The sequence below is a fragment of the Aulostomus chinensis genome, chromosome 19 (genome assembly GCF_037954235.1).
Source record: "Aulostomus chinensis isolate RoL2024-O1b breed Wild chromosome 19, RoL_Achi_v1.0, whole genome shotgun sequence".
Lineage (NCBI taxonomy): Eukaryota > Metazoa > Chordata > Actinopteri > Syngnathiformes > Aulostomidae > Aulostomus > Aulostomus chinensis.
The window spans coordinates 22,151,797-22,278,304 of NC_141338.1; the positions used below are offsets into that span (position 1 = coordinate 22,151,797).

A 126,508-nucleotide genomic window follows, 5' to 3' on the forward strand; every position below is an offset into this window, starting at 1 on the left:
GATTACTGCAATTCCCTCCTATCAGGCTGCACCAGTAGGTCCCTAAAGACTCTCCAGCTGGTCCAGAACGCTGCTGCGTGTTGACTAGAACTGGTAGCAGAGACCAGGTCTCTCCTGGACTGCTTCTCTGCATGGCTCCCTGTCAAATTCAGAACAGAATTCAAAATTCTCCTATTACCATCAAAGTCCTCAACAGTCAGGCTCCTTCATCCCTGACAGAGCTCCTAGTTCCCTATGATCCAGCTGGAACCCTTCACTCCCAGGATGCAGGGTTCCTGGTGGTTCCTAGAGTTTCTAAAAGTAGACTGGGAGCCAGAGCCTTCAGCTATCAGGCTCCCCTCCTGTGGAACCGTCTCCCAGTTTTGGTCCGGGATGCAGACACCCTCTCAACCTTTAAGAGCAGACTAAAGACCTTCCTTGTTGATCAGGCTTATAGTCAGGACTGCTTAGGCTGGCCCTTAGATCTGCTGTTATAGGCTTAGACTGCTGGGGGATCTCCCATGGTGCACTGGGCTTCTCTCTACTCCTCTCTGTCCTCCTATATGTGTCATACATAAATCATACTCATACGTATTACTAACTCATCTTCTTCTCTGGAGCCTTCGGGCTCCCCTCATCCCAGATCCCGGGTGCAGCTGGAGGAGGCTGCAGACCTGAAGAGGCTCCAGCTGCCACCTGTAGCTCCACCTGCTCACGTCCCTGTCTGTCCATCAGTCTCTTCCCTTCTCCCTCTCGCTTTATCTCTGTCCCTCTCTTTCCTTCTGTATATCTGTCTTCCTCCATTATCTGTCTTTGTCTCTGTCCGTCAGTCTCTCCTCCTTTCTCTCTCTCTTTATCTCTGTCCCACTCTTTCCTTCTGTATATCTGTCTTCCTCCATTATCTGTCTTTGTCTCTGCCCCGCTCTCCTGCTCTCTTTCCCCCCAACCGGTCAAAGCAGAAGGCCGTCCCCACTGATCCTGGGTCTGCTCGATGATCCTGCCTGTTAAAAGGAAGGTTTTCGTCGCCGCTGTTGCAGGATGTGCTGCTGATGGAGAATTGTTGGGTGGAGGTTCATTGAAGGAGTTTGGTACTGGACCTGCTCTACTTGGAAAGAGTCATGAGAGAACTTTGTTGTGATTTGGCGCTATAGAAATAAAATTGACTTGTATTGACAAAGAGGATGAGGATGTTATTAACAGTACTACAGGTAAGATAAAAGGTGTTTTGAACTTTAAAGGGAGTTTCTTCTCACCACCATCACTGAGTGCTTGCTATTGTGGGAATGTTGGATCTCCATCCACTTCATCCATTATCCTGTTAAGGGTTGCAGTGGGGGGGGGGGGGGGGGCTGGAGCCAGTTCATCGCAGGGCCAACACATAGAGACAACCATTCACACTCACAGTCATAGTTACAGTCAATTTAGAGAATTCAATCAGCTGAGTCCACATTTGCATGTCTTTGGACTGTGGGATGAAGCCGGAGTACCAGAGAGAACCGACACAGGAACAGGGAGAAGGATGAAGTAAACATTAACATTGCAGTCAGCTCAAACTCTCATGGGTCTGTTGCTCCTGGATTCCACATGGGTCCAGCTATCAAATAGCATCATGGACCCTATTCAGCTCCTGCCATTGACCCACAGGAGCTGCATGGGGCCGCCACAGAAGACGATGCTGGTCACTGATGGTGGGCGGAGTCACAAGGCTTTATACGGTGCTCATGGTTACACTGCAACTCCACATATGTATATTTATTCATTTAGAATATTAATGATATTGAGTTAAAGCAGATATCGTGAAACTGAACAAGACAGACTGATGTCATGGTGGAACTTTAATGGTAAAGTAGGCAGCAGCAGTCAGAGTTCCCACTCCATTTATTAGATATGGTTTATAAATAGACACACCCAGACACATGTTGAAAGTATAAAAAATACAAGAGTACTGGATCTTCTAGACATTTTAGTGAGGTCTCTTCTTCATCACTTTTGACAAGTTATTTCAACTCGAATTGCTGACAAAAACTTTTTTCTTACATAGAGTCATAGTCTTCACTTGCACAAGTTCATTCATCAAGCAAGTCACTAACTTCAATTTCATGTTAAATGAGATCAGAGGATAGAAAACAGAATCACATGCAGCTGGCAAAGTTTCACTGACTCTTTACAGTACATAATGTCAGCCACACAGGAGGAACTCAGTGAAACAGATCTATTAATACACATGTGCTTCAAGTTTCATTGCACTTCGTCTTAAAAACTCTTATAATTTCATGGGGGTGGGGGTGGAAGAAAGGAGTAATGTTTCGGGAGGAAACAGCTTATTCAACCTTTGACTCTGAGCTGCTCTGTCATACCTTCCAGACCAGAGACCCTTTTTAATTTGTTTGGATGTTAGCATTTCAAACACACAATAAATTCTTTAATTGTTTTTAACTCAACTGTGGGTTTAAAGTCATCATCAGTGCACTGTCAGGAAACGTGGGATTGAGGGAGCTATGACAAAATCAAAACCAAGCATGTTGATGCACTGTATCTTAAAAAAGAAGGAGGCAACATGGCTAAGAACATCGATCAATGTTTCATGTTGTGTTCAGACCAAATGTGAAGCAAATTTTTCCCGTGAACTGACCTGAACTTGTGTGACTGACTGATCAGTGTTGAGATTCTTCACTGAATCAGGACTTAAAGACAAATTTACCAACGCCAGTCTGATCCTATCGTCACATCTCAGTTCAAGCTTGCTGTTTCTGGAGAATGACGGAGAGTGAGTGAGGTGTGTGTGCCTCTAGGTGATGTTACGGAACCACATACGAGTCTATTTGGTTTCCCAACTTTTTTTGTTCGGCAGTAATGTGGTTGATGACTGAAAGACAGAAACATGGAGGCTTCATAGCAGTAAGGCCCTGTTCCTCTTTTTTTCTGAATGGTAAAGGCGAATATTCATTTGGATGTCAAAACATGTTTGTAAGGCAAAAATTCACTTTGCGTGTGGTGTGAGCACAACATAAAGGTTTAATTATCTAAAGTAAAAAAAGTAGAATATAAATCACACATGTAGTAAACCTAGTGCAGCACAAATACACAACTAATGTCTTCTTCAAGCATTAATGGACCGTACATCTACTGTGCCACATCTGGCACACCTTGTTCTAAGAACTCCTGCTGCTATTTCATATATTTTCATTTGTAAATATATCTAAAAAATACAACTTATCAACTTTAGCATTATAGGAAATTGCATGACGTCTTGGTCTTATGCCAAGTTTTATTTTTATCGTTGATAACTCACTATTCACAGTGTTTCAAACTGAACAGTACAGACCCACACCTACTGTGTAGTTGGTAACTGGTATATTTGAATATTCATAGTGGAGGAAGCTTTCAAATCCAGTATCACTCCCGTAATTCTGTAGAGCAGAATTATCTGTCTTCAAAGTACACCTTCAGATTCAGTTAAAAGGAAAACATTAACTTTCTGTATATTACTCCTACCCTAAGCCACAATAAGACTTTGTGCCTCTATTTTTTTGTATTTTTTGTCACACATATATCAGCACAAATTTGTCACATTTCACTGTTTCCTTCTGATGAAGATCTACGTTGCCATCAACAATTGTTTCATATTTCTCAATTTTGACAAAATCTGTGTATATAATATAATATAATATAATATAATATAATATAATATAATATAATATAATATAATATAGTGAAAGAACTCCCTACAGAAATGTGATATTCATGAAGCAACTTTGCATAGGAAGTATATTTGTAGCTAAGAAAATAATGTATAATATTTTCTGCATGATATACCATTAAAAGTCACGTATGAAAAATAGTCATGTACTAACTGAAACTGAACTTCATTTAAACAAGTTTCATAGTACATACAGTAGTATTTAAAATTTGGAAAAAACTCTAAATACCAGAATCTGAGGTTAGCCCTACTACAGAGATTCTGTTATAACAGTAAATGGCCAAGATAGAGATAAATTACTTGTGGTGGATAAAAATTATATCCTTGTTACAAAGAATAAAATAAATAATGTACTTGTACTTGTTCTGCACCTGACAGGAAATATTCTGATAAAGAATAATACTGACCAAGCCGACATGAATATATATCATTTTGATAACAAAATACGTATCTACAAATGTTTGTAATTGGATTAATATATAAATATGTGTAACAATATATATGTATTTCTATACATATATATTTACAGCAAGAGGTGCATTTAAATAATGTCATCAAGGAGATGTGGAGTCCCGACCCAGTCCAAAGTCCTGGGCTCGGACGCAGCCATAATCATGCACATGAACTGTTTACCGGTCCTCTTGTCAATAGGATAAATAGTTGTTGGTGTGAACCTTCTGTTACTCTCTACAAATTCACACAGCTGCTGATACACCTGGGGATACTCGTGGCGTAAGAAAACTCCTCGAATCCTTAACTCCCGTTGTATATTGATGAAACAGATTTCCCTGGCCTTCCTGCCCTCCTCGCCCTCTTTGTCGATGTCTGCTGTTCCTGGCGGTGGGGTGAGGATCAGTGTTTCCATGTCACCCTCTTTCTTGTGGACCTTTCTCTCAGGGCTGAAGGAAGCCAGTGCCACCTTTGCATATTTTCTGACAGTTGGTGCCTGGTTCCTTGGTGATGGCCCTTCTGGCAGTTGCTCACCAACAGCAATGGATACATTCAAGATGAAACATTCATTTGGATCATACTCTTTCCCAGCTTCCTGCAGCTCCTTACAGTACTCCCCTAAGTTGTCCCTAAAGCTCTCCAGCTCTCTGAGGGACAGGTATGTTGGTGACATGGGTAAACTATTCAGGCCATACTGCAGAAAGTTACTGGACGACGCTGGATTTGGAAAACCAAGGAAGAGAACTCCTCTGCCTCGAGACAGGTAGCCAACTTTGGCAATACGGGAGAAGGCTTTGTGGACTTCAACAGTCTCCCGGCAGTGTTTGATGATATGACGACATGAGCTGCCAATTCTTCCGTACACACAGCTTTCTTTATGAATGTCCCAGTCCTCCCTGCGACAGTTGCGAGAGCAGTAGTACGTGTAGCAGCTGTGGCAGGATTTAAAATACAGGCAAGCATTGAACAGAGTCTCTGTCCTACGGCATTTGTTGTTAGAACACATCATTGTATCATCCTCATCTGGGCTCTGATCTGGCGAGCACTCATCTGCGCTCTTCATTGCGTCACTGGTAACATCCATATCTTGAAAAGCATCAGGATTCATTCTTATTGAGGTTGGCTGCTTGTCAAGAGGAGCTGGTTCTTCTGTACCGGCCATGGAGCTCTTCCTGGACAGAGATACTGCTTCTTCCTCATCAATCAGCTTCTTCAGCTGATCCAGGATGTCTTCACTTGCCCTCCTACTGGGAGGCTTGTAGTCCGTCACAAGATCTGCCAACAGCTCATCAAGTTGTTCAAGGCTTTGTTGTAGTGACGCATTATCGTGTGTCTTCTCTTTGGTTGATCTTTCAAAGTCATGTTGACACAATTCTGGACCTTCAGTGCTTCTGGAATCAAGAATGTCCCAACTGGCAGACCGTCCTTCAGCCTTACTAAGGTTCCCAGTTCGAATGTCATTATCAGTGATTGTAATCTCGGGGGTGACGAACCAGAGTTTACTGGTAGTGCTCTTTGATGTCTCTGTTGGGCTTTTGTCAATCAGAGAGTTATCAGACATTGATAAGGCTGCATAACGCCTGGGTGAAGTGGAGAGATTGACTACCACTGGTTGCGGTTTCTCACCTGTGACCCCAGCAGCCTTCCTGGATTCAAGAAGGTCATCATAGCTCTGACCACGCTGAACAGGAAGAGGTTGTTCCCTCTCTACGCGAGAGTTGAGAATGTTGTCCCAGGACCTTGAGTAAGATTTAGAATCTGTGCCGATTCTTTGTGGTTCTACACATGGGTTGGCATACCAGGATGTTAACACAGGCTCTTGTCGACCTCTGGTTGGAGTAACTTGGGATACGTAAGAAACAGGATTGGTGGAGTAGCCTGAAGCATCTGAACCATACCAGTCATCTGATTGTGCCTGAATGACTCTAGCATGCTTTCGTCCCTCTGTGTAATATGCCCTTGATGGAATATGGTGCTCTGGTGGCATGGCATACATGTCACTGGAGTAATAAAACCTTGGTGGAGCGGTCTGGATTTGATAAGTCCTGGGATCATCCCCATAGAATATCCTTGTTGGAGGTGTCTGTATGATGTATGGCCCTGGCTCACTTGCTGTGTATGGTTTTGGATAGCCGGGCTGAACCGAGTATGGATAGGGCTCCATCTCAGGATAATAAGCTCTTGTAGCAACAGCATGCACCATTCGAGTCCTTGGATCTTGCACATATTGCACTTTGGGAGTATATGCCTGCCCTGGTGTGTAACGTTGATCGGGAAAGTAAGAACTTGGTTGAGGAGGAGCTGTGGTGACATATCTCCCTGGGTCATCTGCATAAAAGAACTTGGTTGGCACATTAGGACTGGAATGAGCTCTGCGTTCCCTTCCGTAGTAATCACCTGATGAAGGCATTCTTTGCAAAGGAATCTCCATGGGTTGTATGTAGGTATTTGGCATGCTGCGGGAGTACTGATAAGCTTGTCTACTCTCTGTACCTAATGAATCAGTTGGAGTTGGTGTCCTAGAGTAGGAGAAATGGCGCGGCACAGTCAGGCTCCTACTCCCCCCACTGTGGTGCCTCTGCCAGGGTATGTCCATGTGAGGAGTAGGCTGACTGTGCCCAGAGTCATGTAATGCTGCATCATCAGGTTTGATGTCCACCCGACATCTGACATGAGGGCTGGTTGCAGGTTTATCCAGCCCTACATCCTCAGAATTATCACCAACATAGTGAGTAGGATATCTACTGCTGTCTGTCATTTGAGGCTGCAACTTAATGGGATGTACTTCATGCATGTGAGCCCTAGTTGCTGCATAGGAGGACTCCCTACGTGGTGATATTTCAGGTCTCCAGCGAGAGTCTCTTGGAGCCCTTTGGGACTCCCTGCCCTTCCTTCCTGAAGAAGAGGAACCTTCAATGGACACCGGGGTGAGACTGGTCTGTACCCGAGGGGCACTTTTTGACCTGGTCCGTCGTTTTTGTTCAGGGACAACTACCTCACTGCCCATTTCGGCAGCCATTGGCTGAGGAGTTAGCCTATGGCTGAAAATGTCTGGAGCAGAGAAGCGATACCTCTGCTGGCGGCCAAGGGCATTCCAGGCAGCGTCTGGGTGGTTTGCATGCCTATCAGCCTTCCTGTATGGGGACTCCATTGAATATTTGTGAGATTTTGGGTACTCTAATGACTTATAGTCAAAGGTACGACAGTGCCTCTTATTGACTTTGCTTTTACTGTCCTCCAGTTTGCTGCAATTTAAAGAATTACATTGTTTGGAGAGTTGCAAGGACTTGTGGTGTGAAGAAATGGGAATGACTTTTATATCTCGATGCACAGTTGATACCAGTATGTCAGGTGGGCCTGTGCGTGTCATCTTAGAAGGATTCCTCTAGTTTCCCCCATTAAGTTGCTTGAATGTTGATGTTGTCTGGGGAAGGAAATAAAGAATTTCAGTTAGTGACGAGCTCAAACGACTGTGCGTGGAGTTACTTACTACAAGAGTAGCCTGAGACTTAACACTGGCAGAAGCAATAAAACATCAAGTTGATCCAACCTTGCAGAGCTGCAGACGGGGGAATACTAATGCTTGTATGTTGAGTTGCGTTGATCTCTGGTTTCACCCATTTAAGAGCTTAAAGCATTACTTTATGAAAAAAAGTTTAATTTGCCTTTCAGCTCAGTTAGGTGAGTTGAAATAACATTTAAGCTGCTTAATTTTCCAGTAGGTCTGTTAGCTTCAAGCTAATATTTTGTGGCTGCCATTTTCTGATTTCTCACCATGAGTTCATGTGAGAGGGGCTTATTTTCAAGATGCTTAACTGTAAGTAATTAAAAGTCAATTCCCATTTTTTGGGGTGACACTTTAAACTGGTTAGATTACATGGCAAATGGCTGAACAAGCACCTGTCTGACCCAGTTTTGCAAATCAAAAGGTGGCCTCCATCAGCAAACTCTGCTGACGCACAGCACTAAATCCAAATTGTAGCATTAGTAATATGCTATATGACAACGTGATTAATGATAAAAACATCAAATCAGTGATTTTGGCTGTATTTACACGGAAAATTATCACTCAGGGAAGTTCTGAGCAACAGAGTTAGTTTTTTTTCCTGTCAGCAACCATTTGGATGGTCCTGCTGCATCTCACAGTGACTCAGCAAATGCTCACTGGCTGACTGAATGACCATGTTGTTATCTGATTGAAACACAACATGCAGACTAGCTGTTATTTAGGCTGTATATACAGTATATGTGAACTGATCACACAGAGGGAATCTTTCAAAGGCGTAGCTCATTCACATCTGTGTCGGCTGCTGTGTAGACTGAGAATGTTGCTCTGCCTTGCTACCATAAATCAGCTGAACAGAATGGGAAGCTCCAAGATGGTTCTAGAGACTCTTCAGTGGAGCGTCCCAACAGTGACAAGTTGTCACCAATGTTGAATCCGTTTACAACAGCTGAGGCCAGGCTGAAAAACCTCTTTCTATGGTGGATTCGTCTCTTTCATTTTAGGCCCAGATGCTCTGTAGCTTTTATACCTAAGGTCAGAGGTCAAACTGCTCTTTGGAGAGTTTACTGAGTGTGCAGTTGGAAGAGGACAGATTCAAGTTAGGGATCTTTCACAGCAAAATGTCACCTTTTTGTTCAACTCAAAACTCCCCCACTACCTCACATTTTAATATCATCATGCATTCCAGTGCACCCTTCTTGTCAGTCTGCAACAATCTGAAGCTTCTTTCCCACTGGACACAGGACCTGCTAATACCCGCTGACATCTGGCTTCTGTCTGCAGTGGGACCAAGTTTAAATGTCAGTCACTTCCGGTTGGTAGACACCAGTATTTATCGGCTGTGATCGGCATTGATGATAACCACAAACATGGAGGACTGAAACTTCGTCACCTCCACCTAACGTCTGTGACACTATGCCGTCTCATTTTTAAGATCTTTTAAGAAGATTCTCTTTTAAAATCAATCATAAACTCAAACCCAAATGTTTCTATGCGCAGTTAAAAGTGTTCGGTGGCTGTAAACAACTTGTTTTTGCACTCTGGCTGTGTTGTGTTTCTGACATACCTTCATAATAAATGTGAGAGTTTCAGGATTTAGCCTTGCCCAGTGAGCAGGCACACAGCTTGGCTTCGCCAACATTTACAGTGGCGTTATTTCACACTTCCAGTTGCTTCTCATTATAAACCACAGCTTGTCATAGTGATAAGGTCAGCCTCAAGCAGCAATTGATTATTGATTATTTAAGAGAGCTGCTGCCATTACTGTGTGAAATGTCTGACCTTTGTGGTAGCATCACACTCTTGTTAGAGAGGTGCATGACTCTTACGTACCTTGACCCCTTCTAGTGTGGACGTGCTAATGTGAAGCAGTCAGGGAGAAACTGACTGGAAGAGCTGAGAAACCTGAAGTTGTTACGTTTGAGTGACTGTAGGTCTTTCTCTGACTAAGATCGAACTGTGCATGCCTCAGCTTCAGCCCACAGCTCCCAGCCTACAAGCATCCTCCAGGACAGCGGACTGACCCTAGAAGGCAGTGTTGCACAGTCTGCTGGAAACTGGCAGATGTTTTGCGTTGGTGCTAATAGATTAGATCAGTTCAGAAAGCTGAGACAATCTCCGTTATTGTTGTACTACCCCTGAGAACAGAGGTAGATGGCTGAGTGCAGTGAAACTCTTCAGGGTAGCAGGCATGCATGACAATAGCTTGGTGAGAATATCCAACATCTGGTCAGTTACACAGGAAGCTCGTCACTATTGCTACACCTCTGTTCAGTCCCAGTTTATCCAAGTACATTTTAAAACTGTCCGACAAAGAAACAATCACTCAGCATGGCTGCAGCCAGACACAAAACCAATGCACTAATCTAACAAACAGAAATAACAGTTTTAAGACAACCCGATGTCACTAAATTTAAAGTTATTTGCTGTCTGTTACTTAAAACAGACAGTTGTTAATGAACACACATGTTCTTAATAGAAATAAAAGAGCAGTATTGCAAAGATCTTGCGGAACAATTAAAGCACGAAGAGTGCAGCCTGCGTGCCCAGCGAAGAGAAGAAGCTGACCCAGATCGAGCAACTGGTCTAGCAAATGCTTTGACTTGAGCAGACGGAGGATGATGATGGTGTTGACATGGCTGATGTCTTCTCAATTCCTGCGGCAACTGCAGCCATGTGGACATTCACGGCGAGCTGTCTCAGTGACTTGTAAATGCAAGTTTGGATATCCGCATTTACATAAGAGATTGTATCATCAAGATGTGTGCACCCTCTGGCGACTTCATTAGTTTCATTGTGCTCCTCTGTACATAAGTGGCAAAAATATTAGAAACACAGCAGATGTTTAAATCATACGTGCTAAAATGTATTTAACTAAAAAAAAAAACGACTGAATATATTTTGAGTCAGAGTTTTGAAGGGTCAAACTGAAGTGACCAGTTATGAACAGCAGTGTAGATAATAAAAGTTCAAGCCAAATGTCCAGCACAGCTGTCAGAGAGCAGCAGAGAGAAGCTCGTACTCATATTTAATGACCTCCACCACACACGTTATCGGTGCATCACAGTTAAGCTGGTGGACGTTTCCCAACGATCCTTGTTCCTCCTGTGTAACCTCAACCTTACACGTCTTCCTCATATATGTCTTAGAGACAGAGACACACAGACTAGAGACAAACTGCCTCCAGACAGGTTCAATTCTGCATCAACCTCATTGACACGTTTAAGGTTAGAATTTAAAAACAGAAAGAAATAACAAAAGTATGAACATTCCAAAGCATATGGAGTTAGATTATGAAATCATTTTGCACCATCCATCCATCCATCGTCATCTTCCGCTTATTCCTTACTAGTAAGGGTCACATGGGGGTGGAGCCTATCCCAGCATCTACAGGTGAGAGGCAGGGTTCACCCTGGACAGGTCACCAGTCCATCACAGGGCCAACATACAGAGACGAACAACCATTCACACTCACATTCATACCTACGGTCAATTTAGAGTCTGGATTAACCTGGTCCCCTCTTGATGTCTTTGGACTGTGGAGGAAGCTGGAGTACCAGAGAGAACCCAGCAGGAACAGGGAGAACATGGAGACTCACACAGAAAGATCCTGTGCCAGAGCCAGGACTGGAACCCGGAACCTTCTTACAGTGAGGCGACAGTGCTGACCACTGCACCACCATGCAGCCCATCATTTTACACATTTTCAATAATTATTGGTTTAATTTCAGAGCATCAGTCAATGTATTTTCTATGTAACCCATCTAAGATAGAGCACACCATGAAGGATCACAGATACTTGTAATACTAGATATTCCCAGTTAAGAACTACTATTACTACTACTACTACTACTACTGCACTTCACCTTCCCTGATTCTTTAATAATGGCCCCAAAGCCCAACAACAAGACTACTTTCACTGTTCTGCTGTCTGTGTTCTGAAGGCCAATATGTAAAAAGGAACCAAAAGAAAGAAAAGAAAAGAAAAGAAAAGAAAAGCATTGGGATGACAGGGTTGAAAATAGTGTGTCTGTTTTTAGGCTGGGCCTTGATTGGCTGGAGCCATTCAGCTTCTGATCTCTGAGAGTTACTCTGCTTCCACAGCAGCTTGCAGACATTTCCGCGGCTGTACATGACACCGGTGACAGCTGGATGCCACAGCAACTCCCGCTGCTTCTTCCATCCTGAGTCAGGCGTGTTACAAGATGCAGCGTCGCAGACTCCATTTTAATTGGCCGCTCTGATGAACAGTCACAGATCACTGAGTGTCTGTTGTGTTGTTCAGTTGTTTAACAGTAGCTACTTTCCAGAGGGAGGTTGAAGGTCACGCGACTAAAACAGCTGATGTAGGTCAATACGAAGGCATGAGGAAGGACTTCCTACTAACTGTAGTTATTGCCTCAGTGCACATCCTGCTTTGGCTTTTATTGCACTTGAAGGTGGAGTCAGTGATTGTAATCCAATACACTTTTTCTCTGAACGTCTCCCTGGGGTGCGCTAGCTGTCTCCTCTGTGTGTGCTGCCTCATACACACCCACAGCTCAGTAAATGAAAGCAAACCAAGAGGCTCGCAGCTACAGGGGCGATCAGGCGCTAAGCTTCAGAGCTGCAGGGTGACACCAGATAACTACCACGGTTACAACATTTCACAAGCTGACTTCACATTCTATGCTGGAACATCCTCCAGCACAGTGTGTGGCACACACAAGTGCTGTGACAGTGTGATTCTATTGTAAAAACTGGAGCTGCTACTATAACGACAGCCGCCATCATGTGAATCAACAACAACAACAAACTAAAACAGAACTGTACAAAACCATCACAATAGAATCTCTGTGCTTCCATGATCCTGAAGATAGAACCATCAGTCTGGTAGAGTCAGAGGAGCTGATCATGGCTGCCATGAACACTGTACTGAACACAGAGTACCACGCTGAGTATCACACTGAGTACCATGCTGAGTACCACACTGAGTACCATGCTGAGTATCACACTGTGTATCACACTGAGTACCATGCTGAGTACCACGCTGAGTACCATGCTGAGTACCATACTGAGTACCATGCTGAGTACCATACTGAGTACCATGCTGAGTATCACACTGAGTACCATGCTGAGTACCACGCTGAGTACCATGCTGAGTACCACGCTGAGTACCATGCTGAGTATCACACAGAGTACCATGCTGAGTACCACGCTGAGTACCATGCTGAGTATCACACTGAGTACCATGCTGAGTACCACACTGAGTACCATGCTGAGTACCACACTGAGTACCATGCTGAGTATCACACTGTGTATCACACTGAGTACCATGCTGAGTACCACGCTGAGTACCATGCTGAGTATCACACTGTGTATCACACTGAGTACCATGCTGAGTATCACACTGAGTACCATGCTGAGTACCATACTGAGTACCATGCTGAGTACCACACTGTGTCAATTGCACGCTGAGTAACCTGCTTGACTTCTGCTCTGAACCATTGCTTATTGTATAGCAGTTAACACACTTGCTCTACTCGTGTTTGGCATGTTTCACCCTTGTTCACCTGTGTGATGTCATTCCTTGTGATCATGTTGGCTCCGCCCACAAATAACAATGAAACTGTGACCCTTAACTATCCACCTTCATAAAATCACCTTGTGTTTGAATGTAAGCAGAAACATAAACCAGCCGGGTGATTGGGATCACTCACACTCACACAGAGCACACGGCAGTCACTCGGTACTACTGGTACTATCCTTCTTTACACTCTCTTGTATTGCTGATATTTATTATTTGCACACTGAGTATTACACCAAAGTACTATCTCAGACTACTGCCCTTGTATACTGAACCTGAGTACTGCTCCACTGTATCACACCTCAGAATTAAACCTGAGTACTAACCTTCAGTGCACGTGAGCATTACACTTGAATATCACACTAAAGAATTACGCCTAAATATTACACCTGAGTATTATATCTGAATACGTCATCTGAGTATTACACCTGAGTATTATATCTGAATACGTCATCTGAGTATTACACCTGAGTATTATATCTGAATACGTCATCTGAGTATTACACCTGAGTATTATATCTGAATACGTCATCTGAGTATTACACCTGAGTAGTTAGCTGAGTACTTCATCTGAGAAGTACACCTGAGTACTTAAGTATTACACGAGTACTTCACCTGAGTAATACACCGGGGTACTACACCTTATTATTACAACTGAGTACTTCACCTGAGTATTACACCTGAGTAATACACCTTAGTACTTAACCTGAGTATTACACCTGAGTAATACACCTTAGTACTTAACCTGAGTATTACACCTGAGTAATACACCTTAGTACTTAACCTGAGTATTACACCTGAGCACTTCAGCTGAGTACTCGAGGCTTTCTGAACTCATCATGCAGTTGTAGTGGTGGTGTTGTCTCTCTGTCTCATCTCTCATCAGATGTGTCCCTGGTCTTTTCTCTTCGGTTCTTATAAAAGTGCCATGATCAGTCCCAGCTGACGAACGTGGACACTCAGAGTTGCTGTGCAGGTCAGCGAACCCGATTGTTATTGTTGCTGTCATGATGGTGCCTGTCTGTGCCTTTGGGGGGTGGGGCTCCTGAAGGGAAGCATGAGTATTTGTCTCTCCTTCAGTCCAACTTCTAAATATACTAGTCAGCTGGGGACTGGAGGGGACCTGCTACTCATGTCCATCCTCTAGTCAGTCACACCCCAGTACGCCCAGTAAGACCTGGGGTGTGAGGATATCTCTTCTCCAGAGGAAATGAAGCGGTTTTACTTCTGGTCAGTGAGCATAGTGAGCAGTGTTTGATGATGCATTGTGGGTATTTTCGATGGGGCTTCACTGCACTAGAGGCATTTAATAGCTCCCAGAGCAGAACTAATCCCCCCCATCAACCTTCACTCACCCCTCCCAATGACAACAAAAGAAAACGAGTTATTACTCTACAGCAGCTGAAAATATAAAAATCTCTTCATGTGACAACTGAAATCAAGACAGTTACACAGCAACAACTGCTGCTTTCACACAGTAGCGACGCAGGATGATGGACATTTGCCGATGTTTTACAACTGATTGGCCAATAACTTTAGTGTTGATATAAAAACAATAAAATATCCATATTTTGTTTATACTGTTAAGAACTAGAATTGAATTTGAAAGAGTGGGGTTTTATTTATCAACAAAATATTTGGAAAAGCCCATAAATGTAGTTGCAGTTTGTGATGAGGCAACAATGAAGACACCAATGGGGTTTTGCTGGGTTGATGTTAATACCAGCCACTGCTCTGACGCACATACAGGTGATGTCTGCCGATGGCGTGCTGACAGTCATCACAGCTGGTTCTGGATCAACTCCAAAATTTAACTGATTGTTCCTACCACCTAAGCTCTGTTGTTCTATGCTCCAAATCCGTCCTCAACCTCTTCTGTTCTTCAGTTGTGATCACATGACCTCCTTATGGAAGGTAACACACCTGAAAGCCTGCTGGCGCCGTCATCCCCAGCAGGACCAGAGGATCTCCACTGCCTCAAGATTGATTCCCGGATGAAACATATCTGGTACTGCGAACAACACACCAAGTACCGGAACCAGTAGATCCATAGATGTGCCGGTCGTGATCCAAGCTGGTGCACAGGAGCAGGCGGAGCTGCAACCCTCTCAGATGACCAGGTGACTGACAAAAAAAAATTGTCAGTCTCCGTGTCCAGATGATAAGATATTTAAAGACCTTCTAAGAAATTATAGCCAGAATTTTTCACTATTCAATCAATGATTAAATAAATTGGAGCCATGTTCTTAAGCCAGGGAATAAAAGGGTATAATAGATGGTGCATCCATCATCACTCTGAACGACTCATCGCCTCACCACCACCCCCACCCCCTGACCTCAGGGCCATTTTGCCTCTTAGCTCATCTTCTTAATTCTATCTCAGTACATTCACTGTCGCTCACGAGAGAGAGCTGTCTTGTCTCAGGCTGTTTCTCTGGTGAGCTATGGAAACTCATTTCAGTGTCCTTGCCGTCTACGTCAACCCTAAACACAAATGTTGTCATGCTCCTGAGGGAGATCCACTACGACCTGACCTCTAGCCTAAGACAACCCAACCTCTCTAACCTGCTACCAACACAACTTCCAGTTACTCTCAAAATTGCTACCAAGTGTTTTGTCCCAGCCTCACTCCAGCCATCATCAGACAGTAATCTCCCAGGCTCGGTCGGACAGGTCAGTGTGCCAGCGTGGTGCTGAGGCACTGGAGGAGCGTCTGCTCACTGTGGATTTAGATTTTGTAGATCCTGTTTTATTTTGAAAATCTTATCTCCTGTGTTTTTAAGCACTTGACACTTCCTGTCTGTCATTTTCCTGCCTTTTTTGAGTCACCTGTGTGTTGTCAGTGTTTCGGTCTCCGTCTGCCTCAGTTCTGCTCCTGTCAGCTCCTTCCCTGCTCTCGTGACCTCTAACCTGTTTCTCATTGTGGAATTTGTCGAATTCGTGTTTAAGTTCAATGTCTTGTGTCAGTCTTTTTTTGGCGTGTATTGTTTCCTGCCGCAAAAAGACTTGGCGCCGATGACCAACAAAAACAGGTACTCAGGTCAGTGGTGCGGTATTATTCCTGCTATTTAAGTGTTCAGACAGAAAGCGCCACCTATAGGTAGCACGAATATTAAAAAAAAAAAATCCATAATGTTCCCATGTAAAAGATATTTATGGTGTCCTTCGCCTAAGGGGGCGTCGTGGATTCCTGCTGATGGTTTGTGTCGAGAGCTGAGCTCAGATATTCTGATAACAGGGTAAACCAATATACATGACACATTTATTGAATAACTAAAGCGAACCCTCCCAGCAGAGATTAGAAGAGTATTGTGTCTCCTCCAGCGTTGTAAAGTCATTGAGGATTTAAATCTCTGGCAGATGATTCCCTTTTTATGTGATATATTGAAGTATTACAGTTCTTAAACTATTTCCTTTAGAGCTTACAGAGGCTCCTTTTAGTCTTCATGAATATTCCTGTGTGTAGTAACGCTACACAGCTGTTACAAACCAAGCAGGACCCAAGCAGCACTCCAGGAGAAATATAATTAAGTAAGCTTTATTTTCATCTACTCCTTTAAACAGACTCAGCAGAAAACTCTTCACTTCACCAACTTACTAAATGTTATTGTAATATTCATTAGCTGCACCTGAAAACGATACTTTGGTTGAATTCATGTTTTCCCCGAAACCCACCTGTGATTAATTGAGAGGTAAATGACAGCTTACTGCACCAAGCGCCTGACTTAGACTCTGATTATGCATCCGTCTGGATCATGTGACTGGCTGGGACACCCCCCAGGCACTGGCATTTCACAGGGACTCAACAGGGCCAGTGTGTCTCCCAGAGTGATACTGCATGACAATGTTCTGATTGAAGTTATTGAAGTGCTATAAGCAGTTTTATCTTTTTACAAACATGTCCCTCATTCATTCACTCAGATTATAACCTCAGTGACATTAACTGTAGTCCACAATCTACAACACATCTGCCAAAGATGAGAGCGCCGAAGTACAACACAGATTAATAAGCACACACAGAGTCCCCCTCGATTTACGATGATGAGATTTGAAAGCATGCGTGACCTCAGCATCACCTCTGCTTGTACAATCGTCTCTCTGCTGTTGCTCATCTGCTTCGTCCTCACAGTAGTTTTACAAGACGATGGAGCTCAAAGTTTAGGTGAAATTAGGTGAAATGTCCTGAACAGGTTCAGGTAGACTGTACTGGAGGTTGGTATGATGGAGCAACTTGACACACCAGCAGGTATCAACTGCATGGAGTGATCAGAGTTCATGGCAGAAGCTGAGCTAAGAAACTCCCATGACTTCAGTACTATCACCAGATTAACGCCAGTGAAAACCACACGTATGGTGCTAAACACAAATGTGCATCAAGAAAATGTACTGCTTGCAATCAAGCAGGGTCAAGATGATGTCATAGAAAAAAGGACCTGTGAGTCAGTGAGCATTGTTGAACGTCTGCTCCTTTGTCTCTACAGCAGTGGAGTTTTGGCTCACTGGTCCTGAATGTCTGTGGTCTACTCAGTGTATTTTACTGCTTTATTCTACAGAATAAAACACCTCATCAGTTACTGCACTGGTAACTTAGCACCGCTAATAATTGCATTCAGGCTCCCAGCATCATCAGAGTGGTTCATTAGTGAAGATGATCTTGATGAACAGAGCTGACTTTCTGATTCAATCACCCACAATCACGTGGAACAATCCCATTGGCTGCTGGTGGAGGAACCAGGAGATGACCACTTCCTGTTAGATAGATAGATAGGACTTTATTGATCCCACAATGGGGAAATGTGTTGGACTATAAACACAGTTCAACCCTGACATGATCACTTCCTGTTGGACTATAAAACATCTCTCCCTGCAGTTCTCTGTTAAGGTGACACAGCTTGCAAAAGGTGACTCAAGATGGATGCAAGGATGAGAAAACTCGTCTCCCAAGTCACACCAGCACATGTGATCAGGGCTGGGTCTAAAAAAAATCGATTTCTCAGGTAATATCCATCTTCAACGGAAATTGGAATATGTGCTAATTCCTGTCTCTTCTGTGACACTAGAACCAAAACATGGCTGACACCGCCAACATCTGGCAAGATTCTGATTTTAAAAAATGACGACAGAGACAAGCATGACAAAAGCGTAGCAATGTGAAAGATCTTCAAACGAGAGGTCAGATATTGTGGAAATACAAAAACTCTATCTGTTAGCAGAGACGTCCAAGCTAAACCAAATCGTACTGGAGAACGTGGCAAACGCCCCACGAGTCTGTCTTGATGTTCCTATGTGAGGATTTACATACGCGTTGCTTAAAATGATGCCTTTCCACAACCTGTTAAGACACTCCAACCAGACTATGTGCTGACTTATCACAATCAAACAAGTGAAGTAGTTATCGGTGACACGCATGCACAAGTGTATGTGAACTGGCAGAGAGAGTCACCTTCACGGCTGGACATCAGCAGCAACTGATCCATACCTGACCATCACTTTGGGACACAAGTACAAAAAAAATCTCTTGTACAACCAAACCAAATTGAAACTGAAATATCTCTGAGTGAATCGATATTAAATCAGATCAGGAGATCAGTGGTGATACCAGCCCCAGTGCCCCGGGAGTCTGATGGGCTCGGATGTAGTAAAAGAGCACTGACACATTATTCTGAAGTACTTCTGCTTTGTTAGACACTGCAGTCTAATCAGGGCTGTAGCTTGAATTGGATCATCATGGGGGGGGGGGGGGGGGGGGGCCACAGTGCTTGACAGGACATAGTGTGGATGGCAACTACGCTGGTCCTGGTCGTGACAGTTGTGTGTAAAGAAAGGCCCGTATGGTCCAGCACTGAGGCTGGAGGGTCTGCATGTTCATCACCTCATCTATACCACCACATTCACCCATGGTTTGACCTGCTGCTCTTGCTGATGTGCCTCAAGATTCAGCTCCTCAGAGGGAGCGATGCTTCCTCACTGGTGGTAGGTTCCTCCTTGAAAATATCATTATCAATAAGTAGTTTATCTGTAAAACAGGAAACTTCTCCACCTTCCTAGCAAGTGTTTGCTGTTCCGTCTAAGTGGAGCAGCACTGCTCATCGATGAGGATACAGGGTTTTGTTTGCCCCTGAATCTGTAGGACCAGCCTCCTTCACTGAAGGATTCCATTACACTTGATGCCGGCTGGGGAGTCGTCTCTTCAATTCCATAAACGCTCTTCGGTTTCCTGTCTCCATTTGCAGGATTGCTTGATGACTTGTGAGGATATCGTGTCTTCTCTGCTACTGTACATAGGTCTTTGATTTTGTTGCTTCAGTGATAATGTTGGACCGAAAGCAGCAGCAGCCGCTGCCTCCATCTCATATGGACTTCTTAGTGTCATTACCAAGGACTGATGAGCTCAGAGCTGCTGAATCCACCTTTGCTGCAGAGAAAATCCCACACATCAGTCACATACAGCGTGACCTGCAGATTACACCTGTCTGCACATTGTATACACCAAAAATATACATAGACAAATATAAAACATTTGGTGTCATCACCACTTCTGCATGATGACATTATTCAGTCTGAATATGGAGACACTGGCACCTGCAGTGTGTCATGTGTGAGGGTGTGATATGGTGATATCCCTCGTTGCTCTCCACACCAACATTTTAAATAATCTATGTTCAGTGGTAGAGTGTGAGTAGCTTTCGGTAGGATAAATATCACATTAATGTACTCTAATGGAATTAGGACAATAATAACAGTGCGACTATTAATTAAGTACTTGATTGAAAGTAGACTAATCACCTATTTTTTCATAATCGATATATATATATATATGTATATATGTATATATATACATACATACATATACATATATGTATATATACATACATACATATATATACACATATACATATATGTATATATATACATATATATACATACATATATATATATATATATATATATATATATATATATATATATATATATATATATATATATATATATATATCTTTAAAAAAACAACTCCTCCATTAGTTTGGGTTTAACAGGTTAGAGGGCCGAAACCTTAAAGCCAAGTGCAGTTATGAGCAAGACCACCAGAAGGTGTGGGACCGAGATAATGTTGCCATGGAGACCAGGTTATGTGATAGTTATTTTGATTCATTTACGATGGAGGTTTCTACATGACAACTGTAATTTTAGTTGCCATAGAACGACAGACAGATTCAACAACAGCAGTACTTCAGGGCTGTTTGTAGTCCAACAGGAAGTGATCATGTCAGAGAAGAGCTGTGTTTGTAGTCAAAGAGGAACATCTCCTGGTTCCTCCACCAACAGGAAGTGGTCATCTCCTGGCTCCTCTACCAACAGGAAGTGGTCATCTCCTGGTTCCTCTACCAACAGGAAGTGGTCATCTCCTGGCTCCTCCACCAACAGGAAGTGGTCATCTCCTGGCTCCTCTACCAACAGGAAGTGGTCATCTCCTGGCTCCTCTACCAACAGGAAGTGGTCATCTCCTGGCTCCTCTACCAACAGGAAGTGGTCATCTCCATGGTTCCTCCACCAACAGGAAGTGGTCATCTCCTGGCTCCTCTACCAACAGGAAGTGGTCATCTCCTGGCTCCTCCACCAGCACCCAATGGGATTGTTCCATGTGATTGTGGGCGATTGAATCAGTAAATCAGCCCTTTCATCAAGATTGCCTTCACTAATGAACCACTCTGATGATGCTGGAAGCCTGAACGCAATCGTCAGCAGTGCTAAGATAATGTTAGCCTATGGAGGAACAACATGAGGTCACATGACTTCAAAGTCATCACAGCTAAACTTCAGCCTTCTTATTTCCCCCGATGACCTTTAATGACCTTGTTCAGCCACTTGTTAACAACTGCCATCCTGAAAACACAGAAACGCTTCAATATTCACGAGTGTGGCAATTACTGACGTTTTGTACCCCCTAGAACATCATGTTCAGGCTTACCACAGATCTGACTTCAGGCATTTAACTTAAACCCTGCCGACGTGGAGGAGAGGGACCTGGACTCCCTCCTTCCAGGTTTTACGGTTCTTTACCACAGAAACTGGACTAGCTGCTGTTCCTGGTGAAAGATTTGCATATTTGTGTTGAATTATGTGGAAACAGTCCATGATAAAGAAACACTCTCCAACACTGAAGTGACGCGTTGGTGATGTGCTCGGAGGAAACACACGCTGGTGATCTGCCGCTACTCAGGGGTGTCTTAGCAGTTAGCACGACGGTCCTTTCTACTAAAACATACGTGAGTGCAAATGTTAAAATGCAAGTTTATGCTGATAGTAATTGGATTAAAACCCACAGTTGTAGCTCACTAGTTGATATGTTTGGCGGTGTCTTTGGGGTGGGGGTGGGGTGTGTGGCGGGGGCTATGGGGGGGGTAGGACTGCAGTTGCAGTCTTCATCAGCTGCTCCTCATTCTCACCTCACATCCATCTGAACCAACCAGCAGAGGCTGTGTTGCTTACAGTCATTTGTCCTGTCAAATAGGCAATATATGATTGATAGTTCAGCAAGAGACAATCGGGGGTCGAAGTGGATGAAGATGAAGTTATAAGTATTTTACCAGTCAGAGTTAACTGTTGCACATCTATCTATCTATCCATCTATCCATCTATCTATCTGTCTATCTATCTATCTATCTATCTATCTATCATCTATCTATCTGTCTATCTATCTATCTATCATCTATCCATCTATCTATCTATCATCTATCTATCTATCTATCATCTATCATCCATCTATCTATCTATCTATCTATCTATCTATCATCTATCTATCCATCCATCCATCCATCTATCTGAGAGCCCAGTAGCTCCTGCACAACTCTGCCGCACCTGGCTAAGCTACTCAGCCGGTTTCCTCCTTACAGAACCACAACCAACCATGCAATCTGTGTAACGCTGCAACAGTGCAGTGCCGAGGTTCGGTCTTACTTGGTCGGAATTGAACTGAGGTCGCGGAGCCTCGGTTAGTCCAAGTGACCGTCGCAAAGATGCGCTGAGCTAGCGAACGCTGCGTCGTTTAACCTGCCTGCCGCCGCTGCTCCAGTCCGTCCTGCTGAGGATGATGTCAGTGCTTGAGGACAGGAACACGCTGGTCCAGACCCAGCCGGGCAGCGAACCACTGCACCGGACAGTAACGAGCAGAGTGAAATAAGCGTCCGCATCCTCCACACACACACGCTGAGCGAGCTGAGGACAGCGAATCTGATTTTGCAGCATGCGCGCGCGAAACACACACACACGCACGCACGCACGCACGCACGCACACACACTCCTAAAATCAGGACGCTTCCATCTGTGACCGTCGCAGCGGTGTCAGATGGAGCAAAAGTGGATCTGGGCGGTATCAGTGATCGATGTGAGCGGTGCGGGGCGCAGCTCGATCGGTATCTTACCGCATCAGTCCGGAGTCCCAATCTGAGCTCGTCCATGTTCGTCGGGGATGTGAGACTACGAGGCAGTGCTATAGTGGTTCCCAATGACGACATCGGACATGTACAAAAAGGTGCAGACCACCGTGCTTCCCCTCCTCCTCCTCGCGAGCTGTGGGCCTACATCGTTGGTGGATTGCTGCGCAACCTCGCTGCACCATCCGCATCTCTGTAGCTGCAAGCACAACCCTCCTCCCCCTCGCCCCCCCACCCCTCCCTTTCCACTGATCCTGCAGCAGCGGCAGCATCAGGCTTTCTACCTCCCTCAAGAATGACTGGATCGTCTCCATCTGTTTGTAACATATTCCCATCGAGGACAGTTGCTGCTACATGCGAGCTCGCAGCTGTTCCGCTCACTGACCGACTGACTGTCCGCGACCTTTAGCTCCGGGCCCTCAGCAACCTGCTGTTGGCATCCGACAGCAGTCTATAGCTCACTAGATATGAATGCCTCTTGGATAACTATAAGAAGCTTTACGTCTACAAATTACAATCAGCTGTACATGCCATGCCTTTACTCAGGGCTGCCCCTGACAAAATTGGGGCCCTAAGTAAAATTTTAGTCGGAGCCCCCCCCCCCCCCCCCCCACACACACACATTTCTCCCCATCCCAAATATATCATAGCTACAAAATGACCATACAACATGCCATTTATTTTGACCTTTTATTAGTAATACCCAAAGCAGGCCTACTGTACATACAGTATTAGATACAGGATTTGGGCTTTTGTCAAATAAAATAATAAATTCAACTTGAAATATATAAATGAATATTGTAACATTAAACACTTCTACTATTGCTATCTAATCTTATTATTATTCATTATTATCATTGTTGTTGCGTGCTCTGTGGTCCATATATATATATATATACATATATATATGTATGTATGTGTGTGTGTATATGTATATACAGTATGTATGTATGTATGTATACACTCACACATATGCACACACACACTCACACAATAAACTCCATTTACCGTAACTTGTTCCCTCAATTTAGTTGGAACTTGCAGCCTCAGAAAGAAATGTCAAAAAAATTCTGTATGCCCTCTTAAAATACTTTCTCTCTGTTACTTCTTAAAAGAAATTAAATGAATTTGTAGATTGTCTTATTAATCAAAAGATAAAGTATTAAAAATGTTTGTTTTTCTTCCTTGGAGTGAGCGACAACTTCCGGATTGTCTCACAGAGAAACGGGGGCCGACTTCCACGGAAGCGGATATATGGAATTATTTTTATTGAACAGCTGTAGTCAACAATCACACAAACAACAACAAACAAGCGTAGCTATTTCATATTTTGATGGTAATTCCTGGGCCAATATGTTTTATATTATTTTTATTAGTCAACAATCCCACAAATATATTATCAACTCAGATAACGACGCAATGGAACGACAAAATACAACATGAACGCCATTTAGGTTTCCGTGTTTGAACCATAACTTCAGAAAACGTGACACTGTAACGACTCTCTTCCGAGAGGTGAAAGATTCATCGTAATAACGAACAAACCAAAGATTAAACACAAGAACTGAGCGAAGATTATGAAAACAAAATGCATATTTCTCGCTAGAAATGTCCTTAAAATGCTTTTCTTTTTAAATCAAACTTATCTTGGAATGACGCTCGTCCGTGATGGCGTCCTTAGCAACCACCATAGCAACAGCAGAGAGGCGAAAGATTCATCGTAATAACGAACAAACCAAAGATTATACACAAGAACTGAGCGAATATTATGAGAAAAAATGTATATTTCTCGCTAGAAATGTCATCAGAATGCTTTACTAAATCAAAACTATCTTGGAATAAGGCACTTTCCTCCGACAATGACAGGAGCGGCCGCCATGTTTTTGTTTGGAGAGGCCCGCATGAAAGAGTCACATGACCTACCAGCGATCCAATAGAAAAGAACAGGGGGGAAAAAAACATACACATTTCACAATTTTTAGGCCTTTATCATAGAACTGATAGGTTTGGACCTGTGGACAAACGGAGCCTTTTCACGTTTTGACATGAGACTGGGTTGAACTGGAGCGTAGAGGTGCAGCTGCAGGTATTCACTGTAGAGAACAAAGAAATGTCACCAGACCAGACAGGCTGACGCTGCCTTCATCAGGTTAACAGTGTCTTCTTACAAATCATCCCTTCAAATGTGTTTTTCTTCAGCTGAACACAGATCAGATGTGTTGAAAAACTTCAAAGTATTTCTAAATGTGTGTATAAAGGAGAGTAAGGCTCAATTCCAGTGTCCTCATTTATCCTGATGGGATGAGTTGTAAAGGTTGATGAGTGTCTCTGGCCTGATTTGTTGGCAGAATCCACAGTAAATCAACACACATCCACTTTCTAACATGTTGATCAGCTGTCAAAGAGTGACCTGATAACAGATAAAAGGTCAGAGGTCATCAGCATGTACCCTTCATGTCAGAACACAAAAAGCTTCTCTGGCAGCACAGCAGAAAGGACATTAAAGATCAAGATTCATAGGTTGTCATGTTTCCACCTCCCTCCATGGTGGACGCCGACGGCGCCCAGCAACAACCTCTTAATGCTCAAATTACACAGACTAGCAAGTAATACGGCCTCATAAATATCTTCATCAATTATTACACAGCCTGCATGTTGTAGTGAGAATGGTCCCTCAGTGTGGATGGAGCCACGGAGGCAGGATGGACATCTCTGCTCTCCCAAACAACAACCACCCCCAGAAGTTCCTCCAGCTGGAGGTGGGGATGCTGCCGGCCACCCACGGAATGTTCCAGGTCGAGGCAGCCATGTCCAGCCACAGACACTGGCAGAACAGGGTCTACTCACAGGTAAGGAGTTTGTGTGTGTGTGTGTGTGTGTGTGTGTGTGTGTGTGTGTGTGTGTGTGTGTGTGTGTGTGTGTGTGTGTGTGTGTGTGTGTGTGTGTGTTATGCAAATATTCTTGGAGGGTGATGCAAGGAATTAAACAGGATATCCAAACATCATCAGCTGGTCCCCTAAATGTTCTGGTACTGTCTCTATAGGTTCTGTAAACATTCTAGGAACATAGTGTGGAGACCTATTAGGAACATGGACTGTAAGTTGTTCTAAACTCTCCACTAATGGTCCTGAATGTTACACATGGGAATTGAACACACTACTACACACTACTCACACTGACTGCTGTTCTCAATGTGAGGCCCAGAAACTTCAGGAAAAGGGTCAAAAGTAGCTGGAGCACATGAGTATGCATTGTTACCACTTCAAATGATGTTAGCGTCAGACTTATGGATGTTGATGCTGAGGTATATTTATCTATTTTGTCTATATATATATATGTGTGTGTGTGTGTTTTGTTTTTCACTCGCCTAACTTTTTACTGCTGCTGGTGCCAGCTGCTAGCCCCTCCCTTTGTCCTAGCCCTGGATCAGCTCCTCAGTGAGAGGAGTTTTCTAAGCAAGTGTAAACCTTAATAAACTGAATTGGCATGAGTCCTTAATAAAGTCTCTTCCAGAACATCCACATGCTACAGCTACTTATGTTGCTATTATGTTCTCTGATCATCTGGCAAAGAGCTCAACCTCTTGGCTATCCAGGAACCTTCTCAGAACCTCATGTTGAACATCCTATTGTAATATACTCCTCAACAGTCTCTTAACTTATTGAATGTGGGGTTGTCTTCCAATCAGAGGGTTTCTGGTTCAATGACCGGTCCCAGAGATTGCATCGGAGTGTCCTTGACCAAGATACTGAACCTCTGATAGCCCCTATCACAGCTGCCATTTCAAAACATCATTGCAGATGTAATCAATAACAGTAATTATGGCCCTGTTACATTTAGCAGGTCAGGCACTGGCATGGATAATGGGCTACACTGAACAGAACCAGACCATAATTAATCAGGATCGGTCAGACCTGTGTTCAGCCCTGCAATGACGTGTCAAAATGGCTGCGGTGTGTTGAGGGATTTGTGCTTTGCCATGATTGTGCTCCACTTCTTTGCTCTTCGTGGGTGGAGACACATTTTAATGCAGGTTTGGATGGATCCAGCTTTGGTCACATGACACATCTAGACAGACCCACTGAGAGATCAGATGATTGTGTCTTTCATGGTGTGAAAACAGTTTAAATGATTTGTAGACACATGCTGTGTTGTGAACGTTCATACTCCCCTAAGAAGGAAGTGAGTTGATTGGCCTCACCATCCCCCAGCCAGATTATGGTATTATGATTATGATAACCTTCTACCAACATTCAGGCCTGGATGTGTGTGTGTGTCTCTCTTCTGCCTGTAGAAAGTGTTGGAGCAGAAGGTAAAGACTGGCGGTGAGTCACCTTCCTCAGCAGAGGGCGCTGTCGTGTTTGTTGCCCGATATCTAGAGAAGCACATCACTCCAGTCACTCTGAAGTCCAACATCAAGAGGAACCCTCTGTACGCTGGCCTCGGTGTGACGGACGCAGGGGACACTGAGAAGTCCAAGCCTTCCTGGACCGTCAGGGAGTACGACAAGCAAACTCTCCACGGCAACCTCACAGACCATCTGAAGGTGGTAAAGGGAGGGGCAGTGGATGATTGACAGGATGAATGGGTGACACACGTGGTCCTCTACATCACATCTTCTTCCATAAATACTGACCAAGACAAATATTGCAGTCATACACTGGACCTTCCCTGGCTGAAGACCTGTTTGTTTTCTCTCCCTTGACTCAGATTGGTGCACTCAGTGTCATCTTTGTGACATCACGGATGGACGAGTGCTTGAGGGTTGATGGATCACTAAAGCAAAGGGTCCCAAAGGTTTTATTGGCAGAATATATCAGGCACAACTAGGGGAACTAAATGTAATTGTAAGTGAGAGCAGACAGGAGAGAAGAGAGCAGGCGAGGGAAAGAGATTAACTCTCACAGGCATTTAAGTTCCTTTATCAGAAATTAATCAGCATTGAAAAAATATGCAGCTCCACTAACACAAATAAAAAGACAACATTCTGCACTTCCTCTGATTTCATGATGATCTGAAGATTCACATCCATCAATCAACCAAAAAGAAATAGAAAATGAAGAAGTGATATTCTCCTGTTTATGTCTTGCTGGCTCATATTTAGGAGTTCTAATATTGAATCTATATCTAGGGTAGTGATGCACTACTGCCACCTGCTGTTTAGTGTTTGTGGACAGTAGATAAGCTGTTGGAGGTGGACTGGCCCCTGGCTCCACCACCTCTGCTCATGAAGGCCTCAGAGAAAGACCTTCATCCTGTGGTAGACTGGTGCCATACCAGACCTGATCCAGTCCTGTGACTTGACACACAACCACCATACAGATGTTGTGGATGAGTGTAAAAAACACATGGAGGCCAAGACAGATGCTAAGCTGACAATATGACCTCCAGAATCCACATCTTCATCTCTTTGTTGTTTGCTGTGGTTACAACATAAGGCTTGATCTATATGCAACCATAGCTCTGCACATTAAAAGCCAAAAAACAATTAATTTGATTTAAGATTAGTGCATGGATCAGCACCATCGTTCCAATATCTGATCTGTGTAATACGCCAGTATTGTAATATTCCTGATCCAATATTCCACTTCCACTACAGACCTTCTCCAGGTATAATTCAGTTTGTCCTTCACTCACTGTTCAAAGCTCTAACCAGAATTGTGGAACCCTGATCCAGACTGACTGGAGTGGCCCTCCAAAGCCTGAACTCCTGCTATGAACAGGAAGTTGGGTACAAAGCCTATGACATCATGGAGACATTGCCACTTTCCTATCAATGTATTATTTAGTTAGTGCCCCAGACTAGTGACCTGTCAAGGGTGACCCTGCCTCTCCCCCGATGACACCTGGGATAGACTCCACCCCCCTGGGACCCAGAGACAGGATCAGGGGTGACGAAAGATGGATGGATGGATACCAGCTTATGACGTTTTATACTAACTTGACTTGAAATATAAACTGCCTGGTACCAACATACTGACATTCATAGTAACTATTAACTTCTTTGTTGACTTTTTAACCTACCTTTTTTAGTACCTTATTTGTTGTATTCTGTTGTTTTTGTTAATTATTTATTCATCCTTGCAGATAAATAAGTTGCACTGAACTGAGTTCTCATCTCTGACACATGAGGATTTCCTGATGTGACATCTAAAGGCTCTTTTAGCCAGCCTTTAGGCCTTCTCACATGCCTCCCCAGCTGGCTGATGATAACCAGGTCGGTTACTGGGGACCAGTGCAGTTTGATGCCGGATGACTGTACTCTCACTGTCTCCACAGGAGGAGGAGAAGACCCCCAAAGATCTGGACTTCTGGTTGGAGAACCTCTACACTCCGGGATTTGACTCATTACTGAAGAAGAAAGAAGCTGAGCAGCGACAGAAAAGACTTTGTAAACTGTTTTCTTTGATCAGTTTGTCAGTTTGTGCTGTTCTGATAGTCATCATTGTGCCAGTTGTGGTTCTAGACAGGAAAGACTGAGGGATGTCAAGTCTAGTTCAGGACCCTACACTGAGGAAGTAGGTCAACCTCTGAGGAAATCTGAATTTCCATCCTGATCTGAGGTGTATTTGCTAAGGACCATGAGTACAACTACTTCATAGCAATTCCAGCAGTGATATACTACACCGTGATATACTACACCTCAGCTCTGAATGGTGAAAAATAAGAACACAAATGTGAAAAAGTTCAGTATTTAACACTTAGGATGGACTATTGTCAGAGATGCAATGTAATATGTTTCATTAGTGATTCATCACCTGATGGGTTTGGTAATTAAGAGCAATGTGATGACAAAAAGGCAGCACAGTGATGCAGTGGTCAGCACTGTCGCTTCACAGCAAGAAGGTGCCGGGCTGGGGCACGGGATCTTTCTGGGTGAGTCTCCATGTTCTCCCTGTTCCTGCGTGGGTTCTCTCTGGTACTCCAGCTTCCTCCACAGTCCAAAGACATCAAGAGGGGACCAGGTTAATCCAGACTCTAAATTGACCGTAGGTGTGACTGGGAGAGCCAATGGTTGTCTGTCTCTATGTGTTGGCCCTGAGATGGACTGGTGACCTGTCCAGGGGGAAGGCTGCCTCTCGCCCAATAGGCTCCAGCCCCCCCGCAACCCTTAACAGAAAAAGCGGAAGAAAATGATGAAACCTCAGACGAGAAAAACACTTGTGATGCAGATCTGACAAAACCATTGCTTCCAAAATTGTTCGCCTTTCATCCTGGCAGACCTGACGAAGCAATCGGCATCATGTTGTGGGTTCAGCATCCTTTTGATGAGATTATCATCACGTCTCCCCTCATTACCTCCAGGTCAGTGTCACACAGGTGGAGCCACAGCCATCCAGAGACTCTGTGGTCATGTCAGGTAATAGAAGTGGTAGGAGCTCACAATACCACCTGCTGAGGCGATCAACTCACAGGAAAGTACTTATATGTGTAAAAGGTTAATTATGTGTAAGAATACCACATTAGACCAATATTGTGGTGCTGACACCCTGCTGACACTTCATCTTCTTCAGACCACAGAAAATAAAAACCTTACACCAGAAACACTTGAAATGAGAACTGGGGCGACGTGACTCAGCGGTGGCCTTCTAGCAACCGAAGGGTCGACTCCAGTGATCATGCTACCCCCCCCCCCCCCCCCAACCCTGAATGGATAAGTAGTAGAGAAAATGGAAGGATGGATAAAATAAGGACCCCTCTAAAAATCGGTCGGAATAACAGCAATTTGGTATTTGTTTCTAAACTGCACATTTGCTCTTCATCTAGTCGCCAGCTGTGTTACAGCACCCCACCACCACCACACACACACCCACACACACATCATTTGAGGTCTGTTGTAGTGTACATTAGTAGTATCTTGGTGTACCTAATAAATACAAGGTAAATTCCTGTAGATTGCATTTAAAATTCATTGACTGTGACAGCATCAAATGGGTAAGCATAGCATGAAAGGAGACGGGTGTCGCTGATTTCATTTGATTTATTTCAATAAAGATGTACAAAGTATTGGTAATCATAAATGTTAAAATGTTAGAAAAAGCATATCTGTGACTGTTAACAGTACAGTGTATCAAAACATTACTGCTTTAACTGGCTGGGTCGATTCCCTCCACGCGTGAGTGTGAAAGCAGGAGAACAGCTGCTGCTTCTGTCCTTGTGTCTTCAAAGGCATCAAAAAAGATAGAAATATACAGACTCCAAAAGAGAAAAAGACCATTTCTAAAATCAAAAAGCAATGAAAAAAAACAAAACATGCAAATTAACTTACATCCAAAACCAGAAAAGTATTAAAGAAAAAAAAAATACAGTGGAGAACATTCAGAACTAAAATAAATATATTTCTCCATGTTGAATTTTGACAATATTCCACTCCCTTAATTTAGATCAGAATAATAATGAGATTAGAGGAAGAGTAGGATGTTTAGTTACAGGTTAGTTCATGTTTGCAGTGTGGACAAAGGTCGACCATCATGAGAACACCATGGGCTGCACAGTGGGGCCTGGAGGAGCTTTGGGACAAACCAGACTACAAACAAAGGCGTCAGGATGTTGGGAACGACATGGCGGCGTGTGTGCAGGTGGCGTTTGGCTTCTTCAGCAGTCAGTCAGGAAAATAATGAAGAGAAACACACTAACACTATTTATTATTTGGCTGTAAAATATTGACCAGTCTTTTTTTCTTTGATTTAATGTGAAATATCAAAGGTCATCTCCACGTCTGATACATTGATGAGTATATATTTATTTATACATATATATGTATAGGCTTATATATCTTGTATTGAATATACAAATATAGAGAAGTCCGTGTTCTTTTTTGTGATGCTGATGCTCTAGAACCGTTAGAGAACGTGTGCTTCAAGGCAGACAGATGAACAGACCGTTACTGTACAGTAGCGCCACCTAGTGTTAGAATCTCCTTCCAGCACACTGAGGTGCATCAAATGTAGTCTCCAATCAATTCAAACTGGATGTGGTATATACAGGAGTGTGTCTGCAGCTAAAATACATATTAGTACTTTATATTTGTCCAGGAGGATCCAGGTTCTGCTCTGATGACTCAACTTCTCATCAGTGCTACACCGCTCACATCTGACCTCTACTGGTTTGACTGGGCCTTCACAGTTTACTGGTACATGCTTTTCACACACTTGGGAATTACTCAGTATTAAAACAAAATTGGTCCTGGTCACTAGTCCAGGACCACCATCTCACTGTGGCCCAGTACAGCTCAACAACCCAAAAACCACCATGAAAACAAGCCAACAGCTTCACTATGAAATCAGAAGCTTGCAGTGGTGAAGGGAAGCTGGAGGACTCTACTGCTGTTGTTGTATCTGGCTGCAGCCGATTCGTTGCACAGGTGTACATCGGAACACAACCAAAGTGAGAGTATCTGTGAGTGTCTTATTGTACAGTACATTCAACTAACCCGAGCATCACATTCCTCTCTTTGAATTTGCATACAGGAAATGTCCAAAAACAACCAAAGCAACAAACTAAAGGTTAAAACTTTCTGGGGAAAGCAGAGAAAAAGCAGCACGTTACAGATACAGAGACCCTGTTTCATTCCATTCGTATTGTGGCAGTTTTAAAACTAGAACCCTCATTACCAGTAGCGCCAGCTAGCTGCTCCATCGGAACGCTCTCGCTAGTTTAGTTTTCTGATCCACTGTACAGGTAGCAGGGTGGCCTCCGAATCACAGTGTAGGTGAACTTGCATCATTCTGGGCGATTTAGTCTGTTCAGACTGAACACAGCCAACTTACTGAAGCCACACGACAGAAACGCTCCGCTGACCCAACTCTCCTACTGTCCCTCAACACATTAACTAACATTCATATTTTTACATTGATTTCACTGGAACATGGCTGTGCTCAGCCTGAACACACTATAGAATAGACTAATAAATAGCCTGCTTCCATGTGTGGTTTGTGTGAACTCCTCCACGCCCTCAGGCCAATAATAAGGGACAGGTTCTCCACAGATAACAGGGGAACACACCAGTCTCTACAGATCTTTGCTCTGGTTTAAGCTCCACATTCTTGGGTGAAGCCAGTGCACTGAGGGAAACGATTACAGGCTAGAGCAGAGTCTACAGTGTTGCTGACACCAACTGGAGCAAGGAGGTCCTTTCAAATGAGGGAGCAATGGACATGGACACATCTGTACAGAGGGAAATCTTGACTGAGCCTTCACACATTCTACTGTCACATTCTTACGGCCTGCAAGTCCTCCAGCGGGACACTTGCACTGCGGTCACTCTCGGTGCCCTACTAGGCTTTGTGGGAATGGGACACTGGTGGTCCATCATACATCCAGACAGCAAACAAGCAGCCAGCCGGGTGAGTGAGCAAGTGAGCCAGCAGGAGTGCAAACCTGGAGTATACCGAGGTGCTACGTTGCTGGCAGAGTAGAACGTGTTCTCATCCTTTGATTTACTGCAGACCTACAGTAAGCAATGGAAAAGACTAACAGGTGGACGGGGACGAGGAAACGAAGATGCATTTACTGTACAGAAGACAATTGTTACCAGTGGAGTGCTATCTGCATTTACACACAAACCATCCAGCCAGTATGGCTTACAAGAGAAGAATAACTCAGGACAATCGTTAGTTCTAGCATTAAGGCAAGGTTTACTAGCTTCTTGGAGAGTTTCTTTTTAGGGGAAGAACCATTAGTGAGGACACAAACATAAAGTCATTGAAAGAAACACTTAATTTTGTCTAACAGCAGCGAGATGGGAGAGCTTCCACCTGATGCAGCGACGGAGCTAGGTTCACATCGTGTCTGAAAAACAGCCAGAACTTAAACTTAAGACCCACATACACATTTTCTAGGCACTTTGCCTAAAAGCTAAATTGTGTCTTGTGTTGAGTAGTTGAGGCATTGTAAATATTCAACAGCTTTAAAAAGGAAGACTCAAAAGTGAATAAAATAAAAACACTATGGTCCTAAACACAGGTTGATGAGGGAGAAGGAGGGAAAGAAAACAGAGTGAGAAAGTCTTCATGCCACCAAGGGGACACCCTTCATTCAATTCATGCAATTCACTCGCATTAATACAATGCTCCAACTAAGAAGGAATCAAATTTAAAACTCAATAAAACTAACTATTATCTGCCAATATAATAGGTCACATTATCCATCTAGATAGAGATTAATTATGTCATCTGATTCAACTGGAAGGCACATCCATAAGGCTTGAAAAGGTGTTACAAAGCATTCCGCATGGTTCTCTCCCAATATTCCAGGAAAACAACAGGTTGATTATTGCTGCATCACAAACACGATGACTGATCCAATTCATGAACATGTATGACATCCAGGTATTCATGTCATGAGAGAAACGTGGACATTGTGCACTTTTGAAGCCTGAGAGAAATCATTTTTGACAAAATTGAAGTTTTGATGAGGAAATATGAAGAAACTAGAGCTACAAGAGAGAAAAGCTATGTTTAGAAATAAACAAAGAAAGGAGCAGAGTGGGCAACGTTACAACCACCCCGAGCCTGACATTCCTCCATCATTTGTAGGGCTTCTTCAAATATCACTTCCTTCAGCTTTATTCAGGTTACCAGCTTTGTTTTCACCAATGGCTGTGTTTTCTAGCGTCTCTGGAGTGTATGTGGTGCACCTTGAGGACTGGTGGACTGGAACTGGGATGTATATATAAGTGGCTCTGCTCCCAGAGGCAGACAGTGGATGTGAGACTTGGATGTCCTCCTCGGCTGTGTCTAAGAGTAGAAAGTCAGGACGCTCTGGTGGTTGCCACGCACCAGGAGGATGGGCGGCAGGTCCTTAGACAACACCTCCAGCCAGGCCATGTAAAGAGCGCTGGACACCGCACCCTTCCTGGCCAACGGCAAGCTCCTGCAAGAGGGCGGACAGAGAGCGCAGGTGTGAGTGGAGGGGTGGGGGGGTCTCAGAGACTCCTGTCATGAACCTCAACACTGATCTGGTGGCTTCAGAATGCTTTATAGTCTGACATGGCTACTTTTGAAGTACCAGTGGATTACTGACCACTGAAGCTGCACTACTTGATATTGGTGTAGCTGTAAAGACCCCACCCTCAGGTGTAGACCCCATCCTCTGATGTAAAGACCCCACCCTCAGCCATAAGGGCCCTGCCCTCACCTGAGAGAACCCGAGCCTCTGTTGGAGGACAGTCTGCTCAGACTGAACACAGCCAGACTAATAGTTCTTTTGCATCCCTTGTGTTCTCTCCAGGTGCTACACACAACATTAGCAGAGCACAGATACTGCAACTTTAACCATGAATCATTAGAAAATTGTTTGAGAACACACACACTCTATTTGTGAGGACCTCCACTGTGCTAACCCACCCCTCACGGAACATAGAGGATAAAGCACGTCTAGACATTATAGACATTAGACACCAGATGGCGCCAAAGGATGACTAATATCATCATGGCTGTTATCATTTTTACCTCCATTAAGTCAAGTCAATTTCATTTCTATAGCGCCAAATCACAACAAAAGTTATCTCATGATACTTAACAAGAAGAGCAGGTCCAGTACCTCACTCCATCAATGAAGTTACCCCAAACAATTCTGCATGAGCAAGCACATCCTGCAACAGCAGCGATCTGGAAGTCATGCGATCACGAGCAGGTTTGAGTGTTCTCAGGATACTCTCAAATATTAATGAGAGCTGAGGGACATTGTTGGGAAGATGGATCATATTTCAAGTGATTCTCTACTGGAGGTAGACACTGCATCCTGAGGACTGATCAGCCCACGTATCCTTGGCAGAGATAAACATGCCCACCAGGTTAATTTCTTTGACTACTGATTCTCTGAACAAATTTTTCTTCAACTTATTCAGCTTTAATTGTTTACTTGTTCCCCTCTTAGATTTTACCTGAGTCACAGCTTTCCTGAGGCCTTTTGGGATCTGTAGTCCCCCAACTGAAACTAAACCTAAGACTAGTTCCAACCTGAACCTCAAAGCCAAGTCTAAACCCTGAAGGGTTCCAGAAAGGGAGCTTTGACAACAAGTCAAAATCACACACTCACTCACAAACACACACACACACACACACACACACACACACACACACACACACACACACACACACAGCAGCTTACATGACGATGAGGTTGGCTGTGTTTGAGTGCTCCTGCAGCAGCTCGTTGAGTCTGATCTGACGATTCGTCTGGAGAACAAACATACATAATGAGTTCATCATCCCCGTCAAGTCTAGGAGTCACTGTCTTACAGGAAACAGTCATTTTACATCATTATTCTCAAATTCATTGAAAAATCCATTCAAATGATGGTGTGATATTCGTAAAAGACGGGGGCAGGATGTCTCTGGAGCACCACAATTTTTAATTGAAAATGGTATTTTGAATAGGCGGCACGATGGAGCAGTGGTCAGCACTGTGGCCTCACAGCAAGAGGGTTCTGGGTTCGAGTCCCGGCTCGGGCGTGGGGTCTTTCTGTGTGAGTCTCCATGTTCTCCCTGTGCCTGCTGGGTTCTCTCTGGTACTCCAGCTTCCTCCCACAGTCCAAAGACATCAATTTGGGGACGAGGCTGATTGATACTCTAAATTGCCTGTGAGTGTGAATGTTTGTTCGTCTCTATGTGTCGGTCCTGTGATGGACTGGCGACCTGTCCAGGGTGAACCCCACCTCTCACCCGAAAGCTGCTGGGATAGGCTCCAGCCCCCGTGACCCTTAACAGGATAAGAAAATGGATGGATAGATGGATGGCATTTTGAATATCTTAACAACTACTGATCTATCCAGTGATTTGAAAGCTCCATTGCGCCATATTGGGATTTTGATGAACATGTGTCCACTTGATTGTTTCCACTCAGGTGTCAATTTAGTGAAGAGGGGTGAGGAGACCTTGGCACGGTAGAGCTCCAGCTCGTTGTCAGTGATCCTCCAGGGTTCGCTGTTCTTCAGCCTCTCGGCCGCCTCCTGCTCCATGTCATCCTCCTTCAGCCGATACGGCTCGATCATCTCCTCAAAGGCCAACACGCTGCACAACAACAACAACAAGATGCTTTATCTTCTCATAAGAGGAGAACTGTAAGTCACCTTTGATGCTAAAATCATCAAGGATTTGATCAACAGTGCATTAACGCTTCACTGTGGAGGAAGATAAGAGTGTTTTTCTCCTGTAGGAGGCGTGATTCTCTCTCTTCATACATACACACTCACTCCTGGATCAGTAATGTGAGGTGAATACCACAGATGGACTGTATAGGATCAGCTGTCTCACGTTAATGTTACTATGGCAACAGCTCTAAAGTCACTATCAGCCTGTCTCTTGAGACAACACAAATGCATCTGAACAAGTTCCACGTTTGTTTGAACGTCAAATGAGGATTCGAGTGTTTTTGAACCTTCCATCTGTTTGGGTTCAATGATTCAAAAGAGACAGAAACAACAGGACTCAGTCAATACTGACAAAGAAGCTTTTGGGCAGCACCCAAAGTGACAGACCATGCTGACACGGAGCACTGTCCCACAGTCTACACAGTATCCTGCTGCAGAGTTGATGTTACACCTACATCAGCGTCTTCACACGCACCACCTGGTAGTAGTAGTGGTAGCGTTCTGATGCTCAGAGCCCATCAGACCTGGTTTTGCTTGTTTTCGTCACAAGTTGACTTGGTAAGCATTTTTAAAATGCTTGTTTTCTGAACATTGTATGGATCCCACCAGACTGCCATGAGAGCATGAAATTTGTGTTGGCATGCAACAATGTGTGTATGTTTGCATCTTTATGTGTGTGTGCATGTGTGTAATGGCTCTGTGTCAAAACTATGCTTTATACTGGACCTCGGTACAGCTAAAATATTAAAATTGTATGGATGTATTACAGTATTCAGAGCAGTGCAATGTTGCATTTGGGGAATTTTTTATTTTTACTTTTAATCATTCATGCATGCAAATGTCTTCCTAATTCCTACTAGAGCAAAACGCTGTCAGCAGTGGCGTTGCTGGAGCAGACGGTTTGAAACACACATAGGGCACACAGGAGTCAAAATAACAAAGGAGAGACAGAGCAGATCTCCATTTTGGTTTGAAGAGAAGGGAAGGCAGCAGGAGCATGATCGGGAAAACCTCAACTAGCTAATGGAGAGGGAGCCCGAAGCCCTATAAGGGGACTTTAGTTGACTAGTTCACTCCCCGTATGTCCATGAGAGCCTTGAGTGAATGAAAAGCCCAAGAATACACATAGCCAGCAGCACTGGGCTGGAAACTAGTCGACAGCCTCCGGGGTGAACTGATGCACACCTGCATCTCTACAGCAAAGCCACAAACATGATTTTATACTGAGACATGAAAAATGCTCATTTATCAATAATAATAACTGAAGGAAATCTGTCTGGTTGTCTGAGTATCGTCATGCCTCTGCCTCCGTGTTCAGGCTTCTAATACACACAAGCCTTCACGTCTGTTGCCTCTGTCCTGCCATCAGTCCAAACAGTCTTGGTTTACTGTTTCTCCAGGTGAGTTCTATACAAGCGTCACAGAAACAATGCCTTCGTATGTTCCCTTGAGGTTTGTCTGATTTAAAACTTCCTGCACATTTACATCATGTGCATGTTGCAGCAACACAAACTGAGGAGCCAAGTAGAAGCAAGCAAACACGTTAGCTGTCTGTGTTACTGACTAGCGGCCTTTAAGTGATCAGCTTTGAATGAGGAGGGTTTCCTGGTCCAGAGGAGCAGAAAACATCTGATGAGGGGAACTTATTATAGACAGGAGAGGAAACATGACGAGACCCTTCACCTCACAAGATATCTATTGAGGAAGACTTACTGCTCCTTCTTGGGCTTGGTGTTGACATCTCCCAGCACCGTGATGTCCGAGAAGTCTATCCTGAACTTGCTCAGCAGAGTGGCCATTCTGTACAGGAAATGACAAAAACTAGAGGTCAATATTGGATACCAGCTGCAGGTATCTGAACTTCTGGGAGCTGTGGAGGAGATGAGGTCCCAGAGCCATCCTGAAGGCCAGCCAGCCTGCTGGACATCACCTGGAGGCTGGGCAGATATTGCTGACAGGGCAGTGCAGCATACCGGGAGTCACAGTAATTTCCTTTAGCTTCAACTTCAAAGACACAGAGTTATGAGCAGAATCTCTCATCCACGTTCTGCAGCAACAGGATCACTCACATTCCCCTGTAAAGTACTGTGGCACTAACAGACGCCTCAACAGATAAAACCTAGACTATCTGCTAGCAGAACAACAGCTTAGGAAGTGAACAGTTATGTTTTACTGTTGGAAGAAAAATCTTTCCATCTCCACAAGGTGAATTTAGTTTGAATGTTGCTGAGAGGGAAGCACTGACATGTGTTGAAATGGCCAGTTGGTGCTAATGCAAGTAAACATACACAAAGGGAATAAAGCGCAGAGCTACACACACACACACACACACACACACACACACACACACACACACACACACACACACACACACACACTTTCCTGTCGTCTGCCTCTCTCTCATTGTCTCAACCAGCTGCCTCCCACCTTTTGTTGGATAAAATTAGCCTGTTACTAGCATCCGAGCCTTTTATCTGTGTGCTTTTGTGTGTGTGTGTGTAGGAGGGTGTAGGATCATGCAGACACAGATAAGCCTGTGAATGTCACAGTTTGGTGAAAAAGGTGTCCGTTCCTTCTTATTTTGGGGTGTGAGGTCATCACTCTCATGCTCGTCAAGAGCAGCAAGGACCAGCTAGCTTGGCGCTAATTAGATAACGCGTTAGCCCCATACTTAGTGTCTTTGACTGATTTCTTTTAACAATGCTGAAAAAAATCTGTCAGTCATGAAAAGGGACAACAGCATCGTGAAGGAGGTCTGGTTCACAGCAGCCCCCTGGAGCACAGATTTCTTCCAACTCTTGTGGGGTCTGGATACCCTGCTGGCAGGTGTTTGTCCAATCTAAGTTTTTTTATATCTACAAAGACATCAGTTAAGGGAGAGTGATGAGGAAAGTTTCTCCAGACAACAACAACACCATGATTGTTGCTGGTCAACCACTAACGGCGCTGATCCAGGCTGGATCCAGGGAGCAGGAACCCCTGGCAGGATCAATTCTGAGATTCCTTGACTCCTCGACTACATCACCTTATCAGTCAAAGTGTTCATGAATACACCACGAGTCACATGACAGTGACATCATTTGTCTGGAGTTCTTTATTCTTCAGTTGTCATCAGGAAAACATGTGTTTTCCTGTTTTCTTTTGGAGTAAATAAGAGAACAACGTGGTATTTGGGGTTTTTAGCTTCAAAAGACAAAACTAAACAAACAAGAACTGGCTGCGTGTGGAGCTGCCCCTCATCACCTGTGAAATTGCCATCATCTTGTCCAAACATCATATAGAGACATTTTGTTCATCCATGTTTGATCCTGCATGGCTGCTGTGTTTGGCTCTGACAATCATCCATGTTTCTGAGGACACTGACATGAACTGCAACCACGCAGGCCAGTATTGCCCTGACAGACCTGTGAGCACTGTGTCAATAATGTGTGTGCTGGTGATGCTAAGTATGTTGTCTTTTAAGACCTGCACTGAGAGCCAATCTGCCCCCATATCACCAGGTGCACCAATGAGAACTGAAATGCCTTTGCTACATCATCCTCAAAATGCCTGCAGCAACTTCTGTTATTGGAGCTTCATGTGATTGATGATGTGTATTTATTGTCAGTAGCAGCTGAAACAAAGCAGAGTGGAGTCAAAGGATAGCAGATGGATGTACCCTTCACAGGACAATGCTTTATTGGCTCCTTCTACATTTGAGGGGGGGAGCAGCAGTGACCTGTCAACATCATGGTAAAGGCCTGATGGAGCTTCACCCTGGTCTCATCCAGGGGGTTCTGAGAACCCCCTCCATCATGGTGAAACACTCACTAACGTTACTCCATTAGTCGTAACCTCTTCTTCTAATTCATCCACTGCGTTGTGTATTTCGATCCAAGGTGTTGGTGGGTTCAGTGTGCAGTACTCACGCTCGACGGTCATGGTCAATCCTGTTGATCTTGCCTCCAATGAAGACACGGATCTTGCAGTCCTTCCATCTCTTCTTGTTGGTCAGCAGGTAAGGGATCAGCAGGGTCAAACCTGGCTCACGCGCGCGCGCGCGCACACACGCACACACACACACACACACACACACACACACACACACACACACACACACACACACACACACACACACACACACACACACACACACACACACACACACACACACACACACACACACACACACACACACACCACACACACATGCACACCAGCTGGACTTAGTGCTTTTGGGTATGAAAAGAGCAATACAAATAAAGTCCTTGTCCTGATACACTTCCAAATTCCAAGCTTTGTGACTTGCTCTTCAACCTAAATTCCATCATCCCAAAAGATTCCATAACTTTTTGTGTTTTCCTGCAAATATTCAAAGTAACACAGAATTCATGTTGATTCTGTCCAGTGTTGCTGAGATCGTCAAATAATTTATCAGCAGCAGCAGCAGGATGATGCATGTACAGGATACCTGGGTTTGAGGAAGCAGCAGCGTCTGAGATAACATCAGTTCGGGCTGAGCATCGGCAAGGACCTCACAATACCATAGATGGTATTTTTAAACTGTTTTCCCATTTGTAAACCAGATTATTACAATAAAAACACACTCAGCCTGATGAATATGTGACAAAAAAGTATTTTGATTGCATGAGGACATGAAACACTTGAGGACATTAGTGGCCCCCATAAATCGGTTTCATCTGCTCTTTAGCAGCAGTTAAATTCCCTCCAAGCCAGGGTCTGTCTGCACCGCAGCATGTCGGTGTCTCAGCTGTCCAAAATGCAGCAGCTGATGAGATGTGAAGTGTCACATGTCAGTGTCTTTAGCGCATGTCATTTCCTTACAGGCTGCTGGCTGATGGAGACATCGAATCATTTAGTCTGATAAAGAGTGTCAACACACCACGGACAGACCTGAGCTTCCTCCCCTGACTGAGCTGCAAATTCACGTGTAATATTACATCATCACCAAATTTAATTTCTTAAGTGCTACTAAAATTGTACTGCCCTACAACTAAGATGTTATAAGGACCCACAAAAACATTGTATTGGGACTATTCACAAGTAAAAGGGGACACTTCCTGTCCTCCTCCCAGCCTCACCTCCATCGTCAAACAGCCACCAAACATCCACTGTGCCCTTCCCCTGCTTCTGCTGGAACTGCTGGCTGGCCTCCAGTAGCCTCTGGTCGGACACATTCAGCGGTACCGTCGGGCTCTTCTTGTCTGCACATACAGAAGAGAAGCTCATTGAGATGGAACTGATCCAGTCAGTGTCTGACCTGTCACAGAAGTCAGTGCGTGACTGGGGACAGAAGTCATAGCTTTACTGTGTGTCTGCATGCTGATGTGAAGGCATCAGGAGTCGGAAACCAACAAGACCAGTTAGCAACATCAGTGCCACAGTTGTGATCAGTGTTTCCTCTGCTGCCAACAGTTTTAGGACTTTGAGAACCCTGTTTTATGCAAATCTTACTTAAATGAGTTAGATTGATTTCCAAAGCATGACATTAGTTTGTGGGCCAGAATGAGCTGATGGCCTCAACACCAGCCTCAATGATCCCTCACAGCCTGCAAGCCAAGGTGATGGTGGTGACCTCTCTGAAGCACGGCACACTCCCCTCAGTCGGTCCCTGTCACTGATCACTAACTCGCCCATCCTGTTTAAGATGATGTGTCCAGTTTATTTGTTGAAGCAGATAGAAAATGCAGCTGCTGGGCGAGCTACAGTGACAACAAGAGCGAGAGACAGCTCATACTTTCCCAGCTTCTCCAAGTTAGAGATTTAAAGTCGGATATCCCAATGAACTTCCTGACAAACCATCAGTCCAGCCGAGTTGTTAGACACACTCGTGATACTTTGGGCTTTTCCGAAAAGGCTGAATAATTATAATAATAACAATAACATGCTACTGTTTGTGCATGGATCAGTGTGTATTTATGTTTACACAGAGGTCATCAGCTGATGAGGCGATCCTCCAATTCCAATGTGGCCCAGACCACCTTGGAATGTGTGTCTGGAGTTTGATCGGCTAGGCCTTCGTAATTGTGTCTCCATTTAGCTATTTAAATTTGACAGCAAAAGCACATGAGCAGTGTTTCCAATGAATGACAGATGACGGGATTAGAGCATGCTTTGGAAAATCAAATTTAGTTTAAAGGCCACTCATTTCTTCTAAATTTCAACTTGTATTTTGTGTATTTTTCATCTCAAGTTTTGATAAAGGTGCAATTTTCCAAAAGTCTAGATGATAATTTAAGCTTCACGAACACAGAGGAGCCACCGTCACCATTAAACAGCAAACAAGCGAGGAGAGAAGCTGTGAGAGGCTCAGGAGTTAGCTGGAAACATGGAAACAGGAGAGAAAGACGTTTTCATCCTGGAGAGGAGCTACAGACCTACAGAGAGAAGAGGAGAGGAGAAGTAGAAGCAGGTAAGAGACTGAAGACAGTTTGGATGAAGTCAAAATGTTGGCACACAATGACAATAACAAATACTCCAGAATGGGATCAAGTTGAAGGTGCACATGATCACACACATTTAACATCAGAGAAGAGGCTTGAGCTACAAGCTGAAGACAAGTTAGCCGAAGAGAGAGAAAGATAAGTTGCTCCCCAAATCCAAGTAGCTAAATTGCAGAAATGCAAGACAAACAGTGAGAGACAGAAGACAGAGAGACAGCAGGCTGCAGGACAGCAGGTTAAGTCAAGAAGAACTCTAAACAGGAGGCAAAGAATGACAGGAGGAGCACACGAAAGAATGGAAAGATGAGAGAGACAAGTAAGACAAGAAAGCATGAGGCATAGAAGGAAAGAGCGAAAGTTTAAGGCAACCCATGAAAGCTGATATCCTGCCTTTTTTCAACAGGGGCTGAGTTGTAGCTTTGCCATCATCGTCCTCATCTGGGAAATGTGAGACAAAAGGAGAGAAACAATAATGACTGAAGTGAAATGCTGAGAGTTCTCGGTCATGAATTCAGGCAAACAGATGTTATGCAAGTGTTTTAAAACATTCAAACACAGAGAAAATTAACAACAGAATGTTAAGAAATAACAGTGACATCATCGGGTTAGGATGCTGGCTCCCCTCATCTTGAAATACCACTTTGTACCTCTGGAGGAGCTAGTGCGTGACTGTAGTGAGCAGGTCTGCCCACACAGCTGACAACACAACACTGGATCAAAACCTTCCCCAAAGGTGTCAGCAGGCTAACAAAACTACAGTTGAGGCCCCACCTGAACATCATCAAGTATGTCATCAGCTCCAGCTTTGTTTGAAACGACTCTTTAGCTTTGAATATCAATAATCCCTGTGCATTAAAGCCCTTGTTTAAAAATGTTCTTATTTGAGCTCAAATAGTTTGTTAGAAGAAGGCTTTTATTTAACTACTGCTTGGATTGACTGCTGCTGCTACTGCTGTCTGGAGCATGATGTCTGGATCCATTTGTCAGTCGGCTCATTCTTACTGAACCAGCAGCGATCATACATGATGGACTGTTTTTTTGAGCTTCATGCTAACAACACACGCAGCATCATGGAACGTTCACCCCACTTGTTTGCAGAGAAAGCTCAACTTTTCCTCCCTGAGTTCTGGAAATGTTTCAGACTGGACTTTAAGATGTCACACAGCAGCAGCAGCAGCAGCAGCAGCAGCAGCAGCAGCTTCAAGCCAAACCTGTTCAGTTAAATCTCACTGGTTTCAACGGGACGTTTGGTGAGCAACATTCATGGACATGTGAGAGTCTTAAAAGACACAAATCCGTTCCAGTTCCCATTGAGAGCATGCTCAGTTTCAAACAAAAACCTCACATGATAATGAGGCTGATTCTGAATGGAAATTTCCTCCACAGGTCCGGGAGGGGTAGGCTTTAGTGGAGGTAAGAGGATTACCAAATCATTATCATCAATTATCAAAGGGCCAATCTGTTCCCAAGGTGTTGGGTTGCCTCAACTTAGGTCATTACTGAGAATCACTTCCAACATGGAATGAATTATATAAAGACACGCCCACATATATACATTCCTGTCAGCTGCACTGGAATGACTCACATGGTAAATTCACCATTATAGTGAGCTCCAGAGCAGTGACCTCATCAAAACCATTCTGACTTGTATTTAAGCGAGCCACATTCTAACGAGAGCCTATGCTTGTATGGTTTATGCTTGATTATATGCTTTTTGGCTGGGACATGAGAACATCTGAACATTTAGAAGTGGTTTGACAGGAACTTGAATCTTGTGGGAAGAACAATAATAAATGAAAATTGCATTAATGTGAAAAAGAGAAACATATGTAGTCGTGATTCAGAGAAAAAACAGTCTTTGATCGTCCACAGAGGAAGTGTTGATGGGGAGGTTTACAGCAGGAGGTCCTGAGAGGACGAGGGCACCTGGCTGGACAACATTCTGTTCCTAACAACATGTAACAATACATCCTTTTCTACTTATAACTTTAGTGCTGTTACGAAAATAATAAATAACAACAAGTGAGAAGTCCTTCCGGACTACTGAGTCCTAGCCTTCCTTCCAACTGCGTCTCTTGCACTACTGGAGCTCTGCTGACGTGCGATAGAGGACGTGGACCCGTGGTTTATCAGAGACTCAGTCCAGTCCTGTCAGAATCAGACTGGATCGGACTTGAAATAAAGATCTGCTTCACACTCCAGTAAAAAAAAGGCAGTTTCGACTAACTAATGATTAATATTATCCATGTTTTTTTCCAGCAGTGGAGCAGAGTGAACTGTGAACGACAGTTACCATTGACTCTTTCCCATCATCATTTGCGTTCCTTTGCTCTCAGTAGTGAAGCAAAAATGTTGTAATCTACCAGTGCTGAAGGAGAAAAAATGTGACAAAGTTTCTGAAGTTGAAGTTGCAAATGCTTTGGCGAGTTTTAAATCTGACATGTGGAAGTATTTTGGTTGTCCGGGTCATGAGAAAGGAGAAAAGGTGACAGACAGGCAAAAAACTACATGCAGACACTGGCAGACACTGATGACACATAACGAGGAATACAAGTTAATACGGAGGAGGAGCCACTCAGCAAATCATCACCCTGAAAGGACTGGTGAAGGTGTGAGGATAAAACTCCAGCCAGGATGGAAGTCAATGAAGGGAGCGCTTACTCCCCCTCAACAGTGCGAGAACTCACCAGATCTCCAGACGGATCGGTGAAAATCCAGACCTGCAGCCACGTTCAGTGGTGGGCAATGAGTGTTTGAGACAGTGAGTGAACACATTGGAGCCAAAATGTCAAATCCTTGGTGATCCTGTGACTATGTTTCCAGCTGGTGCAATGATTTTATTTAATGAGTGGTCTTTCATATCTCCTCTTTCTTCCCTCATCTTCTAATTGTGATTAAAACATTTGTAACTTCTCAAGAATGATCAATTTAAGCAACTGGACTCATCTCTCTTGAAGACGTTTCGCCTCTCATCCAAGAAGCTTCTTCAGCTCTAATTTTCTGGTGGGAAGTATCAGGTATACAGTATATCCAGCCAGGTGGGTGGTGGCAAAAAAATCAAGTGGTTGTAAGGCCAGAACATTAGGTTTTTTTGGTGGTCATGTGAGTCGTTGGCCTCACTTCCGGGTTGTTACCCGTCCCAGCCCTCTTTGGGGGTCGTTCGGATCACCTGAGTGAGGGCATGAATGCTGGCTGTACCTCCTGGCCCCCTGGTCCTCTAAGGACGGCATTGTAGGTGGGTGATAGGCGGAGTCTGAGGACCCAAAACTGAGGCCAACAACTGACATGACAACCTAACGAGCTTATCGTTCTGTTTCTGTTTTGTTTTTTGCCACCACCCACCTGGGTGGTTCTATACCTGATGCTTCCCACCAGAAAACTAGAGCTGAAGAAGCTTCTTGGATGACAAGCGAAATGTCCTCACTTACAAGAGACGAGTCCAGGTGCCTAAATTGTTTATTCTTGAGAATTACAATGATCTGGATGACTGAGAATATACACAAATACAACAGTTATAAAGTTAAGTGCTAAATTCTTGTTTAACCTTAAACACATATTGTAATGTTCAATGTCATATTGTTGTTTAGTAAATGCCGACAGCACACATTTGGCTTTTCTTTTGTAATATCACATTAAATATTGTTTTGGGAACTTGTTTCCATGGTACCATACTGTGAGGTTTTGATATTGTCATGTTACACTATTATCCGATACACACAGTTTGGTCACAGGACACATTTTGGAATCAGCCGTCATGAATTCAAACTAAAGGATAATACAGTTCCCACAATGCAACTGGTGGCCCCTCTTACATGCACAAACACACACTTCACACTGTTGTGTTTCCAGTCTTCACACTAAAATATCATTGTCTACGTGATTGGGGGGGCTTCTTTTTTCACCCAAAAGGGAGGTGAAATGGCTGAACACATCTGTGGACTAACAAACTGGGCCCAGTGGGACGACTGGGGTCATGGGTCTTTGAGGCCACTTCCTGTCAGAGCAGCGTGTGTGTGTGTGTGTGTGTGTGTGCGTTGATATGTTAATGCATGATGCATACTGGAGGATTTTCAAACTGATTTTGAACATGTGGACGACCACAGACTTCCTAAGAACGCAAACAACTGAAGACTCAGACCAAAACCAGCCAGATGATCCTAGAGTGTGTGGCCAACATCAGAGGATCTCTGAAATGGAGTTTAATTTCCTGGATGAAAAGCCTGCAGTATCTCTGTCATGAGCTGGAAGGGTGTTTGAGCAGGAAAAGCACACACATAACCACAGGACTCTTGAGAATCACACACTCATAGCATGTACAGAATTTACAACCTCACAGCTTTAAAGAAACAAGCCTCGGACCGGCAGACTGAAAGCAGAGAAGGATCTCTCTATCTTTTGTTTGGCTCTAAAATTCTGTATAATAGTTGTATTTCCCAGAAAAGTTGGCATGCTATTTTGAAGCTGTAACATATCTACGAACAGATGCAGAACTTTCTAATGCTCTATACAAAGACGTCACACCTTCTCTTCAGCTCAACTTGGTAGGTAGGATGGGGAGACCTCATCAACCTTCACATGGGGGTGTGGCTTACCTTTCTGCAGGGCTGGACTGTTCTGGAGGCTGGTGGCCTTGGACGAGGGCTTGGATGAATCACCATCTGAGTCTTTGCTGGTGTCGATGGACACGATCACATCTTTCATCCCTGACGACTTCTCCTGGGATGACAGCAAATCATCTGGGAGAAAATGGAATGAGAGGGAGGGGAGTGACAAAAAGTAAAAAAACATAATAGGGTCTTGGCCTGATGATGTGCCCTAACAACTCCAAACACAAGATTGAGAATGAAGGAGATTGCAACTTTTCATTTACATGTATCAAGTATGTCTGATTTGATGAAGAGTGGTGAGTGACAGTGTGTGAAGGGCCTGAGCCTGAAGGTCCTTCAGGCGAAGACCCTATTATGTTTGCTTGGCAGAGCAACACATTAGCAGCACTAAAAACACTAATAACACACACTAAACAGTGTCCCAGCCCCCCCCAACACCCATGAGGCAGCTGGGCCAGACGGCCTGGAGCCAGTTTTCACATCCACACCATTCAAAACCTGGTCCTGGACTGTTCTTGCTGTCAATGAGCGCTCAATATGAGCATAATCTAATTTCACCCCCTGCACATGAAATAAGCTGAATTTTGGCACACTTGTCCGGTGTGCCTAAACATTCACTAATAAAAAAAACCCAAAACAAAACAAACAACACAAAAGTCAATAGCGCCACCTAGGGAGCCACACAACTAAAAGATAATTCGGGATAATTTGAAGCGCTATAACTCCTCCCACGAATGTCCCACAAACATGGGACCAACACCGTTGGACTCGTCTCATCAAGACCAACAATTCTTACACTCTGACCCCTCACCTATCTACAACAGAATGTCCACAAATTGGACAAAACTGTCAAAATGAGGACTTTTTTTACTCCCCTAACAAAATCTATCTCCTCCTAGGGCATTAATGCTATCGCTTCCAAACTTTCACACATTACTCTCCCAACTGTGCTGATTAAAAGTTATTAATAGTTTTTACATTAATTACTCGGTTTGGATTTTATAAGCCCTCAAAGTGGGGGAGACACATTTCACGCTTACAATGGAAGTCTATGGGGACACGGCGTCCTCTCAGGGTACATACTGTCAAACAAATGCTTCTCACGTCTACACCATACATCCCACAGCTTTACAAACACACCACTGCATTCCTGACAAAAATCACTACAAAAACATGGCATTCTGTGTCCCTCTTGACCAACGTATGCCGACTTCTTCCTCTTGTCCCCACTCCAATTCTGGTGCTCCTCCTCTCTCTCAACTCTAGCACAGATCAGAGACAGAGCAGTGGGGGAGGGGTTCTTAAAGGGCCAGCTCTCAGCTCTGCTCTCACTCTAGCACAGATCAGAGACAGAGCAGTGGGGGAGGGGTTCTTAAAGGGCCAGCTCTCAGCTCTGCTCTCACTCTAGCACAGATCAGAGACAGAGCAGTGGGGGAGGGGTTCTTAAAGGGCCAGCTCTCAGCTCTGCTCTCACTCTAGCACAGATCAGAGACAGAGCAGTGGGGGAGGGGTTCTTAAAGGGCCAGCTCTCAGCTCTGCTCTCCACTCTAGCACAGATCAGAGACAGAGCAGTGGGGAGGGGTTCTTAAAGGGCCAGCTCTCAGCTCTGCTCTCCACTCTAGCACATATCAGAGACAGAGCAGTGGGGGAGGGGTTCTTAAAGGGCCAGCTCTCAGCTCTGCTCTCCACTCTAGCACAGATCAAAGACAGAGCAGTGGGGGAGGGGCTCTTAAAGGGCCAGCTCTCAGCTCTGCTCTCACTCTAGCACAGATCAAAGACAGAGCAGTGGGGGAGGGGTTCTTAAAGGGCCAGCTCTCAGCTCTGCTCTCACTCTAGCACAGATCAAAGACAGAGCAGTGGGGGAGGGGTTCTTAAACGGCCAGCTCTCAGCTCTGCTCTCACTCTAGCACAGATCAAAGACAGAGCAGTGGGGAGGGGTTCTTAAAGGGCCAGCTCTCAGCTCTGCTCTCACTCTAGCACAGATCAGAGACAGAGCAGTGGGGGAGGGGTTCTTAAAGGGCCAGCTCTCAGCTCTGCTCTCACTCTAGCACAGATCAAAGACAGAGCAGTGGAGGAGGGGTTCTTAAAGGGCCAGCTCTCAGCTCTGCTCTCACTCTAGCACAGATCAAAGACAGAGCAGTGGAGGAGGGGTTCTTAAAGGGCCAGCTCTCAGCTCTGCTCTCACTCTAGCACAGATCAAAGACAGAGCAGTGGAGGAGGGGTTCTTAAAGGGCCAGCTCTCAGCTCTGCTCTCCACTCTAGCACAGATCAAAGACAGAGCAGTGGAGGAGGGGTTCTTAAAGGGCCAGCTCTCAGCTCTGCTCTCCACTCTAGCACAGATCAGAGACAGAGCAGTGGGGGAGGGGTTCTTAAAGGGCCAGCTCTCAGCTCTGCTCTCCACTCTAGCACAGATCAAAGACAGAGCAGTGGGGGAGGGGTTCTTAAAGGGCCAGCTCTCAGCTCTGCTCTCACTCTCTGATCAGACTCAGGCTTCTAACTCCTAGGCCTACAAATTTGACCAAGACACCCTTGGATTTGGGCCGCGGCCACAGGCCGCGTGGGGGCTCAGGCCCTAACAACGCTGCTTGCAGCTTTAATTGTCTTCATTTTTGCAGCACTAAGACTTTAAACATGATTACATCTACATCTTGCCCCCAAAATAAGTTTGTTTACAAAAAAAATGAATCAGTTATTCATTATGAAAACTGATCTAATCTCAGAAAAGTGTGAGGGAATACAATTATGATGTCAATTCAAAGAGAAATAGATTTTGGGGTGGAATGACTCTTTGCTGAGAGTCTGGGAGGCTCAGCCTTATTAAAGAGGACAATTCTGGGAAATCTGGTACGGCTCTGAGGCAGTCTGGGCTTTATCCCCTAAAGAAATACCCCAAGTACAAAGGCTGGAAGGACAAGAGGAACACCAGAAGTCCAACTGAGGGTGGAGACGCTTGTGATTTCTCTGCAGAGATAAAGGAGGTTCACTACTGGAATACTAAGATGGAAACGGCTACACCTCAAAGAGGAGGCCCGCTAGTGGCTTCATGTGATACGAAATGACAGACTTGAGCAGAGCACGGTTGACGTGCAGGAGAGGCATGCCGAAGCTACGGTACCGAGCCTATCTTACCAGTTCTTTTGGTTTTGTCGGGCAAAGGATGAGTTCAGGGCCTTCTACTCGGATAACTCTGAACACTGCTGGTTGACTGGAAATAGGATTTGATCAGGCTACCTGTGTGTGTGTGTGTGTGGGTTCTTGTACTTGCTCAATATTGAGGACTAGAATACGTATTTAACCAACAGAGTGAGGACATTTTTGGAAAGTGAGGACATTTTAGCCAGTCCTCACATCTTCAAAGGGCCGTTTGAAGGTCAAGACTTGGTTTAAGGGTCGAAGTTAGAATTAGGTTCTGGTTAGGTTTAGGGTCAGGCAGTCAGTTGAGATGGTTAGGTTTACGGTGAGGAGCTAGGGAATGTATTACGTCAATGGAAGTCCTCACAAAGATATAAGTACAAGGACGGGTGTGCGTGTGTGAGAGAGAGTGTGTGAGAGAGCGAGAGATACCTTGTCCTTGAATATGGGATACATCCAGTCCCTCTTTCAGTCGCAGAACAACAGCACCATACTGGAAGTCAAAGGCGTCACTAAGGGAAGAACACACCAGTAACAGACGGACATCAGCAGACTGAAATCTGACCTGATCAACTGCAGTGACACAGAGCACTCACACATAGAGACAAAGACCAAATGCAAACAGCCCAGAATTCTATGCAGCCCTGCAGGCTACACTGTGCACATGTGCACGGCTAAAGCTACTTACTGGGTGGAAAGGAAAGGTTTTATTCCACAGAGCATTAGCATAAATCTGAGTATCGTCAGGCTGGACCATTTATGATCTTCAGGTCTATGGCTGTAATCCAACGTCTCTCAATCCAGGTCCTGGGGACCCATCGGCCTGCATAGTTAGAAAACGCCTGATCCAGCCATTCATGTGAGGCAGGCAGACAAGTGGAACATGCAGTGCAGCGGGTCCCCAGGACCTGGATTGAGAAACACCATAATCCCACATCACACATGGTCTTTTTCACATGACTGATCCAGGGTTCAGCAGGAACCTTGACTGGACATGAATGAACACTGTGTCCTACTTACTACCATTACTACAGTCATGCTTGGTCTAGTTCTAGAAATCCTTCAGAATCAGGTCAGTTGGGGACAATGACCACATACGTGTCCATCCTGGGGGCTCTGAACCTGCTGGAAGCTGAAGGCTCCAGGGTCCATCCCAGCCTTACCCCAGGGCCCTGCCATGTGAATTTGTGTATTCTTAGTCTAGTTGAACATAATTGTGATCCGTTTAATGCACTTGCATTGCTGCCCAGTCTGCGCTGCATCAGCAGCAGCCTGGAGACGCTGCTGTCTTGGTGTTTGCTACTCTTCATTTTTAATTTTGTATAAATCTTGAGCCACTTTGTGCTGTGTTGTTATGCTTCCATTGGTGGCGAGAGACAAAATGGGCCAACAAAGGAAATTAAAAAAAGCTGTGATCTATGTGTGATCCAAACTCGTGTGCCTCCCTGCTCAACACCGTGCTGCCAACAGATTTAACTGTTACTATTACAAGAGTCTTCATTCAGTATTCATGCACTGAAAAGTTTCAAGGTCCAGGCTTCATTAAATGTTACTTCACTTCTGAATTTCTGAAAGAGTAGTATTGTTATGAACAACCAGTTCCCAGTCTCAGAGAACCAAGCTTACTGGATCATACTGATGTAGGTCTCCACATTCATCATGTCGCCGTCCTGCCAGTCGTTCTTGAAGCCCAGGACCAGGGTGTTGGGCTTGAGGCGCCCCAGACCTGCAGCCTTCAGAGGGACAAAGAATCAGAATCACCATTCAACTTTTAGAGCTGGATACTTTCCTAACCATCAGTGACACGGTCAGTCTGGAGGAGCAAATGTGAAACAACATCAAGGGTGAACTGGTTCAGTGCTGATGCTCACCTCTACACCAGCATGTTTCCAAACAAGGACCATAGAACTAAATGTACAGATTTGACTTGTGGTGTTTCACTCTGCAAGCAGTTTCTTCAACATTTGAGGTGGAAACTGTGGCAGCCGCTCTGAGGATGACTCACCTCTTTGGTCTGTCAGCACGTCTCAGCTATTTCTGTTGCCAGTTCACCAACAACAGAGCAATTTATCCACTGACAAACATCAGAATGTGGAGGAAAAGGTGGTTGTGGTGAAGGTACACACAGGGGATGATACAAATATTGGTATAAGCCTCCTATTTTGACTTGTTCAGGGCCATTTACTGGATATCAGTCAGACAATCTATTTTTTTTTTTTTTCCTTTTTTGAGTTATTATTCAGTCCATTCAATTATGATATTGGGCTATTTGACAAAATTATGTAACATGAACTTGTACCATTCAAGTCCCCTTAAATTAAATTCACTTTATAGCTTGTCACAAAATGAACAACTTCAGCAGGTGAAAACCATTTCAATCAAGTCCTGGTACCATTGGTTTTGAGCCCTAGGGAGAAATCTGCCACAGTAAACTGAGCCAACACTGGTGCCTGTTGGTGCTTTGGCTTGAATTCATCTTTGCACGTAGACATCAGACTCATCTTGCAGAAGTTATTGACTCAGTGATATCACACACAACCACACAGCTCAACTGAGAGAGAAGAGTGAGAACTCATTTTCAGCAGTGTGGCAGCAGTCATGTCCTCTTACCTGCAGCAGGTACTGGGTGCCCTGCCTCATGTCTTCAGCAAACACTGGAGTGTAAAAGGCCTTGGTTTCATTCTTCAGTAGCCAGCGCTGATATCGGGACTGTTCTGTTGCCAGGTCTTTGAAGTTTGGCCTTCTGTAGCCCTGTGGGGAGGGAAACACACAAACACACACACACACACACACACACACACGATCAAATACAACAGCAAATTATTTCGCAATATCGAGAATTATCCAAAAATGAGCACATTACCAAGGTCGGACAACACAAGAGGCCTTGAGCTCACTGTTGTTCAGAGCCATTAGCAGGAAATGTTGACTTCATTTCCCTGAACTTCTCTGTTCTAACAGAAGCTATAGAGGCAGAGTGGAGGTTGGATCGGGGGCCACTTGTGGAGCTCCACAGAGCCAACATTAATCCAATCTAAATGGCCTTTCCATTGTGATGCAGTTATGCTTGGCAGGGGATTTGTAAAAAGGTTTTTACACAGCGCACGCAGGAGTGGGACAAACATCAACCAGACCGCTACTCAGGCTCGCTGATCTGCTGGGGTCTGAGCTGTCAGGTGACTCAACAGGGGAGGAGTCTGAAAAACTGTGATACTGTTCGAAAGGAGGAGAGACTACAAACTAATAAATGAGGAAAGAAATGATCAGAAGTCTGGTTGCTACAGCTGTTCATAACTTTGCGCGAATTAATTCTTTGATTAGTGAGTATTTTTTATCCTGAACATTATATTGATTTGATTCTCTTCATTAATAAAAGTTATAAAAACATTTTTTGAATCTCAGTGAATCTTTTTAACCAACCTCAGACTTTCAGCCACTTTGTTTTTCCCTGAAGTTGCAACAGATCTTAAAAAACTAACATCCAGACCGATACTAAACTAGTGAAGAGAAAGTACATGCTACATCTTTATTCAATTGTATTTTATTAGATGCCAAACAACATCAACATGATGTCTGCCATTACCCTCACCACCCCGCTCTCTGTTTTTTTGTATCAAATACATCAACAGAGTGACCTTGCTGGCAGAGTCATTAACGCCCTCTGATGGTCTATTTAATGAGCCAGTAGGTGGCCACAACAGTGGTTGCTGGGGGCTCAGTTTAGCTAATCCCACCCAGGGGCCCACCGAGTGTCACTGAGCCTCTCTTTTACTTTGGTTGCTAGTCATGACATCATCACCTTTTGTGAGAGCGACACCAGTGACTGAGACACTGGCATAGAGACCAGGACCAGGTCCATTAGAAGCATAAATCAACTGCTCCCATTTTGATATCACAGAGACTGACAGTAGATTTGATTTGAGGCTTTCATCAATAATAATCATATTTGTCCAAGCTGGCAGCATCATGGGCCTCCAAGGAATTTTACCAGCCATTTTCCTATCATGATATGAAGAAGAACAGAGTTTCTGCTCACCGTACGAACGTGACCACAGATCATCAGGCCGACATTCTTGGTGAATGAGTGGACCAGGTCAAGCAGGGCAGGCCGAGAGTTAGGGTACCCAGTCATCACCAAACACTGGGGTCTGCAATCAGAAACAAGGCGTCAGTCTGAACGCTACATATAAAACACTGGTTTCATGTCGCTTCCATTACATCGACAACATTATGAGACATCTGCAGCCGCTTCTTTTTTCTTCTGACCTCCACAGCGGCCTCTTGTCTTCTTCGCTCAGAATGGGGAAAAAAAGAAAAGAAAAACAGAAGCAGAGTAGCGCAGATCAAAGCAAATATGTTAAGCACCATGGGATTTAATGGAGGAGGGAGGGGACGCGCTCAGAGGACCACCCGAGTCATTCTGAAGACACCATCAGAGGCCTTTCATCTCCTGCTTGGTCTGCTGCCAGTCTACACCACTTCTCTCAAACACCATGGCTCCACTCACTCAATTCGTACCTTCACCTAGAGCCAGTAGTCATCTCGTTGAGTTAGTGAGTGAAATGGTACAACCTTGCTAGTCTAACATGAATAATTCAGCTGACTGATATCATTTATGTTATTATCAAGAGCAGAAACAGATGTGACAGTGACTCTCTGATCATCACTATTATGGTTTTTCCTAACAAATGATCTTTAAATGACTTCACTCTGCTGAGATGACAAGCCTGTTGGTGCCTCGCCATGTTTGGTACCTGAAGTTCTTGATGTGGTCTTCAACGCCGCTGAGGTGAAGTGTGTGGGTCAGGGCCTGGTGGTAGGTCAGAGCCTGGGTTGATGAGCCCCAGTTCACATCTGGACGAGAGGACGCATGCAGGCAAAGACACGTAAGAGTTGGGAATTGTGTTTATGGGTCGCCCCGCTGGGCCACAAGCCATCTGTCCCATGTGGTGTTGCGGGCAGTGAAGAGACCCTGTATGTGTGTGTAGCTGCATGTCAAACTGAGTGTGCACGCAACAGTGTGTTCAGAGCTTCAGAACCAGCATCATGTTCAATTTGATTCACACTAAACACATCTCACTATTTTAGAGGGGCAACAACGAATTGATTAACTGAGCAAAAGAAAATGAGTCTTGAGTATTTTGATCACTGATGAATCGTTTCAGTCTTGTATCGCGACAGAAAATGAGTCTTCAGGTTCTGACTGTTGGAGGGACACAAGAAGACATTTGAACACACTGGAATTTGAGAAATTCTGCTGAGTATTTATTAAACTTTCCTAACAATCTAGTGATTAAATAGGTAGATTAGTCAATGACAAAAATTTGTAGTTAATGTTTAGAATTTTATTCCGGAACACTTTGCTTAGAGAAAAGTTTTCATGTTTACACTTTTCTTCACACAAATATGCTAGTTTGCTGAGCGGGGATAAAGACATCTTGTAAAAGACAAATACTTATCAGCACAGACAGCCACGGTGATATTACAAAGCTGACAGAAATGACTTAAAGTGCGCTTCCTGCCTTGTTAATGTGATGGTCTGTCGACAGGATCTTTGGTTTGGAAGTCCAACAAATACAAATTACAAAAGTCAAATAAACTTAAGTTAAACAATCAAAATTCAACAGGTTAAAATGAAAACTATGGAGTTATCAGGAGAATCATTTTGTTATTATATTTCTCCTTACTTTTTAGTACATTGACACAATTTGTAGCCCACAGAGGGACCATCTGTCTCACTGACATACTCGTCACACTTTGACATAAAACCTCAGGCCATCCAATGTCAGAATATTTTTATTACTAATAATATCCAACAGGTTAGAAAGAGGTAGTTTTTGGGGATTTTGCAGCTCACCTGGCTTCTTGTAGCTGACGTAGATATAGAGGCCCAGGACAATGACGTTGGTAACAAGAGCAGCCCACCAGTTGATGACGAACATCACCACACAACACATTACTGCTCCAGCAAGAGAAACCCACATGTTGTAGTACTTGAAGCTGGGACGCCATCCTTGGGTGCCAATCACAGAAAGTCATTATAATCCTTGCAGGACAAAATACATTTAATAACAGCCTACCAGTGAAAATTTGATCAATATTGTAACCTCAGCAAAAATAAGAATTAAGGTAAAATGAGGAGAATCATAAACATTCAAATGATCTGAACTTGAGACCAAAAGTTTAAAAGGTGTCAACATCTTAACATTCTTACATTTAGTATAATCATTAACATGGTCTTGGAATAGTAAATGCTGCTGAGGATGGATAAAGTTAATGTTGAAGTTTGATATGTGCTTGGGTTAAAGAATGAGAGTTAGCAGCCTGTTAGACTGGAGACCAGCGTGTTATACCGGCTATGAGGGACCAGATTTATTCACCGGGTTCCACAGACACTAGACTAGTGGGCTTTTAGTGATGGGATAAAGTTGGACTGTGTGGTTACACAATGACAGAGTCTAAAACAATCCACAGGACATAAAGGGTACATTGACTGTGCCACAGCAATCAACGTCATGCAGGTTTTATATGGCAGTGAGACTGGCTGGATGTGCCTGAGCACCAAATGGGATTCAGAGTTTGTGGTTCCAGAGGCAGTAAAATCCATTAGTCAGTATCTGTAATACTGCTCACCTCTAATTGAGTCATGTACCATTTAAGTCCTTGTAATTATAAGATCTGCTTGAAGGAATTAGAAGCAGATAGAGAATCTGTACCTGGAGATCTGCTAGGGCTTTGGTATTGAAGGGGAAGAAAGCACACAGCTCAATATGCAGTTTCTACACAGCACAACACCACAGAGAGTAATAATCAGAATCATCATGCAACTACAGACTCCCTTTCTTCCTCTAGTGCTGGGTATATGTAAACATATCCACCTTCCTTGGGGGAAATTATCTCAAACCCTGAAGAAATAAAAGCAAAACTATACAATTAAGTCTTGCGAATGGTTCCGTGAATTAAAGGTGCCCTAAGTAACTTGGAAAACCAGCCGACACTTTGACTCTACACTCCAAACCTGTAGGGGGCAGCACATCACCACAAATTATCACAAACACATCTATTTAAAATTCATTAACCATGCATCCATCAATCCATCTGTCTCTTCATCCATTTTCCACCGCTTACCCTGTTAAAGGTGGTGGGAGGCTGGAGCTTAGGTGAGAGGCAGGGTTCACCCTGGACAGGTTACCAGTCCATGGCAGGGCCAACATACAGTGACAGACAACCATTCACACTCACATTCATACCTACGGTCAATTTAGAGTCTGGATTAACCTGGTCCTCTCTTGATGTCTTTGGACTGTGGGAAGAGCCGGAGTACCGGAAAGAACCCACGCAGGAACAGGGAGAACATGCAGACTCCAGACAGAAAGACCCTGTGCTCCAGCTGGGGCTCCACCCACAACCTTCTTGCTGTGAGGTGACAGTCCTGACCACTGCACCACTGTGCCGCCCTACATTCATTAACATTAAATTAATTAGCTATCATTATATGCTATTGAGTGAAGGAGGTCAAGTGTCCAAGCTTTTATTATAAGTGATAAGATGGACACAGAGGCATACAGGTGGATCGATGCAACATTACCACCAATACAGTTGCTGTACAGGTGCTGTGTGACCACCCCCCATCGCCCCACTGCTACCCAAACCCAAAAGAAGCCATCCAAAGGCTAAAAACTAACTCTGGGAGAGGCTCTCCCCTGTGCTGTTAGCACACTTATAAAGTGTACCTTAAAAATCAAACTGAATCTAAAAAAAAAAAATAATTTGAATAGAGTGGAGCACCTGAAGAGACTGTGGACACATTTTGATATTTGTGTATTTGTCCTTCCTGTAGAATGACTGTAGTGTTAGAGGCAGCAGAGACAGACTCATACTGGTGGATCGTCTCTGTACCATTACTGGTGTACCCATCATTCAACAGCAGAGCTAAACAGCACAACAATGACCTGATGTACTCTATATTTACAAAGGCTTCAAAGTGACAAAGGCTCTTTGATGTAAATGAACACCATCAACTCATGACCATTAAAACACGGAACCATCGAGAACTCCTATGACATGGCCGCTACACTGGGGACCGTGTTTGAATGAGCGCAGAGTGGCAGGCAGAGACAGCAAGCATCCCTGTAAGTATGACTCAACAAATAATGATTGAAAGGTTCTCTCGCAAGTGAAGGCATCTTCCCACGATACTTTTAGATAGCGTTTCCAGTACCGTGGAGTCAGCACACCTGAGACATGAGCACACATCAGCTAGTCAGCTGGTGATAACTAGTTGTCTCAACATTGGCAAAGTTGAGAGATACAATTGTTGTTTCTGTATAACTTTTCAAAAAAATTAACCAAAAAATAACAAAATAAAGCCCAAAATGGTTTGTGTTTGTTCACATTTGTATCCAAACTCCTTTCCCCCTGAGTTCACTGACATAATAAATAGCACGAGTAGAGAATGCACGCCCACTGCACCTCCGGTGGTCAATTAGATTTTCCACTGGCAGATATAAACCATCTTCTGAGCATTAAAGACAGACTCTAAGCTCTCTGACGCACTTTATAGCTCAGGACATGCCTAAGTGATTCTAGTAATTCCTTTTGAAATCCCATCCTTTCCCATCACAGTCGTTGTTAAACATCATATGACTCGTGACTCTGCTCAGACGCTCGGTTTTATAATCTGACAAAGGATGTCTCTCATGATGCATTCCACTCTTGCAGATATATAACCTCTGATATTTTCTCTTATCTGGGTCTCAATCCTACCTGGAGAGTTTGCCAGAGACGCATGGAACACAGAAAAGTTGATCAAGGCATAGGATGCCAAGAAGAAGTTGGAGATGATGGGAGCAATGGTGTTCAGCTCGGCTGCCAGAGGAAAACAGAAATCAGGTCAGATTACTGGCTTTAGACAACACTCCATCAAGTGGAATTGATAGGAAAAATATCAGTTAGGCACTAACTAACGTGTGAACACACCCACACACACACACACGCATACAATCAAGGCCGCAAACCCATATGTAAGCTACACGTTACAAACAAGTGCTAAAGCCACAAATGGGTCACACCAAAATGTACAATTTTTGAGGTGTAGGTGACAGCGCCTATTGGTGAAGCAAGTGTGTGCGGTCTCACCGATGAGGATAAAGGCCAGAGCAATACCGAAGGTCAGGATGTAGCCTCGGAGGGGCTCGTTGTTCTTGCCATAGCCTTTAGCAAACATGCTCAGGCCGGGGTAGATGTTGTCCTTACATAAGGCCTGTGGAAAGAGACCAGTCTGATGAAGGTGGTGAAGTGCGACAGCATGGAGGAGGTTAACTACTCAACAAACAAACAAAAATCGACTGGCCAGTGAATTTTTCGATTTAGCCAGTAACTTTTGGGTCGTAAGTCACTGAAACAAAACTATGCCAGAGCCGATCAATTCTCATCAGCAAAACCTTTCTGCGACAGGAAAAACTTTCTGCCATTTTGACTTTAGTTTAATTTTTTTTCCTATTTCATCAACAATTATTACTTTGTGAGGCAGCTGGAGTCACAAGGTCACGTGATCACACAAGAATCCACCTCTATTGTGTCCTCACCTAAAGTGGTTTGACCAATCAGTTTGAAACAATGATGGCAGCTTCTGAAGAGGTTACCATGGATGTTCCTAAAGAGCAAAGAACACCAATCTCCACGGAAACAATGTAACATTAATTTGTTGATCTGATTGCTGGACTTGACAGTTGACGATAGATTCTTCATCACCTGCTCACTAATTTTTGGAAACATGTTCCCTTTTTCAACCTGTTCTGATTGTTCTGTGAACCAAACTGTCTGTTGTATCAGATTACACTGTTTTGATATTGCCACCAGATTTGATACAGAGCATTAAGCTTGAAAAAAAATTAATATACATTTTTGTTTGGTAGGAATCAAGTGTTCTGAAAACTGCTCAGATGGGTTGAAAGGTGATTCTGCTGTGATATTAAGAATGTGTTAAGTTGTGTTTGATGAAAATTTTCCCGTCTTGCTCAATATTTAATTCAGTCTCTAAAATATTAGAAAATACACCTAAACCAGCAACAGAATGGTGGGTGGCAATGAGTTTTAAGATTCAACTGAAAAAAATACCAGCTTTTTTACATATGGTGTCACAGCATTAAGTTGTAATAAGGTGTGTGTAAACAGCTTGGATGTAAAAGGCTACAGTCCAGATCCCTCGGTAGGTCCTACTTGTAGCAATTGACGCATTTGATATGTTTTCTTATTCATGGGTGCAGGGGGCGTGGCTCAGAGGTAGAGTGGCCATCTAGCAACTGAAGGGTCACTGGTTCGATCCTCACTTCCCCCGGTGACCGTGTCCAAGTATCTCTAAAGCCCTGTTCAGACTACACAACTTCTTTTGTCGGCGACACTCCCTGCTGTTCACACCACCCGGCGCTCAATTGTGCTGCTGTTCACACCACAAGATTTGTCGGCGGACAGTAGTGTTCAGACTAGACAATTTCCCCGTCAGTAGGCGTGGCCAACTACCCCGCTGTCCAAGAAACTCTTGAATGCAGCGCACGCCCCTTTCATTGTAAACATGGACGCGGAGCAGAACCGGACCTCCAGGTCGTTTGTGCGCTACTGTGTAGCGAGAAAACAAAATACAGAGGAAGAGAGTGTGGGCGAAGGAATGGTTTAGCAAACGCGAACATTGTAAAGGCAAGGGTGCTCAGGCCAACGCTCGACCAAGCCTTCCAGATCCTCCTGTGTCCACGGATATCGCAAACCCTTTGTAGAATCCATGCCTCTCGACGTTTTTGTTGTTGTTGTTGTTCGCTACGTGCGGCTCCCCGGCTGCCAGAGCTCCTTTCGTCTGGGTTCGCGGTACCTCCCATGTCTGCTTTCATTGGCTGCAGCTCCGTTTACATCACTGCGACAAGTCCTGGATATCTAGCAATGCTAGATGTCCACTTTTTGTCACTGACGTTGCAAGCTGTTCACACCTCATTACTTTTGTCGCAGCGGTTGTTAGTGCCTCACCCTGATATGGGGGAGGGAAGTCGCCGACGTCACAGACGCCTTAAATCGTGCAGTGTGAACTGGGCTATAGCAGACCTCTAATTACTCCCGATGGCCCTATGACAGACTGGCGACTCATCCAGGGTGAACCTCGCCTCCTGCCCAATGTCAGCTAGGATAGGCTCTAGCCTACCTACACTCAGTTTGCGATGGGGGACATCTTACCTGAAACACTTTGGGTGCACTGACCAGTGAGGCCAGAGCTGAGGACAGGGTGGCAGAGAAGATTCCAGCAGTGATGATGGGCCCAAACCCAGACACCAGGCTCATGACCTGAACAGACCACAGAAAACTAATTAAACTCTCTGCCTTTTTAGTCAGCAACCAATAGGTATATTTTTTTATCTCTCAACCATGTCATCGACAATCTTCATGATACCTGGAAGTCATTATGGAGTCCGTAATCGCAGCCATCTTTGTTACTCTTGCATGCAGAGAAGTCAAAGCCGAATTTGCAGGACGCGTCCGTGCAGTTCATCATGAACTGAGAACTAACTGTGTCATTCACATTTCCACTGGCGTCTCTCACGATGCAGGAGCCTGATGTGACCAAAGTGCAACGCACATATGAAAACTTGTGTGACAAGTGAGAGAAGCTTGAAAAAGTGAAGACTTAAAGCCACAGAGAGACGGTAGAGATGTTCCGGAGGCATCACTGCACCTGTGGAGACGGCGACTCCCAGGTAGACTATTCCTGTGATCAGAATGGCCAGAAGCGTTCCTCTCGGAATGGCCAGCTGAGGGTCCTGCAACAAACACCCACAAGAAAGAATCAAGATAACAAATCATCTGTAGCTGCATACACACATTTTCCACCTTGACTAATCAAGGATCAGCCACACAACCGTCATTCACTCATGCTGCTGACCAGGTTTGTGAGAAAAGAGACAATGAAAGCAAAAAAATGTGTTTTTAGAGGTTGGAGGGGGACAATGAAAACACAACTGATTGAGGATTCTGTTCTTGTGGTTGATGGTGTTTCCTCTCCTTTGTAGTCCTAGAATTCCGTTCAGGGAGATTGTGAGACATGTGATACGCCCTCCAAACTGACCAAGGCAGGTGACATCCAATTCAGACAAGACATTGTCCAACAGGATTGGACAATATTTTTGACAGAGACTGTTGATGGAGCAGCTCTCGGACCACTTTGAATCCTCCTAACTATGATAAGGTGAACAAATACATATAGAGTTTTTGGTCAAATTCTCAAACATTATATACAAATGGAGAGGAAAACATCTACCAAAAATGATCATTTAATCACACCCTCTTTTGTGAGTCACCAGCGCAATAAGAACAGTAGTGGCCTCCTTTGCTTCGCACACACTGATTTGCAATTTCCAGCGTCACTGTGTACAGAGTTGCATTTCTAGAGAAGTACGAACATGAAGCGGATCACTGATCGCACCAACACCAATTTTTTTTTTTTATTCCCGATTTTGTACCCCATTTTTAAATACCCAGTGCCAATTAGCTAAAAATCCTGGGCACTAGCTGTGCCTTACAGGTACTACCTATCTCTGTCAACCTGGGGAGAGCCCCAACTGGATCACATTATTCCCACTGGTTCTTCTCCCCTCCCATCAGGCGCCCTGATTGACCAGAGGAGGTGCAATAGTGACCAGATTGTTGTACATTTTTGTGAGGAGTTCTTGTCTAGGAAACCCCTGGGGAGAACATGCAAACTCAGCACAGAACGCCCCATTTACTGACCCCCCCAAGGTGTGGGCACCAGTGACATGGAGGAAAGAATACGCCACACAGCACCAACAGTGTCCTCTGCGGGAACTGAACCCAGGATCTTTTAGTGGTTGTGAGACAACAGCACTAACCCTGCTCCACCATGCCCCTATGCATAGCTGTTGTTAACAATTACAGAACTAACCACCAACAGTCGGCCATGAATGACAAAGGTGGTTAAAGGCTGCATGAAAGGCTAGGGGAGAATGTGTGTGTGTGTGTGTGTGTGTGTGTGTGTGTGTGTGTGTACGCGCATTGGGGGGAGGGGGGGCAAGTATAGGGCAGAACACAACCAGGTGAAACTGATCATCCAGCAAACCACATATTATGGTCCTATGATGTTTACAGCTTCAAACTGCATTTTTAATGGGGATGCCCCATTCAATCGGTTTCTGATCTTTGTCAGCTGACAGTGCACATCCAGCTTTTGTCATATACACAAAATCCAAATACTACACGCCTGGACTGTGCCTCCTAGTCTGCTTCATGTACAAGTACACAGATAGAGGCTATTGCAGGAAAAATATTACAAGACATCCAACAAGATCTGTGATTTGTTGTAATTTAGTTATGAAGATTGCAGACTTACAGCGAGGTCTCCTGAAATGTTGGCTCCAGCCAGAATACCTGTGGCTGCAGGGAAGAAGATGGAGAAGACGGAGAAGAAGGTTTCCCCTCGAAAGTCCGGACCCATGTTCTCCCACATGATGGAACCTATCAGCACACAAACAGAACCACTGAAAAAACATGGAGAACTACCAACCCAACTATGAAACAGACAGTAGTTCCTCCTTGAAATGAGAATGTGTTTGTACCGTCATAACCAAAGAAGCCCACAGCTTCCTTCGCCTTCACGGGAATGAAGGAACCAATGAAAAAGTTGAAGATGGCTGTGATGAGAACAATAAGCAAGAAGATCTGGGCCTGCAGAGAGACACGTTCACCAGACCAGGGGTCACAACTCTACTCTCACCACTCCAACCAAATTGCGAATCAATCAGTGAATCTAATTGTTGTCCGGTCAGGACATTTAATGAGTTCTGTCTGTGTGTCATACTTTGGCCTCCCATTCCATCCCTGCTACTGAGATGCCCAAGAGAAGGATGACCGTGATGGTGCCGATGATTCGGATATCGTTGATTTCATCCGTCATGATGGCATCGACGCCCTGAAAGACAGAACAAAGGTGTCACAGAGGGACAGAGGCTGTCCAGAATGTCTCAACCAGCAGCAGAGGACTGAGGTCAGCAGGCTTCACACACACACACATACACACACACACACACACACACACACACACACACACACACACACACACACCAACACACGCTGCTCTGACAGGAAGTGGCCTCAAAGACCCATGACCCCAGTCGTCCCACTGGGCCCAGTTTGTTAGTCCACAGATGTGTTCAGCCATTTCACCTCCCTTTTGGGTGAAAAAAGAAGCCCCCCCAATCACGTAGACAATGATATTTTAGTGTGAAGACTGGAAACACAACAGTGTGAAGTGTGTGTTTGTGCATGTAAGAGGGGCCACCAGTTGCATTGTGGGAACTGTATTATCCTTTAGTTTGAATTCATGACGGCTGATTCCAAAATGTGTCCTGTGACCAAACTGTGTGTATCGGATAATAGTGTAACATGACAATATCAAAACCTCACAGTATGGTACCATGGAAACAAGTTCCCAAAACAATATTTAATGTGATATTACAAAAGAAAAGCCAAATGTGTGCTGTCGGCATTTACTAAACAACAATATGACATTGAACATTACAATATGTGTTTAAGGTTAAACAAGAATTTAGCACTTAACTTTATAACTGTTGTATTTGTGTATATTCTCAGTCATCCAGATCATTGTAATTCTCAAGAATAAACAATTTAGGCACCTGGACTCGTCTCTTGTAAGTGAGGACATTTCGCTTGTCATCCAAGAAGCTTCTTCAGCTCTAGTTTTCTGGTGGGAAGCATCAGGTATAGAACCACCCAGGTGGGTGGTGGCAAAAAACAAAACAGAAACAGAACGATAAGCTCGTTAGGTTGTCATGTCAGTTGTTGGCCTCAGTTTTGGGTCGTTACCCCTCCCGGGGGGGAGGTCGTTCGGGTCACCTGAGTAAAGGCGTGTATGCTGTCTGCACCTCCTGGCCCTCTAAGGACGGCATTGTAGGTGGGTGATAGTTGGTGTCTGAGGCCCCCTCCTCTGTTCAAAGATGGTGGTTCTAGCTTGACATGAATGGCTTAAAGTGCATGGGGATCTCATGTGTGTTCTTGGCAAGAAGCCCAGGGAGGATAAGAAAAATCATTTCCACAAATAGAACATAGTCATCCCATATGTGGCAGACGTTTCAGAGAAACTCAGAAGGATCTTTAATACACATCAGATCCCCGTGCACTTTAAGCCCAGCAACACCCTGAGGCAAAAACTTGTCCATCCTAAAGACAAGGTCCCAAGGCACAGAGTAATGTTGTTTATGCAGTACAGTGTAATGATGAGTGCTCTGACCTGTACAGGGGAGACAAAACAACAATTGCATAAACGCATGGTGCAACACAGGAGAGCCACAACCACAGGCCAGGACTCAGCAGTCCACCTCCACCTCAAGAAGGGGCACTCCTTTGAAGATCACAAGGTACACATTCTAGCCAGAGAGGACAGAAGGTTTGAAAGAGGGGTTGAAAGAAGCCGTTCATGTCAAACTAGAACCACCATCTTTGAACAGAGGAGGGGTCCTCAGACTCCGCCTATCACCCACCTACAATGCCGTCCTTAGAGGACCAGGGGGCCAGGAGGTACAGCCAGCATTCATGCCCTCACTCAGGTGACCCGAACGACCCCCAAAGAGGGCTGGGACGGGTAACAACCCGGAAGTGAGGCCAACGACTCACATGACCACCAAAAAAACCTAATGTTCTGGCCTTACAACCACTTGATTTTTTTGCCACCACCCACCTGGCTGGATATACTGTATACCTGATACTTCCCACCAGAAAATTAGAGCTGAAGAAGCTTCTTGGATGAGAGGCGAAACGTCTTCAAGAGAGATGAGTCCAGTTGCTTAAATTGATCATTCTTGAGAAGTTACAAATGTTTTAATCACAATTAGAAGATGAGGGAAGAAAGAGGAGATATGAAAGACCACTCATTAAATAAAATCATTGCACCAGCTGGAAACATAGTCACAGGATCACCACACACACACACATAAAAATGTACATATATGTATTTACGAACACATTATATATATACACACACACACACACACACACACACACACACACACATATAAAAAATACACACATACAAACACATACATATATACACATACACATATATACACACATACATAAAAACATGTATATATGTATATAAATAAAAAATATATATAAATCGTATATATAATTCCATGTATATGATTACTTCTCTATTAGAGGTATACAATAATAATTATGTCTAATAGGACATAATAATTTGCAAAATTATTTATTACACCATTAGTTTGCATTTGATATTGTTATGAATAATAATTAAAAAGAAATACCAAATGAAAAATTGGGTAATACCATGCAATCTTTTATTGTAGATTGACTTATCATTAATTATTTTTAATTTTCTGTGGTTGGTGATAGTTTGGTATCGTACAGGCAAACAGCATTGCAGCGTACTTTATATTCACTGGATGAAATTGTCCAGCTGTCTTTGTTTGAGGGCCTGTGCTGGGTAGTCGGCAGAGATGCCAAATCATAATCCGTCTTTGGGCCAGATAATGCTCTGATTTACAGCTTTTTGCTACACTGGTGTAGTAATGACACTGTACTAAGGGAATAGTTACATTTGCTTGGGCACCATTGTTTGAAACCACTGAGACTTACATCAAGAAGTTGCACAACAGTTTCAGCGAAGCCCACCACATACATGGCCACAGCTACGGCATTGGCAAAAGCAAAGATCAGTCCGATAGAGCCTCCAAACTCCGGTCCCAGACTTCTGGAGATCAAGTAATAGGCTCCACCTGGAAAGAAATAGAGAGCGGTGCTGCAGTCATACACTCGTCTATAACAACGAACCTGAGAGGTCTCGGACCCTACGTGACCCCTGGGACTACAGCATAACCACAAGACACATCTCGGGGCCTCTACATCCATGCTGGAGAATCAGCTGTTGACGCCTGATGGATCCATGAACACATAGAGCATGTTTCATTGGCAAGAACTCCTGAATAAACCCAGCTGGGTGTGATAACTATCACTCATTGTTGCTCTGCTTCTGCTGAGGAACTTCCTCATTCTTAAGTTATCATTAGTTATATATTGGAAAAACTAACAGATGGCCAATAACATTAATGTATGAAAAAACTGAAAAGGTTTCCACAAACTATGACCAATAAGTCTAAATATTACTGTACATATGTGGAGAAGAACCATGAAAGAGAGAATATAACCATGGGAACCAGGGAACTGTCATCATCCTACAGAGTTCAGTCTGAACCTAAATCCGCACATCCACTCCAACAGCATTTCACCTTCGTCTCACCAGTTTGATCTGGGTGAGTGAGGAATGTGTGAGTATCCATGTCAGATTGCCCTCGTGGAGCTACAGCTGCTTCCATTCGCTTCCACGCCAGTTTCCTCTCTTGCCGAGATGACCAGGTGAGACGCCTGGAACCCACTGGACTGCCCGACATGTCAGTGTGCTGGATGTCTATATACTGACAGCTGCTCACGTAGATGGATGACGCCTCTTCACCAGCCTGCTGAGGCCCAAAGCTCTGGGGAATTCATGTCACTCTTTATCATCTCCTTTAGAGTTAGACATACCTCCTCGCACAAATCCGTTGGTAGCAATGGCAGATGTGGAGAGGCCAGTAATGGTCGTCACTACGGTGGCCATGGCAACGATCATACAGGAGAGAGCTGCAGAAGACAAGAAAGAATTAACCCTTAAAAGTCTCCTGATAGAAAGGAATCTGTTATCAGGTTTCTAGACTGCCTGATAACTCAGAGAGTGCTGTGAAATGTAACAGCACAGCAGCGCTGCCGCCCGCCACATGCGTCACCTTGAGGTGGTATTTCACATCAAAGTGACAGCAGCAAGCAAATGATAGAAAATAACTGGCACACGCCTAAACATGGAGTCTGTGACCACACAGTGAGCACCGTCATGTCAATAAATATTGACGGCTGAAGACTTTTACTCAAGTCACATTTGAATGTCAGAGATGTGTCAGCAGTGTCACATCAAAGCAAAACATGGCTGCACATCAAACACGCCTGTTTTCTAGTTTTGCTGCTTGGATGACTAACATTAGCTGACCCACACAAACTCTACTATTCTCTCACCTGAGTCTACAGGCACCTAAGCGGGGACACATGGAGACACAGACAGATGGGTAAAAAACAAGATCTTGTGTCTTTGAGAGTTTTATGTTGAACTGGCCGTGCTGGTGCCCATGGATGACAGTCAGACATGTAAACTGAAAACATATGAACCTAAACTATGTGCTTTGGCGTCCAGACCTCAACAGCCCGAAATCGCAATGATGACACGTCATAGCACAGTCACATTCAATAGAGATGTGTAACAGCTTTGACAGGCGCTGTTGCTGCTCCATCTGTTTACACCAAGACGAGTGAAGCAATGAGTGTTAACCCTTGAGAAGCCACAGAGAAAACATGAAGGAAGAAAACAAAATCAGGAAAGGTGATGTGATGGCAAACATATTGGCTATGGAGATAAGGTATGTTAATAGTCCAACAGGAAGTGGTCATCTCCTGGTTCCTCCTGTGACTGTGGGTGATTGAGTCAGTAAATCAGCTCTGTGGTGAACAAAAGTGGATGCTCTTCCAGGTTTAGTTCATCAAGATCATCTTCGCTAATGAACCCCTCTGATGATGCTGGAAGCCTGAATGCCACGGTTAGCAGTGCTAAGCTCACGTTAGCCAATGAAGGAACTACACCAGGGTCGAGTGACTTCTAGGTCACCACCACTAAGCCTAAGGCTTCTTAAGGTTTCACCCTAATGGCCTTTGTAGACAATTGCATCCTTTTCAAGATCTGTTTTTTAAGACACATCGAAGCTTAAAAATTGACAAGTGTGGTATTTACTGAGACTTCCAGGTTAAGTTCATCAAGATCATATATGTCATAGAACAAAATCTCAAAATATCTTTCCCTCATGTTAACCACAGATCTAATTTCAGGCATCTGACCAAAAACCTCCTGACCAGAAGGCCAGGGAACTGCTCGTTCCGAAATGATAACTTATTCTGGGGTTTGAGACTCATTCCTCCACCACTCCATTGGGGGGTTGGCGTAGTCCATCTGCAAACTCTAGGTACTAAGTAGTTTTGGGGATTTTATTTTGCTTATTTACCAACTCAATTGGATAAATAAGTAACCTAGAGCATAACTGAGAGCATGCAAGAGGAGGAACTGGGCTGACAGAAGGAGTCAGGTCACATTCTGAATGTTCTTAGTTAATTTGCCTCGTTGCTTACATTCCAAATAGGGGTATTCAGTGTTTCTAATACATTGGTTAGTTCATGGCGTCCCACAACAGTGACTGCAACTTTTTTTTTTTCTTTTTGCGTCAGCATTTTCATTGTTGCCCAACATGACATTTTTAGCTGAAAAAAACATGAGTGAAGAGGAACAAGGAGCAACTCACAGCTTTCACCACATGCAGCTCTAGCACACACAACTTCCCACGTCTGGGTTGTCTTTTGAAGGCAGCACAGCGTCAATAAACTAAGAGCTGAAAATAACTGTATAGTGTTTGTACGTAGGGTTGGATATCTTTTGGATTTTACCAATTCTGAGTCAGATTCCGATTCTCAATATCAATTCCTGTTCTAAACGATTCTTGATTCCAATTCTTTGAGATGGAAGTCAACAGGTCACAGCCTATTCTTCAGGAGAATTTTTTGTTTGTTTGTTTGAAAAAGCCTTAACACAGGCCAATTTATTTATTCACATTGCCAATTAGAGTCAAAAAACAAAGATCTGCAGCCCAGATGGATGTATACGTATGATGTATATACGACTCTGCTGGCTGGGGTCACAGGCTGCTCAACGTAGTGACTGGCTAATGTTAGCGTCACTTTGCGAGTGTTCAACGACTATAAACATATATAGACAGTTTTAAGAATTGGTAGTCTATCACTTAAGCAGGTTTGTTAAGAATGAGAATGATGAAGGTTGACTGTTCGAAGTGGAGGAAGCAACGGGAGCAGGAGAGCGACGCCACGGTTGAACATAGTACACTCGCTAATTGTTACATCATGCAGGCGAAGGTGTTTCATCATGTTTATAGTGCATCCTCCTTTGACAGAAGTTGTTTTTTCACAGATGTTGCACTGTGATACTCCGTCCTCTTTCAAATTGAAATGTAGCCAGACTTTCGAGCATTTTTTGCGGTCCATGTTCAGACGACTGATATTCTTGCTCGCAGATGCACAGAGAACGCTGAGTGGAGTGACACACGCCCCGAAACAAACTAGTGTGAGCACTCAGAACTAAAAAAAAAAAAAGAATCAAAATTCAAAAAGCTGCTAAACAGTTCTGGAACTGGATGTTGGGAACCGGTTTTCGGTACCCAACACTATTTGTACGTGATCTCTACTTACCAATTCCAGCCTGACCCACAATCCAGGACATGCGGATGAAGAGCATCACACCCCAAATGTTCAACATGCAGCGCACCTGCAGAGAGGAGGGACTGTTACTGGGTCTGCTTGAGGCGAGACAGGAAGAACAATCCAGATGGAACATAACCTTCCCTAGTCACTACAACTCTCTTAAGCAAAGGAGTCCAGGCTTGGATTGCACATAAGCAGACTTACAACAGATGGCAATTGAAAAAAGTACATAAATTAACAGGCAACTAAATAAAAACAAACAATTAGAAACTTAAATTAAGATAACAAATTGATCAGTGTTCAGTAACAGGATGTCCAGCACTCAAATGGTCCTTAATCACACGTTTATAATCTGCCATACTGATTAAGTAATCCAGATTAAGAGGTGTCTGTAACTTGCACCTGGATGAAGGTGCAAAACTTAACCAAAAAGAGTATGTGTTCAAGGAATCATGTAGGTTACAACTATGGATAGTTTAGGAGTCAAGACAGAACACACATGTAGGAAGGCAGAGGGAGCAATATAATCTTATAAAGAAAAATTTCCTAATCCATAATCCATTTCCTAGTCCATTCTTCCATTGTGCAAAGGCGGCAAATGCTTCCCTACAAGTAACAACACGTCTTTAGGGTGTTTTAGTTTAGTTTAGTTTGCAGCACACATCAAGCCAGCTGCTCTCTCATCATCTTCGTGTAAAAGCACATCCAGACACCTGATGAAATAGTGCACATTGCCCTGGACAGTTCACATACAGCTAGGGTTTCGCCAGCAGCCCTCCAAGGGTCAGGTGGTGTTGACAAAAGAATACGAGCCATCCTGTGTCCTGTGAAGACCTAAACACTCACTGCTACATGGTGGTCCACCTCCCTTCAACTATTAAATGCCATCACAGAGACAGGGACAATAGTTGTCTGTCTCCAAGCTGGAGCTGGACGCAGCGGCGGCAGCCTTCTATTCAAGCAGGTATATGCACCTGCATCCATGTGATTGGTCAAAGGAACGAGCTAAACAAATCAAAAGTGTTAAACCTTCAACGCTTTCAGAGGGTAAAGATTTGGAGGAAATGCAGATAATTCAAAGAAGACAAAAGATGAATAATCAGATTCAGTTATTGTTAAGTGTTAATTTTGACAGAAAAAGCCACACTATTGGTTCGCAAGTTTGTCATATGGAAAATAGCTCTGACAGTTTTATGACGTAGGACTAAATTCTCTAGGATCTTATATCCTTTAACACAGTGACTGAGTTCAACCAACACGTTTTTTTTTTTTAGAGATGACGACAAAAAACAAAATAACTCCTGAACCGAAACTGAGAACCAAACTTAGAATATTGACATATTTCATTACTCATGATCATCCTATAGTTTCACCACTAACAAACATGAACATAAACTTAGAGGAAATCTTTTAAACTCATCTTTGTGTAAAAGTTATGAATTTGGATTTAAAAAAGGTGAGAGAAAAAAGCAGATTTTAGAATCTTATATCCCTACCCAGTCAGTTTTAAACAGAGGAAACCCTCCAGTTTCAGAGATCAGTATCACATTTAGGTATAATTAATATCCACCATCAGAAACCCAACCTGAGAATAAGTGCTTTGTTTACTTTAGAGAGGAAGAAAGGAAGAACTTTAATGTGCTGAAATAAAAAGCAAGACGCTTCCCAACACGTCTTCCTCAGACTGAGACGTGAGTTCTGCCAGAACCGCATTTGAGTTGAAGGAACCTGTGGAGTCGCAGTAATTCACACTCATGTGTCACAGTCTTCAACACTGTGTCAACTACTTCACATGTGTTTCAAATTACATTGCGGTACACTTTGCACTTGTGAGTGGTGAATAATCGGAGACCATGTTTACTCCCCACGCAGACCCAACCTGACTTTTCACAATGGACGCTGCTGTTGGACTTTGAGAACCTGGACTCAACATGAGCACTGGTGCAATAGTACAGAGCCTCTAATATGAGAACCTTTTCACATAAAGACTGCTGAGTCCATCACTGACATTTGTGTGTCTATGGGACAGGGCCATGAGAGGAGGTCCGGCACAGATGGGGCTGAGCACTTTTATTGATTCTGCAATATATATTGATATTTTGTTTCCCCAGAGAGTATTGATTTGAGTATCGATACATTACACCCCATTCAAATCCCCCATGACCTGCATTTTGCAGGAAGAGCAATTAGGTCTGCCAGCTGCTGGTGTCGCTGTAGAGCATTTCTTGTTACCCAGACGCCGACGCCTTTCTCATCAGGTTAGAGCTGAGAGATTCAGGAGAATGGCAACGAGTATAAATCCAGCACCTGCAACCTTAAAAGCAGATGTGTGGGAGCGTTTTGGGTTCAAAGACAAAAAGGAAAGTGACGATTTAGACAAAAGTAAGGCGGTTTGCAAACTATGTCACACAAACCTTAAGTACTCCTAAAACGTCACCACCTGGAAAAGGTAATGCTAACTGAGACTGATCCCAAGAAGCTGTGGCGCAATCTGAAACAAACCACGCTGGACAATGACGGCGGTTGTTGCCACAAGTTCTCATCTCCTTCACTGAGGTCACCGAAAAATTAGTCCATTGCCTACTTTATTTGTCAGGATTTGAGACCTTATTGGGTGGTGGAAAAAAAATCAGCTTTAGGTGCATGGTGAATGCGATGGAGCCACGCCATGGTATTGTCACCCACGAATTGAATTATTGGCTGCCATGGTTTATTTTCTGTTAACCTGGTGGCCAGACTGGCTGGTAGCTACCTCCTATGTTCAGTATCAAGCTAAAAAGCTGCCAAAGAAGGCCACTGGCTGCACTTTAACTCTCCATTGTTCACTTTACTTTTCAAAAGCTTGAAAGGAACAATTTTCTCTCAGTTTCAGTGAATGAAACTAATTTTCTCACCACATCTTTGATTCATTTTGTCCAGCATTTGCAAGCTGCCACTCAGAGCCATTTATTGTGTAATTGATGCTTCAATCCAAGTCAAGGGAACACTCACAAGATGTCACCAAAATCACTTTGTCCCATTAAAATCTTTCAAAAAATGATGCAAATTGTATTGTCTGCTGAATATCGTGATATATCGTATCATGAGCCAAATATCGTGTATTGTATTGTATCGCCAGATTAGTGTATCGCAACAGCCCTAGGCACAGACCAGCAGAAATTCAACAGTCAGCTGTGAACTCATCCAGCTGCTTGGGCTTGTTTTAGTCCAGTGGTGGAATTACGTCAAATACTAGGAGACACCGCACTGCTAAGGCTGAACAATATAGATGAAAGAAAATATAGTGATTAATAATTCATCAACCTCAATATCAATAATTATTGATCGTTTCACTGACCCACGACTCTGACCAACCCACTAGACGCCATCTTTTCACTGATGTATGTCTCCTTCTGGGAGACGTTGCTAGTTTGGCTGGCTAGATAATACTTCACTTTTTTTTTTTTAATTGCTGCAATCATACAGGAGTAAACTTCATAAAATTAGAGTTTACAAAGGAGAACTGGTGACTGTTGATGCGGCAGGGAGGGGCATGCAACCTAACTGCATACTCATTATGAACAGTTTTGCTATTCCTGAACTTTTGTTGCTGGGATACATCCACTGTTGTTTTGCGACCTGTCTAATCAGACCTATGAGCTCTATGTCTTCATGTGTGTTTTTGAGCAGATTAGAAACCTGGTAAAATGAACATATGGCAGATAGACCAATTCTTTTCACTGACTGCAGATCAGAAGTATCTTAATACCATGGCAACCCTGTTACAAAATGCATGAGAAGTGAACAGAGCAATTGAGTATAACTGATCAGATGGACATGTCACCATAAGTCCATCTGTATTTAATGTTAGTTTTGGGGCCTGCTTTATAACCCTGGCTACCGACTGAAGCTGGAAGGCTACTGACCAGCACTCCTTTGATCCAGCCGAACTTGACCACTCCTTTAGATTCGGCTGCTTCCTTGGCTGCAGCCTCCTCAGCTGGGGTCAACTCATCACCATTGGCGAAGCCATCCTCAAATGGTTCCTGAAAAGCAGAAAAAAATGAAGTAATGTTTAGTGTGTAGACACAGTCATGCTTTACAGCAACGGGGGAACATTGGGTTATTACTCCTCATAGCAAGCCTGAAGCCAGAAACCTCTCATTGGGTCAAAGGGGATGAATCGCGGGTGAAACCCCCAGGGGTAAGCAGGGTTGGCTGAGATAAAAAAAAGAAAGAAAACAATATCGCAAACAAGCATCTATGACGAAAACCAATGATTCACAGGACCCTCTGTAGAAGAGGTCAAGATAGATAATGAGGCTGTAAATTACAGACCAAACTATTTATGCGCTTCCATGGCAGAGCTGGTTCAAACCATTGCTTTGGTTTCACTGCACATACTAAACCTAATAACCAATTTCCTTAGTGAGACTAAAGTCTGTGACTTGTACTATGATTCTAAAGCAGGAGCAGGAAGGATGAGACCAGCCAACCAACAAACACTGGAGCACTGAACAACAAAGCCCCCAGAGGTCGCTACTACGAAACAGGATTAGAGGGTTAGCCAGATAACTTCAGACTTGACCCTTTAGTATTGTGAAGGTGTTTGACTTTTCAGCAGCAATAACAAATGTAAATATGCTACAGAGCCAACCTGCTATGGGGCAGGCTAGCAGCTAAGATACAAAGTCAAAACAAGCTCCACCCACTGACCAATCATATCTCAGGGATAATGTTATCAAATGGACATTTTAAAGCTACCAGGTGTTACTGTGTTGACAAGTGAGGTTTATGTGCTTGATATTGAATTGACTATAATAATAAACGCTAATGGCTAAAGGCGTAGCTCATTCAAGTTCAATGCTAACCTCGCATGCTATTTCATACTCTTGTGTGACATTTTTAAGCTTCTCCAAAAGCTTGTTCTGAAAGCAAGAGCATATTGAATGGATGTCAATTATCGTAAAATATTACAGTAACAAAGTACTAGGCAGTGCTCCAGTGTAACTGTCACACAGCGCAGTAATAAAGTAACGTGTCACACATGTTAAGTATTATGGTTGCCTCATTTTAGGGTGAAATGACATGTTTTTAATTCAGATATTGGTCCCATCCCAACACATTATTGATAGTGTTGTCAACAGTGAATACAAACCCATATCTGACACCCTCACCAAATGAGAAAAAGCACAATTCAAAGTCTGTTTCCAGGACACACAGTTTTCAGCCAGATTTCAAGATATTTATAGCTGCTGTTGTCCATTGTTGGGATTTGGCAGCTTTTACTGTAGTCGCAGAAGCAGCAAGTGATGCCACACAGTCTAATTCTGTGCAGGCAGCCGTTCAAAGACAGGAAGCCTCCCTCCTTTGTTGTTGATGGTAGTCTGCACTTATAGCATGTGTAATGACCTCAGGATGTACACGGGACATCTGTAAACCACACCCCCTTCTCTGCATTTCCTTTCTCCTGGATTGTCAAGGCTACCAGTCCATGTTATATAATGTCTTGAGTTGAGACTGGGGTGTTAATGCTAGGATACAGACCAGAGATCATCCCAGCCAATCTGCTTCTACGTCTGGGGACAATGAATATCCGCAGTAAAGTTTAATGGAACCCAGCAAATGAGCTTGTCTAATCCTTGGTTCTATAAAGGAGACTGCACAAGCTTGGCTGGTGGTTCAAAGGTGGATAAACCCAACACTGATTTGATACTGGAGGTTTTTTTTCTCCCAAATATCATGCTGTATGCTGCAGTATTGTGTGTGTACATCATATGTATTCAATGTTATGAGGGTCCACAGATGTCAGTCAGAGGGTTTATGGACACAGTTGCTGTAGAGCTCCAGTTACAGCTTCACTAAGTCAGTACACTGGGCAACCAACCCAGTTGATGGAAGTATCGGTGAGTGGCGGTAAGCCTTCTTATAGGTTACAACTTTCCTCCAGTTCACTTTTTGTGCTTTGTTGTTGTAAACCATGAGGACAACGACATTCTTGAATGAAAAGGAAAACATATATTAAATAATCCATAATCCTCAGGGCTGCAGTCTAATCTAGATCCATAAATGTCTGACCTCAGTGAACTGCAATATTTACCCTTCAACAGGTGCATATTCTTCTTTAAGTAATATCAAAATCTGTCAACAGCAGATGAAAAAGTGCTCGCCGCAGTGTACGGTGTTGTGTACCTACATTGTTTGCACACGGTTTTTGTTTTATCCACAATCGTCTCACTGTTGCCTCGTCGTTTACATGGGAAGCCAAAATAAGTCCACACAACCAATTTGTTTGATGAAGGAGCATCCACTACTTGTTCAGCCTCGTCTTCCTCCATTTTGAAATAATTGTTTCATCGTTTCTTACTCTATGGTGTTGCTACACTGTTGTTCTTCTTTGAGAGGGTCAAAAATAATCAGTGTTAGTGGTGTGTGGTGTGTGGCGCCGCTTCGCATTGTTTTTTTTGTTTTTTTTTTACATTGATATCTTTATTTTGTGCGTCTTTGAATTATATTTTGTCATTTTATTTCGCAAAATGTTGTGATGCAAAATTTCGTAACACCCCTAATAACTGGCATCATCAGAGCTTCTCTCTTCCTCTGTTCAGAAATGACTGTTAGCTGTTGTACTTACAAGCTATTGTTGATTCCATGGAATATGTGCCAGGCCAGTTTGTAGCCAATTAAAGTGTATAGATGACCAACCACATGATCCAACTTTGCAAAGTACTAAGATTTCAGTCAGATTAACATGTGCATATGTATTGTAAAGGTCCCATTTTTGTCATACGAGTAAGTCCAAAACTAGATTTATCTAAGCTGGAATAGACGGTCCTCCTGAGTGACCTGAGCCAAAGCTATTATTGTAGCTTTGCAGCTAATCCACTTCACTTCAATGTTTTTTTGAAGCTCTATTAAGATGATTAATTGAGTGTTGGGCTAGTAAAAACACAGGGTCACTAGAAGACCTCTCTGCTCAGGATACAAGCTGAACAGTCTCCGGTGGCTCCCTTGGAACATCCAGAGTGACTGAAGCCAGAGCAAAGCAACTGCTGCGTTTAGACGCCCAAAGAAGTTGCTTCAGACAGGGAACATGGCTGGCTTTTAGAGATGTGCGTGTTTAGAGAGAATGGGGCATCGTGCATCTAACATTGCTCTCACTTTAACAGAGACAATGAGACAATAGAGGGAAATGGTACAACCATGACCAGGTATCAATTAAACATGAAAATAAAATTCTTTGCAGCAGGCAGGAAGATACACAATCTGTACAAGCTCACGATACAAAGTAGGAAATTATACAACACTGTATGTCCGACTCAACATGAGTCACACTCCCATCCTTGAATTTATTCTGTCACCCATTGTTCTTCATCCTAAACCCCATAGGAGTCGCTGACCTCAAGCACTGAAGCAGTAATATCCTCCTCACTGGCTTTGTGACGCAAAGTTTCCAGCAATTCAAACTTAGAAAAGAGACGCCAAGAGAAATGCTTCAGGCTCTTCAGAGTGGTCATCACGTTTAACTTCTAACCAAACACACGCTGGCAATACCGTCATAGGCACCGCTTGATCAGATCTCAAAGGTACAGATGTGTGACACGGCATCCACACACAACATGAATGTTAAGTATTTTCCTACATGGCTGATGAACACCACTATGTGTTTTTTTGCTGCATTTAATGTTGTGATCAGACATTTTGGACAGTGGAGTGACAGGAAACATGAGGGAAGATGGAAGGGAAATGAAATCCAATAAGGGCAGGGGACTGTGCTCAGAGCGCTTGGCCCATGTGACACATACCGTAACCACCGAGCCATTGCTGTGTGCTTCAGCAAATGATCATTGTTAGTTTAGCTACTGACTAATTGGTGATTTCAGTTCATCATTAATAATTCAGTTGAAAAATTGGCAATTCATGTTTGTGTAAAGTGTATGTTTTCATAATTTCATTATTTCTACAAATTATCTAACTGCACTCATTAAATAGAACCTATATTACTTGTTTGGAGTCACGTTGTTGAAAGTGCTCTGGCAATACCATTTTGTGTTCTTGGAGTAAATCTTAGAAAAACTCTCCAAAAAAAAAGTTACCCTGTGGTGTTGCTGGGGTTTCAAATGCTGTTTGCTTGACTCCAGCATGTGGAAGAGTTAAAGGTGAGGAATAAAGGATACACCCAAAAGGGGCAAGTAAAAAAACAGTCAGGAAGGAAATCCAACATTAACATCTCTATCAAGAGTTCAAACTCTGCCAACATTTTGTGTCTTGACACCTTCTGGTAATGATACAAAGGTATCATTTTGGTACTTAAAAAAAAAGAAAAAAACAGGAGAGCATCATTCCAAGCAGCCCAATAAGAATCTGGCCAAAGTAAAATGGGACAATTCTGAAGTAAATATTAGTTCTCCCACATTCAAGTTTTCCATAGAGACTCACTCTGCTCTGTACCACAATTGTTGGAAACCTTACATAAGCACCAAGCTTTGTGAAAACGCTAAACTTGCTGACCTCTGGTATTAATTTATGTGGGCTGAGGTGGGCTTACCCATTCAGATCATTAAATCAGCTTTCTGGCCTGAATGATTGCACAGGTGGGCAGATTGACAACAGCGGAAGGTGATGATGTCATGTCTCTCCACTGTTGTCTTTACGCAACAGGACATTCACTGTCTGGTGCTGGTGTGTGACTGTAGGGACGCTGACGAGCAGCTCTTCGGTTGATTAGCAGAAGGAGCCTCTGTCTCCAGGGGTCTTCACCTCAAAGGGCATCACCAGAGCCAATACGTGCATGAGTGAGTGAAGCATTGCTGTAACAGAGCAGTTCAGAGCTCTTTGCTGTCGCGGACTGCCTTTATGACACTTGCAATGCTGATGCTCAGGACTGTGGGAACATGTTCAAGTTCTTGGAGACCTGATCCAAACACAAGCAAGCACCTGACAAGGAGAAAAGACAACTATGCAGATATGCTCATCAGTCACAGAAAAAAGATAAATGAAACTGAATTTAAAAAAAAAAAAAACCAGAACAGAACTGGTATCTTTATTTTGGTACTCCTCTGATAAGGAGTCCTGAAGAACAGTGTGTTGTACGTCATCTGCCATCACTGTCAGAGTGTTGTTTTAAATCAAGATCCCAAGGGGGTTGGACTGATGAAGACGCACCAGGCATCAAAACGTTAGTCTAAAGTACAGTTCTTGCCAGACAGTTGCCTTCCCCTTCAGTAATGTCACTGAGTGCTGGAAGGAGACGATCTTTCTCTACAAACTAGAAAAATCTATGAAGTCCATCCTAACATTCAAGATGACCTCTGTGTGGCACCCAGCAGAACTTCTGGTGTGACTCCAAGTTTTCACAGCTCAGAGAGCAGTGCAGATGACACGGCATGAGTTAGTGAGCATTATCTACATGGCTGAAGCAGCACAAAGGTGGGCTTTGCACCACAATGAAGGAGCATGGAGAGGATGGCGTGGCACAGCAATCTGCACCAGGGCTCACTATGACATCCACTCTTACTAGAAACAATTACTCTTTTTCCAAATTACCCAAGTTATCCAATCACACTCAAGGAGTTCTAAGAAATTCAATGACCTCACCATGCTGGTCAGATAGGACGGAGCTGCCTCTGCAGAAAACATCAAAATGTTCCAATGACCAGATAAACTGGAGGGACGCCTGCCATAACTTGTCTGCTTTAGTATCTCTGATCACATGTGGAACAAGTAAAGTCACAGATATTCTTGACTCCTTTTATTCTTACATATAAATAAGTATAAAAAAAAACTACGTTTGCTGGACCGGTAATAGATGTCTGTCCAATACTGATGGAAAAGCTGGATGAGGTATTGTCTGTTAATGGAGGGCTGGGAAATTACAATGTAGACTTCCAATGATGACCAAAACATATATCAAAAGATTACTGTGACACCAATGACAGCAATGAACCCATCTCAGCTGTCAGACCAAGATAAACAAGAACAACGCTTCAAATAAGGAAACTCATTACATAACCGTGATGTCAATACCAAAATAATCCTGATCAGGATGTCAGCTCTATGTTTACCTGCGCCCTCTATTTTATGTTGCCATTTTGTTTTCCTGTTGTTGTTTTTTTTTTGCACAAGTTTGTAACTTAATTGTGATGAATTTTTATGAAAGGCGTCAGTTCAAACTGAAATGCTGTAGTAGGTAGAGGGTGGTACAAGGATATTAAAGGGGTCAACATTTCTAATACAGCTTACAGTGAAATGGACGAATCTAACTCAAAGAGGAACTGCAGCTGCATTGTTCTCTGCATTGTGGGGATGAGGACGTGAAGTTAAAGTGAAGATGAGTCTCAGTAGCCAGCAGACCGACAATACACCAGTGGTTCTTAAACTTGTTCAGACAAACGACTAAAACAACTAACAACTACCTCACAGATGCACCGACTCCAATATTGTCCCCAAAACAGGAGTCCAACCATTTCAAATGTATATCATTCATAAAAAAAAAACATAAACAACAGACATATTCATGATTAAAATTGATTAGTATCTCTGAAAACAGTTCATGTGTTTCATGGAATGACAGCAAGATTAGCTCGCTGTTCTAAGCTGCTGATTCTGACTGCATGACAGAGTGAGATGCGTGTGGGGAAGTTATGAAATCATCTGTGGAAACTCACTAAAGTTTCTTAATAAAGTTGCTGGAGTCGGCAGCACTGTCACAGATGCAGCCCTAGCTGAAAGCATTAGCCTCCGTCTTCTTCTTACCTCCTCAGCTGCTCTGTTATTTGATAAGCAACACCTACTGGAAAAAATTTCTGGCATTACCCAACAGCTCACATCCCTACTCCCCATGGACCAATAAGGGGGGCAGGTTGGAGACACATTTGTGTTCGTCCTTCGTCTTTGTTCAGTCACGGTGACAGACACAACCACAAAATCTGTTGCACAGAGTTTCGGGTACATGGGGGGGTTAAAATAAAAACCTCATTGATGACCTTCACATAACACGGATTAGAAGAGGAGGTCATAAGAGATTCCACGCAAACACACACACACACACGCTATATTATATTAGATCATTCATCCTGTCCATAATCAGGACTGGTCAGGAACAAGGCTCCTGTTTATGTCAGTGAGGCTGGAACTGCCCGTTTCACTCTGACCTGCACACCACATCACGGAAAAACAGACGTCACTCGGGCCACTCGGCTTTACTGAGGAGAGGATTGTTTGGTTGTGTAACAGGAGCTCTGAATTATGAGCCACATGCAGAAAAAAGCATGACGGTAACTTGTGACAAAATTCATGGCAAAGAAAACCAAACAATTTTGAAAAAATATGTTATTGTGATTGTTACTTTGACTAATACTGCAATTGCAATATGACTCAGAATATTAGAGGGAATCATCAGTCCCATGTTATTATTCACATTTTAACATGTTGAAATGATAATTGTGTGATTTTTGCAGATGTTTTCAACAGTCTGTAGAACATCATTACCATGCTGGGAAATCTCTGCTGCACTGCAACACTTCATCTAGCATGGTGCTTGCACACACATTTGGCTGTTAACCAATATTGCACGTCCTGTAATCTGGATATTGTACATACATTCACATTCTTGTTGTGGTATTTTGTTTCCATCCCTCCATCCATCCATCTATCCATTGTCTACTGCTTATCCTGTTAAGGGTCGCGGGGGGTGGAGCCTATCCCAGCAGCCTTTGGGCGAGAGGTGGGGTTCACCCTGGACGGGTCACCAGTCCATCACAGGGCCAACACTTAGAGTACCTGGAGAGAACCCATGCGGGCACAGGAAGAACATGCAAACTCCACTCAGTAAGACCCCGTGCCTGCGCTGGGGCTCGAACCCTGACACTTCTTGCTGTGACGCAACAGTGCTAACCACTGCACTGCCGCCTGATTTTGTTTCCAATTTTTGTTTTTAAGGTTTTATTGGGCTGACAAACCCAACAAACAAGAAGCTCTTGTGAGACCAACAGATAGAATGTTTCTTTTGTATGTGAGTTTTGAGTTGCTGGCTGTAGGGCCTGTTAGCACAACTGTCAGTGTGACTGAATAGCAGAGTCGCCAGTGCACTCTGTCCAACGTACCTAATGGTTAACACTGCAGTGCTGAGCATCTTTTGAGCCCAGCTGATGCCAGAGGAGACTCAGAGAGCCATTGCAGGCCGACAGTGACAGGCCAATGATCAGGTGTCCGCTGTCTCCCACATCACCACATTGTTTGGAAAAGCCTCCCACCACTCTGTTCATTATTCTTTTGTGCTCTGAAACTCTCCCACAGTTGGATTCCCTGCTGCTCACCCGGGTCTGTTGATAGATCCAGAATGGCTCACCCGATCACTGAGATTCTGGTTTAGAACAGTGTCCAGTTACGGTCGGACCCTGGCAAAGAGGTGAGGAGTGACAGATCTGCAAAAAGGGAGGTTTTGTTGCTCTGCAAAGTGACCCAGATGGGGTGGCCATTTTGGGAACACAGATCAGTTGTAATTGTGTGTGTGTGTGTGTGTGTGGGGGGGGGGGGGGGGGGCAATGAGCAGAGAAGGGCATGTGGCTTTAGCAGCATTAATCATCATCCCCAATTCAACTGAGTCTGAGGAGGAGGCTACCATTTTTAACAACAATCTCCTGACCAGTATGAGCCCTGACCGCTGGGTAGGCATGTTCCCTCTGACAGCTATTATGTGTTATGGTGTTGTTATTAACAACAAATATCTCACCGTTATGTTACATCATGTTTCACCATCCACTAACAACTAGGAATTCTTTAGGAAGAATATAGCATAATGGATTACTGAAAATGTCCCTGTCCAACAGTTGTTTTTCTATTGGATGTCATCACGTGTCAAACCTCTGCAGAGCAGACATCTTATCCACTGCTGTTTATTTAGAAATGGCAACATGTGGATGTGTTTTGGTGCGGTCCATTCAGCTCAGAGAATACCTGCGTCAATATCAATGTACTCACAGTGCAGAGATGGTATCTGGCTTAAAGGGCCAGATTCTGGAAGCCGGCTGACAAAAGGCAGATGTTAGCAGGTTTTTTGCTCCTGGTATGAGAGGAGGTGGCCAATCCAGAGACATACAGAGACAGTATTAATCTTTCCGAGCACCTTTAATATAAATCATAACACACTTTGAAGTCTGCTCGAGTCAACGCAAAGTAGTCCCCGGAAATTCCTGTAGCTGCAGCAGGGATCTTTATACAAAGCAGATCCATAAACCAGCTGGCCGGTTGAGCAGGAAGAGTTTGTGCACTGTCACATTTTTCCCGATCACAGATACACACATTTTCAGGGGACTGTGTTTACATGTGCAGACACTCTCAGACAGAAGTTTGACAGGGTTTCTGTTCAACTTAATTTTTTGTGTGGAAACAATAGGAAGGTCAGCAGAACCCATGATCTCCAAATCTCTTCAACAGCAGTGAGAAGTACAAGGTGATCTCATCGTGGAACCTAACCTTGTCATTATGTCATGTCATTATGTACATTTAAATCCGTCGTTTTGTTGTAATGTTCATATGCAAAGTAGCTTTAAATGTTCCTGTACTATTTTGGGGAAAAAAGTCTATTGTGTGTCTTAGATTTAGTATTTCAAGTCATTTATTGATATGAAACTTCTTTCTGGTTTGCAGCTCCCTCAATAAATCTGGGGTGAGTCATAACTTCTAGAAAGTCAGGATGGGAATCCAGAACCGGTTCCAGACTGTCTGATCCTTCGGAAGCCTTCGACTCAGATAGTTCCTTTCACCAACCATGTCAGAATTAGGGATCGACTGAAATGGGGTTTGTGAGCTGGATGCAGATTTTACAGCATGGGAAGAAAAATGGCACAGATTACCAATATGATATGATATTACCAATTTTGTACTGAAACACTATCATAACAGTACTGAGATGGTTCATTTCTAACACTGACAGAAATCAATACAGAATCGGACGGATACAAAAAATTGATCGTGATATTGATATTAATAAAATTGGTGTCACTTCCCCTCCCTCAAGAAAATGGAACAAAATGCAGTCATCATTTTAAGTGCAGCACACACACTCTTCCATCTCCTACGTTGCTAATGACCTAACCACCTCTGATGTCCCTCAGAGTCCTGGTGGACCAAATGGGAACAGAAAAGGTTTGTAGTCCTGTGGAACCTCTTTCATGGGTCATTTCTAGACGGCTGCGGTGTGAAAACACAACTGCTGATATCTGTTTTGTTAGTGAAGTGTTCATTCATGACTATAAGAAGCACGTGTCATTAATGCACAGAGAAATCTGCTACTAATAACACACCCTTGCCATTATCGGCTGAATCATTAAGACTGCCTTGTTTACTGGTGACTTTCCATCACATGTGTTTACACGTTTACAGAAGGTGGAACTTAATTTTGCAATTGAACGTAAATTGAGCGGATCCTGGGCACATCCTGCCATACGGCCCGCATGTGTTCATCTTGTAAACATGTACATCAAATTTGTGTGCTGGTTTTCCATGATGCGCGCAGGAAGCAGATTGGAGCTTCATCCTCAGGGAACAGGCTGATGCTGTCACATCAAACTGACCTTGAGCATCTTCGACACATTCATCAAAAGAGCTGTCGACAGGCTGCGTATCAGCTTTGCGGACACTGAGCATCTGACATGATTCACAAAGACAACAGCTGTCATTGTCACGTGTCCTCAGTTCAAGGTGAATTATCCAGATTTAGGAGCCTTGGCTTTCTTGTTAGCAGAGAACAAGAGAGGTCGCTCACTACCTATTTTGAAAAGGAGCTGAGCGATAAACCTGAGCAAGATGTATTCTTCAACAACGCATCGGCCAAGTCTTGGAACCTTCCCCACATAACCAACCTACCAACACTGACACCATTCCGACTTTGTTCAAACAAACCAGAGGACAAATGTCACAAATGTTTGATTTAATTTAGCTTTCACAGTAAGATGCCCTCCATAAACACACCAAAACCCCAGGTTGTTACTTAGAATGTGATTATCGCCAGGTACCAGAGTTGTAACCATTCATAGAAGCATGTAAGCTGGCCTGTGTCACACTGTGGTGGAGGAAGAGGAGGAGGAGGGGTAGTCAAAGTCTAAGTCAAAGTGAACTTAATTGCACATCTTACCATGTAACAGTCATTACACAGAGGATCGAAACTGCGTTTCCCCAGAAACTCCAAAGTGTAGTATTAATTTGACACACAACGTGTAACATACATAATTAACATACAACATACTGTATAAATAGTAGTGCAACAGACATCAACAATAATCAAACAAACACAACATAAGCAGACAGACAGAATATTCACAGTGTTTGAGGTATGTTACTGGTGTCATGTGACTAAGCCCCAAAGGGAATGCGGGAAGTGCTGAGTGCTGAGAACACGCAGCCGTGAATGGTCCAGGGCTGTAAGAGCACACCGCAGGAACTGTGGTTGTGAAGGTCATCATTTGTGTTTCTTGAAGGAGACCAAATTCCAGTTTTATGAGATAGCAGAAGCGAGTGTTGAGGAGTTTAGATCCAGTACACACCAGAGTAGGGCTATAGGTCAAATAAACCCAACCTTTAGCTGGACCTGAACGATAAGTGTTAGATGAAACTATGATACATATTTTTCAGTTAACAATTTTTTAAAAAATTCAACTACAAAAACAAACCACATATTACATTACAAATCTTGGGTTTAGTGTTCTGCTCCTTGATACTTGTACACTTTCAATGGTTTCATAAAATGAAAATAGAAATTAATTTAGTAAAATAAGGTTGGACTTCATTAGACTGTTACAACATGTTGCCATTTTTCCACTCAAAAAAGCAGTTTCACAAAAATAAGAAATGAAGCAAAACTCTGGTCAGTGTCGGAAATGGGCCACGGGTCATTTGACCCCCAATTTCACCCCCCCCCCCCAAAAAAAACACTCCTGGGGTGGGCAAAATTGCCCCAAAGTTTTTACCAACAATTTATTGTTCTCCAGGCATTAAGAAGGTTGCGCTGATTACGTAAATGGGAGGGTGCGCGCCTCCACCTCTCACACATTTGACGACGCTCCTCACTACACCTCCTACCTGAAGCTGCCTTGCTGCGGTAGATCATAGACCGCTGTTTGGTGAAGCCAATTAAACCACCCACCTACCAAAGTGAACCAGTCACAGTTCCTCCACCAGATCCTACCAAAACTCCCACATACACGTCAACAAGAGATGGACCCTGCCAGCAAGGATTTTGAACTGTAAATTCTTGACTGGCCCACGGCGACGAAGCATTATCCTGATTTGCTCTGGTCTCATCTAGTCTGGTAGCATGCGGCTGCCTGAGTGAGCACAATACTACTTTGAGGTACTGCAACGTTACCGTTACATCACTCATGGTGTCGTAACACTGTGAAATAGTTTAGCAAGGTAGCTAATATTTAAGCTAGGTTAGCCTAGCTCTCTTTAGCCTGCTAACATATCATGTCATGATAGTATCATTGAAGCGTGACACACACAATGAGGCACATCCTGGGAAACTTTCATACCCTGCCTCAGGTATTGATATTTGGGACTTAATGACAAGGGATCTTTCAATGGTCAATATTATGGAAGTAATTTGTTGTGTTTTTAGGGCAATGGATCAAATTTACTTTTATAGCTGAAAAACCAATCATAAAAGCCAACACCATGAATCAGTAAGGACAACACTCTGTAAACCTACTGAGTATCAGCTCATCGTATTTTAACTCAGAACCAGACAGAATAATAACTCTCTAAACTGCATCAATTTGTACATAAAAGGCACTAACTTTATTAGTTGAGAGACAATATGTCCAGGACATGAATGAAAACGAGGCCACTTAAACTGTTTGTCACAGTGCACTATATTGATGTGCCTCAGTGTTTAATGGGTTCTCTCTTTGCCCATGCATGGGGGCTAAGTACTAAACATATATGGGGATGTGGCGGGCAGCGGGCCCAAGCAAATCAATGCGCTGCACGATGGAAACACTCAATGCTGTCAGCGTGACAGGCCATCACTGGTTACGTGCAACAAGACTAGATAAAAAAAACAGATATTCCGAGCTGACCCATTCTAAAACTGTTTTGTTGTATTGTGGGTCATTGTTCTGGACAGAGCCTGAGATCTGAGGGTGCTAAAGGCCTGACTCCTTCCTACTGTTGTTGATACTGTCCAGGTCCACTTCACATCTGAGGGATTCTGCTCTTTGACGAAGTTCAGCACGAAACTTGAAAGTTACCATGAATTGGATGACACTGAATATTTACCAATACATCAACAATTTGATGATTAGCTATCAAAAATTTTATTGTGTAAATATATATTGTAAAAAAAAAAGAAGAAACAAAGCATGTCGATACGATGCCATTTCTGAATAAATGCCAGGGCGGGCTGGTAAAGCTGGTTTTCTCTGGTATGAATCAACAGACGTCCAACAGAACTAACGGAACAGCATGTCGATACGATGCCATTTCTGAAAAAATGCCAGGTCGGGCTGACCACCATGATGGAGGAGGACTGAGGCAAATCTGGCTGCGACTTGTCGACAGTCTGGACAGCAGCAGAAGGTTTCCTCAGCTTCACGTTCAGTCTGGACTCGAGAGTTCAGTATGGGTTCTTGTTAATCTGTTTACACATTAGAAAGAGTGCATGGCAGGTTATTTACCATTGGGTTTGATAAGAACTCACGTAATATTTTCCTACATGGGAGCTCTTGCCTGGAGAACCAGACGCTCTGTGCTGCAGGTGTGCGATGTAGTGACCACATGTGAATGGTGTGTGAGAAGTCTGTTTTTGTTGGTTGGAAAACCTAGATAAAAAAATAAAACCCTAATATGCGAAGAAAACAATGCTAGTGGGTCGGACACTCATTTTCACTGATAGTACCATGTAACCTGTTAAAAACTGCTAATCAATGCCATTACTTATTGGTGAGATATGCCTCTGCAACTAGACACAGATGGTTTGACTACTATTGGCAAGTCACCTTGTTATAAGTTAAGAGGACAACACCCATGAACTACCTGTGTGTGTGTGTGTGTGTGTGTGTGTGTGTGTATTTTGGCGCCTTGCCAAACAACTTGTGTGTGGTAGAGTAGCTGTAAATTGAGCAGCCATCATCGCATGAGCCCAACCTCTCCAGTCAAAGGCCACAGCGGAAGCCCAGGGCATTTTTCTTAACTTCCGTTTTCTGTGTACAACCTTTAGTGAAGCAAACAAAAGGGGGAGGCAGGGGAGAAAGGACTGAAGAGGGAGATTGCTCCTCACACTCTCACAAAGGTTCCATTGTGCAAGCTAACCTCACATCTCCTGTAAAACAGCCGTGAATGCTGCAACAGCTGTATGTCAGAGACAAATGGGTTCATGGTACTAACAACAACAGGCTGTAACGCAACTTCTGCTTGCACATCAGACCTGCTTGTGATTGGCTGACCTGCTGACATCAGGGGGCTTCCCACTACCCAAAGGAAAACTGTGTTACATTTCAAGTGCATGAAAACAGTGTTTCTTTCGACAACCCATCAGAGAGTCAGTGAATGGACCAATCTTAACACAGGACTTTTCTACCTTGAAGTGACTTACAGCACTGCAGTAGGAGTATCAAAAACACGCTCAGAGGAATGTCTCACAGCTTCTTCAGGCACCCCTTCCTAGTGATGGCATTTGAGGACCACGCACGTGTCCCGATCTGCAGTCACTTCACATGCAATGACTGTCTCAGTGGGTCTGTTCAATATGGTGGCTGCCCATACAGGTCATCATCATGTCAGTTTCCAGTGACCTTTTAGGAAAGCATTTTAACCTTTATTAATCCAGTTTGGAATTGGAATTGAAGTTGGTTTCAGAATGTTCAGCTCGTGTAGAGCACCGGTGATGCAGATCAGCTCAGAGTAGAACAGAGGTTATCCTACATGACACTGAAGCCACTGGTTAATGAGGGTTCATCCGAACACAACACGTGTTTGAATCCTGGATGTAAACACACGGTTACAAGGTTTTCATGGAGACAGGTGGCAGGGAGGGCCTCGACACGATTCAACAACACCTCCAGAGAGAGAGCAACAGCCCAGTTTTAGAGATGCTCTCATGAAGTAAAGCCTCCAGACACAGCAGGACACTAAACACTGCCACTAAAGTCAGAGCTACATTAAAGAACAGAAGGGAGAATTTGTCCGTCTGAGGCAATCACAACCCTTGCAGCTGTGTGTGGAGCTCACATGACAAGTAACCACACTCCAAGACTGAGTAGTACTCAGTGTACTCCATTCAAAATCAAAGCCATTTGTACCTAGGTGGCTCAATAGGAGTGTCAGCATCTCTGCACCGCCTACCGCAGCATGTCTGTCTCAAGGCGTCGTCACACTCTGCTGCTACAACGATCACTTTAATGTACTGTGTGTCGCCCTGTGTGTGACATCAAATCTGTGACAGATATAATCTGAGGTTGTCACATGGGTGCTGCTGTGTAGGGCTACACTGCAGATGAGGGCCGATATCTTATCATCAGCCCCGACTTCCTTCTGAACCGGTCTTATGGCAAGGCAAGGCAAGACAATTTTCTTTGTAGAGCCCGTTTTCCCCACCAGTTTGTCTCCAGGCTTCATGGAATCATAACAACATCCTCTGCCCTCAGAGCCTCACGTCGACTGAGGAGAAACTCCATAGAAAACCTTTAACAGGGAAAAATCTGAGAAACCTCAGGGTGAGCAACATCTTATGATGTCAAAATAAGGCACTGTCGTTTTCTTTCAGCTCCATTGTTTTGTTTCTTTGTGCTATGGTTGTGTTGAGGTGAGGTTTCCACAGAGAACAATATTGGGTCCTGATACATGGTGACTAATTATGGTAAAAAAAAATCATCGTAAAAAATTCTGATACTTTTATATCAGCCAATGTTCTTTGTATAGTTAATAAAAGTGCTGTCCACCAAATGTACTTACTTATTAAAAGTAAAAGTGTTCATTTTGAAAACTGCCAGGGCTATACTGATCATATAAACATATACATGTTACTTCACTAAATTGGATGTGTGACCAGCATGTTATAGTCTTATCTGTATAACAGTCTGATCATATCGTTGATGTCTGTGTCCATGTCCCAGCCTGTTCAGATGGAGTGGAGCTGCTACCGGAGCATCATGGAGGGTAGCATCAATATTTAAGCACATCTCGTTCATGCTCGGCTGCACCGGAATGAATAAATCTGCCACTTCACCATGTCAATACAACCTACAGCACTGCCTGATCAAGGCCGGTCTGGAAGACGCACCTGTGTGTCCCTGCCAGCAACACCTTACTTCCCCCTTGGACCCATTCCAGCGAGATCTGGTGGTGTTCCACTGTCAGCAGCCTCTTCATCAGCTCAAGCCCAGTCAATCATTGATTCCTGTGGCAAACTCCACAGGCAACTATCAATGGGGACAGTGGAATTTCCATCCCCAGAGTTCGATCTGGATGTGCTATACAGTGAGGGGGAAACTCAACAATGTTAGACAAAATACAGGAGGGTCACCGTGACCTCTAAACCAGCACAAACCCCCAGAATTTGCCAGTCCGACCCTGAACCAACATTCTGGATCAGAGCCAACCACAGCAGTTAATTAGAGGTCCATCAGATGATCTGCTGTGATTCTGAGCTGATGAAAAGGGCTCCAGTGCCGATTCTGAACCAGACCTTCCCAACTATATTCGGATGAGGAAACACAATGGTGGCTCTATTTCTGCAGCACAGCCTCCAGAACATTGGAGGGCAGCTTTTCATCACAAACTACTTAATGGGCAGATATGGAGAGAGCTTATCACCTGCCTCAGAGATTAAGAATTAGAGACGGAACATTGCATTTCACCATTTTTCATTTACAATCATGGGACAAAGACAAACTGCTCATGTTGACAGACACGTGGAACAGGATAGAGTCACTCCAGAACACTGAACCCAAACCCGGCTGAACTAAAAGCATGACTCAACATTTGAAACACATCTTTACTTACTTAAGCCATAAATCCAAAGCCATACAAAACAACATGGACCAGGACCCTCTGGGTTGGGTTCAGGAGGTTCTGCGCTTGTCGGATTTGGTTATATTTGCACATGTCTGCAGACAGGCTCTGGTTCTGTTTCATGCAGCCAGTGGTGGACAGGGGCACTTTGGTATATCATACACAATAAAGAAGCACCATTTCCAAAAATAATGGCAACAAAAAGGTTGTAGTCCTGAGTGTTTTTAAAGAAGCACCAGCTCGCTCAGGTTACCTACTAGTGTGTAGTGAATCGTACCGTCAGCTGAATATTGTGATATATATCGTATCGTGAGCCAAATATTGAGTATCGTATCACAAGATGAGTGTATTGCTACAGTGCTATTACTTACAAATCATTGAACCCATGTTCCATGACTTATAACGACTAAAACAAAAAGGTCATCTGGACTCTCACACCCTGAGAGCAATATCAGGCCGTCAATCACTTAAGCTCAGCAGATCGACGACATCCATACAACCATGATGATGCAAACCAACCTGAGACTGGAACAGTCACACATAGGAGCTGTCGTAATGTGTTATTAGAGCATGAGCATAGTCCCCTGGGATTACATCACATCCTGTGTACTGAACACAGTGACTAATTGTCGCACCATTTCCAGTCGTAACAGTTCAACTCAATGTCTTTCCAGATTTGTATGCAGGTCAGTTTGTGTAATACTTCATCAATAGCCTCATCATTACTGACACGGATGGTCAATACATTGATGTTTGAGAGCTTTTCACCAAAACAATACAAGGATTACACATCAAATGATCTGTGTTTACAAGCACATATGACAAATGTTTCTGTAAAACACACACAGAGGCACACATCAGGGAAGGATTACCCAAATCTGAGCACAAAAATATGCTGGATATAAATACGCCCCGAGAGTTTTCTCTTTTCCTTCGAGAACTCTCTTTGGTTTGGTCTGCAATTATTATTAACTAACATTAGACTTCAAATTACTTTCACACAATCACTGAGCAGATCCCACTAGCGTCACATCCACCAATTCCAGTCCCACCCATGTCTCCACCGCACAGCCACACTTCTCCTCTACAACAACTGAAGCTTGACAACAACTCACTAAAACCTCAACAGCAACACAAACCAGAGTTGTTCAAACAAAAAAACTGACACACAGCCCAATGAATCCTAAAGCTGGCAGTGTCGTGCTCGCTCTATGCCCTGCCTACAAACCACTGGAGACTGACAGCTGCATAATATGATGCTGACACAAGGATGCGGCTTAGAACTTGCAGTGTAATTGGATGCAATAACTTCCTTTATCCAGCCATTTCATGTATGACTAAAAACTGGTAGCTATGTTTTTTTTTCCACTTCTTGTGGTTATCAAACAGAGCATATAGAAAGTGATTTGTTAAGTATAAGCCACGCCCACCCTGAGTATTCTCAAAATAGTTTACACCCATGACCACATATCGGTGTATTTTTCTCACCAGAAAAAATATCTCCCCATGATGTTGTTGGACACTAACAAAGACAACACAAACCTGAGTCTGTCAGTTGTTAAAACAAACCCTTTGACAGGATAATGGTTCTGTAGCCTGCAGCCACAGCGCTGTCACTCCAGATGATTGCAATCACTTTCACCCCAACACATTGAACCACAGGGACCAGTTGGAAATTATACTTTTATCCCTAATGTCTTCTCCTGATGGCTGACTGACAGACAGGGCTGCTCAGTGCTCTTTTTGTTCAGCAAGTCTTTTTGCAGTATTCGTTTCCCTCATTTATATGAGTTTCAGTATTTGTTGCATTTCCTGAGTTTTTGCTTTCACCTTAATAAGCGTTTTTATATTCAAAGCATCTCTGGGTGCGGGCAATATTTCCCTTCCTGTTTCCATTCATTTTTTATAATCGCTTTGCCCTTGGGAGCAACCTAACCAATGCATCACTCCAACAGGTGGGTGTGTGCAGACAGCCTGCAGATTCAACTTGGTAGGACTAGATCGGTCTAAGAACGGAGCTCTTGGCCTTGAAGCTGATTTTTGTTCCGGATCAGGACCAGGACCTCTGCAATTTGTCCTCCATCATATCACACAGGAATCTTAACAGCACAGTCCACATGATGGCCTTCCCTTGAACAGCATGATTTTGCCACTCACTACTTTGATCAGCAGAGAACAAGGCAAGTGGGGCTCATTGCTACTCACTCAGCTTCTACCAAGACCTCTATGGGTTGTGAACAATAGTCAGTGCCCATGATGGCTTGGACCCTGAAAGAGTCAGAGTCAACTTCTCAGCATCCTGACATTAAAAGTGGTCTTGTACATTTTTCCAACCCCCTTTGTAATGGTTAGCACAGTGTTTCATACAGGCCTGCAGCCAGCACACAGGACAGGGCAAAGAAATCTCAGGGGAGAAATCTCAGGCATAAATTGATACCACTCGCGTGCACTTGGATGCTTTTGTCCACAATATCTGCAAAAACTCATCAGTTTTCTGATCATTTTCATGTGGTATCATCTGATACACCAAAACCATGACTAAATGGATCTTTGTTGACTTTTACTGAAACCATAATAAAATAAATCTGTAATGCACCATTACATTAGTGTGTGGAGTATTTTTCATTATTTTGTCTACAAACCTTCCAGTAAGTGATTTTCTTGCCTATGCCAGGATCTCTGTTCAATAAGAAAATCGGCCTGTAGAAGCAAGACACTTACACTCCCTAAAACCTGTTTGTTATGTTCTCTGGAGCACTGCACAATCTTCAAATCAATATGCACTAACAATGTTGGCGTCACACTAACAACCAGGAATCTGCTCAGAAGGGCTCAAACCAGCAGAACGCCTCAGCTCAGTGAAAGGAAAACTGAGCTGAGAGTTCTTCTGTGCTCTGCGGTCACTGGTGGTCACGTAAGCTTCTCTGTCCTCTCCTTTGTGTGTTTGACCAGAGGCAGAGCTCAGCCCAGCTCAGCCAAGCACACGCACACACACACACACACACACACAGTCAGAGTTCTGGAAGCAAGATTTGCGTGTTAGCAAGGCAACTTCAGATTACTGTTGCTTCAGGGATTTTATCACCAAGCTCCAGTGCTTCAGATATTCATAGCAACTGTGCAAAAGCACCCCCGCCTGAATGTGGCTCATCATTTCTGGGGGAGCCCAGGAACCTCAGTAGGTGGGTGTTTTCCCTGGGATATCAATGAACCAGCTTTCCTTCTTGCATCCTGACAGCAGCAACTGCGTTAAGCCTGTATTACTTATTGAAATTCTTCATATTTGTTCCTCTTGAGTGAAGAATGCAACTCTGGACCTTTTCAAGGAGCTCATAGCATAACTGGGGTGTCAAACATATCTCAACAGAGTCTCTGACTACGTCTCACACCTGACTCAGGGTGGTAGTTAGGACAGTATCTGCCTTTTTTTTGGTGATTTCTTAAGAAATTTAATGTATCAGTCTTACCTGTCATTATCAGTATAAACAGAATGTGGATATCATCATCGTTATATCGGAGCCGACAAAATGTCCAATGTTGTGAGTCACTGGATGGCAGTGACAGCATCTGGACATCATGGATTGGTACACAGTAGGAAGGAGGAAGTGGAGACACGCCCAGTCTCAGAAATGTTCAATACCAAGAAGCTTCACCAACACTGGCTCCTGATTTCGCCAAAGGAAGACAACACGAAAAACTAATTTTACAAAACATGGTTGAACTTTGTCTGAGCTACGTTTCACTGGGTGACATAAGAGAACGTTGGTTCGGTACCAGCAAACTGGTCTTCATGGGTAAGTGTAAATTTAACGGATCTGTATCAAAATAGTTTTTGTCATGTGCTTCTTCTCAAAATTAAACAACAGACATATTCAGTCAGTAACTTGATTAGTCCCGCTCTACTGAATATTCCCAAAACAAAGATCAGAGCCCTTAAACTGAGAAAACTGAGACACTTAATTGAGCCAGCCAGTCCCCCCCCCCGGCCCACACACACACGCCCTCCCTCTCCACTCATTAAAATTATCTCCTGGAGCTGACTCAGACAACTGTACTTCTGATATGGGAAAAACACTTTGAGATATAAATGTAAAAAGGGGGTTGCCACAGATGACATACTGCCTGAATGTCTTCTATTCATAGCTGACATGTTTACAGTACAGCTGTGGAATAGTTATCCATCCCAGAGTGGGCAACCGATGCAAATTCATCAGGGCAATGAAGTAGTAGCTGGCCTGCTACTGCAACTGCCAGGAACTTTGAAGTTTTTCAAAATGTAAACTTGACAATTAAAAGCTGCTCAGGGGCAGATACATGTTCTCCAGCAGAAATGGAGCTTAAAAATCTGGCATCAGGGCACCTCAGGGACTGATTGCTGAGAATCCTCAGCAGTCACACTTTGCCGTGACCCCGGAGTCCTTCTGACCACGCACACACAGCAAATGATTTCACAGCAATGAACATGAAGAGAGGAGAGACGAATCAGTTTGGAAGGTTACTGCTCAAATGGCTTGGGCGAAGGATGTGCGTGAGGATGAAGCCAAGTTTGAGTCTCCTACTAACTAATGAGTATAACCACTGAATCGTGTGTGAATCCTGTTGTGAATCATTTAAGAACATCTTCAGCCTGCGTTTTTAAAAATATGTGGACATGGACATCAACATGAGAACTACCTCCAGTGCAGTGCAGTGTGTTTGTAGGCAGGATCACACAGAAGCCTGCTGGAGGAGGCAGAAATCTGAAGCTCTGTGATCTCTGGGTGCCCCTCTGTGATCTTCAGGGCCCCTTGGAGGGCTGAATGATTATTTACCAACTGCAACCAAAAGTATGAGGACAGCCTGTTACAGAAACCTAAAGGCCCCAGTGTACATTAAGCATGTGTTCCAACTTTGCTGCAGCAGCTCGTGATACTGCATTTCCTGTTTCTGCAGGACAGTGCTCCCATACCAGGTCCACTGATTCATACAATTCTCTAAAGACACAGTTCAAGCTCTGATATGGCAGCTAAGCCACAAATACGGACAGGCTTCACCGTGACTTCCACGTCAGTGGTACTATAACTGTGTGCAACCATAATACTTTACTGAGTTCCTTTGTAGCCACATAGATCAATGTCACTGTCACTTTGTTTATTTTTCTGGCTGAATTGAAGACGATTATTTTATGACCCTCATTTACTAGGTTACCAAATGTAACCACAGGATTGCTTTGTTTCAAACAGCACATGGAGATATCTGCTTTTTGTGAGTGACTGTGTCAACTGAACACCAGACTCTTCTTTTAAATACCGGCATTGTACCAACTTTGATAAAAACTTAAATTATGCATTTTTCCAAACTGTCAATACTTATATAGCACCTGGGTCCTTAGGCCTCTTAGTTGGGGACTCAGTTATCCCTCACAGACCCCAGACCTCAAACTCCATCAAGCCTTCATGAAGTACAACTCCAACTGAACGCCACAAATGATGAAGGAAATTTGACCTGACAACTAATCTGCAGTGCTTGGGAGCCCAGGGAAGAGCCTTGATGGACTACTGTAGCAGCACATGATCACATACATCCACATATGTTTGCTCATATAGTGACCAACACATAATGGTGAGTGAGGGTACAACAGCGTGACTATATTCATTAGTCATGTGACACAAACCAAAACGACAGCGAGACTGATGCACCCCCCTGAGCTCCAAAAATACGGAGCAGCTTGTGACCTAGAATCAGCACATTCGGATTCCGCCTACACATGTGAACACACCGACTACATCTGTGCACAACACATGGCGCTGAATGCAATCCTGTGGAACTGCTGTGTGTGTGTGTGTGTGTGTGTGCGTGTGTGTGTGTGTGTGTGTGTGCGCGCGACACTGGAGGTCATTCATTATTTCTCAAAACCGTCGAGGCTGACGCATCATAGTCTGAGCGGGAACATCGTGTCTGCCTTGTGCCCACTCTTAGAGCCATGTGTGGCGGCTTACCTTGTCCAGCTCGTCGTGCAGCTCCGACAGGGTGGGTCTAATGAGTTTCTCCCCAAGCGGCGCTGCTGTCTGGCGGTAGAAATCGATGTTGGGCACGGCATCGATGGTGTTATGACCAAAAGTCCTCAGGTAATATGTGTTCGTGTGAGTGTCATAATGATAGTGATGTTGGCCCCCTGTGGATGAATGCAAGCTGGTCTCGCTCATCACCGTGTCACCGTTCTGCAGCCCCTCATTCGGCAGCGCTGCCTCCGGAGAGGCCGCGCACCCTGCTCCACTCGGATCGGCGAAGTTCACCACCCGAAAACGTCCTTTGGCTTCCTCTCCGCCTACCACGGCATCGGCGCTGTCTGGAGGAGCACTGGGAGTAGCCTTGTCGCTTGATGGAACAGTAGTGGAGGCGTCGGAACTCGGGGACTTATCTTCGGTGGCCGCGGCTGCCTCAGCCACCAGGTCCACCTGGAACCGGCTCTGGCTGGGCGTCGGACCGGGCGGCCTCTGCCCCGCATCAGGGGCTAGAAAATCATTCTCCGTCGCGACGCTCTCTGCCGAAGGCGCGGACGTTGGTTCTGACATGGCACAAACAACACAAAATAAAAGCCTGTAAGGAAAATCCTATCTGGTAGGAGTGTTGAGTGTCTCCGAGTCAGGCGGTGGAGGGTCGTTCTCTGGCAGGGCAGACACGCTGCTCCGCCTGGTCCGGGAGGCGCTAGGAGAGCGGTAGCACGGAGCAGTTAGCTGCCTCGGAACATGAGGCTACAGCCTGAAACTTTCAGCCGCTCTCCTCCTCCGCAGTAGTGAATGAAAAAATATCCGTTATTTACTTTGTGTGGCTTGGACCCACCGCACTCAACGCGGTCTACCTGGTCTCTTCCTGGTGTTGGGGCAGGATGCTGTTGTCGACCTTGCCGCAGCTCCTCCTAGGCTCCCGGAGCTCCCCTCGACCGTATTATACACACTGCAGTCGGCATCACTGAAGGGTGGGCTTCTGCTGACCGGAGTCTCGCGAGATGTCAACCATCGCGTCTCGATTTCAGGAGAGAGTAATGTCGCGAGAAGATATATCGATACCCGAATAGTTGCCGTGACGTTATCACAGAATGGGACGAGAAGGAGGTGTTAAATGCACCAGCAACATTTCATCCTTGTGTGTGCGTGCGTGTGTGTGCGTGCGTGCGTGTGTGTGTGTGTGTGTGTGTGTGTGTGTGTGTGTGTGTGTGTGAAAACACCAAATGAGAATATTTTTGGAAGAAATGTAGTCTTGTAGAATCTAAAACGCTTGTTTTATTGTTTTATTTTGGCACCTCTCCTAACACGAAGAAACAGGAACACATTGTATGTAGCTGTTTCACATTACAGAAGCCTACATTAATGTTTGTCACACACAAGATGTAAAATATAGGTTAAATACCTCAAAATTACACAAAAAACTATAAAAGACACCAAAGTGTATTTGTCATTTTGTTACAGCATCAGAGTTACTTTACAGATGAGTTTTGCTTTTGTGTTACAATAAAACAGAATAATATGCTCTACATTTCAGCTGGTGCTTTTCCTGACCCAGGGCAGCAGGAATCTTGCTGGTATGTTTTCAAAGTATTTGTGGTTGTGTTGCAGTAATATCAGTTATAGTGTCATTTTCATTCATACCAAGGACAAAAAGAGTGTGTAACAGGCCTATCAAGTATTTCCTTATCTGTATAAATAATGCAGTTATATCCCCTGACAGTGGGAGTAGTTTTTGATCTAGAAGGCTACCCTGACCTGGAGAACCTCTACTGACATGCTACTAAGGTTTGAATGACATCACGGCCAATAATTGGCCCCCCTCTCATCTCCTCCCAGTCCTCCAGGGGACCACCGTCTTTAGAAAGCTTGATGTCACATTGGGAGTGAAGGGGAGAGGGAGATTGTGGTCAGCTCACATTCCAGGGAGACAGTTCATGTTCAAGGTCCAGACATGATTCCCAGCTCAGCTGGACTTGACAACCGGTCCAGTGTGTGTGAACAAGAATGACAGTCACATCCTGATGGTTTCCTTTGTCCACTACCAGTTTCTTGCCTATCCATCCCAGGTTTCCCTACCTCCCACAGAGAGATGACCATCCTCACCATTGTGGTACTGGGTCTCTGAGATGGCACCAAAGAAGTTGTGGATGACTGAGGTCATCACCCAAGAACTCAGCATGTGACTGGGACTCTAAATTTAATTTCTGGCTCTGCTAATGTCTCCTCAGACCTCCATCCTCAGGCTTAAGGCCAGACCAAGGACTTGATCCAAGAGATGGAGACCAGTCTAAAGGATGGTCATTACTGCGTCACACCTGAGCTCAGCATCGGAAGGCCAACAGGCATCCAATCTCAGCCCCCAACCACCAAAGTGGACTGCTGACATTGATTTCCCAGTCCAGCTGGAGCTGCTTAAGTTGGAGCCACAGTTTGTCCACCAGGACAACCTCATTGAGCTTCCCACCCATAGACATGGCCAGTTGTTTTGCCCCAAACAAGCTTTTGCACAGTTTAATCATGTAAGAAGAGAAATTAACTTCAAAATATTTACTTTAATCAAAATTTTTGCAAGGAATAAACATTGATTTACTGAAAATATACATTTGAATGGGAGACAGTTACTTTCCAGAGTGGATGAGGACCAACGTGTTTGTGTGTGTGTGTGTGTGTGTGTGTGTGCATGTGCGTGTTTGTGTGTGTGTGTGTGTGTGTGTGTGTGTGTGTGTGTGTGTGTGTTGTGTGAGAGGGACGTATCCAGCATGCATCATCAGACTCCTTCACAACATCTAGCTTCTCTGATGGGGTCTAGTTATTTCAAAATGAGCTGTTTGTAAAATGAACCAGTGATTAACAGCAATACCCTCTCTAACGTGTGAGAAGCGTCTGATGGGTCCCACCTCTCTGGGTGGGCTTCTCCTCAGGGGGTCCTCTGAAGTGTTGAGAGCATGAAACTGATACTACTCTATATGATGCAACTCTTCCTCCAGCATGATGCCGCCACAGGGACAATACTGCTGTTTACAATATAAATAGTTCTCTTGCAGGTTTGTTTGTGAATGTGGGGGTGGGCGTGGCCGTGTGAAAACGAGTGTGAAACTGAGCAATCTCTAGGTGTACGGAAGAATCTAAGGGCCATCCATGAGGAAAAGAATTGAGAGGAGGTAGATTTGTTTTCATCCCACTCTTGAAGAAAAAATTTGAGATGTCAGGAATAAAGTTGACATATAGTGTCTTGGATGAATGTCTTGAATCTCTTGAATTCTCTTATAAGCTTGTGTGGTTTATCCTTCGGAACGGTCGCATTTTTCGCTTCAGTCTCTTCAAGTCCCGATACTGATAACTAGTGTGTTTGTGAGGTAAAAGAGCTAGAAGTAGAAGCAGTCACATGTGCTGGTTGTTATAGTCTCAAAGGGTTGACTTTATTCTCAACACTGTATTTCGACTTTTTTAGACAGTTAGACTTTTTTCTCCAAGTCCATGATGAGAAAAATGACCTCCTCTCATTTTTTTCCTCTCATGTGTGGCCCTCATACTCTTCCATGCTGAGTGAGTGTGAGACATGTGCTCGAGAGACCAACAGGAATCCCGTGATCAACAAAGATGTGTGGAAAATCAGTTAGCTTCATTTTTTGGTGACACTTCTTCCATCAGGTGGACATTGGGGGACATGGGGGTGTCAGTATAACAAAGGTGAGGGATCACCAAACACACTTAGATCCATCCTCTGAAGAGGATAACCACACAGAGGAGATCATGGAAATTGTTTTGATGTCATTCATTCCATGAGACATTCAGAGGAAAGACATTAGGATTAATCCCTCACAGATGAGGATCTGGTCTGAGTATTAGTCGATCAGGAGTTTTCTAAGTCAGACATGGGGGCTTCCCCTTGGACAAATTTTCTGTGTGACTAAAATTGTTTTTTTTTTACTTTGTAATTAGTTTTCTCTGTGTACTTCAGTTTATTCCTTCTTGTGGATCTCTTTCATTTCTGCTAAACTGTGGAGTACTTTGTGTTCATGTTTAGTCTTTGTGTCTGCTTTCTGTCAGATTTTGTTAACTCTTGTCTCTTTTGTTATTTAACTTCTTGCCAAGTTTCCTTCACTTTAGTTTACCTGGTGTGTTGCACCGGCCTCGTGTCTCTCACCTGGGTTCTGGTTGTAATCAGTCTCAGTGTATTGAGGTGCTGGCTGGTCCGTTCTGACTAGAGACATCTATTTAAGAGACCAGTTCTCTGGTTTGACTTCTTCCTGCCTGACACCTCAGAAGTCATGTGGACTGTAAAGCTCTGCCTTGGTTCATTCCCATGTTCCCTGTGGGATGGTCTGAGATGGTTCCACATGATGTCCTTTCACCTCCATTCACTGACTCCCCCCAGTCTGATCAGTTCCGACCCCTTTCTTATAGCTTATTAAAATCTGGTGGAGTAGAACAACTAGTAACAGAGACTAATAATAAGTGAATGGTTAGTTATCAGAACCAGTACACTTGGGATGAGGTCCTGAGCGAGGTTTTTGGCATTATTGGAATTTTTTCTGTCACTATTGGCGAGGTTTGGGGAAATGTCATGTTTCGTGTTAAAACACAACCTTTCGCAACATCAACCGCCAATTACAAAGGCTCTCTGGCTGGTTCTGCCCTGGAGGCAAACTTCTCTTTGCGAGGCCAAACCCATCTGAGAGTAAATGGAGAAGCTACAGTATTCAGTAGAGTGCTTGACAATGATCTCCTGCTGCAGGTCAGATCAGAGCAACAGAACCCTACAAGCAAAGACCTGGTCGCTCCTGACTTTCATTCTTCTACACATCTCTAATAGGGACCCACCGGAGGAGTGTATTGTGCACAGCCCCTCTGTGGCATGCACAGCCCCTCATAGAGCAAATTAACTGACAGATGGCCAGACAGCCTGACATCACCCTCCCCAGGGGCAGCACTCAGAGTAACAAAGGAAATGTGTGAACTGTCAAGGAAACGCATTAATTGCTCATCTAACCCACGAGCTGAACCTTAGAGGACAGAAATAAGACTTCATGCTGCTTCCTGACATCCTCCATCAGGTCGACTGTTTTCTTTCCTGTTTGGACGGCTGCCTGCACTGCGGCAATATGTCATGCTGATAATCACACTGGGACAGGCTCTATCATATCTTTTCACAGCAATGTGGAAGGTCAGACCCCCCAGAAAAGTTTCTCCTGCTCATTAGCCAAGAGGACTACTAATCCATTTAATGCTGCTCACTGAAGCAGGAGGTCAATACAGTTGGAAACAGCTGCTGTGACATACTTATACTGCGACTGGCCTCTACTGCGCTCTCTGGGAATGCAACCAGCTTTTTCTGCCTGTAAGAACGACAAATGATTAAACATCACAAATCATCCATTACATTGCATCACCACTTATGTTTTGCTTATTTGACTGACAACATAAACAAGATAATGACAAACTGAATACTTCAGACACAGCAGAGGTCTATCGTCTCTTTCCTCTATTCTCTTTCTCCATCTTCTGTCTTCGCTACCTTCCGTCTGTCTAGAGTGTCCCTTTCAACACACCATAAATCTAATGACTTATCATATTTTACTCAATTTTCAAAATTTTCTCCCTGCGATGACCCTCTGAGCTCTTACAGAGTCACCGGCTCATCACAGAAGCTACAAGCACTGCACAAGGTCATCTTGCCTGTCATAGTGTCCTTGACCTTTGAACTGTGAACAGAAAATCTCTTCAGGTCATTCTCAGTGATGACACTGATCAAGGCCACAAGCCAAACTACATCAGTCTAATGAAGTTGTGAGATACACCACCAAGTGTTGCTGGAGCTTTTTGACTTCAAGTTTTCTTTCATTCTTCATGCTGAAGATGGTGAAGTTGTGCCTGAGACCCTATTGTGCCTGTAGAGTCCCAGTGCATGCTTGCACTATTTATGAAAATATACTGTCCCTGCATTCTTCAGATATCAAGATCACGAGAGGTGATCTTAACCTTTGACCCCTGACATGTTTTCATTTCATCCTCAAGTCCCAGTTGATGTTTGCGCTGAATTTGAAGAAATTCGTTCAAGGTGTTCCTGAGACATCGTTTCAACATGAGTGTGAATGACACACGGGCCTCAGGCCCACAGCCGTCGCAGGGGCAGTTCCATCAAAATACAAGAACTGAATTAGCTCCATTACAGGAAATATTAAAAGCACTAATGGGGCTGTGGTAAATTACTGGGATAGAGGGACCCTTACATACTGAACCACATGCGCACCCTCACAAGACTTCTTAGTCTTGCACAAGACTACAGAGCTGCAGCATGTCCATCACCACACCTCCAGGAGCAAGCTTGATAATTGCATTGTGCAAAACATCTTTTGCTCTTTTCCCCACTTTTTCTTTGTACAGTACAACATATCAGCCCATATCAAATGAACCCAAACAAAAAGGTAGCATGGAGGCCTGTTTATGAAAACCCTCACATCTGCATGTCAGATGTCTTATGTCATATGGGTCTTCCCAGCACAGACACAGCATCAGCAACATAATACTTTAATGTAATGACCAGTATTTAAATTTTTGAGGAAATCCAAAAAAGGGTGTGGCTCAGTGGTTTGACCTGGCACCTAACAGCGAGGAGGTCCTTATCCTGTAGGGTTGTGAAGTTTCTCTCTTGTCCTGAGAGTTTTTTTTATTCTCGTGTGTCGGTTTTCTCCTGCAGACCCAGCAAACAAAAACAAGTCAAATACCATTTAGTTGCAATGAAATGAGCACCAATCGGTGAAAACACATTACATATATCAATGTTGTCAGCTGGAAAACATAGAAACACACCCACAGTGCATAATGTAGATAGAGTATTGTTTAATGTGCATGTGTGTCGATGGTGTAATTGAGGGGGCAGCCTCTCCCTCCCCCCACTGGTCTTGAACAGGACATGTGACTGACATGTGTGGGGTGACAAGTTATTTGCAAGCACTGCTGGTGCACAGGTTGCAGGGGTGGGGGGCTGTGTCATGCTCATGCAAGGGTGCAAGTATATCGTTCACTTGGATGGGGGGGGTGGAGTGTCTCACATTCTCATGCAGTGGTGCGAGTATGTGGTCTATTTGGATCAGTTGGACATGTAACCTCTAAGAGGAAATCTGAACTCATCCTGAAGAGTGAGATTTTCTCGATCACTTTACAAGAAAATGTTAATTAACATTTTGAAGTAAAAGAACATGATACTGAACAGTAAGACAAACAGACTTTTTCTTTTCTTTTTTTTACCAACCAAACAAATGTCAAATTATTAAGTATGAATCTGCTTATACTGAGTGCCTTATTTGGCAGGGGTCATGCTTTTGGAATAATTGAGAAAACATTTTAATCATTTGTAAATAGATCGTTTTAATCTGAACAAGTTTGCACCAGTCTAACTGGTCACGTTATAACCTTTTTGTCCCTCAAGAGACGTCAGCAAGCCCCTGCAACCTGAAGCTTCATTCTGCCAACGTTTTGGCTACTTGGCAACAATGTCCCTCTGGCAGTAACAATCTCGAGACCGTAGGAGTTGGAATGTAAATGAAATGTCGAATCATTAGATGTCCTCAGGCTAAAGAAGCTTCCATTGGTGTTTCTTAAATGTAGCATACTGTCCCCTACTGATGGAGTGTGAAATATAAAGCACTAACTTGTTCGGATCATCTTCAAATAAATTCAAACACACTGGTGGGTGGTGTCAGCATCCTGGGTTTTGTGCAACTGGAGGTTTACAGTAGATAGAACATCATGGAACACAGAACAAACTGTACTAGGAGGGCTTCATTAGCAGACCCTGGGGCTCTCTTTACCCCTGACATTAAAATGCATTTTTTGTGATCAGATTGCAATTGGGTGGTGCTGAACTATATACATTTACAACTGGTGTTGACATGCCCCCTTGGTTCCACACTGAGCTCTGATTAGGCTCTTTCCCGATCAACCAAATATCTCATCTTCTAATCAATATCTGTTTTACCCTAAATGTGCGCTGGTTAAAAAAAAAAGAAAAAAGAAAGGAAAAGATGCTCGCCATTTGTGAAGCTGTGCTGTTAATGGACTTCTGAACACTCCTGAGAGCAGTCTAGATGCAGGTATGCAGTCAAAACTGGTGGGGGAGACTCATCATGGGGGCCTTCACAGATGAAGCCTGGGTGTCAAACCTATGTATGCGTTAACTTTCACTTCAAAAACGTTGCCGGCCATGGGCATGACCCCCCTCCAGCCAACTCAGTGTTGAGTTGTTTCTCCTTGAACTGCTCTTGCCACATCACTGATGTATGGCAACTGATGGAGGATTGGAGGCATTTATATGTACACTTCTGTTCAATGTGGTCAGGATGCGTCCCTGACTACCTCCAAAGTAGTTTGGTGGTATGACTCACACAGTCTATCTTGGATGTTTTTACAGCTTTACTTTCATGTGATCAAGCACTATCTGATTGTATTCCAAAGACAGAAAACACATTTTAATGTCAGGAGTTAATGCAATAACTGAAACATGCAAGTCCTCCAACCCATAAAGCTCTTTGTTCTTAGTATTAACCTAACGTACATGTGTTTGATAGCTGCCGAAATGCACAGAAGCACAAGGAGAACATGCAAACAGAGCAGACCTGAACTGAACCTGAACTGAACCCTTCAATATGTTGTTGGTTAGGTTGAGGATCATGGTTTAAGGTAAATTTAGCACAATTTTGATGAAAATAGGAAGCCAACAATCACCAAAACATCAACAGCTTGATCCCACTGCAGCTGCAAGGTATCCACTACACACCAGCCACAATGATACATGTTCTGTCATAAAGCATTGAGTCCCTCCACCTCCTTATATGGATATTACTTCCATCCATCCATTTTCTTCTGCTTATTCTTGTTATGGGTCTTGTTAAGCCTATCCCAGCGGCTACGGGCAAGAGGTGGTGGACATCGCAGGGCCAACATATATAGACAGACAACCATTCACACTCCCATTCATACGTAACAGTCAATTTAGAGTATCCAATTGCATGTCTTTGGACAGTGAGAAGAAGCCAGAGTACCTGGAGAGAACCCACACAGGAACAGTGAGAACATGCAAATTCCACCCAGAAAGATCCCGTGCCCGAGCCAGGACTCGAACCTGGTACCTTCTTGCTGTGAGGCGACAGTGCTGACCACTGCACCACCGTGCCGCCTGGATATTATGCCCCTTTGATTAATATGTGACTTCCATTTTTCAGCAGTCGCTTATACATGACTATAGGTAATAAATCTGGGGAGGATAAACAGTCAACATGATACTGACACCAATACTCCACCTGCCAGTGTCAAGGTAACCATTAAATCCTGACTTATACCATGTAAGCTTGCAAACGTGTGATGACATATATATGTTTGCTCACAGTCACAGATCAGCTGTTCTTTTTTGACGAATCTCTGTGGAGGAGCTGGAGAAAAGCTGGCAGCTCATTTTGAGGCCCGAATGAGGCCCGAATGAGGACCTGCTAGTTTTTTCCATCCATCCATCCATCCATTTTCTTCTGCTTATCCTGATTAAGGGTCATGGTGGGGCTGGAGCCTATCCCAGCGGTTTTCAGGCGAGAGGCGGGTTTCACCCTGGACGGGTCGCCAGTCCATGGCAGGGCCAACACATAGAGACAGACAACATTCACACTCACAGTCACACCTTCAGTCAATTTAGAGAATCCAATTAGCCAAGTCCCCATTTGCATGTCTTTGGACAGTGGGAGGAAGTTGGAGTACCGGAAAGACTAGTTTTTTCCATAATTAGTTAATTATTGATTAATCCAAAGCTTTTTTTCTGGAGACACAGACGGTCTAAGCTTGTTCAACTTGTGTGCTTGGAAAAAGAAGTCACAAGGCGCCAAGACCAGAGCCTTTGAATATCCTACAGTAACTAAGTTAAAAATAGCTCAATTAAAAGCAAAAATATTGAAGCCTAAATCAAAGGAATGCATAAATTAAATAATATAGAGTGTATTATAGTGTAAACAATACAACATTCTAATAATATAAAAGTTCTGACACATTTTCTCTGTCTGCTTTCATTTCAGGCTCAGGGTCGATGTAGACAATATAGAAGAAGTTGTCTTGAGTCACATTCAACACATGAAATGTGGATTTTTGGCAGGAATGGAGGAACAGCACTATCATATTTGTATCATCAGTCAGTAGTTTCTCATTCTACATCTCTGAAGAGGCAACGTTCTCATCCAACCCAGCAAGTGAGCCCTGCTGGTGTCACCTGGAACACGTCACAGGAGCTGGAAAGCTACGTTCTTTCTGCAGTTTGTCAGTGATGCAAAACGATCTCTAATCAAATGTTGATGAAGGTTTCGACTCATAAAGGTCTGATTAGACTCAGTAACATTTCCTTGACATGACTTGTCTGAAATTAACTGTCTCTTCATATTTAAGGGAATCAACTCTTCATGGCTCTTTTGTCCTCTAATCATAGCAAGACCTCTAGCTGCTAAGATGTGCTGCAGTTCTCAACAGGTGTACTGAAGGTGAGGTCTGGTAGAATTTGCTTCCTGACCCCCCACCCCCCCCACCCCTCACACACCTCCTTCATGTGACCGGCTCTATGACTATATAGCATACAGTATTTGTATTTTCAGTTAAGTGCTGAAGTTTCACTGACCGTCTTCAATGATTTATCTCATTTGTCAGACAGTCTCTTCATTACCAACACAGTCTGGACAGATAGGAGGTTTGACCTGGTCTTAATGTATATTTGGACAGAAATGTTGCTGTTAAATACCAACATCAATGTTGAGAAAAAAATATTCTTCCATTAAATGGATTTCCAAAACTGAAACCTTCATACATATCTTGAAATATTTTCAAAATATGCCCACGATTTGTCATAAGACCATATGTAATATATCCTACAGTTAAATCTCACGGGTGGCACAATGGTGCAGTGGTTAGCGGTGTGGGTTCTCTCCGGTACTCCGGTTTCCTCCCACAGTCCAAAGACATGCAAATGGGGACCAGGTTAATTGGATACTCTAAATTGAGAGTGAATGGTTGTCTGTCTAGATGCGCTGGCCCTGCCATGGACTGGTGACCTGTCCAGGGTGAATCCCACCTCTCGCCTGAAAGCTGCTGGGATAGGCTCCAGCCCCCGTGACCCTTAACAGAATGAAATGGCAGAAACGGCAGAAAATGGATGGATGGATGGATGGATGGGTGGGTGGATCATCAATACTGATAACAACGACTGAAGAAAAATGTAGCTCACGCTCACAATACCTGTAAACTTGGAATTGTTAGAAAAGCCACTTGGTTATTTCAAAAAAACTGATCAGCAATTTTTATCAGAAAGCAGCTGTGTTTCTAGTGAACTGATAAGAAGGAATCCATCCTCCTCTCAAATATCTCTGTCCTCTCTAATTTCACTGTAAAGTGAGACGTGTGCCACAGGTTTGACCCCCGGGTTATTTCTGCTGTGAGCCAGTCTAAATCAACATGTCTACAAATGAACCCCCACGGTGTCATCCACACCTACAGTATCCGGAGGTGCTGTGCATGACCTCTGTGACCTCCTGTGTCAGTCTGCAGAGATGTGAAAGTACCACACACCCTGGGAATGTCTGCTGTCTGTTCAAAGCAAAGTTCAAGCAAATACAACAATCGTTTCTGAGACGGATCAGGCCTGAGCTGATTTATCACACCTGCCTCATGCGCCTGCAGTCGGAGTAGTGAAATATTGTCAACATTAGGCAGCAGTTGGGACGTGGCTACCATTTATGGGAACTATAAGCCTTTGTTTTCTTAGGATAATTTTCTTTTTTTACCTATAATCCAGTTCATCCTCATTCCTATAAGGTCCTACTACACTCAACAAAAATAAACACTTTATATTCATTCCAGTTTTTCAAGAGTTCAAGGGAAAGATCTAAGATTTCTTACATTTACACAGAAGATTTTTTTTCCTCACACACTTTGTTCACAAACTGATAGAAAGCCATGTTAGTGAGAACTTCAACTTTGAGAGGAAAATGCTTCCACTTGACAGGTGTCACTGACATGCTGATTATACAGCAGGATGATTGACAGGTTTGTCTTGGACTGGTAAAAATAAAAGGGCACTTTGATGAGCACAGTGAGCTCCCCCATGCCTTTTAAAGCTGAACTACAGTTCTGAATCAGACATAAAAGACTATGGAAGAAAATCAGGAAATTTATGTGCAATGCAAATGAAAATTTCCTTCAACTCCCCTGAAGGTAGGATCCAATTTTTGGGGACTAATGGAGTATGGGGCAGGCAGGGATGAGACTAGGAACTACTGGGAGCTCTGATGATTGATGGGTGACAGCGGTGGTCCCACCGCAGTGTTGGATCCAGATTGCTGGAGATTATCTGCATGCCAGACAGGACCAGAACTCCACCAAGGATGGTCCCAAGCCTAGCTTAAAAAGGAGGGCTGGGCTTGGGGCCAGCAACCTTGACCTGTAAAAGAACCTTTGATACAAACAAGCAAAGACTCTAAAGAAACAAACGATGATGTATTAAACTGATAGAACAGCATGCAGCAGCTGAGATGAGACACAATAATCTTGACATGTTCAGAATCAGGGAGTCCCAGTGTACTGGTTCTGGTCAGAAGAACTGTTGCTGTACCTGAAGAAGACTGGTGGGCGTTTTCCTCCATCATGAAAGGGTACTTGGGTATCACCATATCTAACAATGGTGAATCAAATAGACCATATGTGCATCAGGATGGGATGTTGCTATGGACTATTATCTCCTAATTGTTCAAATAAAGTTAAAACTAAAAAAGAATTGGATGTCAGTAGATAGTTGGCATCTGACCACCATGGCGTTAACAGTATGCTCATATGTATTCAAACCCTGTTGAGACCTGCAGTTACAAGTAAATGTTCATTGCAGAATGTTTTGTGGCCGCATCACGTCCTCCCCTGTGCTGCTACCTTGTCGTGGTGGGGTTGCTTGCGTGCCTCTGTGACTCTGAAGGCTATACCGGCGGGGGATCATGCCCCCAGTAGGTCCAACAATGCCGGGCAGGTTTCTAGAGTAGAGGCCAGACGAAAAGCAGCAGCTGGTCCTCCAGGTTGGGGGTTGAACGTTGGGTTAACTACCCAACCCTGTAAAACACAATCCAGTTACGAAAACGGTGACGAAGAAAAAACAAACCACTCACCTGGCCGAAGAGGGTGCCGCAGCAATGGGGACTTTGATGCTTACCAGCCAAACCCACAAGGGAGCTGGTCGGCTGAAACACCTTCTGACACCAAGGAAACCCATTACCGTGGGGACATGGAACATCAGAACCATGTACCAGGCTGGCAAGGCTGCTACCATTGGCAAGGAAATGGAGCGCTACAACCTCACAGTCCTTGGCCTGGCAGAAACTTGATGGACACAGTCGGGTGAGGTCAAACTATCCAGTGGCCAGTCCATTATCTATTCTGGTCATGAAGAAGAGGCAGCAAGCCACACAGAGGGGGTGGCTATCATGATGACAAAAGAGACCAGGAAGACTAACGGCATGGAAACCCATCAGCTCTCGTATTACCGCAGCAACCTTCCATTCTAGCAACAAGAGAGTGAAAGCCACATCATCCAGTGCTATGCACCCACCAATGATGCAGATGACGAGGCCAAGGAGAGGTTCTATGACAGCTTAAACCACCTTCTCAATGAAATTGGAAACAGAGACCTCATTATTCTAATGGGGGACTTCAATGCAAAGATTGGAGCCCAAAACAGGGGATACGAGTCTGCGATGGGTAAACATGGAGTGGGGACCATGAACGAAAACAGCGATATGTTTGCTGGAACCTGTGTGAACAACAACCTTGTTATAGGGGGGAGTATATTTCCCCACAAGACAATCCATAAAACAACCTGGGTGTCACCAGATCAGGTCACAGAAAACCAAAGCGATCATATCTGTATAAACAAAAAGTTTAGAAGGACCATGGAAGATGTCAGAACAAGATGGGGGGCAGACGTAGCCTCAGACCACCATCTCCTGGTGGGGAAATTCAAACTGAAGCTGAAGAGATATCATCATCGTGCAAAGGGCCAGAGAACAAAATACAACACCAACTACCTCAGCAATGCTCAAATCAGGAATGAGTTCAGAGATATTCTCTCAAAGGAAAAATACAGAGCTACAGCTTGGCCGCACAAATGATTGGACAACAAACAAGGAGTGGGAAAACCTAAAGACTGCTTGGAGCTCAACATGTGAGGAAGTCTTGGGGAGAAGATCACAGGACCATAAAGACTGGATAACACCAGAAACCCTCAACAAAATCCATCAGAGGAGACAGCTGAAGGAAAAAGTAAACATGGCAAAAACAAGATCTGAAAAAGCAGCAGCCCTCAAGGAATACAACCACTGCCACAAAGAAGTGCGCCAGAACATCAGGAAGGACAAGAGAGCACAGGTGGAGAGTCTGGCTAAGGAGGCAGAACTCGCAGCATCCCAAAGAAACATGAAAGAACTGTACAACATCACAAGGAAATTGGCTGGGACACATCGACAAAGTAATAAACCGATCATGGACAAGAATGGTCAACTCCTTTCAACCTTAGAAGAACAGCTCAACAGACGGGTAGAACACTTCAAAGTGGTTCTGAACAGACCACCACCAGCAGATAGGCCACACATCCCTATGGCCCAGACACAGCTAAAGATCAAGTGTGACAGACCAACAAAAACTGAAATAAAAGCAATTAAAACCAGGCAAGGCTGCTGGCCCTGACAATATTCCACCTGAAGCCCTCAAAGCTGATATGAACACCTCTACAGACATGCTGTACAGCCTCTTTGGGAGAATTTGGGAGGATGAAAAAACACCCACAGAATGGGCAGAGGGACACATAATGACACTCCCGAAGAAAGGTGACCTAAGGAAATGCAACAACTACCGAGGGATCACCCTACTCTCAGTGCCCAGTAAGATCTTTAATAGAGTCACCCTCAACCGTCTCCAGGAAGCCGTAGACAGGAGGCTGCGGGACCAGCAAGCAGGTTTCAGGAAAGATCGCTCATGCACGGACCACATAGCAACACTTCGCATCATCATTGAACAGTCTATAGAATGGAGCATATCCCTTTACATGAACTTCATTGATTTTGAGAAGGCATTTGACAGCTTAGACCGGACAACACTATGGCAGCTAATGGAACACTATGGAATCCCCACCAAGATCATAAACCTAATCAAGAATTCATATGACGGCACTTCCTGTAGAGTCATGCATGCAGGTCAGTTCCCGGACATTTGAAGTCAAGATGGGTGTCAAGCAAGGATGTCTTCTCTCACCATTCCTCTTCCTCCTCGCCATTGATTGGGTCATGAGGGAAACAACAGAAGGAAAGAGAATCGGAATCCAGTGGTCATTGTGGGAGCAACTGGATGATCTGGATTTTGCAGATGATATCGTTCTACTCTCTCACACACACGCACGCAAATGCAAGAAAAGACAGACAGACTGGCACAAACTTCAACAAAACTTGGCCTTACTCCCAATACAACAAAAACACAAGTGGTCAAGATCCATTCCAACACAAACAACCCCATCACCTTAAACAATGCTGCCCTAGTGGAGGTAGAATCCTTTACCTACCTAGGCAGTGTTGTGGATACCACTGGAGGGACGGAGGCGGACATCAGAAGCAGAATTAATAAAGCAAGAGGGGTATTCAACATGCTCAGAAACATCTGGAACTCAAAGAACATCTCCACAACCACTAAGATACGCATCTTCAACTCAAACGTGAAACAGGTGATGCTGTACGGGTCTGAAGCATGGAGAACAACAAAACACACAACACATAGGTTGCAAACATTCACCAATTCCTGCCTCAGAAGGATATTAAACATCTGGTGGAAAGACAAAGTGAGTGATGTGGACCTGTGGAAAAGAACAAACCAAGATCCCCTAGATGTACAAATACGGAGAAGAAAATGGAGTTGGATTGGTCACACCCTCAGAAAACCTGCCACAGACATCACCCGTCAAGCTCTGAAGTGGAACCCCCAAGGGAAAAGGAAACAAGGTCGCCCCAGGAACAGCTGGAGAAGAAGCTTAGAGGCAGAAATGTCTGAGAGTGGGCTGAACTGGGGAGAACTTGAACAGAAAGCCACTAACAGAGTGAAATGGAGGTTGTTCGTCAATGGCCTGTGCACCCAAGAGGAGCAAAGGGCTTAAGAAGAAGATCACGTCCAAAGACAACAGTGCAACCACAAAGAGGCCATGTTTTCTGTTGTTTGTGTGTCAGATAGCAGGAGTTTTTTTTACTTTCTCTAAATCTTTAGCGCATCATGTTTTCATACACCTTGCTCATTGTTTAAGCTCACCACTGCCAGGATGTACTACTGGTCAGTCTGGCAACCGACATCTGCTGACTTGAATGTGGATAAATCATTTGAATCCATGAGGACTAACTGTCAATGCTACACAATCAGACTGTGTAGCATTAGTCAACGGCAATCCCTTTTCCACAGACACACTTTGTCTGTGATGGAATATTGAGTGGAGAGCACTTTCACTCCCACAAAGACTCATGGATTATTATGAGATGAGAACATCATTTCATCTTTGCAGTTGGATGAAAGACATGCGCTTGTTCCAGAGCACTGTGTTACATGCTGGTGTGGTGCAGTTTATGTATCATCACATTTCCGTTTGTTTTGACCATATCTGTGGCCTTTCAGTTAACAGGGTCCTGTGACTTTCAGTGAGGACAAGGAGCTCACACAAGCTGCTGCCACAACACCCAAGCAAAACTCGCTCACTACCAGGTATTCGCTGAGCTGACAGTGTGCATGCCATGCTTTAATAATTACAAACACAGTTTGAGCGCTTTGAATCCTGTAGAATTATAAAAGGAAATGACATATCTTTAGGATTTATAGATATATTTCAACGTGATTTAAACTTGCCTGGGTTTGTTTATGCTAGTGTGTGTATATGTTAGTGGTACTCCTGTAACTACATGTTTATTAGAGCAGTTGTAGTTTGTAGTCGTGTTGAACTGCACATGCACTGCAGTGAGAGCATGTGGATACTTGATCTGCTCTGCTACCAAAGATTTAACAGGACTTCTGCTAGCTGTTTATTGTTAATGATCCAATTAGCAGACAGAGACACAAGAATGGAGCTGATAAATGATGACAATGACTGGATGTTTCACACGTTACATATGAATAAAAATCAACTATAAAGCAAAATCACTCCTAACAACAACAAAAAAAAAACTGTTTAGCTTCATGGAATCAAAGCACATGTGAATGGTCACTAAAACTCAGACTACTAGCCAGAAATGCTTCTGGTCCCACAGTCTTGCCCCACACCTGCAGATTCATATGCAGTAATCAGTTAAGAGATTTTCCTCCATGGGATCTTACTCTTAAATTTGTGCCAAAGTTCTGAACAACTGGAGTGTTAAAAAATTTGGCACCCAGAACTCTGTAGAAAAGTGAATTTGTAAACAAATCTAAAAAGGGAGAGCTTCTCTTCTTTTCTCTTTTATTTGTTATTTTTGGTATGGTAACAGGTACTTCTCTTACTAGCACTACTACTCCTGATATATACTTCTTCATCAATAATAATTTCTTTTGTTATAAACTTGGAGAAATATATCTTGACAAACAGTGCCAAAATTATTGGAAACTCAATTTTTTTAGAACAGCTTGTCTGGAAATTCACCGGCTTTGCTAGGATTGCTGCAAACTCGTGAGAGCCACCTGAAACATTTTCCAGACAGTCACTACAGTTGCTAACTGTGGCTAACAGGTACCCTTATGCTAACTGGCTGCCCTAGTTTCTATTTGGTGCTGACAAGTAGCTCTGGTCACTGTTTGGGGCTAACAAGCAACTGCAGTCACTCTTGGTGGATAACAGGCAGCTGTGATTGCTTTTGTTGGCTAACGGGCAGCATTTGTTGCAATCCATGGCTAACCAGCAGCTTCGGTTGCTGTCCATGGTTGACAAGTATCTGCGATTGCTATTGGTGGATAACAGGCTGCTGTCACTCTTTGTGGCTAACAGGTAGCCTTTGTTGCTATCAAGAAGCTAGCTGCTGCTATTATGTCACACTGTGGATGTGAACACTGTATTTCAGCAGTAATGGTTTTTAGCTGCAGGGTGCAAGAGTGCAGCAGTGCAGCAACTGAATGGGTGAGCAAGAATGAGGCCTGTGGCTGCTATCAGCACATCAGAGCAGAGCTGGTGAACATTTTAAACTATGAATATGCTTGAGCTATAAAAATGTATTATATGAGCCCCATTTTGTTATAAAAATAAACAGCGCAAAGCAAAATCTCCCCTAAATAGTTGATACATGCAGACGATGGCAGGGACCTAAATGAGCCCATCAGCACTTGTTATTTCAACTTTCCCCGCTTCATTGCCATATTGGAGATCATCCGCTGTATTCACACATTGTGCCTAGATGATGCCGGTTTCCTTTGCAACAGATTTCACAATAGAAGCAAACACTGGTTTTAGATTGGTTATTTACTGATGTGCTCGAGAGCCAAAAAGGTCTCACTGTAGAGCTGACATACAGTTAAAATGTTTGTGCATAACAATTCCTGATGAATAGTCAACAATAGGCCCTTTTCATGGCAGACCTGAACAAGTGGTAGGAATAACACTAATGGTAGCTGTAATCAGGTGAAGTGAGATAAACCCAGGGCTCTGTAACTGTGGGGTTACCGGAACTCTTCATGGAATGGAACCAATGTTATGTTAGTGTCTTCCACCTTTTGCGAGGTCATACCAAGGCAAAACAGGTCGGACTAGGACCCAGGAAGTGTGTATGCTGGCTCAAAGCAGCACATTTGGCCATGGCGTTGTGAAAGAAGGAGCAAAGTGCAGACAAAAAGTAGGTGGAACTAATCTCCATAAACAGATTCTGAACTCTAAAACTGCAGACGATCTGTGGGCAAGGAACAAAATGTCAGATGCTTCTAGTTTCCATTTTCTATTTGAGTATCTTTGACCAATCATGTTTGAGCAGGCTTTGGTCACATCCACTTAAACAGTCCGTGTGTGGTGTGAGTTCCATAGACAAAGGCACTGGTTGAAATGCAAATGTTGGCAAATGGCTGTAAACAGGAAGATGGGACTGTGCCATATTTGGGCCCCATCGGACTTTAGGCTTAAACTCAGTTAGGATGCTGGTGTTGCGTGGGCCAGGAGTGTATTGAGCTGAACTTCTCTTGGGTCAGATAGGAGACATGCAAGATGGACCTGAGGCAACTCCATCGATCAAACTCAAACGGTGGCTGTAGGACAACTGAAGATGTGGCTCTCATTTTGGCCAAAGATTCATTCCTTCATTCACGTATTCATTGCATTTAGTGACAAAACAGAGCAGGACCATGATGAATGGCATTAGTGGTACCAGTACCAGTCATGTTGGGAAACTGTACCGTAAAGCACCTGCAAGTGAGAACGTCTGTATTTATGATTCTTCGCTTTTATTCATGTTTTTGTATGCAATCATGATTATTTATTCTGAGACTGTCTCTCTCTCTCTCTCTCACACAGACACACACACACACACACACACACACATACACACACACCTTTTTCACTAATAGATATTATTTCCCTCCATACGATACCAGACATCACATATTTATATAAATATTTATCTAACATATCTAAAGTGGGATGCGGCACTGTGGTGCAGTGGTCAGCACTGTCGCCTCACAGCAAGAAGGTTCCGAGTCCCGGCTCCATCACGGGATCTTTCTGTGTGAGTCTCCATGTTCTCCCTGTTCCTGTGTGGGTTCTCTCTGGTACTCCACCTTCCTCCCACCGTCAAAAGACATGCAATTGGGCTGGACTAGACTGATTGGATTCTCTAAATTGACTGGGAGTGTGACTGGTTGTCTGTCTCTGTATGTTGTCCCTGTGATGGACTGGTGACCTGTCCAGGGTGAACCCTGCCTCTCGCCTGAAAGCCGCTGGGATAGGCTCCACCCCCCACCCCACCCCCCGCAACCCTTAACAGGATAAGTGGAAGAAAATGGATGGATAGATGGATATCTAAAGTGAGGAATGAAGTTATGTTGATGTGCCTTCAAGATCCTCCTGTGGAGAGTATAACTTAGTGAATTTTGCTGATGAATGCACTCAGCTGCCAGTAAACCAACAAGCTTCATCTCTCTTTACGCAAAGCGGGAACACAAAACAAGTGGGTTGCCATCACACACTGCATGCAGGTGAAAATATTTCTATTGAAATGCTGCATACTGCAGTATAGTTTTTCCTCAGTCGATGTGAGGCTCTGAGGGCAGAGGATGTTGTTGTGATGCCATGTGAAGCCCTTTGAGACAAACTGTTTGTGAAAACGGGCTATACAAATAAAATTGCCTTGCCTTGCCTGTTTTACAAGAGAGTGATGTGTTCTGATGACAAGAAACATATCAAAGAGATTCAAATTCTTACGACTTCATGAAGTTTCAATTCGAGTGAAGATGTCAATTTTCATGTTCAGGGTTATGGTTCCTCCTCTGAGCTCCTTGGCTACTGCAGGCAGTTGAACCCTGGTGTGGAGACCCAAACCACAAAAACATATACAGACAGTAATGACAATGTTCTTCCCTTTAAACTGCATTAAAATGCAAGAGTTTAGAGTGTTTTTGTGGAAAGATGCTTTGGCCTCCAGTGCCGATATGACCTCTCAAACAAGTGTCACATAGTTGGCCTAGTGAGGCAGTTCACATTCCCAGAAACCACGGTAACAACCCCCTCAGATCTGTGAGGTGTGGTATTCAAAAAAATAACTAACACACTGCATAGAGACATGAAATAACAGTAGGACTTGTTTTGATGGGTACTTTGATGAAAACAGCTCAAACCGCCGCTCCATAGAAGCCGGCTTGATCTATATTTCTTTCGTTTAGGTTAGGTAACCCATGTGTTTACACTAAATGTTTCTCACCCAAACAACAGGGGCTGATGGCAAAATATGTTCTTTTCTCTACCTCTTACTGATCAGTACATTCACTTGATGAAGATCACTTTACCTCAAATGTCACTTTTTCATTTACCATGGATGAGAAGGGGGGGCTGGCGTTTCTTTCAGCGCCTTCCAGGCACTGGTGGTGGACAGCGTCAGGCCTCTTAGGTCAACCTGCATATTTAAAGGTGTTTTTGTTGTTGTTTGTTTGTTTGTTTTTTTTTAAAAAAACGTAATTATTATTGTACAGAGATTAAAACAAAAAAATGACCTGCATTTAACCCATCTTTCATGAAGCATTGCCCAACCAGGTGCAGCACTCAAGGAGCAAATCCACAGCTTTCTGCCATTGTCTGGACCCGGAGCACCAAGAATGTACAAACTCCACACAGAGAGGACCAGGGACTGGAACCCAGGACCTTCTTCCTATGAGACAACGCTGATATCCAGGACCTTGAATCTAATGAAAGCTCCATTTGCTTTCACTTCCATGTCAGAGCAGAAGAGTGAGAAGCTGCCAAGTGCTGTAGGACTACGAGTCATTAACACACAGAGAAGTATTGACCAATAAGTCAGAGTGGCTGTGACCACATAGTGGAAAGTTTCTATGGATGTACTCACTGTACACACTGCTGCTTGTTGTGTGCTCACGCACAGAGGCAGAGCCAGCATTTATCCTTGCAGCTGGGGCATAAAGAAATAGGATCAGCAGCTGAACTTTGGATCACAGTAAACATTATGGATGTCAATATTGACAGTCCTTGATAGACTCACAAATGTCATGATGACTCTTGAAGGCATGTTCTTCTCCTCAGGATGTCAGCAAGGAGCTGCAGGATCTCCTGAGACTGGTCTTCACACACACACACACACACACACACACACACACACACACACACACACACACACACACACACACACACACACACACACAGTCTCTTGGCTGAGCAAATGTTCTAAATGTTTTACTTCCATCTGCTGTTTAAAAACAGAGTGACAAGTACCTTCACATGACAAGTTTTTAGAAATATAGCAATCTGTTCTTGAGGGTCATGCTGCTTTTTATTCTCCTAAAATACTAGGATACCAATATTTCAGCTTCATGTATATTGGAGCTGGTTCTCAGGTCTGAATGAAGAAGCTGACAATCTGTCTTGTCTGGCATGTAATTTAGTCAAAGAATATACTTCAGTCAAACTCTAAAAATGAGCAATAAAATAGGTTGATATTCAGTACCAAAAACAAAGTACAGCACAAATATACCAAAGATCAGTGCCTCTGTGTGTGTGTTTCTGTGTGTGCATGCGTGTGCATGTGTCTATGGGTGTCCCATAGTCTCAGATGTAAAGTCCCTGGCTGTGCTAGGGCTTCCCACAAGCCCTATTTCCAATGACAACTGAATATCCATGTAATAATGTAGTAATAACCAGCAATCGCTCATGTAATGATGTAGTAATATGCAATGATTACTCATGCAATAATGTAGCAATAGGCAGAGATTGCTTATGTAATAATTTAGTAATAAGCAGTGACAACTGAGACCTCCAGCGTGGGTTAAACATGACATTTTTGGCTGGAATCTCTTGTTCCCATCTCAGATGATTTCTCCATTAATCCATTCATCTGTCCATCCGCCTCCTCGCTGCTGTCTCTTTCTAGTAGGATTAGCATCGCGTGTGTATTTTAATGATTAGAAAGAGCTATTTTCAGGAGCTTTACCTTCACATGGCATCCTTGTTCCTCTCTACATCTGTTAGTTGTAGAGTTGTAGAGTGAGTCCACTGCTGGAGGACAGACTCATGTTTCACCACTTGTCAGGCTGCCACTTTCTGTAATGTTCTGAGTCAACTTCAGTCTCCTGAAGCCAAACTGCCACTTTAAGTGTCTCAAGTAGAAATAACAATATATAATAACAACTCACATGAGCGCTTTTACTGTGTTAACTTTTTTTTATCGCAGTAGGTGGTTTATTTTGTTGTTTGCTTTTTTTGCACTATTAATGCATTTATTTAATCTTTCAGAGCGCTGTTTAGAATCAAGACAAAGCTGGTGAAGCCGCATATATCTATCACTAATTCTCAGTTTTCTGTCACCTGGGGTGAATATCTGATGTTCCTTTCAGTCAGCAGTGTCTCTGATAAAGTCACATGTCAGATTTAAAATTCTTTAAATGGAGACTTCCAGTTCCGGCCTTGAGGGGATGGCGGCTTAGAAAAAGAGATCTTGACAAGAGTATTTGAACTGGAGGAGCTTCGTTGATGGGTCACGTAAGCAAATTGAAGTCGTATGTGACTACAGAAAAAGAGAAGAAGACACGGGAAGCTTTGAACAGGAGGGAGCGGCTGGCTGAACCGGACTGTGACTGGACAGGAGATGGCAGAGGGAAGTGATGGGTCAGGAAATGAGATGGAGTTAGGAGGCGGGAGAAATGGAAAATGGGATGTCGTGAAGGGTGTGAAAGCTAAACGTAAACGCGAGAGTGTAAAACAGAAAGGAAGGAATTCTACGTCAGAAGACACTGACAGTGAGCAAGTGAAGGAAGGAGAGGAACAACATAAAGTGATCATTAGGTTGGAGCAAGAGGGAGTGTCGTTTGGGGAGTGGAACCCTGTGTCCCTCACCAAAGCGATTAACAGAGGAATGGGAGAGGTGAGGAGAGCCTGAGTGCTGCGGAGTGGAGCCTTGCTGCCGTGCTGCAGAGACAGCACACAGCTCGGCAAGGCAATACGGATCAGTAAAATGGACGGGACAAGAGTGCAAGCTACACTAGCTAGGAGTGGAGGTGGCCTCGTGCGGGGAGTGATCTACGGTGTAACTTTGAAAGTGACAAAAGATCAAGTCAGAGAGAATATAAGAGGAGCCAAAGTGAAGGAAGTGGTAGGGCTAAAAACGACACAGGAGGGACAAAGGTGTGATAGCATGGCGATAATGCTAACATTTGATGAGGAGAGACTGCCAGAGAAAGTCTATATTGGATAGTTGAGCTGTGGTGTGAGACCTTTACGGTGTTATGAATGCCAGAAGTTTGGACATGTTGCAGCAGTGTGTCAGGGAAAACAAAGGTGTGGGAAATGTGCTGGGGAGCGTGAATATGGGAAGTGTGAACAAGGAGCCAAACTTAAGGGTTGTAACTGTGGAGGGGAGCATGCATCAGCATATATGGGATGTGAAGTCAGCAAAAAAGCAGCAGAAGTGCAGAGAGTTAGAACAGCTCAAGGGATGACATGCAGAAGCGATCAAAGAAGTAGGAGTTCAACCAACAGGGAACCAAAGCAGGGCAACTGACAGGCAGGGAGTGAGAGAATGTGAGGGGTGCAAAAAGGTGAAGGAGGATACGCTCATTGTGGGGAAGAGAGAATTTATATTGTTTATGGTGGATATCATAAACTGCACGGCACAAACAGAAAGAAAAATGGAAAAAAATCGAGATAATAGTGAGAGCAGCAGAAAAGAACTTGGGAGTGGAGACCATTGGATGGGAGGAAGTGGAGGACATTTTGAAAGGAGGTTCATCGAGTTCACAAACACCATCACAGCAATCATCAGCACGGGAGGGTGAAGCACCATGGCTTAGGTAGACTGCAATGGAAGGCAAGAAGCCTAATTGCTAATGGACAGGAATTTCAAACTTTTGTTTATGGACTGCAGGACAAAACCGCTATTATTTGCATTCAAGAAACATGGATGAGGGCACAGTGGGATTTTATAATACTGGGGTACACAGCGGTGAGAAACGACAGAAACAAGGGAATAGGTGGAGGGGTGGCTCCGTTTGTGAAAGATGGGATAGGATTTAGGATTGAACAGGTAGGGAGGGACATGAATCTATAACAATTAAAATTTGCACAGGGAACGATGAAATAACAGTGATAAATTATTATAATCCATGCAATAGATTGAACAGGGAAACGCTGAACATGGTATTTGGGGAAGTGCAGGGAAAAGTAGTGTGGTGTGGGGATTTGAACGCACATAACACGGTATGGGGGAGTGAGAGGACAGATACAAACGGGCAAATAGTGGAAGAGTTTCTACAAGACAAAGATTTAGTCTGTATGAACGATGGTCGGGGTACAAGATGTGATTGTGTAAGAAATAAGGAAAGTGTGATAGATTCAACGTTTAAAAAAGCAACAGATCCATCGACTTACAGGCCGATAGCATTAACGTCACAGTGAGGGAGAACAATGGAAAAATGGTAACGGAAAGGTTGATGTTTTTTTGGAGAGTAAGGAGCTGTTGTCTCCGTATCAGAGTGGTTCCGTAAGGGAAGAAATACCATGGATGCAGTTATAAGGCTAGAATCAGAAATCAGGAAAGCACAAACAAACAAAGAGATGGTGATGGCAGTGTTCTTCTGTTCGTCAAGTCAGAAAAGATGGGAGTAAGAGGTAAGCTTTACAACTGGGTGTTGGGTTTTCTATTTGGGAGAACACTAGAGGTGAGAGTAGGGAAGGAGTATTCACGGGTGTACGAGGTAGAAAATGGAACGCCACAAGAGAGTGTTTGTGCTCCAGTCTTGTTTAATTGTATGATAAATGATATATTTGAAGGGGTGGAAGGAGGGATGATGGGGCACTGTGGGTGAGGGGAAGAAATCAAACATTTTTGCAAGGAAAACTACAGGCAGCAGTAAGGAAAGCAGAAGAGTGGGCGAACAGGTGGGGATTTGTAGCATCGGTGGCAAAAACCCAAGTGATGTGTTTTGCAAAACGGCATAGGGAGGTGTCAATAAAAATATACGGTCAGCAATGAGAGCAGGTAGAAGTTATTCGGTTTTTGGGGGTTTTATTCGATGAAAAACTGACATGGAAAGAGCACATAGAAAGAGTGGAGGACAGGTGTAAAAGAGTGAACAACCTGATGAGGTGTTTGGCAGGGCGAGAGTGGGGAGCGAGCAGGAAAGCCATGATAAGTGTCCTTCAAGCTCTGCTCAAATCAAGAATAGACTATGCCAGTGTGGCATACATGTCGGCAGCAGAGAGTCCTCTGGAAAAACTGGATGCAGAGCAGGCGAAGGCACTGAGAATGTGTAGTGGAGCTTTCAGAACATCTCCTGCAGCAGCTTTACAGGTTGAAATGGGGCAAGAACCCTTGAGATCAAGAAGGCTGAAGATCATGCTGGAGTACTGGATTTACCTGCAGGGACATCATCAATCGCACCCAGCAAAGGCTGTCATAAAGGAGTGTGCAGAACACCATAAAACCAGCTTTTGGAACTTGGGTTGGATTGGGAATATTAGAGCGGAACATACTGGGTTACACAAGATGAACTACATCATGAATGTATCACTCACAGACACTCCACCATGGGTGTTCCAGGAGCCATCAGTTGATTTAGGAATCCAGAACAGGATCAAAAACAGGAAAACAAGAACAAGAGACATTGGTGCAATGGTGCGAAAATATCTAGAGCAAAGGTATACAGATAAGTTATTGACTTTTACAGATGGGTCAAAAGACCCAGAAACTGGAAGGACCGGGGCAGCGGTGTACATTCCACAGCAAAGAGTAGAAATTAAGACAAGAATCACAGATCATGCATGAGTTTACTCGGTGGAGTTAGTGGCAATCATTCTTGCACTGAAATGGTTTAAAGGAAATACCGACATGCATTCTTTGGTGGCTGCGGACAGTTGGGCAGCATTAGAAAGCATAAAAACCATGAAATCCTGCAGACAAGACCTGGTGTTGGAAATACACCAGCTAGCACATGAACTACATAGCAGGAAAAAGACAGTCAGTTTTGTGTGGGTCCCGGCTCATGTAGGGGTGGAGGGAAATGAAGAAGTTGACATTTTAGCAAAACAGGCAACCAGATCACAAGCGATTAACATCAATACAGTAAAAAAGAAGGGAGGGCGATCATCAAAAGACACGTACAAAAGGTACGGCGAGAATACTGGGACACAAATGAAACAGGACGGCACTTCTACAGTATACAGAACCAAGAGGGAGAACAACAGGTTTAGAGCGGGAACAGGAAGGAGGAGGTGGTCGTCACAAGGCTCAGACTGGGACACACAGGGTTAAACAGCACATTACACTTGATAGGGAACCATCCTACAGGGAACTGTAGAAAGTGTCATAAACAGTTGAGCATGTGATGATGGAGTGTAAGGAATGTGAGGGAGAGGGGAACGTTAAAGACAGGACTACAAAGGGAAAAAATAGGATTCACATTAGGGAATCTGTTAAAAAGGACAGAAAATGTAAATAAACATGGAAGGAAATATCGAAGAAAAACAAGGTGCGTGCGGTGGAACGGAGGAGCCGCAGGGTACAAGGAGAGGCTGCGAGTATTCAGACGGGAAGATAAATCGTGTGACTTGAGGTGATTTGTTCATGAGGTGGGCTATTTGGTGAAATGTAACCACTGTCGAGTGTCAAAGGGGAGGAATTCTCTTTTTTTGTGGGTGCCATCATGGTGCAAGGCGCCCTGGCTCCGGGACTAAATAGGGGTATTCCTTCCAAGACCAAGGAAGCGGTGGAAGTGGTTCAATGCTGGAGGTGTGGTTAGGAGCATTCATGCTTCCGTTATACACCCCATATTTATGTTTGGTTCTTACGTCTCAGTCCATTTGCTATTTGTTCACAGGGGTGGGGGATTTGCCGTGCGGTCAGTTAATACATTTATATGCTAAATGAGCCATCCATCATGGCTTATTCCTGTTAGGGGTTGCGGGGAGGGCTGGAGCCGTCCCAGCGTGTACACTGTAAACCCGAAAGATCTTTCCAAGCAAATAATTTGAGTCCATATCACTTCAATGAATAATTTGTTGTTTACACAACACCTATCTAGAACTGACCTGAAACACAATGAATTATAATTTGACTTGACTTTATTGTCCCAGGAGGGAACTTTGTTCTCACTGCTGTACATGCTGTATAACTAAACAAACCAGTCAGAAAACAGGAAATGTGAATTAACATTTTACTGACAGTGAAAGACAAAAAAAGAAGAAACACACATGAAGACAGTCCCAGCACACATTAACAGGGTGGACACGGTGGCTTCTGTCCATACGGGCTTTGTCATGTGGGCTATTAAAGAGGCCACACAGCTGATTGGATGCAACAATTTGCTGCTAACCTCCATATTTCCTTTTTGTCTTGTTGCTCACACTGTAGGATCTTGAGTCTGTGGACACACCAATGGGAATCATCTGCTTTGAGGACAACACAGCTTCAAGCCCAGCATCATCTCAGCTGAACCCATC

General features: G+C 43.8%; 3 protein-coding genes and 2 long non-coding RNA genes across 8 annotated transcripts; 2 read left to right on the forward strand and 3 right to left on the reverse strand.

Annotated features, from left to right (window-relative positions):
- Window positions 1-1,839: 1,839 nt before the first annotated feature.
- On the reverse strand, window positions 1,840-22,826 carry ajm1 (apical junction component 1 homolog). 3 transcript variants are annotated; one of them, XM_086188507.1, is made up of 2 exons: window positions 22,623-22,826; window positions 1,840-7,553 (listed from the first exon to the last, which is right to left on the reverse strand). In XM_086188507.1, the coding sequence occupies exon 2, from the start codon at window positions 7,497-7,499 to the stop codon at window positions 4,221-4,223; it is 3,279 nt and encodes a 1,092-aa protein (XP_086044633.1). In that variant the 5' UTR covers window positions 7,500-7,553; window positions 22,623-22,826; the 3' UTR covers window positions 1,840-4,220. The 3 variants fall into 3 exon arrangements, with proteins under 3 accessions (XP_086044633.1, XP_086044634.1, XP_086044635.1); XM_086188508.1 differs by lacking the exon at window positions 22,623-22,826 and adding an exon at window positions 22,159-22,209; XM_086188509.1 differs by lacking the exon at window positions 22,623-22,826 and adding an exon at window positions 15,124-15,250.
- A 2,510-nt stretch (window positions 22,827-25,336) lies between these two features.
- minar2 (membrane integral NOTCH2 associated receptor 2) lies at window positions 25,337-29,114 on the forward strand. Its single transcript, XM_086188268.1, has 3 exons — window positions 25,337-25,483; window positions 26,929-27,180; window positions 28,914-29,114. The coding sequence occupies exons 1-3, from the start codon at window positions 25,337-25,339 to the stop codon at window positions 29,112-29,114; spliced, it is 600 nt and encodes a 199-aa protein (XP_086044394.1).
- Window positions 29,115-30,597: 1,483 nt separating this feature from the next.
- slc12a2 (solute carrier family 12 member 2) lies at window positions 30,598-99,274 on the reverse strand. 2 transcript variants are annotated; one of them, XM_086186883.1, is made up of 27 exons: window positions 98,311-99,273; window positions 75,250-75,369; window positions 71,333-71,408; window positions 68,525-68,620; window positions 67,580-67,719; window positions 64,764-64,874; window positions 64,522-64,630; window positions 64,296-64,420; window positions 62,628-62,712; window positions 62,346-62,506; window positions 62,132-62,239; window positions 60,050-60,173; window positions 59,678-59,779; window positions 56,769-56,924; window positions 55,666-55,765; window positions 54,948-55,059; window positions 53,522-53,662; window positions 52,538-52,644; window positions 51,344-51,423; window positions 47,765-47,908; window positions 43,563-43,610; window positions 41,811-41,933; window positions 40,638-40,749; window positions 38,443-38,529; window positions 36,514-36,649; window positions 35,748-35,815; window positions 30,598-34,508 (listed from the first exon to the last, which is right to left on the reverse strand). In XM_086186883.1, exons 1-27 carry the CDS (start codon window positions 98,884-98,886, stop codon window positions 34,373-34,375), a joined length of 3,483 nt encoding a protein of 1,160 aa, XP_086043009.1. In that variant the 5' UTR covers window positions 98,887-99,273; the 3' UTR covers window positions 30,598-34,372. The 2 variants fall into 2 exon arrangements, with proteins under 2 accessions (XP_086043009.1, XP_086043010.1); XM_086186884.1 differs by lacking the exon at window positions 43,563-43,610 and having other exon boundaries at window positions 98,311-99,274.
- LOC147244410 (uncharacterized) lies at window positions 97,920-100,883 on the forward strand. Its single transcript, XR_015110333.1, has 3 exons — window positions 97,920-98,439; window positions 99,854-99,893; window positions 100,548-100,883. It is a non-coding gene; the product is annotated as an uncharacterized LOC147244410 (long non-coding RNA).
- A 17,923-nt stretch (window positions 100,884-118,806) lies between these two features.
- On the reverse strand, window positions 118,807-119,635 carry LOC147244411 (uncharacterized). The gene is made up of 3 exons (XR_015110461.1): window positions 119,560-119,635; window positions 119,356-119,462; window positions 118,807-118,872 (listed from the first exon to the last, which is right to left on the reverse strand). It is a non-coding gene; the product is annotated as an uncharacterized LOC147244411 (long non-coding RNA).
- Window positions 119,636-126,508: the final 6,873 nt, after the last annotated feature.

Bases quoted from the DNA above. Each gene is read 5' to 3' on its own strand.
- ajm1 (XM_086188507.1), bottom strand. From the start codon at position 7,499: ATGACACGCACAGGCCCACCTGACATACTGGTATCAACTGTGCATCGA.
- minar2 (XM_086188268.1), top strand. From the start codon at position 25,337: ATGGACATCTCTGCTCTCCCAAACAACAACCACCCCCAGAAGTTCCTC. The intron at 25,484-26,928 runs GTAAGGAGTTTG...TTCTGCCTGTAG, and splicing joins AGAACAGGGTCTACTCACAG to AAAGTGTTGGAGCAGAAGGT. The intron at 27,181-28,913 runs GTGGTAAAGGGA...CTGTCTCCACAG, and splicing joins ACCTCACAGACCATCTGAAG to GAGGAGGAGAAGACCCCCAA.
- slc12a2 (XM_086186883.1), bottom strand. From the start codon at position 98,886: ATGTCAGAACCAACGTCCGCGCCTTCGGCAGAGAGCGTCGCGACGGAG. The intron at 67,720-68,524 runs GTATGTCTAACT...ATTTCTTTCCAG, and splicing joins CAACGGATTTGTGCGAGGAG to GTGGAGCCTATTACTTGATC. The intron at 43,611-47,764 runs GTAAGCCACACC...CACATTTCCCAG, and splicing joins CAGTCCAGCCCTGCAGAAAG to ATGAGGACGATGATGGCAAA.